This window comes from Aotus nancymaae, unplaced genomic scaffold (assembly GCF_030222135.1).
Source record: "Aotus nancymaae isolate 86718 unplaced genomic scaffold, 86718_ANA_hifiasm-v0.15.2.pri h1tg000015l_1, whole genome shotgun sequence".
In the NCBI taxonomy this organism is placed as follows: Eukaryota; Metazoa; Chordata; class Mammalia; order Primates; family Aotidae; genus Aotus; species Aotus nancymaae.
Genome location: NW_026988427.1, coordinates 8493739 through 8635572, shown reverse-complemented (window position 1 = coordinate 8635572; position 141834 = coordinate 8493739). Strand labels below are relative to the sequence as shown.

The 141834-nt window shown below is 54.0% G+C and overlaps 2 protein-coding genes across 2 annotated transcripts; one reads left to right on the top strand and one right to left on the bottom strand.

Moving 5' to 3' along the window:
- The first annotated feature begins 54276 nt into the window (after positions 1-54276).
- UNC5A (unc-5 netrin receptor A) lies at positions 54277-120419 on the top strand. Its single transcript, XM_021673425.2, has 15 exons — positions 54277-54531; positions 102495-102716; positions 109726-109869; positions 110156-110259; positions 110379-110559; positions 111967-112131; positions 113121-113309; positions 113402-113704; positions 116298-116385; positions 116632-116800; positions 116991-117224; positions 117344-117493; positions 117573-117737; positions 118833-119011; positions 119239-120419. Exons 1-15 carry the CDS (start codon positions 54462-54464, stop codon positions 119402-119404), a joined length of 2529 nt encoding a protein of 842 aa, XP_021529100.2. The 5' UTR covers positions 54277-54461; the 3' UTR covers positions 119405-120419.
- Positions 120390-140075, bottom strand: HK3 (hexokinase 3). Its single transcript, XM_012437946.3, has 19 exons — positions 139796-140075; positions 136321-136442; positions 132040-132202; positions 131689-131843; positions 131476-131595; positions 131288-131383; positions 130330-130429; positions 130066-130249; positions 129394-129549; positions 129017-129250; positions 127207-127502; positions 126956-127092; positions 126758-126877; positions 123524-123619; positions 123258-123357; positions 121465-121648; positions 121209-121364; positions 120822-121055; positions 120390-120737 (listed from the first exon to the last, which is right to left on the bottom strand). Exons 1-19 carry the CDS (start codon positions 139947-139949, stop codon positions 120593-120595), a joined length of 2952 nt encoding a protein of 983 aa, XP_012293369.1. The 5' UTR covers positions 139950-140075; the 3' UTR covers positions 120390-120592.
- Positions 140076-141834: the final 1759 nt, after the last annotated feature.

Here is a 141834-nt window from a genome sequence, read left to right as displayed (position 1 = left end):
ACAGCTGTTGATTTTTGAAAAAGGTATCAAGGCAGTTAATGAAGAAAGGATATTCTTTTCAACAACTGATGCCAGAACACTTGGATAAACATATGCAAAAATAAAAATAAAATTTAAAAGAAATCTTGACCTTATTTCATACCATATACAAACTTAAATGGTCTATGATCCTTGAAATTAGGATTTATGATCCTTATAAAATAGACCTAAGAAATTAGGTGTATGGTCCTTGAAATGCATCATAGATCAAAATGTAAAAGTAAAACTATAAAACTTCAGGAAGAAAATCTTAGCAATCTTGGGTTTGGTAAAGATTTCTTAAATATAACAAAAACAATGACCTATACAAGAAAAATAATAAATTGTACTTCACTAAGCTTAAAATATTTACTGTTTAAAAGACACTATTCTGTTTGACAGTTTCTTAAATATATACTTGCCATATGACTTAGCAGTTCTCCTAGAAGAAAAGATGTGTTCGCACGAAGACTTACGTGTGATTGCCAATGACAGCATTAATTATAACAGTCAAAAATTGAAAACAATTTAAGAGTCCATCAAATGGTAAATTCATAAGCAAAATATGGTATATCCACACAATGGAATACTACTCAGCAATGAACTGAGTTATTGATAGATGCGACAAGATATAGATGAATCTCAGACACATTATGCAAAGTGAAAGAAGCCAGACACAAAAGGATATATATGTATATCTTTTTAGAAACAAGGTCTCACTCTTTTGCCCAGACTGAAGTGCAGTAGTTCACAATAACCTTGAACTTCTGGGCTCAAGTGATCCTCCCACCTCGGCTTCCCAAATAGCTGGGACTACAGGCATGCCCCACCATGCCCAGCTAATTTTTCAAATTTTTTGTAAAGACAAAATCTCACTATGTCGCCCAGGCTGGTCTCAAACTCCTGCCTCAAGCGATCCTCTTGCTTTGGCCTCCTGAGTCCCTGGGATGACAGGTGTGAGCCACCACACTTGGCCTGTACGTTTATATATATATGAAATTTCTAGAAAAGGCAAAACTATAAATCTAATAAGAGTATCAGTGAGTGCCTGGGGCCCATGTTGAGAGTGAGGCATGACTATAAACAGGCACAGGGGAACTTTTGGGGGTGGGGAAAGTGTTCTAAAATGAGATTGTAGTAATAGGTGAACAACCAAATTATTTACTAAAAATCATTGACCTGCACACTTACAATGGGTGATTTGTATGACGTGTAAATTAGATTTCAGTAAAGCTGTTAAAAGTGGGAGGAAAAGACAGTGGTAAAAAATTAAAAGGCAAACCACAAACCAGGAGAAACTATTTGCAAAATATATATCCAACAAAGAACTTGTGTCTAGAATAGATTAAAAACTATTACAGCTCAGTAAGAAGAAGATAAACAACCCAATTTGTTAAATGGGCAAAATATTTGTTCAGACACTTCACCATAGAAGATAAATAGTTGTCAGATAAATGCATGAAAGGGCACCCAGCAACGTTCATCATTAGAGAAGTGCCAATTAAATAACCACAATGAGATTCTACCATCTATCCACTAGGATGACTAATATTAAAAACATTGATCATATCAAGTGTTGGTGAGGATGTGGAGCAACTAGAATTCTCACACACAACTCATCCATGAGTGTTCATAATAACGTCATTGTTAGAGCCGACATCTGTGAAAATCCAGAGGCTCAACATCATCAGGCAGTGATAAGATTGCAGCATGCCATGCAAGAGAATACGACTCAGCAATAAAAAGGAAGGAACTGTTGATATAACAGCATGGGTGATGCATATTGATGCAACATATGGGTGAATCTCAAAATAATTATGCTGAGTTAAAAACAAGCCAGACCAAAAATAAATACCTACTGTACGGTTCCATTTATATAAAATTCTAGAGAATGCAAATGAATGTATAGTGATAAAAAGTAGATCAGTTGTTGTCTAGGGAGAGAGGACAGGGAGGGACAAATTAAGGACATGAAGAAACTTATTCATTATGGCAGTAGTTTCACAGGTGAATGCATATGTCAAATCTGATCAAAGTGCATACTTTAAATATGTGCAGTTTTTGTCCGTCAATTGTGATTTAATAAAGCTATATAAAATGGAAAACATAACATTAAACACAATAACTAAAAGTAAGAACTAGGCCAGGCGCAGTGGCTCACGCCTGTAATCCTAGCACTTTGGGAGGCCAAGGCAGGTGGATCACGAGGTCAAGAGATTGAGACCATCCTGGCCAACATGGTGAAATCCCATCTCTACTAAAACTACAAAAATTAGCTGGGCATGGTAGCACATGCCTGTAGTCCCAGCTACTCAGGAGGCTGAGGTAGGAGAATCACTTGAACCCAGGAGGTGGAGGTTGCACTGCACTCCAGCCTGGCGATAGATCGAGATTCCGTCTCAAAAAAAAAAGTAAGAACAAAACAATGGGTTTAGAAACCACTGAAGTTCCCTTGTAAGCCAGATCAGAAAGAAATATCTTAGATTGCATCAGAAAATACAGAATGGAAAATACATAAAATAATTAGAAATAGGCCAGGCATGGTGGTTCACGCCTGTAACCCCAATGCTTTGGGAGGCCCAGGTGGGAGGATCACTTGAGGCAAGGAGTTCAAGACCAGCGTGGGCAACATAGTGAGACCTCATCTCTACAAAAAGTCAAAAACTTGGCCAGGTGTGTGGTGTTGTGCACCTACAATCCCAGCTACTAGGAGGCTGAGGTGGGAGGATCCCTCAAGCCCAGAAGTTCAAGGCTGCATTGAGCTTTAATTGTGACATTGCATTCCAGCCTAGGTCACAGAGTGACATCCTGCCCTCTTCCCCCAAAAAAGGAATAAGAACAATGAGCCTGGTGAAAGGGGTAGCATGATATGTAATTGAAATCCAGGAAGGGAAGGAAAGAGAAGACAGAAGAGGAAGAGAAGACATGATAAAAATATTGGAAAAGTCAGTGGCTAAGAATTTTCCTGAAAGCATATATAAGATAACATGTGTCAGGCACAGTGGCTCGCATCTGTAATCCTAGCCCTTTGAGAGGCCAAGGTGGGCAGATTGCCTGAGCTCAGGAGTTCAAGACTAGCCTAGGCAACATGGTGGAACACCATCTCTACTAAAATAAAATACAAAAAATTAGCCAGGTGTGGTGGCGCACACCTGTAATCCCAGCTACTCGGGAGGCTGAGGCACAAGAATCACTTGAACCAGGGAGGTGGAGGTTGCAGTGAGCTAAGATCGTGCCACTGCACTCCAGCCTGAGCCACAGAGCAAGACTCTGTCGCAAAAAATAAGAAGATAACATGCCACAAATTCAAGCAGAGCTAGAAAACCACACCTAGACGTATCAATTTAAAACTACTGAAAATCAAATACAAAGGGAAAATCTAAAAGCAACCAGAGATAAAATGCCAATTGCTTCCAAAAGACAGCAATAAGACTGATAATTGATTTCACAACAGAAGTAATGAGATCAAGGAGACATTGGACTAGAGAGCTTGAAAACACTGGAAGAAAAGAACTTCCAACTTTAAATTTTACTGAAAATATTCTTCAAATAATGAAAAGATACTTCCAGCAAGCAAAAACTGAGATCATTTATTACTAACAGATGCATACTGAAACCAATACTAGGAGGAATTTTTCAGGCAGAAAGAAAATAACCTCAGTTGGAAATATCAAGTTGCAAGAAGGAAAGAAAAATAACAAAAATATTAGTATCAGGATAAATAAAATTATTATTGACTATATAAGACAATAAAAATGTATTTTAGGGTTTAAAATACAATGAAAATACAAAATGACAACAGCATAAAAAGTGGGAGGGGAATAAATAAAATGAAGTGTTCTAAGGTTCTCATGACTCTGGGAAGTGATACAATTATTAATTTTCACTCAACTTGAGTAAGTCAAAGATGAAATTTTAGACTGATTGCCAAAGCTAATAAGCTAACAAAGAAAACGGAATAAAATAATATTTGATTGATATAAAAGAAGGCAAGGGATAGATGGGACAAATAGAAACCAATCACAAGGTGGTAGATTTAGACACAAATACAGAGATAATTACACTAAATGTAAATGAACTAAATATTCCAATTAAAGGACAGATATTGTTAGATTGGATTTTTTAAATTCCATATGTTATTTACAAGAAATAAACTTCAAATATAAAAAGGTGAACATAAAAAGAATTTATTAAGAAACTATTAAAAACAGCAAGAAGTTGAGGTAGTAACATTATTATCAGATAAAGTGGGCTTCAAAGCGAAATAGTTAGTTAGACGTAATGAGAGACATTTCTTAATAATAAAGGTTAAGTCCAATAGGAAAATATAATAATTCTTTGTATATTTTATATTTCTAATAACAAAACCTCAACATATAGAAATAACTGAATAGAAGTAAATGGAGAAATAGAGGAATATCATCCAGGGATTTTAATGTAGCCCTCTCAATAAACGTTTAGAACAGACCAAAAAATCAGTGAGGATATACAATATTTGAACAATATATATAACAAATTTGATGTAACTGACATATACAATACACTGAGCCCCACAAATTCCAATATACATTTTTTGTATGTGTGCACATGGAACATTTATTAAAATGAACCATATCTTGGCCTTAAAGTAAGTTTCAACAAGTTCATAAGATTGAAATTCTTGACCATACAGGCATTAGGCTAAACATCAATTTTTTAAAAACTTTCTAAAACCCAAAGGTTTGGAAATTATAAAATATCCTTCTAAATAGCCTCAGTTCAACATTAAAATAATCATGAAAATTGTAAAGGATTCCTCAAGAGCTAAAAGCGGAACTACCATTCGACCCAGCGATCCTATTACTGGGTACACACATTGCAGCACTGTTCACAATAGCAAAGACATAGACTAAACCTAAATGCCCATTAATGACAGACTGGATAAAGAAAATGTGGTACATATACACCATGGAATATTATGCAGCTATAAAAAAGAACGAGATCATGTCTTTTGTAGGAACATGGATAGAGCTGGAGGCTATCATCCTTAGCAAACTATACAGGAACAGAAAACCAAATACCACATGTTCTCACTTATAAGTGGGAGCTAAATGATAAGAACGTACCAACACAAAGAAGGAAGCAACAGACAACTGGGGTCTACTTGAGCAGGGAGGGTGGCAGGAGGAAGAGGAGCAGAAAAGATAACTATTGGGTACTAAGCTTAATACTGGGGTGATGTAATAGTGTGTACAACAAACCCCTGTGACACATGTTTATCTATGTAACAAATCTTCACATGTACCCCCAAACCTAAAATAAAAATTAAAAGGAAAGAAAAGAAAATTAGAAAGCATTTTAAGCAGAATGATAATGAAAACACAAGATATTAAAACCTGTGTGGATACAGCTACAGTCACGCTTAGAGGAAAATAGGTAACATTTAAAAAGGAAGAGAATAGTAAGATTTAAATAGAATAGCATATTTATCCTTTAAAGAAATTTAGAAGAAAAAAATAACAGAAATTAATAAAATAGGAAAGAAACTTACAACAGAGAGGATCAATTAAGTCAAATGTTTTCTTAAAGACGGATAAAAGTGATAAACCGTAGAAGACCGATTTTTTCTTTCTTTTTTCTTTTTTGTCTTTCTCTCTCTCTCTCTCTTTTTTTTTTTTTTTTTTTTTTTTTGGACATGGTTTTGCTCTGTTGCAAAGACTCCAGGCTAGAGTGCAGCGGCACAATCATAGTTCACCGTAACCTCAACCTCCTGGGCTCAAGTAGTCCCCTCTGCATAGCTGGGACTACAGGCCCACACCATCGCATGCAGCTAATTTTTAAATTTTTTATAGAGATAAGGTCTTGCTATGTTGCCCAGGCTGGTCTCGAACTTCTGGCCTTAGGCAGTCCTCCTGCCTCAGCCTCCTAAAGTGTTGGGATTACAGATGTGAGCCACCACGCCTAGCAAGACTGATTTTTAAGAGACAACAAGATAAGGCACAAATAGCTAATATCAGAAATGAAAAGAAGAATATCATTACAGATCCTACATATACTAAAAATAAGAGGATATTATGAATAACTGTATGCTGGAAAATTTGAAATTTTAGACAAAATAGAAGAATTGCTAAACACAACTTACCAAAACTGATAGAAGAACCAATAGAAAATCTGCAAATTCTTATATCCATTAAATAAATTATATTTGTAGCTAAAACCCGTCCCACAAAGACAACTCCTGTACCAGTATGTCTTCACCGAATAATGCTTCCAAACATGTAAGGAAGAGATGTCACCAGTCTTGCACATAGTTCACCAGAGAACAGAAGAAACGATTTCCCATTATTTTATGTAAAGCCAGCATAGCCTTCATATCCAAACTTGCTTATGAAAAGCGTAAGGAAAGAGCATCTCTCTTATGAACACACCAATCTCTTTCACAGACATTCACCGCTAAATAAATTATTAGTAAACTGAACCCAGAAACCCAGAATAACACATCACTACCAACTTGGGTTTATTCAAGGGATGCAAGGCTGGCTTAAAAACAATGGGCGTGATTTCCCACGTTAACAGAATACAGGCTAAAGTCATGTGATCATCTCAACAAATACAGAAAAAGTGACTGATAAAAATCAACACCCAAAGCTCTTGGCATCCTAGGGACATACAGAAACTTACTTAATATGATCAAGGTTATGTATGAGACATGTATAGCATATATCATGTTTAACGATGAATATTAAAAGTTTTCTGCCTGCAATTATTGATGAGAGAAGGATGTCTACTTTCTCCACTTCTTTTAAATTCTCGTCCACTGTCCTGGAAGTCCTGGTCAGTGCAGTGAGGCAAGCAAACAAGATGGAAAGGAAAAAATAAATCTGTTATTATTTGTGGATAATAATGATTGTGTATATAGAAAATCCACAGGAATGTGTAAGAATAAAACTTCTATGCCGAAATCTACTAAACATTATTGAGAGAAATTAAAGAAGAACTAAGTCAATGGAGAGATACAGTGTTTGTGGTCTGAAAGATTCATTATCATCAAGGTGTCGATTCCCCCAGAATTGACTTGTAGATTCCATGAAATCTCAGTCAAAATCAATAGGGTGTGTGTGTGTGTGTGTGTGTGTGTGTGTGTGTGTAAATTGACAGGCTAATTTTAAACTTTATATAGAAACATAAAATGTGAAAAATAGCCAAGACAATCATGAAGACAAAAGTAAGTGGGAGGTCTTATACCATCAGACATCAAAACTTAGTCTAAAGTTACAATCATTGAAAAAGTATAATATTGGCACAAGGGTAAACAATGGGGCAGAATAAAGTCCAGAAACAGACACACACATACACGCGAGGATTTGAGTTTTGCATAAAGTTGCTATGAGAGGGGTGGGAAAGGATGAGCTCATCCTTTAATAAATAATAAAGATCTTCAATAAATGGCACAGTGTCGGCTGGATATTCATATGGACAAAATCAGTCTTAACTCTTATATTACACTATATGAAAAGTAAAATAATAAACCTACAAAATAACATTGGTGAATATTTTTGTGACATTGGGCAGGGCAAAAAGTCTTATTATATAGGATATAATGGCACTAGCGTCAAGAAAAGTATTGATAAATTGGACTGCATTAAAATCAAGTACTTCTATCCATCAAAAGACACTGTTAATACATGGCCAGGCACGATGGCTCACGCTTGTAATCCCAGCACTTTGGGAGGCCAGGGAGGGTGGATCACTCAAGGTCAGGAGTTGGAGACCAGCCTGGCCAACATGGTGAAACTCCGTCTATACTAAAATACGAAAGTTAGACAAGTGTGGTAGTGTGAGACTCTGTCTCAAAAAAAATAAATAAATAAAGACACTATTAATACAATGGGAAGTCAAGCCCCAGAAAGTGAAAGATCTCTTCTGTATGTATTACTTGCAAAGCAAGACAGAAAGTCTCGCTCTGTAGCCCAGGCCAGAGTGCAGTGACAGTATCTCAGCTGACTGCAACCTCCATCTCCCAGGTTCAGCAAGTTTCCTGTCTCAGCCTCCCAAGTAGCTGGGATTACAGATGGGCACAGTTAATTTTTTATATTTTTAGTAGAGACAGGATTTCACCATGCTGGCCAGACTGGTCTTGAACTGCTTACCTCAAGTGATCCACCCTCCTCGGCCTCCCAAAGTGCTAGGATTACAGGCGTGAGGCACCACACCAGGTCACTTACAAAAGACTTTTATCCAGTATAGACAATGAACTCCAACAGTGTAAGTAAAGGAAGACTCAACAGAGAACCGAGTAAAAGATTTGAACAGACATTTCATAAGAAAGACTATCTACACGCAGATGAAAGGGCGCTAACCTTTAGTCATCTGGGAAACGCAAATTAAAACCACTTTGAGATAACTACTCCAAAAGTTAAAAAGACTGGCATTTTCAAGTGTTTATGAGAATATAGATCTCATGGAATTCTTATCACAGCAAGATTGTAAATCAAAAAACTACTTTGGAAACCTGTGTAGCATTATCCACTAAAGCTGAACACATGTGTGTCCTGTGATCCAGCAATTCTACTTCTAGAAGTTTACCCAACAGTCACGAGCACATGTTGGAGCAGATGACAAGTACGAGCATGTTTACTGCATCACTATTTGCTGCAAACAGGAAAAAACCCAAATGACCATCCACAGTAGGATGGATAAATTGTAGCATAGTCCTTTAGTGGAATACTCTGCAGCAACGAAAATGAATTAACTGCAACTACACAAGAATGAATCTCACGGATGTTACGTTGAATGAAAGATGCCTGGCACAGGGTATGGACTGTATGATTCCACTTATATAAAAGTCAAGTGAGGCAAGACTAATCTATGGTGATAGAAGTCAGGTTAAATGTTACCTTGGGGAGGGAAGATAGTGACTGGAAGCAGGTGAGGAGGCTTCTGGGCTCCCAGATAATGTTCTATATCTTGATCGTGGTGCTGTCTACCATATACGTTCACTTTGTGAAAATTTATCAAACTGTACACTTAGTATTTGTGCTCTTTTCTGTAAGTATGTCAGCCTTAAATGCAAACTTTGTTCATAAAAAAGTTATGCCAAGGCACCAAAAACTGGCAAAGATTCAAGAGCTGGATGGTGGGTGAACGGGCGCCGTCACGCATCGCATGCACACAACCCCTGCAGAGGGAGGTTTGAGAATCTGCACCATGACAAATGCACATCTCTTTTTTAAAAAAGAAGAAAAGTAATAGACTATTTTTTGAGAGCAGTTTTAGATTCACGGCAAAAGTGATCAAGTACAGAGAATCTCCACGTGCTTCCCCAACACTACACATCCCTACTGTGTGTCTGTCTGTGAATCAGCACTGACGCATCACCATCAACTGAAGTCCATGTTTACCTTAGGGCTCACTTTCTGAGTTGTAGATTCTCTGTTTTTAAAATTAATAACCTCCCTTTTTTAGAGCAGTTTTATATTCACAATAAAACTGAGCAGAGGAGAGCTCCCACAGAGTTCCCTCTGCCCCTGCCTCATCCCCTTACCCACACAGCCCCCCCAGCTGCCGACATCCTGCACAAGGGTGGTACGTTTGCTACAATCGATGGCCCTCCGAGGATGCATCGTTATCACCCAAAGTCCGTAGTTTCCGTGGGAGCTCAGTCTTGGTGTTCTCCATTCCATGGGCTTGGACAAGTACAGAAGCACATATCTGCCACCATGGTAGCATACGCAGCAGTCTCACTGCCTAAAATCCCCTGTGCTCCACCAGGTCATACTCCCATTGTCTCAAACCCCTGGCAACCACTGATCTTTTTCTTTTAATTGTGGTAAAATACACACAAAATTTACCTTCTTTATCGTTTTTAAGTGTATCATTCAATGGCATTAAGGGCATCCACGCTGACATGCAATCATCATCACTATCTATCTCCAGGACTGGTCATCTCGCAAGTCTGAAACTCTATACCCATTAAATAACAACTTCCATTATGCCCTCCCCCAGGCGCCTGGCAACTACCATTCTACTTTCTGTCTCTGTGAGTTGGACTGCTCTAGATAACTCATGTAAGTGGAATCATACGGTATTCGTCCTTTTGTGCCTTATTTCACTTAACAAAATGTCGTCGAGATTCATCCATATCATTGCATGTGTCCAAACTTTATGGCTGAGTATTATTCCACGCATGTATAGACCACATTTTGTGTCTATTGATGGACACTTGGGTTGCTTCCACTCCTTGGCTATTGTGGATAATAACTGTTATGAACATGAGTGTGCAGATATCTCAAGTCCTTGCTTTCAATACTTTTGGGCAAATACCCGGAACTGAAAATGACTGGATCGTGTGGAAATTCTACTAACTTTCTGAGGAACCACTGCACTGTGCTTCTTAGTAGCTGCATCTTTTTACATTCCCACCAACAGTGCACAAGAGTTCTAACGTCTCCACATCCTTGCCAACACCTGCTATTTTCTGAGGTTTTTTTAAAGCTTTACTTTCTAAAGACAAGTTTCAGGGTTACAACAAAATTGAGAGGAAGTTACAGAGCCATCCCACATGCCCCCTGCCCTACACATGCACTGCCTCCTCCATCATCAACGTCCCCCACCAGAGTGGTGCACTGATGAATCTACACGTGGTGAAAAACCGTATTCATCTAAAGTCCAGAGTTGACATTAGAATTCACTCTTGGTGTTGTACATTCTGTGGGTTTGAATGAATGTATAATGACACGTGTCCACCCTTATAGTTTCACACAGAGCAGTTTCACTGCCCTGAAAGTCCTCTGTGCTCCACCTATTCATCCCTTCTTCCCCACCCAGACCCCTGCCAACCACTGGTGATTTTACTGTCTCGACAGTGTTGAGTTTTCCCAAAGTCATCTGGATGGGAGTCAGATTGGCTTCTTTCACTTAGCAGTGTACATTCCAAATTCCTTAACGTTTTATAGTGGCTTAATAGCTCATTTCTTTCAGTGCTGAATAATATTCCATTGTTTAGGTAATTTATCCAATCATCTACTAAAGGACATCAATACATGGATGCTGCCGAGTCTTCACAATTGTGAATGAAACTGCTATACCATTAATGTTTAAAATGGTTATTGATAGAGTTGGATTAATAGCTACCACATTTGCTAGTCTTCTATTCATTGCCCTTGTCCTCTGTTTCCATTTTTGTCTTCCACTATTTTTCTGGCTTTTGTGGTTTCAGCAGAGCATTTGATATGATTCTATAATCTCTCCTTTCTTAATACATCAATTATACTTACAAATTTTTTTTAGTGGTTACCCAGAGTTTGTGATATACACCTACAATAAATCCAAGTTCACTTTCAAATGACACTGTACTGATGAATGGGTACTGCAGGTAACACATAATAACAAAACATTCCTAATTCCGCCATCCTTCGCTCCTATCATTCGGCAATTTATTTTGCTTATCTACAAGCTATAGTAACCAAATACATTCTTGCTACTATTATCTTGTAATAATAATAAGCTTTTGTTTGTTAGATCAACAAACTTTTATTTGTTAGATCAAATAAAATCACAAACTTTTGTTAGATCAATCAAGAATTAAAAATAAAAGTGTTTACTTTACCTTAACTTCTTCCTTCTCTAACACTCTTTCTTTCTTTCTTTACGTAAATCTGAGTTTCTGACCCATATCATTCTTCTTCTCTCTGAAGAGCTTCTTTTAACATTTCTTGCAAAGCAGGTTTAATAGCGGTAAATTCCCTCAATTTTTGTTTGCCTGAGAAACTCTTTATTTCTCCTTCACTTCTGAAAGATAACTTTGCTGAACACATATTTGTAGGTTGGTAGGTGTTTTTCTTTGAACGCTTTACATATTTCACTCCATTCTCTTCTTGCTTTCACAATTTCTGAAGACAAATCTGATGTACTTTTTGTCCTTATTCTCTATAGGTAAGAGATTTTCCCTTCTGGCTTCTTTCAACATTTTTTTCTTTGTCCCTGAATTTCTACAAGTTGAATATGAAATGCCCAGATATAACTATTTGGGTATTTATCCTGCTTGGTGTTCTCTGAGCTTCCTGGATGTGCAGTTTGGTATCTGAGATTAACCTTGAGAAATTCTCAGTCATCATTATTGCTTCAAATATTTCTTCTGTTCTCTCTCTTTCTTCTCTTTCTGGTATTCCCACTATGTATATGTTACATCTTTTGCAATTACCTTAAAAATTCTTGGATATTTTGTTCCACCTTTTTCCCTCAGTCTTATTTTCTCTTTGCATTTCAATTTCGTAAGCTCCTACTGACATAACTTCAAGCGCACTGATTGTTTCTTCAGCTGTGTCCAGTCTACTGACGAACCCATCAAAGACAGTCTTTATTTCTGTTACAGTATTTTTCATTTCTAACACTCCTATTTGATTCTTTCTCAGAATTTCCATTTCTCTGCTTACATTACCCATATGGTTTCGCACGTCTACTTTTTGCATTAGTGCCCTTAGCATATTAACCATGGTTATTTTAAATTCCTCGTCTGATAATTCCAACATCCCTGCCACGTCTGAATCTAGTCTGATGTTTGTTTTGTCTGTTCAAAGTATGTTTCTGCCATTTAGGATGTCATGTAATTTTTTTGTCGAAAGCCAGACTTGGTGTATTAAGTAAAAGAAACTGATAAGGTCTTTAGTGAGTAGTGGTAAGGTGTGGTAGAAAGAATTATATAATGAAGTCCCATGTAACCATCAGCATCAACTTTTACAAATATTCTATGGTTCTTATTGTATCCATTTCCTCTTCCCTAGACACAGTTTTTATTTTTAACAAATGTATTTTATTCTTTTTGACCAACACATTCATGCTTAGGAATTTACCTTAGAGGGATATATGCATATGAGAAAAATTACTTTGTCTAAGGTTATTTATTGCAGAACTGTTCGAAGCAACAAGAGATTGGAAACAATATGAATGTCCATTAGCAGGGGACTAGTTAGATACACCATGGAACATCCATGCAATAGATAACTATCCAGGTGTGGAAATGACTGAGGAACTAGGTTATGCACCAATACAAAATATTTTCCAAAATATATCATGGAAGAAAAAACAAGGGCCAAAGGATGCATCTGACACTTTGCCATTTGTGAAAGAGAAAGACGAGGAGTGATGAGACCCTATTTCTTCATAGATACATGAAATATTTCTGGAAGGATGAACAAGACACAGGTAACACTAGCTATCTTTGCACAAGGGAGCTGGCGCAGTGGGGCAGTGGCTTGAGTAAGATTTTTGCCGTAGGGCTTTTCTACCTTTTGATTCTTGAATCAGGGGAATGCACTACCTAGTAAATGAATGAGTGAATAAATTAATGAATGAATGAGTGAACAAATGAATATATTTTAAAAGAAAGGAAGGAAACTCCTTCTACAGCCCGGAGTGGGTGGATGGGTGGACTCAGGTATTTATTGAGTATCTACGCCCCTGGGCTAACCTCATTATCATATAATACCTCCAATCCTTGTGAAGTCCTGATTTGTACCCATTTCACAGAAGAGGAAGCTGGGGCTCACAGAGGGATGCAGAAGATGAAAACTGCCACCAGTAAATGGCAGAACCAACTTGGAACCTGGGCTCACTCGGGCCAATTCAGCTCATTTCACAGGGGGAGTAGACAAGGTAGCTTGACGTCCTGTGTTTCAGGGACAAGAGCAGACAGGAATTGCTGGGTCCCTGGCGTGGACTCAAGTTGCTCCCTGGGGAGCCGCGTCCACTGTGACAGCCAGAGCAGCCGAACCATAAAGTTCATCACTCTCAGGACAGAGTCACCACGTTCCCTCCCCAGGGATTTTTAGCTACTGGATTAATCTTAGTGTTTCATTTCCTCCATCTCTGAAAACACAGTCCAATTTAATTTAGGTAGAAAAAACTACACAAAAGCCATAACACTCAGTTTATCCCTTGAAATGCAATCAGGCTGAAGGAAAGAATTAATTTTTAATTCCATCTTAATTACTCAGAGAAATAATCTATTGGCAGATCCTGGCCCTGGGACGCCCCTGCCTGATCTCTGCCTGCTGCCAACAGCACCTGAGGCTCACTCCAGGGGCTGCCCAGAGTGGGGGGGAGGCAGGAGGCAGGGGCCAGGGCCGGGGATCCTGCACAGATATTCTTTGCTGAAGGGAACTGTGAACTGAAGAAATTAACACGTTATCTCGCATGTTATCTTTCCTTCAGAATGACCTCAGATTTCCTTAATAAAGCCACAATCTGTACTGCTCAGAGATAGGTGCACAATGGGGGGTGTACAGGGCACACCAGATCATTTGTGACCCTGGGCTGAGAGGATGGGCTAGTTCTTCATTTTTTTTGCATTTGTTAAACAGGTTGGACCAGGCATGGTGGTTCATGCCTGTAATCCCAGCACTTTGGGAGGCAGAGGAGGGCACATCACCTGAGGTCAGGAGTTCGAGACCAGCCTGACCAACATGGTGAAGCCCCATCTCTACTTAAAAAAACTAAATTAGCCCGAGTGGTGGTGGGAGCCAGTAATCTCAGCTACTTGGGAGGCTGAGGCAGGAGAATCGCTTGAACCCAGGAGGCAGAGGTTGCTATGAGCTGAGATCGAGCCATTGCACTCCAGCCTGGGTGACAAGAGTGAAACTTTGTCTCAAAGAAAGAAAAAAAAGGTTTGTGCAAAAGTGATTGCTCTTTCTGTTATTACTTTCAATGGCAAAAAAAAATGGGAATTACTTTTGCACCAACCTATATTAACTGAGCACCTACTATGTGCCAGGCACTCTTGGGGGAGCCAGAGATCCAGCAGACCAGGTCCCTGCCCTCGTGCAGCTGATGTTCTGGTGGAGGGAGATAGACAGTAAACTGTAGGCAAATAAGTACAGTAATTCTGTAGTGAATAAAATAGCACAGTGGAGTGGAGAGTGATGGGCAAGTGTTTGTCAGCAGGAAACAGGGAGACAGGGGCCATCTTTCCAGAAATTGGATATTTGGGGCTAAGGCCTGGGAAGAGCATGCCAAGAGAGGGCACAGCAAGTGAAAAGGCCCTGAGGCAGGGCCTAGGCAGTGCGTTGGAGGAGCAGAAAGCTCAGCAGAGCTGGAGTGGATGAGCCGGGGAGAGGGAGGGACACGATCACTTTGCATTTCATTCTGGTATCAGAGGAAGTCACCGTATGCCCATGCATACACATAGTAGGTGCTCAATGAGTGCTTGCCAAAGAAACAGCACCTCTGAACTGACGCACTTGGGAATCTGTGTGTTGCCATTTTGTCCCTTCCTTGCTGCCAGGGACATTCGGACAACTGCTAACGTGCAGGAAGCCGCCCTCTGCCAGCCCTCACCAACATTGTTTTGATGTGCTAACAACGCTTAATGAGGATCCTAATGAGTCACTAAAAACGGCATCATTAGGTTGAGAACAGAACAGTCTACACAAGCAAATGTCCAGAACAACCAGGCAACTAGCCAGGGAGCAGCCACTGTCCCCTCCAGCCAGCGCCGGACAGACCTCCCCACCTGTCCAATTGAGTGGAGAGCCCATTTTTCTGTTTGCCTCTCCTCCCCAGGCTCTGAATCCCCATCCCAGGACACTGCCTTGGCCACTTTGTTACACCACATGAAGCTGTTAGTTTAAGAATTGAGAAAAATTGAAAAAATAAATAAATAAGGGTTTGCTTGGATATGAAAGTAGAGGTGAAGACATAGCTCAAGGCTGGCTGGCAACTTAAAGCACTAATGTATTAAGAAGCAGGTTTGAAAATGAGGCGAAATCTGACCACAGTACATTTTATTTGGCCTACACAGCAGTTTAAAATGATTTAAATCCGTTTCCTACACTAAATTATTGTAAGGGTTTACATTAAAATTTGGATGTTAAGCTTCTCCTGAAAAGCCAGAAGCTCTGGCATCCATGGGCACATATTCCAGGGTGGCAGTCCCTCAGACAGGGCATGTGCTGTCCTCTTTGTCACAGCCCCCACCACTCCTCAACGTCTCCCCACCCTGAGCCCAGTGTCAGTTGCCATTTATTATCAGGTTTTCCCAGATCCTTTTCTTTTTGGTGATTTAAGAAGAAAGAAATCTATTTCTCCAAGCCCCTCTCTCTCAAAAGTGAACAAACAAAGCCCAGGTGAGAGAGAGAAAAGAGAGGAGAGAATCCGTTTCTTAAGGAAGCAGAGACAACTCCGACACATTGAATGTGCGAGCAAAAGCCTGTCTGCCCTCAAAGAACCCAGCCTGGGTTGCATGGGAAACAAGACACAGCCCACTCGGCCTGGCCCCCAGTAGCCAGGGAGACACCGCGGGCCTCTGCCTGAGGGGTTGTTGTTTCTACATTGGAAGCTGCTTCTAACGCATGGACAGCACTAAAAAAGATGCTCTGATGATGCAGAATGTAAGTGTGTAACCTGCTTTGAGTACGCTGCAATATTGGGACTGTCTTGAGTCAAACACTTAGTGAATCAGAAAGTTACCATTTTTCATTTGAACATGGATTGAAAACCCCATAGGCACGTTCTTCTCTGAGTCCAGCTGCAAAACATGTTTGGCCCAGCCCTGCCCTAGGGAGCTGGACACTCCAGTTAGGGACTTTCAAAAGGGCAGCCGGCTTGTAGTCAAACGATGTATACAGAAGGCCTTTTAAGGTGCTTGAGAAGTTGGCTAGCTGCATTGCTGCTGAGTGTTTGAGGTTTGTGAAAACAGGTAATAGATGTTTATGGGAAGGAAGCGGAACACTGCAGAAAGGGTTACCACAGAAAACAAGTTTCCTGCTCACCAGAGCCCCTGGACTGTTGTCTCCCTTCCCGGAGGGCTCCTCACTCTCATGGAGCTGAGATCAGAAGATGAGACCGTGTCCTAATCCCTGGAACCTGTGAATATGACCTTATTTGAAAAAAAGTCTTTGCAAATGTAACTAAGTCAGAATCCTGAGACGATGAAATTCTCCTGGCTTATCTGACTGAGCCCTAAGTCCACTGACTGTCATACCCTTATGAAATAGACACACAGAGAAGGGGAGGAGGCAATGTGGCCACAGAAGCAGAGCTTGGAGTGATGTGTCCACAAGCCGAGGGATGCCACCAGCCAATGGAAGCTGGAAGAGGCAGTGAACAGACTCTCCCTGCATTGATGAGAGTTCTCAGAGAACTCTACATTATAAACACATGCATATGAATTGGTTCATGGGATCACAGAGTTGGGTAAAGTCCCCAAATCTGCAAGATGAATCAGCAGGCTGGAGACCCAGGAGAGCTGATGGTTTAGTTCCTGTTTAAGGGTCAGTAAACTCAGCACCCAGGAGTTTCAGGTCAAGTTTGAAGGCGGAAAAAAATAAGCTGACCTTCCAGTTTGGAGTAGACAGAAAGGGGGAATCCTCTCACTTATGGGGGAAGGGTCTGCCTTTTAGTTCTATGGGGGCCTTCAACCAAGCGGATGGGGGCTGCCCACGTTAGGGAGACAGTCTGCTCTATCCACTCAGCCAGTTCCAGTGTTTCTTTCATCCCAATCATCCCCACAGATACACCCAGAAGAAAGTTTAACCAAGTGCCTGGGCACTCTGTGGCCCAGTCAAGTTGACACATGACACCTCTCCTTGGCTGGGTGTGGTGGGTCATGCCTGTAATTCCAGCACTTTGGGAGGCTGAGGTGGGTGGATGACCTGAGGTTGGGAGTTTGAAACCAGCCTGGCCAACGTGGTGAAACCCCATCTCTACTAAAAATGCAAAAAAAAAAAAAAAAAAAAAAGTTAACCTGGCATGGTGCAAAAATGCAAAAAAAAAAAAAATTAGCCTGTAATCCTAGCTACCCAGGAGTCTGAGGCAGAAGAATCTCTTCAACTCAGGAGGTAGAAGTTGCAGTGAGCTGAGATCACGCCTTTGCACTCCAGCCTGGGCAACAGAGCAAGGCTCCGTCTCAAAAAAAAAAGAAAGAAAGAAAGCAGATCCTCCAGAGGGTGCATGGCCCTGCTGACACTTTGATTTTAGAGTTCTGACCTCCAGAACTGTGAGATGACACATCTGTGTTGTCTGAAGCCACCAAGTACATGGTCATTTGTTATGACGGCTGCAAGAAACACAGGCAGAGCTCCTGCCCATCTCTGGACAGCCGTCCTCCTTGCTTTCTGCGTATACGGAGCAGGCTGTGCCCAAGAAAGGAGGCCTTCCTCTTGTACTTTTTGTGGAACAGTGCTGCTTGGAAATCCTTCCCACAGGCAGCGGCCACGGTCTTCTGGATGCTTGCATAGTATTCCAGCCTACGGGGTATCCTGTTCACTGGCCCGAATGCCTCACTGGTGATGCTAGGGTCGCTTCCAGTCATCTGCTTCCACGGACGGTGCTGCAAAGGGCATCTTCCCCACACAGGTGTGCGTGGGCCTGCGCAAACACGCCGGCGAGGCCAATTCCTGCAAGTGGAATTGGCACATCAGAGTGTGCGCATTTCACAGTTTTAAAGGCATCGCCAAATTGCCCTCTGAAGAGGTTATACTACAGACTCCTCTTTAAAAGTACATTTTTTTCCTCATTTTAAAAGTAATGCTTTAGTAGAATTCTTAAGTGTGATTTGATTACACCCTGTAACTGAAATCTTTTCTAGCAGAATGTAGTCAATGGGAAAATAACATCAATTACCTGGAATTTTCCTGCCAGCCTGGCTGGCTTGCCCCTCTCCTGTTAAATAGGGGATTCTTGTGTTAGGCGCCTGTTTTTTCTCCCGGGGGTCTCTCTCTGGGCTCTGAGGCAGGGTGCAAGGACAGGGCTCTCTGGGGCCGGCCGGCCCCCCTCGTGTCAATGACTAATCCCAACCTCCCCCATGTTCCCTCTGTGAGGAAAAGAGGAAGGGAAACAGAAAGTCATTTCCCCCAACTGGATAGTACTATATTTAATGTCGAATGTCCAATGTGTCCTCGTTCTTCCTTTTCCTGATCAGCCTTTGGCTTAGATGAATGTTCTCTGCTGCGCTAAGGTGGAAAGAAGGGTCCCCTGGCCCCCTGAGGTGTCAACCCCCACCCCTCCGACAGGGAGAGGAGGCTTCTCTTCTCTACTCTGGGTCTGGATCAGCTGCCAGGACAGACAGCCTCCTGTGTATCGTGCCCACCCCTGGTCAGGCCCCCACAGTGACTTTAGAGCTGCAGGGGCCCCTGAAGGCCAGCTTGTGCAGCCCCTGGTTTTAGGGATGGACAAATCATGGCGAGGCAAATGAATTCATTTGTCCAAGGCCACATCCCCAAAGGCCCCCAATCACCTGCTGTGAAAGGGGTTGAGCTCTTTCCATGAGATAAAGGCCAGGATGTGGGCCCTGTCCTCCTCCCAGCCCATCTCCTGTCACTCCCTGCCTCACCTGGATGGCTGGGACAGCTCAAGGAAACTTGACCTTGGCTGGTGGCTGCTCCCACCTTCCCATGCCTCAACTCCAGCAGACACTCACGCCAACCTCACTCCTCCTCAGTTTGCGGGTCAGCTCCTTCTCATTCATTATAACTCAGCGCAGACGCCCTGTCCTCCAGGAAGCCTGTCCTGGTTTCCTCAAGCCGGGTTCTGTGCCCCTTCTTGGTGCCTGAGCACATCTCTGTTACTCTTGCCATATTCCTCGTGGTTTGTTTGAGGCCCATCTTCCCACCAACACCACACAGAGCTTTGTAAGGGCTGATAATAAACCCAAGTCATCTACGTCTCTCCAGAAACACGTGTTTACTGAATGAATGAATGAATGGATGGATGAATGAACCAAAAGCTACGTGACAGTCACTGCCATGGAGTAGAAAGAAAGAATCCTGGGTTAGGGATCAGGACACCTGGATCTCTGCTATTTATTATTTGTGAATCACTGGGCAAGGCTCTTACCTTTTAAGGCCTCAGTTTCCTCATCTGTAAAATGGTGCAATTTGACTGTGTGTCAGTCAGCTGTTGCTATGTGGCAAACAACCACAAACTCTCAGTGGCAGACAGCAATAGACATCATAGATCTGCCCGACATACAATGGAGTCACATCCCAATAAACCCATAGTAAGTTAGAAATCTGTACGTGGAAGACGCACTTGATCCCCCTACCCTGGTGAACATCATAGCTTAGCCTGGCCTGACTTAAATGTGCTCGGAAGGTTTCTATCAGCCTAAGTTGGGCAACATTATCTAACAGAAAGCCGATTTTAAAATAATGTGTCAAATATTTCATGTAATTTATGGAACACTGTACCAAACGTGAAAACCAGGGGCTGGGTGCGGTGGCTCACGCCTGTAATCTCAGTGCTTTGGAAGGCCAAGGTGGGCAGATCACCTGAGGTCAGGAGTTCAAGACCAGCCTAACCAACATGGAGAAACCCCATCTCTACTAAAAATGCAAAATTAGCCAGGCGTAGTGGCACATGCTTGTAATCCCAGCTACTCAGGAGGTTGAGGCAGGAGAATGACTTGAACCCAGGAGGTGAAAGTTTCAGTGAGCCGAGATCATGCCATTGCACTCCAGCCTGGGCAACAAGGGCAAAAATCCGTCCCAAAAAAAAAAAAAGAAAGAGAAAAGAAAACCAGAATGGTTGTATGGGTTGCCCAATACAGTTTCTACTGAGCACGCACGGCGTTATACCATCGTAAAGCGGAAAACTCCTAAGTCAGGGACCAGGCGTGTGTGGCTCCCGCGTGTGCAGGCTGCCTGGGCTGCCCTGGGAGAGTGGTTTGGTCGGGCTCTGCTCCCCGTGTTTCTCATTTTTCTTGGATCAGTGAGGTACCAGGTCATGTCTTATGGTTACACCCGAAGTTAAAGGTCAGGGGGACACTTAGCTCCTCGGGGAAGAAACTGCAAAGCGTATGCATGGATACCGAGAGGGGTAAAAAATCGAGACCAACAAATCAAGCTACCCCGACTCTGTGTCACTGAGGTGGTCCAATCAGCGCTTCCCCCTCCTCTGTGGCTGCCCTGAGTCTTCCTGTCTGGGGAACTTGCCCAACCCCGATCTTCTTCCCGGTCAACCTGGGCCCAGGTCTCTCCCCGTGGAAATTCTGGGAGCACGATTTTCTCTTCTCCCCCAGCTCAGTCTGCAGTTTCCACCCTGTACCAAACCTCCACTAAAACGTGCTCGCTCCTTCAGCAAAAGCACAACTGCAGCCAGGCTCAGTGGCTCACACCTGTAATCCCAGCACTTTGGGAGGCCGAGGCAGGTAGATCACTTGAGGTCAGGGGTTCGAGACCAGCCTGGCCAACATGGTGAAACCCTATCTCTACTAAAAATACAAAAATTAGCTGTGCATGGTGGCAGGTGCCTGTAATCCCAACTACTTGTGAGGCTGAGGCAGGAGAATCACTTAAACCCAGGAAGCGAAGGTTGCGGTGAGCCAAGATCTCGCCACTGCACTCCAGCCTGGGCAAGAGAGTGAGACTCCGTCTCAAACAAACAAACAAATAATAATAAAAAAAAAAAAGCACAACTGCCCACCTGTTTTCTCAAGCCTGAGAGCTGGGCATTTACCTTCCTCTCCCCATGTCCAAGATCGCACCAAGCCTGTGGCTCTTGTTGGTCCCTCCTGCCCCTGACGCTTCCTGCTACTGCTTGTCACAGAAAGAAAGCTATTCTTGTCAGGCACAGGCCTGTCAGATTAAGTAGCTGCTGATCCTCTACAGGGCTTGGGGAAGAGTGGACACCTAACTGCCCGGGGCCCCTGTCCCCACCCCATGCTCCTGGGGCCAGACCCTGCCCCATCCACATATGTTCTCTGTGCTGTCACCTGCAAAATCTTTGCGACAGGCAGATCTGACTGTGCCGGGGACACTTGGCTGGGTCCTCACTGCTAATGGTGAGAGCCAGGCCGGAAATATAAGGCAGTGAAGGGACAGGGTGAGTGTGACAGGTTGAACTGTGTCTCCCCCAAAAAGGTAAGCTCGAGTTCTAACCCCCAGAACCTCAGAATGTGACCTTATTGTGAGATAGGGTCCTTCCAGAGGTGATCAAGTTAAAGGGAGGTCGTTAGAGTGGCCCCTGATACAATATGACTGGTATCTATAAAAACAGAGAATTTAGACAAGACAGACGAGCACAGGGGCAGATCGTGTCGGGCCTCAGGGAGAACACCATCTACAACAACACCTGAGGCTCCCAGAATCAAGACGAGAGGCGTGGAATAGACTCCCCCTCACAGCCTTCAGAAGGAACCAGCCCTGCTGCCTTGATCTTGAACTTCACATTTGCCTCTTAGCGCCCTAGTTTGTGGTACATTGTTACTAGGCAGCCCTCGGAAATGAATGCCGTGAGGGGCGGGGGAGGACACCAAGCACGTCACGGGGAATCGTATCCGGGACGCAGTAGGGAGTGGTGGGGACTCCGGCAAACCGGAGAGCCCGTAGCCCAGTGAAAGCCGCTCCAGCTGCTTGTTGCTGCGTGGGACTGCGAGCCTGAGCTTCAGGTTCTCCAAGGAACCTGGAAATCTAGATTTGTATGTGAAATCATGAAATCACCTCATCTTTTAATGTTGGCTAAAAATACAAAAGAAAACAAAAATCTGTGGGACAAAATTGGCTGGAAGGCTGCCAGTTTGTAACTTTGGGCTTAGAGCAAGGATCAACAAACTACAGCCCACAGCCCAAATCTGGCTTACCACCTGTTTTTACAAATAAAGTTTTATTGGAACACAGCCATGCTCACTCACTTACATACTGACTACACCTGCCCTCCATAATGGCAGTGAGAAGGTGCAGCGAGACTGCAAAGCCTGAAATATTTACTATCCTGTCCTTTACAGAAGATGTTTGTCAGGCTGGGCGTGGTGGCTCATGCCTGTAATCCCGGCACTTGGGGACGCCGAGGTGGGCGGATCACCTGAGGTCGGGAGTTCGAGACCAGCCTGACCAACATGGAGAAACCCTGTCTCTACTAAAAATAGAAAATTAGCCAGGCATAGTGGCACATGCCTGTAATCCCAGCTACTCGGGAGGCCGAGGCAGGAGAATCAGTTAAACCTTGGAGGCGGAGGTTGCAGTGAGCCGAGATCATGCCACTGCACTCCAGCCTGGGCAACAAGAGCGAAACTCTGTCTCAAAAAAAAAAAAAAGGATGTTTATGAGCCCCTGGCTTAGTTAAGATATCCAAACCCTTCATCTTGCAGGAAACAACTTTGGCGATAAGGCTTCCTTATTCATCACACACTCTCGCCACTACCCCCACCCTTCCCCAGATACACACACACGCACACACACACACGTTACTCTCCAGCAGTACTGAACTACTTCAGTTCCCAGAGCAGTCCATGCACATATGGGCTATGTGTTCGTCTATGCCATTTACACTGACCCCTGGAAGGTTCCCATCTCCATTTGTGTGCCTGGCAAACCCTGACTTATTCTTCGAGCCTCAGCTCCAATGCTGCTTCTTTCATGTAGTCCTCCTGGGATGCTTCTCCCACACTCCTTTCATAGACTCTCCTAAAGGACCCATTTTGTTCTTGCTTGTGGAGCCCTGTGTCCTTGGGAGACCCATAAGCATCTTGACAGAATGGCAGGGTCTTCTCTACTCTGCCTCAGTGGCAGCCTGAAGTATTGTGGGCCCAGTTCCATAGTCAGGAAGTCAGGGAGCAGAGACTTCTGAAGGAGGGAGTGAAAGAGTGGAGGTAGCAGAGATGGTATTGGTGCCCGTTCAACTGCAGGAGATGCACCCTCCCAGGCACTCCACAGCGCTCCAGATGCTCCCTAGAAGAGAGGCGAGCTCCTGGCCTGCTTTCCCTCCAGAGCTGCGAGCCGTTTCCCAGCGTGCAGGAGGAGACGCAGTGTCAGGGTATTCGTGCTCTGCCAGCTATAACCTCCAGCGGAGAACCAGAGCGACAGCGTGGAGCCCATTTCCACCACAGTAGGAGACACTCCGAGCCTGGCTGAGTATGTTCTTCCAGTAAGAACTCATTCATTCATTCATTTACACATTTCCATGCACAACTCAGTAAAAAGCCATGTTTTGGTACAGCACGGAAAACAAATACAATTTAGCTGCGGCCCCTGGAGTGGACTGAATTGTGCCCCGCACTGGGCACTCCCCGCATTCATCCTTGCCACAGCCTTGAGGAAGGTAGATTACACTTCGGACTTGGCCATGGAACTTGCTTCAGTCAGTGGCAGATGAGTGGACGTGACAGCTCAGACGCGAAGCATTTCACAAAGGGGTATCCTCTCACCTCGCTGTGCACTTTTGTCACTGCCTGGGAAGATCCCACCAGCTGGCCCACTGGTCCAGGGAAGACGAGAAACTCAAGACCCACAGTGAGACACGCAGATGCCCAGCGGCCCAGCCCCAGCCAGCGAAGCGCGAGCTGATCCACAGAGGCTCGTGTGATGAGCAGTAAGTGTTGCTTCAAGCTGCTGAGATCTTGGGGTGCATCGTTACCCAGGAATAGGCCACCCAAACAGTTCCTGTCCTCACGAAGCCTCCATAGTAGGAGAACTAACCCGGATCCCAGCACATAAGGCAGGTGGGCCCATTGTTCTCCGTGCGGTGCCTGTGACAGGTGGAATAACGCCCCTTTCCAAAGCGTCCACGTGCTAATTCCTGGAACCTGTGAATATGTTGGCTACGTGGAAAGGGCGGATTCAGGCTGCGGATGGAATTAAGGTTGTTAATCAGTTTACCTTAAACTAAGATAACGCTGGATCGTCTGGGTAGGCCCAAAGTATCATAGGGTCCTTAAATGGGGAAGAGGGAGGCGGAGAAGAGTCAGCACCACAGAGATGGTGTCGCAGGACTCAGCTGGCCATGGCTGGCTTTAAAGTGGGGAAGTAAGTGGCCACGAGCCAGGGAAAGCAGGCAGCCTTCAGAGGCAGGAAGAGGCAAGGAAACGGATCCTCTCTCGGAGCCTCTAGAAAGGGTGCAGGCCTGCTGACGCCCTGACGGTGGCCCAATGAGATGAGTTGTGGACTTCTGGTCCCCAGAACTGTAGGGTAATAAACGTGTGCTTTTCTAAGCCACCGAGTTTGTGGTATTACAGCAGCAAGTGGACACAAATACAGCACCCTCCCCACTCGGTGCCCCCCAGCCCTTCCCTGTCTGACTCTGAGCCTGGAAGGCTGACCTTCCCTGCCTGCAAACCAGGCTCCCTGGTGCTGTGGCTTATAGTTGCGGCCAGCCAATGGTTGGCTCCCACGGGAAACTGGAAGGTGGAAGAGGGGCTGGGGCATTTCTTCCCTGCTCTGTCCCCACCCGGGTGGCAGTTCTAACAGTAGCTGTGTCGTCTGAGTGCTCTTCTCCTTCCATCCAAGGTCACAGCGGCATTCTGGGTGGCTTGTCCCTGGTGCTTCCACACCTCTGTGGTTTCTCTTATAATCCTGCCTGCACCTATGTAATTAGACCCTTCATTAAGCTCCCCTCAAATCCCAGCTGAGCAGCCTTCCATCTCCTGCCAGAAACCTGCCTGATACACGGGGTGTGATCATAAAAAAAGCTGCACATCAGCTTCTATGGGGAGGCACAGGCATGCTTCAGGACAGAGGGCTCTGTGTGTGGCGTCCGCAGTGTATCCACGCGCAGGAAGGGGAACAGGGATCCTGGAGCTGGGAAGGGGTGTGGGCTTGGAGCCAGACACAGGGGTTTGGACTCTTGATCCTCTTCCTATTATTATGTGACCTTGGGCGACTCGCCTGACCTCCCTGAGAGCTTGTTTGCCTGTTCCTAGAATGGGCAGGGATGGGCACATCTCCCAGGCGACGCGAGGAGTGACATGGCTGGCACGTGTTCGGAGACGGATGCATGGTGGCTGTTGGCCACAGGGGCATTCCAGGGTACAGAGCAGCATGAGCTTGACAGGCAATTGTCGGACGTGCTTAGGGAGCCTGGAGCAGCCAAGTGCCTGGAATAGTAAGGCCAGCTCCAGAAAACGACGCAGGGAGCATGGAGCCCAGAAAGCATTTCGGTCAGGACAGAGATTCTGGATTCAATTCACTTGGCACTGGGTTGCCATCGAGGGTCTTAGAGCCTAAGTGATGCAGGATGGAGAGAGAGAGAATGAAAGAATGAGAGAGGCGGGTGGGTGGGTGGGGGGAGCGGGGAATGTAGAAGGTTAAGGATCTTTGGCAATTTCCCTTGGAGAAATTTTCAAGCCATCTGTCTCTTGTTTCCTTTGTGTGGAAAGGGGAAATAGAGGGAAACAGAACTCTAGAATCAATTTACCCACAACTTGGGCCCTGGCAGTAATTCTCGTATTGGGTAGCAGGTCTTCCAGCTGGAATTCTTTGTTAACCTAGTGTTCTGGAGTGGGCTGGTAACAGGCAGGGCGCCGTGTTAAATGCTCAGTGGGAGGACCTTCCCATCATGGCACATGGGATAGCGCTCCCTGGACTGGAATAGGATGCAGCCTGGGCGCTGTACCCGGGGCCTCAGGAGCAGGAACGATGGCTTGGGGGCCTGATGCATGGCCCCTGCTCTGCCGGAAGCCCCCACTGCCTTCTTCTCTGGGCATGGTGGTGGGATGGATGGCAGGTCAGCCTCCCGGATCCCACTAATTGAAGGTGCCCCCTGCTTTTCCCTCTGACAGGAAAGGGAGGGGAAGCCTGAGCCAGTCGACAGAGTCAAACACAGCCACCCCAGCACCTTAGCTACGGCATGTACCAGAGAGACAAGGTGAGGGCACAGTCCTATCTCCCGAGCTTCCCGGAGTCCGGCCTGCGCAGAGGGGCCCGTCTTTTCTTATAGCCTGTTACATCCTGTTTTTAAAATCTTGTGTACTCTAACAGTCATAAACGACTTTGGCATCCTGTAAAATGTCATCATTTTTAAAAAATGACTAATTTCAAATCCTTTCCTACATTAGTACTTTTTTGTTTGCAAGAATCAAAAACCCAGCTCAAACCGGCTCAAGAAAACAGGGAACTGGGAAAGTCAAGGGTATGAACCGCAGCGTGGGGCACGCTGTTACTGGGGCTCTGCTCCCCGACATGCTGCTCTATTTCCCATGCATGGGCTTCATTCTTTGACAGGCTCTTTCGCCGTGGAGGTTCCCAGCAGCTCCAGGTTTACATCTTACAGGTCAAGCAACCCCACAGGGAAGATAGGGGCTCATCCTTCACAGATAGGATCAATGTCCAAGAATGGAGTCCTCTCACCTCGCCAGGGACGGGCGTTCTCCCAGACACCACTGTGTCAGGGATGGCATGCTCTGGGTGGCCAAGCCTCAGCCAGGTGTCTGTCCCAGTCTGTGAACTTTTTCCAGGGAAAAAGTACCCAGGAGGAGGAGGGTAGATGCTGAGGCCACCACAGGGCAGGGACCACCGTATACCCGTTCCTCATTTCCCTTTTCATTTTCCTTTTTTTTTTTTTTTTGAGACAAGATCTCACTCTGTTGCCCAGGCTAGAGTGCAGCGGTGCAAACTCCTTGCCGTCTTGAACTCCTGGGCTCAAGCCATTCTCCCACCTCAGCCTCTGAGTAGCTGAGACTACAGGCACACACCACTATGCCCAGCTAATTTTTTAATTTTTATTTTTGTAGAGACAGGGTCCCACCATGTTGCCCAGGCTGTTCTCAATCTCCTGGGCTCAAGCCATCCTACTATTGGGCCTTCCAAATTGTTGGGACTACAGGTGCCCAGCCCTTTTCATTTTCAATAGCCCAATGCTCCATGTATTATTGGAATGTATGTGCAAACGACATTCACCACTGAAAACACGAAACTGTACACCTGACTCGATTGGCTCAATTCCTGCTCACTTTCTTGGGAGCCAGTGTCTGGGGAAAAGTCATGATATGGACCTTCAGAGGCCTGGCCTGGGTGATTTGGACCCTTCTGCTTAATGCAATGTCCCCAGAGCAATAGACAGCAGTGTTTGAACACAGCAAAAAGATCCAGCCCTTTGCTTATAGAGGGAGGCAATTAGGAGAGCCAAGAGACTCAGGCCCAGGCAAGTTCTGGCCTCCATAGAGGGAAGGAACTGGGGAGAGGCCATTACCCTGTGTGCTGGGTCCCTAAACAGGAGATCTGGCCACATTAGAACCTTTTCGTTGAGAGAGACAGAAACTAAACTCAGACTGGATGAGGCAAAATAGAAATACTGAAATAATTCTTATAATCACAAAAATAAAAGTGCCAGGCACAGTGGCTCACACCTGTAATCCCAGCACTCTGGGAGGCCAAGGCAGGCAGATTGCTTGAGCTCAAGGAGTTTGGACCAGGCTGGGCCACATAGCAAAACCCCATCTTTACAAAAAAAAAATCCAAATATTAGCTGGACACGGTGGTGTCCATGTAAAGTCCCATCTACTAGGAAGGCTGAGGTGGGAGGATCCCCTGAGCCTGGGAAGCCAAGGCTACAGTGAGCTGAGATTGAACCACTGCACTCCAGCCTGGGAGACAGAGCGAGTCCCTGTCTCAAAATAAATAAATAAATAAATAAATATTCTTGGCCAATGACTTCAGGCATGGCTGGATCCAGGTGTCCAGCGAGTCATCGGGAAGCTGAAGGCCCATCTGAGGTCTGCCCTCCTCTGAGTCGACTGCATTTTCTAATCTTTGGCAACATCAGGTTCACCGCCCCCAGCTTGGCAATTCCAGCAGAAGGCTAGGGCCCTCTTCCACAATCCCAGGATTTGCCTTGATTTGACTTTGCCTGAACAGCTTCAAACCACTCTTGGTAACCAGGGTGATTGATGGGCTCCACGGATTGGCTAGGCATAGGGTATATGCCCACCCATCTGAGTGAGCGAGCAGCTTCTTCCAAAGCTCAGGGACTGAGCAAGGGTGGGGGGGTCCCACTGAGCAGAATGATGCCTGCAGGAAAAAACAACAGCTGTCCCCCACTTGGGGAGGGGGTTGAGGGGGCTGGAAGCACAAAAGGCAGTGAGTGCCAAGCCGAGAGGAAGGCTGCTGCTGGGGGAGGAGTCCCAGGGAGGCGTGGGGGATGGGGGTGGAGGAGACTGGCTGGACTTGGGCCTGGGGAGCAGGTTATGGGTCGCAGAGGGCAGGGGTCCTCCCCTGCACACAGTGGGCAGCCCTGCAGGCAGGCAGAAGAAGAAGCTGGCGTACACGGCCCGAAGCTCAGTTTGTTGCAGCTCAGAAGACAAAGCCCTGTCTGGGACACCGAGCGACAGACCCCTCACCCGCGGTGCCCCTCCAGGCTCAGAGTCTGACACCTGCCCCTCTGGCAGACGCCATCTCCACTATGCTGAGAAGCTACTGCCGGCTTCTGTGTCTTCCTGGGGTTGCCCCAGGTGGCCAGAGGGTGAACAGGACACTCACTCTCCCATAGGGAATTCAGGGCTGCTGCTCCGAAGCCCCCCAAACTGGCTTTGTGAGAGTCAACCATTTCCCAAGGGCCCACCTAAGTCTGGCCCTGCTCGGGGGCCAAGACGCAGCATGCAGGGGGCAGAGACTGTCCCAGCTCCCAGGGGCTCGCCCTCGAATGAGGCCAAGGCCGGGTGCTTTTTCTTCTCTCTTGGGCTCCACGCTGGCTGGCTCAGGCACCGGCCCTCAGGAAATGTAGGTGGGGAGGGCAGCGATTCGGGAGGAAAATGGACCCCACTGCCCTCCGGGAGAGGTGCTGCTTTCAGTACAGTCCTGCCTCCATCTGGCCAGGTGACCTTCACTTAGTCACAAACCCTCTCTGGGCTGCCAGGTTCCTCCTCTGTCAAATGAGGAGGCTGGAGCAGCCGGGCCCCAAGGCGCCTTTGGTTCTAGCATCCTCTGGCTCCCTGACCAGGCATCCCCACCGAAGGCACCTGGGCTCCGGCAGCCAGACCTGGCTCCCATTCCTTCCCCCAAGGAGCCCTGGCTCCTACGTGTGGGTCCCCCTTGGTGCCCTGTGAGGAGCCAGGCTGGGCCGGGGCAGCGGGAAGAGGCATTCAAGGCGCCATAATTATTGTAAAGAGGAGAGTTTAAGTGTTTAATTTGATGAGGCAGCCGGCCCTCTCTGTCAGCAGAAAGCCACGCGGCTCCCTGGGTGTGAGTTAATTTCCTCCGTGGCTCGTTTCCTCAGCCACCGTCATTTTTCCTCAGCTGCTTTATGGCTTTCGGAGCAGTGTGTGGTGGCAGCAACTTTGCCCACTGGATCAGGAAGCCCCCCAGTCTTCCATGCCAGAGACAGAAGGGCAGCTGGGCCTGCAGGGGGCAGTGGGGGCAGTGGGGGCCGTGGGGCCACTGAATCCCGCACCGGAGGTGGCAGGCTGGGTGGGAGAAGCAATGAGGCTGGGCCGGGTGTTCCTGTGCAGGCCTCTGCCCCGGCGCCTCCCTAAGGAGTTACCAAGGAACAGGTCTAAATTAAATGACCGTCAGGCCGGTCAGGCCAGCCTTGTTGCTATCCGGAGCGTCCCCATCACACAGCCAGACACTTTGCCCTCCGGCTCACGGTGAGCACCGTACGGGAAAACATAACGGCTTTGGCCTTAGACAGACCTGGATTCAAATCTCAACTTCATCAATATACCGTGCCAGTGGACCAGGTGAATTACCCTTGGGCTGCCATTTCCTCTTACCCAATGTCCGCAGCACCTGCTTGGTGGTGCCGAGGGGCTGGAGCTTGGTAATATATGCAAAACACCTGGCACAGAGACGCCACTCCCCAAATGTCAACTCGCTTTCCCGAGCCATGCTGTCGCTCTAAATGATCCACCCATGTCCTCTGTGGGCCGTGAGGAAATCATCCCCAAGCTAAGAAGGAGTGGGGTTCCTGAGTGTGCAACCAGACAACCTCTAAGAGACACGTGGTCCACATTTGGGGAGGAAAGTCTCCGTGCCAGGTGCTATGCATGATCACGCTCCAGCCCCACTGAGCAGGTGCTGTGGACACTCTCATTCTGCAGATAAGAAAATGGCAGCCCAGAGGGAAGTCACTTGGTCCAGGTGACACGGTCATGGTGAGGCTGGGATTTGAATCCAGGTGGCTAAACAGCCACCTCTCTCCCACATCAGGCCCGACTACGCAGACCATGCCCATCATGTTATCCAAACAAAGACCCATGGGAATCCTCAAATAGCTTTGCAAGATAAGGACTGTTGGTCCCATTTAGGTGAGAGACCTGAAGCTCTGAGAGGTGAGACAGCAAACTGAGATCATCAAGCTGATCAGAAGCCAAGCCTGTCAGCCCTGGTTGGACATCCTTAGAGGCACGACGAAAACGGACTCCCTTATAGAAACTGTTTTCTCATGCTCAGGCTGTAGACGGGCAGCTTTGAGAACGTTGAACAATGTTTCCTGATCCCACATCATTGAGTGGCTCTAAGGAACAATGGAGATAAAACTGACAGAGACACCTGGATTTGAACCCACTACACTTGTGAGCCTGAGCAAATCACAGATTCTCTTTAGCCTCAATTTTCCCATCTGCACAATGGAGACGGCAGCTCCTACGTCACATGAAGAAGACTGAATTACACAAGATGAGGTGTGTGAGCATGCTGCACACAAGGAGAGCGTTGGCGTTGATAGCCCCCGGACATGCCGGGGCAGGGAGTTGGAGAATCCAAGCTGTCTTCTGGATTCTGCTAGCAGCTCTTTGTTCAAACTTGAGCAAGCACCTCTTGGTGAACCTTTTAGCTGGAGACCCCTCTGAGACTTCATTAAGTTGTTGGTCCTCTGCCCAGAAAAGTACACAGAGGACCCCACAAATTTGACAAGTGATTTGGAAGGCTCCTGCACCTCCTGCAATCTGCCCACCGTCCTTCTTAAGTCCCTGGCTGAGGATTGCTGGGTCCCTCCAGTCCTAACCTTCTATGTCTCCATGGTGGGAGGCTGAGCGGAGGACACTCGGCTCACCCTTGTCCTTTTCAGACCCAGTAGCACCTGGATTCTCAGAGTGGTCCCAGGCTGTCATCCCACCTGACTGTACGCTGGGGAAGAAGAGAAACTATTACAAAATTCTAGTCCCACAATAGCTGGCTTTCTTGACTCACCTCCGAAGCCACCAGGACATCTATGGTTTGCCTCCAGCACCCATCCCCTCTTCCTTCTGGGACCATTCACCTGCATTCCCTTCAGGGCTCTTCTTCATTCTCACACCGTGATTGGTGAGTTTACTCCACACCCACCTTCAGGTGCAGGCCCTGATTGGCCATTTAGCATATTCCCTCCTCCTGGCTGTGGCTATTGGTTAAGAGATAGACAAGTAGCCCAATCAGCACATAAGATGTGTTTCTGGGAGCAAGGTTTCTTCTGTCTTCCATGGAAGCGGTTGGGAGCGACCTTCATTGAAGGATGTGGTATAAAATTGGAATTTTGCTACCAGGAGGGGATAGCCTGGAACTGCTCAAAGTGGGAGGAGGGAAGACTCTGCAAAGAGCCTGAGGATGAGACTTACAACATAGAGGTCAGACAGGAGAGATGGGAAGGAATAAGGTCCTTGTGACATCTTTGGAGCTGCTGGACCAAGCCTCACCCGATGCTAACACTACCACTACTCAATAAACTCCCCAGGATGTAACCAATTAGACTTGGGTTTCCCTGCCACTTGCAACACAAAGCATTCTAATGGAAACTCCCTGAGGCCTAAACTAGAGAATGAATCAGACGGGAGAGCTCAGGAATCGGGAAGACAAAATTCTTTCAAAGGGTGTGGGAATCGAGAATACCCATCTGTCCAGCTGGTGCTGGGAAGACTTCAGAAAAAGGTCGCTAAGGCTGAGAGCATAGATGAATTTTTTGGTTATATTTGTCTGGACAGGAGGAAATGTTGGCTATTTGAAGTTTGATTAATCATCAATTCCATTCATGTCCTCGAATGTTTCCTGAAAGCCTGTCATATGCAGGACACTCTGCTGCGTGGTGGAAGACACACATATGAACAAGACAGCCCCTGCAGCCAGAAGCTGCAATCTGCCCACCGTCAGACAAAACTGACCAGAACTTGAGCAAGACTGGAGTAAGAGCTGAGGCTGAGACATGGATCCATGGGCCTTGGGAGCCTGGCAGGAAAGCAAGACCCTGGGGACAGAGCACCTTTCTCTGCCCACACAGGCACTGTCCGGTTGCCCAGCCCTGTCTCTCAGGGCCACCCTTTGACCCCCAGAAAAAGGTCTTTCTCTAATTTGCACAAAGGCACCTTAGGAGTTAGCAGTGGCAGGTGCATTTGGGGAGCAGTTCCTCCAGGTCTAGCCCCACAAATCTTTCCAGATTCCGTGTTCCCCAAAGCATAGGGTGAGACCCGTGGTGCGGGGGATGATCTTTGGAGGTGCCGGGGATGGAGTTAAGTCACATTACCTCACTTGCCTGCTGAGAAAGTGACTCCTTCTTCAGCTCTAAGAGCCTCTATCAAGGTTGAAGTCTCGGTTTGGTGCGAGCCTGTCTTCAACAGCTCTCAGGACGCTTTGCCCTCCCTTGTTAAGCACAGAGGGAGAGCTGGCCCCAGCCTTCTTGCCTTCCACCGGCAACCAGCTCTTGCTCAGATTTCATCACATTGTTTTGTTTTTGTGGCATTTATTTTAACAGTTGTCTTCTATTTATGGCAAGTGATATTGGCTTTCCATTTATGGCAGTTATAAAAAAGCTTCCTCTTACATTTCATGTCTTTAAGTTTTTTAAAGGGGGTTGATGGAAAGAAAAATATTAAATAGCACAAGTGAGGCACAGTTAGGACCAAAATTGTGAAGGTGGGATGTGAATGATGGGTGATGGGGAAATAGTCACTGCACAAACGTGGGGTGCCTGTGATGTGGCAACCACGGCGCTGGGGGTGGGGGCAGCAGGGAACCCAGCAGGCAAAGTCCTGCCTTTATGGAGCTTACAGTCCAGCAGGGGCTGGGTAGGGAGAGATGTAACCAAAATAAATCAAATGTATGGTATGATCAATGGTGGCGAGTGATTTGAAGGATGGGGAGGCAGAGAAGGGAGGGCAGCGGCTGTCATAGGCGCTGCCTCGCAAACACTGGCTCATGCTCTGAAAGCATGGCTGTGAGCACAGGCTGGGAGGAGGCGAGGCTGCGGCTTCACAGCTATCCTGGCGCCATGCAAAAGGATCCAGTGGTGTCACCGTCCCTCCTGGTTGAGGCTGGCTTTGGAGACTCCCGCTGGTCAAGATTACACGCCGCAGGAAACCCCACATCAAGGCACTAGCCTCCTTTCTTCCAGACAAAAAAGCAGAGGACCGTCTGCGGAGACAAGCGCTGCAGCCTGGAAAGCAGCCCCCAGGGCGCAGCGCGGGGTCACGCAGCTTTGTCCGTGCCCCACACTGCGCACAGGTGTGGCCCCGCTCCATGAGATCCGGACTCAGCAGCAACAGTGCCCCTCGGGGCTCTGAAATCATCACCTTCTGAGTCATCAAAGTGGCATTGACTTACAGTCAACAGTGCACGGCGCTAAGTGCACTTTATTATTCCAATTCTTTGAAAATTGGTCATCTCTCTGTGGTCCATCTACGACCTGGTGGGGTAGCAAAGCCAGGAATCTGAATCGTGGCTCCCCTGCTTTCAAGCTGCCTCGTTCTGGGTAGGTTCTTATTCTTTTGAGTTTTCATTTTCTTGTAACTAAAATGGGGGTAGCCCATTGAATGTGCTCCTGGCAGCCAGTCAATAAATGTTGTCCTGTTTCTCTAGATACCTAACTATGAGTTACCCAGAACCCAATGTTTCTTCCACAAATGGGAGCTGTCAAGAGGAGATAAACAGGAAACTTGGAAAACTCATTCATTCATTCATTCAAGGAGAATGTATGACTCCACCCCAGGCGCTACTCTGTCACTGAGCAGTACAGCAGAGAGCAAAGACAGACAAGGTCTCCGATCTTATGGGAAGATGTCATGAAAGCAGGGCATGAGATTTCAGCCATCGACAGGGTCTATAAGACTGGGGATCCAAGAAGGCTTTGCAGAATAGGTAACATTAGAAGAGAAAGGGCGAGCTTCGCGAAGGTTTGGGGGTGGGGAGAACATTCCAGGCAGAGGGAAGAGCAAAGCGAAGTCCTCAAGGCATCTGAGAAAGAAAGAAAGCAAGCCAGCTCCCCTGGAGGACATGGGTGCTAGTGGGTGGGGAGTCAGACCCTGTGGGACTCAGGAAGGGGAGAGGACTGGGTGGCTCTGTGGAGTGGGCTGTGTGGCCAGGCCTGCAGTTCTTGTTCTGTGCTGGGGGCCTTTCGACAGCATCTTCAGAAACCCTTGCATCCTCCAGACCCTGGGCTTCCCACCCTCTAGGCCAGGCCCTCCCTGCTGGCCCACACTGCCTCCTGGGGCAGCCAGTTCTTCAGTCAGGCCCATGGGGCACCCACTTGCTGGCGGAATTTCTTTCCCTGCATCCCAGTTCTCCTCCAAATTGGAAGACATCTTTGTGGTTTGGATGAAGGAAAGGATGAGGAGGAGGGGGACAGAGCAAAGTGTGTTTGCTGGCACCAGAATCACAGCAGAAGCCAGTGCTGGAAACCTTCCCAAGTATTTAGAAATTAAAATAATAAAAGAAAACTGAGCATATGGAGTTTGTAAAGTGCTGTCCATCTTCAAGAAGGGATACAGCTTACTCAGAATGCATGGGAGAGCAGGTCTGGGTGAATGTGTCTGTGGGGTAGGGGTGAACACTCAGGCTCTCGGGTGGGATGAGGGGCCCGGGCTAGGCTAGCCCAAGAGGCAGGAGGAGTGTGGGAATTCCCTTTAAGCTGTACTTTTAAAGGAGGAGGAAGATATTCCCTATGCCCCCTCCCTCACTTCACGGGAGTCCCCAGCCCTTCCCAGCCCAGGGAATGCCAATTCCCCAGCTCAACCCTGAACCAGTCTTCAGTTATTTCTCTTCATATTCAAATTCTCAGCCCAAATGCCACCTCTTCAGAGAAGCCCTCTCTGGCCACCCCGTCTGGAAGGCCACCTCTCCAGGTACTTTCTCACCACTGTGGATTTCTGCACGTACCTATCACTATCTAAAATGACCGTGGCCCGGTGCGGTGGCTAACACCTGTAATCCCACCACTTTGGGAGGCTGAGGCGGGTGGATCACCTGAGGTCAGGAGTTCCAGACCAGCCTGGGCAACATGGTGAAACTCTGTCTCTACTAAAATGCAAAAATAGGCCAGGCATGGTGGCAAGAGCCTGTGATCCCAGCTACTCAGGAGGCTGAGGCAGGAGAATTGCTTGAACCCAGGAGGTTGCAGTGAGCCAAAATCATACCACTACATTCCAGCCTGGGCAACAGAGCAAGACTCCGTCTCAAAATAAAATAAAATAAAACAAAACATAAAATAACCTTGTTCATTGGTTTGATTTGTCCCTCCACCATGTAAGCTTCATGAGCCTGGACCTTGCCTGTCCTCTTTCCTGTATGTCTTTTACAGCTGGAACAGGGCTTGGCCCAGGCTAGACCTTTCACAGACATCTACCAAGCTGGGACCAAGTGAATGCCAGAGCCACCCAGTTCATTTGGGTGTTCAGGTAGCACCACACACAGGCTTGAGATTGCTGAGCGGCAAACAGCACCTCACTCACGGGCAGCATTCATGGGCTGTGGCAGATCTTATGACGTGGTCATGACTTGGGGCACCGCTGAGCAAAGCAGCCCCCAGCCGAGTCACCAGGCACCACAGTGTGTGTCGGGGGCTGCCCATCCTGACAGAGCTGCCAGGCAAGAAACTTCAGCCTGCTACTCCTGGATCAGGGAGCCCACCTGGGAGCTCCAGGTGCTTCTCCACCCCAGGTGTTCAAGTGTTCCCTGTGCCAGGAAACTCACCTGGCACAAGCTGGAGAGAAGGCTGGCTGGATGGCAAGGGCAGCAGGGCAAAAGGGGAAGGCAGGTGGCCTGTGGGCCCTCCCAAGTAGGAGACCTGGCTGGCCCGAGGTCCCTGAGGGTCTTGGAGGTCTCTTGACCCCCAGGTCACGATATGGCTCCGTGGGCACACAGTGACGTGTGCTGGGGGAAGCCAGGAGGAGCTGCCCTGGGAACGGCCAAGCCTGGGGACAACAGGGTCCCCTCCCCGCAGCCCTTCCCCTCCTTTCCTTCTGCACCCCCCTCCGTCTGGCTGCTCCTCTCCCGATCTGCTGCACGCTGGCCTCCACAAGATGGATTTTCCTGGCTGTGCCAATCTTGCTGCCACCTGTTCGCGCTGTGCTGGAGCCAGCAAAGTGGCTCAGCTTCAAACCCAGAGCAGCTGGGGGAACGGTGGCCAAGCCTCGTCGCCCCCCTCGCTCCCTTCCTTTGTTGCAGTGGCAGCAGCTAGGCCAAGCCATCCTGTCACGTGCTGTCAGCCGGGCAGCCCCTGCTCTTCCCCACTGCTCCCCTGCAGACCCCTGAAGCCCTCACCAGGCCTAGCCCCTCGTGGCCAGGCTGCAGGCAGGGGCTTCACGCGGCCCTCAGCACCCCACCCTCCATCCCTGGCCCAGACCAAATCCTCTTCCCTCTCCCCTACTTCCCAAGGGATTCCACCACTTACTGGAGCCTTCCCCAGGAAGTTTAGATGGAAAGTTGAGGAACCAGGGGGCTAAGAGAGCCAGGAGGTGAGCAGCTCCGCCTGCTGGGCCTGCAACAGGGAAGGGTGGCATGGGACGTCTCCAGGTAGTACAACCTCCAGATCTCCTGGAGAGAGAGGGCTCTGGAAACTCCCTGCACCGGCAACCCAGCCCGCGCCCAAGGCTGGAGTCCAGCCCTGCCCCTCACACACGTTCGCTCCACCTCAGTTTCCTCAGCTGCCAATGGGCTAAGTCTGTGCCTGTGCACCCCACAATGTCACTGTGAAGAACAAACAGAGGGTTAGTGCCTTAAACTCCTTCAAGAACAAGGCAAGGATATAATTAAACATATGCGTGGGATAGAGAAATGCAAACTGTAAAGTGCTGTGCAGCTGAGGAGCTGTTTTTGCTTTTTCTCAGAGGCACCGAGGCCCCAGGGGCCAAAGGATGTGCATGCCCACCCTCAGGGAGGAAGATGCAGGCTTGTGTCTGTCTTCAGCAATACCGGCTCCAGCTGAGGGGGGCATCTGACAGCGAAGAGACAGGCACATCAGAAGATAGAGCAAGACACAGGCAGACAGACAAATAAACACAGATAAAATAGCCTGCGAGGCCGATGGCTCTCCTGATGGAAGCAGACAGGCGGTGGAGGTGGCAGCAGGGTTCCCGTAGCCTGAGGCCTTTCTCTCCTCCACCAGGATCCTTCCCTTCCTCCTGCCCTCAGTCATCTGCTCCGGCTCGAAAGCCCTTGGGCACACAGGCACGGTGTCCACTCATGCTCACAACACCGCCTCTTGCAGCCACAGAGGGGGCTGGGGATTGGGGGTTGAACCCTCCAAATTCCAGAGGCGCCACTAAGGAGGGACCTGGTCCCTGGCATTAGGGAAAAAGATCTTCCCTGGGGCAAATCCCTTGGAATCTGAGGAAGTGTGCCTTTGTGGATGATAGCAAAGTGAAATAGGAGGCCATTTCCATGGGGCGCTAATCCCCCGGCTGAATTTGTCAAGGTGCATCCTTCCCCAGGTGCCCAGAGCTGAACACAGGGGTCTGCAGATGACCCAGAGAGAGCTCGGGGCTCAACAGGGTCTGATTAGGAGGGCTGGAGTGGGCTGGCACACCCTGTTTCCTCTGCCCCCGTCACGTATCCTCCCGCAGCCACCAGACTGCTTGCTCTTTCTTTTTCTTTTTCTTTTTTTTTTTGAGACGGAGTTTCGCTCTTGTTACCCAGGCTGGAGTGCAATGGCGCGATCTCGGCTCACCGCAACCTCCGCCTCCTGGGTTCAGGCAATTCTCCTGCCTCAGCCTCCTGAGTAGCTGGGATTACAGGCACGCGCCACCATGCCCAGCTAATTTTTTGTATTTTTAGTAGAGACGGGGTTTCACCATGTTGACCAGGATGGTCTCGATCTCTTGACCTCGTGATCTACCTGCTTGCTCTTTCTTAATCAAGCATTGTAACTGTCCCTCCCCTGTTTACCAACCCCCACAGACCCCGCCCCGCCCCGCCGAGGGCTTCCAACTGCATGTATAATAAGGCCCAAATGTATAAATGTACCCAGGGCTGTCCCTGCTGATCCCTCCCTGCTCCCTGGCCCTCCTTCCCCACCAGCCTTGTTCCTCCAGCCCAGTCCCCCGCAGGGCCTTTGCACGGCTGTGCTCTCTGCCTGGGCACCTTCTCATCACTCAGGGCTCGGAGGAGAGGCCTTGTCATCTCACTCAGCACCCTCTCCCTCCTCTGGTCACGATCACATCTCCTGAGTTTTGCGTTTGTTTTTCTGCATAGCAGGTATCCCTGCCTGAAAATATCTCCTTCGTGTGTTTTTCATCTGTCTCCACCGCCAGAATGCAAGCGCTGATCCCGTTCAGTGCCGTGTCCCCATGTGCTGGAGCACAGCCGGCCACACAATAGGCACTTAATAGGCAGGAGGGTCTGGCTTCCAAGAACCCCAGGCTGAAGGGATAGCAGCCAGGAAAAAGGAGCCAGACAGGCCTAGGCTTTAGTGGGCAAAGAGAGGGGCACAGAGGCCTGGCTCATGACTGAAAAGAAGTTCCCTGTGGGAGCCCCTGTGTTCAGTGACTGGTCTCCAGGAGTGGCATGACTGAAGACTGGGGTCCCAGTCCTCGCCCTGCTTCCGACAACTCCATCTTCCGGCCTCACTGTCCTCCTCTGTGGAATGGGGAGGACATTTGCCTACTTCTGGTCGGGTGTGGTGGTTCATGCCTGTAATCCTAGCACTTTGGGAGGCTGAGGCAGGCTGCTCACCTGAGGTCAGGAGTTTGAGACCAGCCTGGCCAACATGGAGAAACCCTGTCTCTACTAAAAATACAAAAGAAATAGCCAGCAGGGTGGTGCACGCCTGTAATTCCAGCTACTCAAGAGGCTGAGGCAGGAGAATCGCTTGAACTCAGGAGGCAGAGGTTGCAGTGAGCTGAGATGGAGCCACTGAGCTCCAGCCTGGGCTACAGAGTAAGACTCCGTCTAAAAAAAAAAAAAAAAAAAGTGACTATTTCCCAGAGTTGCTCTAAGAACTGAATCAAGCCCTGTGTGTGTCTCTTTATAAACCTTTAAGGGTTGTACAAATGGACCCAATTGGGCTGCAAGGGTCAGAAATCCATCTCAAACTAGCTCAAACTCAAAGGGGAATTAATGGGCTCTTGTCATTGAAAGGTCCCTAGGGTGAGAGAAGTTTGACTTCAGGTATGGCCAGATCAGGGTGCTCCAACAGAACAAGTCTCTCTCTCCTTGTCTCCTTGTCAGCTCTCCCCGCTGCTTGGGGAGGCTTTTACCAGTCGGTGGTCATCAGCCCTCCAGGCCCCTACCCTGCCACATGGCCCATCCCACCTGAAAGGGAGTGTCTTCTATGTAAGCCAGGCTTCGGCCTCAGAATTGGTTCTCATTGGTGCAAAGGGAGTACTCAACTTGAACCAACCTCTGTGGAAGCCAGGATGTTGGGAGACTGATTGGTCAACCCTGGAGTGAGGGCTAGAGTGGCTTCATCTGAGCCACAGAGACTGTGCGTGGCGGTGGAGGTGGTGGTGCAGGTTCTCCAGGGGAAAATGGGAGCACCATTACCCAAAGAGGGGATCTGGGATCCGGCTGGCAGACAACGGATGTTCACCACCAGACAAACGGCATTCTCAGCCTTCCGGCTGGCCCTGCAAACAGAGCACTCGAAGGCCCCAGGTCCCTGGAGGCTCCACTCTGGGGCTGCCCTGCAGGTGCTCAGAGGAGTCCACTTCCCTGGGAACGTATTGAAAGAAGCCTCTGTGAGAATGAAACAGAATTGTTCATAAATGTGATTTGTAAACGTTGAAAACACCCTTCACATGTTAGAGATTATCCTCAGTGTTGTTGTGAACAGGAAAGGGGCGAGGCACTACAGGATTTCGGAACTGAAACGGGCTTAGAAATCACTGGCTGCCACTCCAGCCCCGCCTCCTTTGCACCCAGTCAACTACGTGGCAGCCAGAAGAATGTGTTTTGGATGCAGATCACATCATGTCACTCCCTCCTGAACTCTCCGCCGGCTTCACTTTGCTCTTGCAACATTCTAGATTCTCCTTGCTCCAGGGCTCTGGGGATCGGGTCCCTGCCCACGTCTCGGACTCCACCCCCCACTTATGTTCTCCTGCCACACCCTGTCTCTCCAGCTGCACTGCCTTGGGGTCTGCAAACACATCCAGCTCATTTCCCCCAGAATGCTTTGCACTTGCTGATCCCTCTGTCCACGACACCTTTCCTCCAGGTCTTCCCCACGGCTGCTGCCACTTTGCCGAAATGGCTCCTTCTCGGAGACCCTCCCTTGCCACACTTCCACAGAGATGCCCCCACTCCTCCTCTCTGCCCTCTTTCTCACGTTACCCACTTTATATTCTGCAGCCTCTGGAATTATCTTGCTGTTCGGTTTGTTTGCTTACCTATCGTCAGTCTTTCTCTCACCTGCTACCCCCACTGGAGTACTTGGCTCCAAAAACACAAGGTCTTCCACATAGCTCAAGGCCTGACATAGAGCAGGAGAGCAGGGGGGTCAATAAATACCTGTTGAATGAATGAATATCTGATGGACAGATGGGTGGGTGGGGCGAGCAGACCGAGCTCAGATGCAGATGTGACCTGCCCAAGGCCACATAGCTGGCACCAGCAGCCAGGTGGGCTGAGCCTGTGCCCTGTCCAGTCCTGCCTTCACTCTCTAATCTATTTCATGCCGCTTTAAAAAATAATAATAAACACGTGTCCTGTTATTCCCTTTAGTCTGGGAACTGGCATGGAGCTCTGGTGGCTAAAGACCCTCCAGACTCCACGTCCCACCAGCTCACACCCTGTGGCCTCGGGGCCACCTGCTCTAGCTGCTGGATGCACCTGACTTCAAAGCCCATTAAGCGGATCATTACAAGGTTAATAAAATCCGTTCCCCTACACCCGCACACGTCCGCCCTAGCCTGCTGCCTGCTGCCCATCAGCTGGGTCTGCTCTCACTGTTGCCAGGAGCTGAGAGAGAGCAGGGCGGCGTGCAGGTGAGCAGCCTCCAGGGAGCAGTTGTCACTCAGACTCTGTCCCTCCAGACTGTTCTTTGAGGTGGGAAGTGGGAGGTGGCCTGTCTCTTTGAAGACCCTGCACCTGAGCCAGACCCTGTGGGGGGTCCTGGGAGGCTGGCAGGAGGCAGCCTCGCACACATAGACCCACCCTCTGTGAGCTGCGGTACTCTCTGCGATGGAGGAGGGAAGGAGCCTGCTGTCACCCTGTCTCACTCCAGGCACAGGGGGAAATAGGGGCTGGGGGAGCGTTCGGCAGCAGGTGACAAGCCCTGGCTGGGGCAGGGTGGACCCCTGGGGCTGAGGGTCCACATTCAGAGGGTGCTCTGATACAGATTCCAGGATGTTCCCAGCACGGGGTCCTGAGGGCAGGGGAGGCTCCTCTCCTCATCCAGAAAATTCCATCTCGATGAAATGTAACTGAAGAAAACATCAGCTCATCGTGTCGTTAGTGAGGGGAAAGGGCACACGGCTGAAGGAAGCATACAGTAAGATACCATAAAGTAAAGCGTCTAAATTGGAGCAAAAGTCGATCTACTGAGTGATGCCAACACATAGACCTGCAGCCACCGAGAGAAAGCCCGGGAGGCCGCGCAGCAGACTCTGCCAGCAGCTTTCTTCCTCGAAAAACCGAGGATGTGAGTCTGGGTGATGGACTCACAAAACACAAAATAATGTATTCATGTTTTATATGTAATATTAAAAATTAATTTTCAAAGATATTCACCAAGGATATAATTTAGAGTGCAAGGGTCAGAGCTCACCCTTGAAGGAAGTGGCACGGAGAGTGAGGAAAAGACAGGAGAGGGTCCCGGCCATAAGGGAGACCCCCGGGGTGCTGAGCCGATGCCCTGGGCCTGGCGCCTGGTGAACAAACCCGTGGTGCCGCCTGTCACCACGGCGCCTTCTCTGGGACTGGACACCCCCAGCTATCTCCCAGGCATGACCCTCCTTGAAGCTTCCTCCAAGATCCCACCCTGAAGTGGCTGAGCTGAGCCCAGGAATTGGATCCAGGACTCAGGGAGCGGCTCAGGGCAGGAGCCAGGCCCACAGGGAACAGGGAGCGTTCTGCCTGGCTGATCCATGATGCCAGGGCTGCGGCATCTCCACTTCCACCCAGAGACTGACAGCATCCGCAAGCTGATGTGAGGGGGGTTATTTTGTTAACCAGATAGATTAAGCATCTCTCCTTCTAATTACCGGTTTAATTAACCTTGGCACACAGTATGTACCAGCCCTGAGGGACTGAGTCAGAATGACTGCTCTGGGTGAACATCGCCCATCTGCTCTGTGCTAGCTCCAGTGGGCCCTCGAGCTAGCGGACGTTGAGGGCCAGGGGTCTGGTGGCACCAGGGAGGAGCGGGGGAAAATGTGGGCAGGGGTTGTCCGGAACCTCACAAGGGAGTCTTGCCATGGGTGCCAAATTCCAACAAGGCTGCCTCTTCAGTAGCCCTCCTGCAACGATCTGAGCAGGGCTGACCCAACCTCAGAGAATGCAGCCTGGGCCACCCTGCTGGGGTCTCCCAAGTGTCCACAGGGTAGCCAGTGTGCCCTGTGCAAGCCTGGGAGGTGGAGGACGTGGATGGCGATGGTTCAGGTGCTGCTTCAAATTCTCCAGGCTTCAGTCTCCTCATCTGTAAAATGAGCAGGATGATATCTAAGTCACTGGCCAATTTATGAGGTTTAATGAAGAGAACAAAAATTGAGGTGCTTTGTAAATTACATTCATTTGTTCAGTACATATTCTTGGAGTGTGCACTGTGTTGGCAAAAGTCAGGAATACGATGATGAACAGGAAGAATTTAGAGATTGAGTGCTCTGGGAATTGACAGTGTCTGCCTAAGGACCCCAGAGTCATGGCACATGTGCACACGCACATGAGCACACACACACACAAGTGCACACATACATACACACAAGCACACACAGATACACATGACCACACATATAAGCACACATACACACGGGCACACACACACAATGTACACACAAGCACACATACACACATACAATAGAGCACACACAAGTGCATATACACATATACACATGAGCACACACACGAGTGCACACATACACATGCATGCACACACACAGGCACACACACAAGGACATATACACACATACATGTTAGCACACACAGAAACACATGAGCACACATACAGGAGTGCACACACACAAGGATACTACACACAAGCACACACACAAGTACACATACACGCATACACATGGCACACACACAAGTGCACACACACATACACATGAGTGCACACACAAGCACACACACACAACCAAACACAGATACACGTGAGTGCACACACACGAGTGCACATGCACAAGCACACATACACACAACCACACAGATACACGTGAGTGCACACACACGAGTGCACATGCACAAGCACACATACACAAGAGCACACACACAGATGAGTGTGCGTACACACACACGCATACACATTGCTTCCTGCTTCCTGACCTGTTGCCCATGACACTCACACTCAGCATACACTTAGAAGACCCTTGCACACACACGCCTGCAAGGAGACACGTGTCTCCTTCACAGCCATGAGCAGCAAACACACTCATCTCAAAAACACCTCTACACTCACCCACATGCATGGGTGGCCATGTGTGAAAATGGCTGTGTGACTCCTCTGTTCTCAAGAAGCGTTAACGCCAAGATGTCACAGTAATAAGAAACATGGTATTCTGGTAAACGTATATTTATTGATTTAAAAGCTTATTAAAATCTTAACCTAGTCTCCTCTTCACTAATACAGTGTTACTGGAGTCTCCTGATGTCTGTGTGGGAGGGTGAAGAAGAGCGTGTGTGTGTTTCCATATGTGTGAGAGAGACTTTCTGTTCATTTGTGTGTGGGGTGTGCTAGTGTGTGGGTTGTGTCCAGATGTGGCCTGTGTGCTTGTGCGTGCCTGGGAGCATGTGTATCCCTGGGTGCGTGTGTACATGTCCAGGTGTGTGTGTGTATGACCCTGGGTGTGTTTGTATGTGTGTATGTTGTTTGTGTGTGTGCCCAGATGTACATTGTGTGTGCATGCATGTATTCAGTCTGGTGTGGGGTATGTGTATATGTGTGTGTGCATGTCTGGGTGTGGGATGTGAGTGTGTGACTGTGTGAATGCTTGGGTGTAGGTTGTGTGTGCATGTGTGTGTTCAGTCTGGATGTGGGGTACATGTATATGTGTCTACATGTCCAGGTGTGGGCTGCATGTGTGTGTGTATTAGTTGTGTTTCTGTGTGTGTGTGTTGGCTGTGTTTGTGTGTGTGTGCACATCCAGGTGTGGAGTATTCATAGTGCTCTTGTGCTTCTTGGGCCCTTTGAGTGGTGAGAGGTGTTTCTTAACCTGTTTTTCACCACTGCTCCCATAAGGAGCCTTTGTAGACTTTTCATCCCTAGTAGACCCCCTGAAATGTTAAGACCACAGATACACTGTATATCCGTTTATGCACTGTATGTGCATATGTGTGTGTATATCTGTGCTTTAGAGACACAGAATTTTTTTATCTGCCCTCGAATAACCAGCTTCCACTCTGCTCCTGGAGCAAGGAGACCCTTCCACACAGACTGCTGAGAGTCTCTGCTGCGGAGCAAGGGTTCTTTAACTGGCTCAGGGTGTGCCCACTCTCCTCCCACTCCCGGCCCATGTTGTGTGCAGTGGTTCCCAGTCTCTAGAGCCCAGATGGAAATCTCTTAAAACACAGCTGTCTGGGCCCCAGATCCTGTCAGTAGACCTGAAGAGGGATCCAGCATTGGGGTTTCAGCAAGCTCCAAGGGGATTCTGATGGCCTGCCTGAAGTGGGGGTCGGGGTTGAAGAGGGTTTCAAATCACTGAGAGACCGTCTAGTCTGAGGGAAGAGGGTCTGCCTGGGGCCCTGACCTGGTCCTAGAGAACTCGAGACCCAGCTAGCCAGGCCTCCCTATGCCAGCATCGCCCCAGAGCTGCCCAAAGGAGGCTTAGGGGAGGCTGGCGGCTGGACCAGAACCCCTCCCTCTGGCTTAGGGCTTGGAGGCGGCAGTACGAGGGTGTGTTCCCAGGACCACGATCATGCAGTGGGAGTCTGGAACAAACACTGCCCAGGATGTCTGGAGTCCCATTTTCCACCTGTTTGATAAAGCCACAGAGGCCTCCGACTCAGACTTGGGCCTCCTTTCTGTGGATCCTAACCTCCCCCAATGGACTGGAGCTCCCATACCAATTCTGGAGTGGGTCTGGTAGGCAAGGCAGAGGTAAGCTTCTGCCTCCTCTCCCAGCGCTCAGTTCACGAAGTCAAAGCTTACCTCTGTCCTGCCTACCCAGACCCACCCTGGGATTGGCACGGGAGCTCCAATTCCCACTGGAAGCCCATCTGGAAGTGGCCAGAGACCCAGTAGCAAAATCAGTAAAAACCAGAGAACCCCTACCTGGCCCAGCTTCCTGTGGGTGCCAAAGAAGGCTGTGTCTCTTTGGAGGGCTGGGCCAGTGCCAGGTCCCAGCGCTGGGTGTCTGAGTGATCAGAACACAGGGGACCAATTGATGCAGTGTGGGCAGAGCTCCAGCACGAGGCCGCAGGGCAGATGGGAGCCTGGAAGAGGGAGGGAGGGGCTGTGTGGTGGCCAAGGAGCAGGGTGGGGTGGGGGTAGAAGTGGCTCTAAGAGCATGAGGGCTCGAGAGAAGACCAGACAAGGGTGTATGAGTGATGGAGATGGGGACAGAGACGGGGAGAGTGGGGGTGAGGGATGTTGCGGTCTGGTGGGGAAACAAGAAAGGCAGCCTTCTCCTTCTCTTAAGCTTTTAAAGGCATCAGAGCATCTTGCTAATTGTTCATCTCCCAGAGACGCTAATGAAATTAACTCTGCAAAATACTCATCAGGTCATCTGCAAAGGGCACGGTGCCAGGCTTCCACTTGGTCCAATCCCGTCCTCCTCCTCCTCTGCTCCTCCTGCCCCTGCCTGACAATTCTCTACCCCTCCTTTTCACATAGGCCCCTCAGCAGGGAACTGCTCACCTCCCAACCTGCCTGACACGTTGCCCAGCAGGAAAACTAGAAAGGGGGACTGGGTAGCCAGGGAGATCTCAGAAACTGAGATGTCACAGAGCTCACAGAGCTGGGAAAGGTTGTCTCTGAGTATGTGTGCATGTGCGTGTGTGTGTATGTGTGCATGTGTTTGTGTGTGTGTGTGATAACATATGCATCATAGGAGCATGCGTCTCTAATAAAACCATTTAGACTGAACATTGTTTCAATCACTCAGCAAACATTTCTGGAGCAGCTTCTAGGTTTAAATCCTTGTTCCATCTCTTACCAGCTGAGTGGCTTTTAGCAAGTTACATCCCCTCTCTGTGCCACAGTTTTTGTATCTACATAATGGGTACAATAATCACATCTACTTTATAAGGGGCCGTGAGAATCGAAAGAGATAAACGAGGTAGGGAGCTTGATCCTTTTCTGGGCACATGGAAAGCTCTCAAGAAATGCTGGGAGCTGTCCTTGGTCCTGGAGGCTTCAAGGCAGTAACATCCCAGTTCTAGAGCCGAGGCACTGCCAGGCCAGCCTCAAGGCCCGGGCGTGAAGTGCTCAGTAGAATGGGGCAGCACGGAGGGTGGGCATGTGAACAGTCTGTGCTGGAATCGAGTGGGGAGACAGAAGTGTTTGTACATGGATGTAACTGTGCGGGGAATATGAGTACCTGTGCTGCTTGTCATCAGTTACCCGGTATGCACACGTGTGAGCTGCGTGTGGGAAGTGCATTTGTGTTGTGTTAGTGCATTTGTGTTGTGGAGACTGAGCAGGTGCTGGCTTGGTGTGTGTGTGTTGGATTCAGAGCACAGGTGAGTGTTGGGGTTTGTGTGCAGAGGGGACAGGTCTAGATGTTGCTGGGGGTCCTTTGAAGGGGCTTATTTCTAGTTCTATCAGCTAGTTCTCTTATCCCTCACAAAGTACTCATTTCTTTTATGATCCAGCTCTCATTCCACCCTAACTTACAACTGGGAGGACATCTGTGTCTTCCCCAACATGCTGCAGCTTCCCCCGGTGGGTTGCATGGAGCCTTACAAACAGGAGTTAGTCATACATGCTCACCCTGTAGATTTTTTTTTTTTTTTTTTGAGATGGAGTTTCGCTCTCGTTACCCAGGCTGGAGTGCAATGGCGCGATCTCGGCTCACCACAACCTCTGCCTCCTGGGTTCAGGCAATTCTCCTGCCTCAGTCTCCTGAGTAGCTGGGATTACAGGCACGCACCACCATGCCCAGCTAATTTTTTTTTTTTTTTTTTTGTATTTTTAGTAGAGATGGGGTTTCACCATGTTGACCAGGGTGGTCTCGATCTCTTGACCTTGTGATCCACCCACCTCGGCCTCCCAAAGTGCTGGGATTACAGGCGTGAGCCACCGCGCCCAGCCCCCTGTAGATTTTTTATAAAGGGTAATTCTGTATTACTTTTCTTTTTTATTTCCTTCTTTTTTAGAGACAGGGTCTTGTTCTGTCACCCAGGCTGGTGTGCTGTGGCCCTATCATAGCTCATTGAAGCCTCAAACTCCGCAGCTCAAGCAATCCTCCCCACTCAGACTTCCAAGTAGCTAGACAACAGCCACATACCACCATGCCTAACTCATTTTAAAAATTGTTTTAATACACAGGGTCTTTCTATGTTGTCCAGGCTGGCCTTGAACTCAGGACCTCCAGCGATCCTCCCCCTTCAGCCTCCCAAAGTGTTGGGATTACAGGTGTGAGCCATGGCTCCCAGGCCTGTATTATATTTTCAAATACAAATGACAGAAACCCCAAATGGGCTGCAACAGCTCAAAAGGGAATGCGTTGGCTGATCTAAATGAAAAATCCAGGGGTTTCAGCAGCCTCAGAAGCAGCTGAATCCCAGGGTTTGAACAATGAAGTAGGATTCTGCAACCCTCTCTTCTCCAGGTTCTGCTCCTCTCCACCCCAGCTTCAATCTCAGCCATGCACTTCTCTTGTGGCAGTGCTGCCAAGATCAGGTCATTTCTTTCTAGCTTCAAGTACAGCGAGAAAAGAAATTCTTTCTCTCCTTAGTTTCAACAAAACTCCCAGAAATCGGCCTCAATGGCCTGGCTTGGGTCATATGCCCATCCCTGAACCAATCACTGTGTTTCTGGGAATAGTGGATGCTGATTGGCCAGGCCTGGGCATGTGCTGTCTTTTGGAACTGGGGTGGGATAGTCTGATCTCAATCTTGTGCACTGATGGTGGGAAGGGAAGATCCCTCCAAGGAAAGACAGGAAGCTGCTTCCAGAAGACAGAAGCTGGATGCTGAGCAGTGGGTAGATGTGAACACTTGGACCACAGCAGGGACCATAAAGAGCCAATGTCTTGGCCAGGCATGGTGGCTTATGCCTGTAATCCCAACACTTTGGGGGGCCGAGGTAGGCAGATGGCTTGAGCTCAGGAGTTTAAGACCAGCCTGAGCAACACGGCAAAACCCCATCTCTACCAAAAAAAAAAAAAAAAAAATTAGCTGGGCATCGTGATATATGCCTGTAGTCCCAGCTACTTGGGAAACTGAGGTGGAGGATCGCTTGAGCCTGGGAGGCAGAGGTTGCTGGGAGGCAGAGGGTGCCGTGAGTCGAGATAACGCCACTACACTCCAGCCTGGGTGACAGAGCCAGACCCTGTCTCAAAAAATAAAGAAAGAAAGAAAAGAAAAGAAAAGCCAGTGTCTTGCTCAAGGGTCTCCAAGAGCTGAACTAATTTCCTGTTCAATTGGGTTACTTGTCTGGTAGATTGAGGCAAATCCGGAAGCTTATGATTCTGGGGCTCTGCAAAGTCTTCCCATTTATTTTTGTGGGTGCAGCAGTGAGATATGAGCTGAATGATGCTGTGGTCAGAGGCTTCCTGAGTGGATGAGGGAGCAGCTGGTTTATTGCCCTAGTGCAACATGCAAGTTGGTCCTGAATGGGGAGCCTCTATGCCCTGTCTTTGGTCCTGCCTGCAGCAACCTGTTTAGTAAGGACTTGGTTAAAAGTATATGTGATGTTCTCACTCATAGGCGGGTGTTGAACAAGGAGAACACATGGACACAGGGAGGGGAGCACTATACACGGGGGTCTGTTGGGGGGGAGGGGGGGATAGCTGGGGGGTGGGGAGTTGGGGAGGGATAGCATGGGGAGAAATGCCAGATATAGGTGAAAGGGAGGGAGGCAGCATATCATACTGCCACGTATGCACCTATGCAACAACCTTGCATGTTTTTCACATGTACCCCAAAACCTAAAATGCAATAAAATAATAAATAAATAAATAAAAATAAAAATAAAAATAAAAAAATAAAAAATAATAAAAAAAAGTATATGTGACTTCCTAATGTCATCTGGGAATGACAGGAAGCGGAAGAAAATAGCAAGTACCTTGCCTGACAGCACCCACATCCTGAGAGGGCTCCATATGGGAAAGAGGGATTAGATGTAATATGACGGAATATAATTGGGATGAATTTAATTGCAGAAAACCAGCAACCCAAGGATAGGTGAGGAACACTCAGTTGTTGATAGCACCTATGGCAAAGACCTGGAACAATGTCCCTCAAAGATCTGCCAATGGTCAGTCTTCAGACCATTGGCAGCAGCAGAAACATCTGGCAGGTATTATAGGGCTTGGTAAAAGCAGATTCCTAGACCTCTCCCCAGACATACTGGATCAAAATCGGGATAGGCAGAACATGAAAATTTATACTTTAGGCAACCTCCACAGGCTCTTCAGTGCACGTCCAAGTCAGTGACAGCCTCAGCACAGGGTCTGAGCTCCCCAGGTCCAGGGGATATTAGCAGTGTGATGTCACTGACCAACAGCTGATGAGGACTCCTCTTGTGCATCAGGCCATGATGGCAGGACACCTGCCAACCCCTTCAGGAGATGCCCTTAGTGAGCAGCCTCACCACAGAGCACCTGCCGGGAGGAGGCACGGGGTGTCTGGGTGGCAAGGACAGGGGTCCTGAGCCCTGCTGCCATGCCAGCATCTGAAGCAGAGCTGTTTGGCCTGAAAATTCAGGATAGACCAAGACTTTGTCTTCTGAAGTAAAATGTGTCTGAATAACAGAAGCAAAGGAAGCTGGAGCTCTCAGGAGTCTTCTCCCATCTGGCCATCCTACCTTAGGGTCCCAGACAAACCCTTTCTTGGCAGCCCTTCACCCTGGATTCTTAAGAAGAGTTCTGGTGAGACACCTACTCCCCTTCTCTGCAGGGGCACTCCTCCTCCTTCTCCTGACATGACTCTGAGCACCACTTGGAAGGGAACAGTTCAGCTGAGGCCTGGGTGACTAAAAGGAACCAGCCACGTGAAGATCTGGGGACAGAGTGTTCTCGGAAGAAAGGCAAATGGGAGGCCTGGAGGTGGGATGAGCTTAGATGCTGAAGAAACAAAGTGAGGGGTTGTGGGGGCCAGGGCCTACGACCAGGGCCTAGGCAGAGTTGCAGAGGAAGGCAGGGGCCAGATCCTGCTGGGACTGTAGGCTGTGCGGGCACTCATGCTACTCTCCATCCATTTCAGCTCTGCCTTCCAGGCATGAGGTAGGATTACACTTCCTGGCCCTCTTGGGTGGGACTGTGGGGCCAGTTCTGGCCAATGGACTGTGACTAGACACAATCCATTGTGTCTGGGTTGAGCCATTAATGGCTGGTGGGTGTATCTCTAGTGGCTGCTGTCAGACTGGGTCCTTAAGTGAGGGTGACCTGGAGTAGTAGACCCATGATGGACAAATGAGGAACAAACCTTTGTTGATTTCAGTCACTGAGATTTGGGCAGTATTTGTTACGACATCCCCTAATCTATCCTGACTCTTATACAGACCGTTTCATTCCGGCTGAAGAGAGAGGGGTAAGAAGAGAAGTGAACAAAGCAGTCAAACTGAGAAGAGAAGACCCTTCCTTTCCTGTATCCCAAACCTCATTTCCCAAATTCAAATCCCAGAGTAGAAACTGCAGCAGGAGGAAAGTGAGGACATGGACATTGAAATCAAACCTCCCAAGGACCTATGTTAGCTACCCCTGTAGTCTACTGAGTCAGGTTGGCCCTGAGCAATCAGGCACTTCCTCTCCCTATGCCTCAGCTATTGCGCTGTATAACGGGGATAGCAATGTTTTTTTAACAGGACTGCATGTGAGGATCAAGCCAAATTATAAATGTAAGCAAGGACATAGTGATGTTCAGCATACACTATATATATGTACATATATATATTTTGTTTGTTTTTTTGAGACGAAGTCTTGCTGTTACCCAGGCTGGAGTGCAGTGGCATGATCTCGGCTCACTACAACCTCGGCCTCCTAGGTTCAAGCAATTCTCCCTGGCTCAGTCTCCTGAGTATCTGAGATTACAGGCACCCACCACCATCTCCAGCTTCTTTTTTTTTTTTTTTGTATTTTTAGTACAAATGGGTTTTTGCCATGTTGACCAGGCTGATCTCAAACCCCTGATCTCAAGTGATCCAGCCACCTCAGCCTCCCAAAGTACTGGGATTACAGGTGTGAGCCACCGTGCCCAGCCATCCCTTTAGACAGAGCATACACTATTATAATGTCATCTTATACCCCAGCCCTCAATCCTGCTCCTTCATCCTCAATCACCAGCCTCCAGTGCCCAATAGTTCCTAATCATCTCCCCTATGCCATGGGCCCCAAGGGCAGATCTTGCTGCTGACTCACCTCTCCCACCCACCTCTTTCCTGCAGAGGCTGAAGAGGGGTGTTATGGTGCCAACGACAGCAGCCTGGGCACATACTGTTCCTACACATACGCACACACAGGCGTCTGAGCAGATCGGGCCCCAACACCATGTACATTCAAACAGGCCCCAAAGCAGAGTTCCCAAACCTGAAGGTGGTAGACATTTTCCCCTGGACTCACATAAAGTTTAAAAAATTATTTCTTACTAGATAAAAATGTTAAATCAGAATATTTCACATACGACAGCTTCTGCTGAAAATGTGGAAGAGGCGGCTATACTGTGCCCCGGTCCCCTCCCCCGACAACCGGCACCTGGGGCAGAAGAGACAGCTGTCCCTTGACATGGGATCCCTGTGCCCTGTCTCCAGCGCTGCCCCTTGCCTCCCTGGCGATGGAGCCCAGCGTCTGTTTGGTCGCCTCTGGAGCTTTAGCTGGTGTTTTTTATGGTAGACTTAAGAGGAAAGCAAAACATTTTTCATAACCCTTCTCTATCAAAAGTGGGAAACAAAAGACAGACCGAGAGAGGGCCTCGTGTCTCAAGAAATATAGAAGAGCTCATATCTCTTTGTGGAAGCAAGACCATTCCTTATATCGCCTAGCCTGCAGCGCCAATTTATATTATCGACCGGCGCCGTAGGCGTTTGAGTTGGCGACCCTGCCCTCACCCTTCTCATGCCCCTCCCTACCCAGACTAGGACCCTCTCTTTTTCTGATCACTGGCCCCAGGCACACGGCGGGCGGCTGTCATTTCCTTTCTCCTTCAAGGCAGCCCTCCGTTTATTTTAACCCGATTAGGGAATGGGGGTGGGGCACAGGAGACTCCAGCAGCGGTCACTGCTGAAGGCTCCTGGAGACGACGTGACTTGCCCAAGGTCACAGAGCTAGAAGGTGAAGTCGCCTAGACCCTACCCCCGGTCTCCCTAGCTGCCAAAGCCCAGCTCGTTCCTTCACGCCCACGTCGCGGGGGCCGTGCGCTCTCGGGGCTTAAACACAGCGCGCCCAGTCGGGTACGCTGCGCCCGAAGGTTGTTTTCATTCGGCGATAGACGCCGAGGGGTTAGGGAAACCTTGGGTCACGGTGTGAGGCGCGCCCCTGGGGTCCACCAGGCTGCGAGGTTGGGACTGCGGGTGTCCCCGAGTCTGGCCTGCCAGGCTCTGGTGGCGAGGGCACCTCTGCGCTCGGGCCGGGGCCCCGGCGCTCTCCTGCAGTCCCCTAACCAAGCCGCGGGCTGGCAGCGTACCGGGGCGCCCGGACGACCCCGGAGCGCGGCCGCGAGGCATGGACGGGGGAGAGGACTGCAGCGGAAACTGCTCGGGGCACCCCTGCCCTGGGCAGCTCTCTGCAGGCTGGCGCCGCGCCGGGGTCGCCGCAGCCCCGGGCCCCTCCCGGGCCACCTGTGCGCAGACTGGCGGGTCCGCGAGAGCCCGGATCCCGAGCACCGATCCACTCCGGGTTTCAGACTCCTGCCCCTGTCCCCGGAGACCGCGCGGGGCGGTGGGAGGCCTCCACGCCCACCACCCCAAGCCCCTCCCTGGGGGAGCCTCAGGCATCGCCCGGAGGGATTCCCGGTGCTGGGGGTAGCCCCCGCGCGCGGCGCGGGGCGGCCCGGCCCCTCCTTCCCTCCCCCCCGCCCCGCCCCGCCGCCGCCCCGCTCCGTCGCTCCAGTCCGGGTTTTGCGGCGCCCACCGGCCGGTGCTCCGGCTGCGGGCTCCGCGGCGCGGCTGGCTCGCTGCGCGGCGCGGCTGGCGCTGCGCTCCGCCCCGGCTGCATTGCTGCGCTCCCGTGCCCAGGGGAGCCACGCGCCGCGTGCGCCCCGCAGCCGGCCGCCGGGAGGCAGCGCAGTCCGCTGGCATGGGCCGCGGGGGCGCCCCGAGCTGGGGCTCCGGGCCGAGGCGCTGAAAGCAGCCCTCCCGCCTGCGGGGCCCTGCGCCCGGCCCGCCCGCCCGCGGCCATGGCCGTCCGGCCCGGCCTGTGGCCAGCGCTCCTGGGCATAGTCCTCTCCGCCTGGCTCCGCGGCTCGGGTGAGTCACGCCGCGCGCGCTCTGGGGAGGCTTGCGGGGGACCGTGCGCGCGAACGCTCGCTGCTCTGGGGGGTCCTTGACCCGCGCTGCTAGACCCGGCTGGGAGCCCCCTGAGGCCAAACTTTGCGAGGCGGGACGCGGGGGCCTCTTCTCGTGCTGCGCAGCGTCCCCGCGCGCTCTCCCGGAAGCCTGGGTTCTGCCAAGTCCGGGAGCAGCTGTCAGCGCGCGGGGCTGGCGAGTGTAGACACCCCACGCCTCCGGGTGGGGGAAGTTTGCTGGTTGCCTGGGCCCGGAACAGGGCTAGGGGTTTGGATCAACCCCGAGGAGCCTGACTTTGAGGAGTCGAAGATTAGAGGGTTTTGATCCTATCCCAGTGCCCAGGAAATGGGGGTGCGGGGAGCGATTAAGATACCTCTTCCCGGTAGCATCTGCCCTAAACAGCCACTCACAATCTCCCAGCTTGGCACCTGGCCTCTGCCCACGTCCAGAACACAGTGTCCTCCTCTGTCCCCGCCACACACGCTCGCACACGCACACACTCAGGCGTGGAGGCGCATACACCAGCCCCCAGTCCTTGCAGCCGGCACTGTCAAAGCGCCGCGGTTCCGGTGGTCGGGACTGTGACTCCTGGCCTCCCTGAAGCGGGGGGCTAGAGTTGTGTGCGGTTGGTCCGCCAGCTTCCCCTTCTTCCTTAAACTCCACAATCTTTCTTGGTCCCTGCATGCCCCGTTGGTCACCCTAACCCGCTGCTAACTCAGCCCTCAGCCCACCTCATTCCCTTGGGAGGGGGCTTGAGAGGAGGAAGTTCCCCTCCATCCTTTGTCTGTTCTCCCTGAGCCTCCACCTAGGCTGAGCTGTGGGGGCCTGCTGATCTCTGCCCCACATGCACTTAGCTGAGCTGAGCTTACGTGTCTGTGGTGGTGGTGGTGGTGGTGTGCGTGAGGGGGTTGCCATTTGTGTGATCAAGGGGGCTTGAGGCTTACCCTGGCAATTCTTGATTCTTGCTGCCCCTAGAACCTGGTTGGTTACTCCCCAGCCCGGCCAGGCCGCTGCTTATAACAGGGGTGTTGGAAGGGAGCATCGGGGTTTCTGAGCTGCCAAGCCAGACTGATTGGAGATCAATGAGTGAGAGCTCAGGGACCAGCCTGATGAGTGAGGCTAATGACTGTTTCCTTAAAGGGTGTCTCTGCCCAGCGAATCCTGCACCCACCACTGCTTGACTGCCCGCCCCAACCTGCCTCCTCAGTACCCCTCTCTACTCCATCCCACCCACTCTATGTCGCTTCTCCATCAGCACCCCCTTCTTCCCCAGGGCCTCTCCTTCTAATCCTGACCAAGCTGACAGGCTGAACTGCTGTTGGGTGTGTGTCTGTGTTCCACACATGTGTGTGTTAGGGGCGTGTGTGCAGCCCCCTAGATGAGCACTCGGGGTACAGGTTGCAATGTGATCCATGATGAGGTGGGGGTATTAGTGCCCCACATACAGATGAGGTGTTGCCCAACACCCAGTAGGTGCCTAGGAAATGTTTCCTGAGTTGATGCGTGTGAGGGCTATGTGGTCATAGCTGCATGTCGCCCATGTGAGCACGTGTGAAGGCTGTGGGTTGACATGTGTGCCTGGGTGACAAGGGGGGTTGGCATGGTGTGGGCAGCATTGGTGCATGTGTGGCCTGATGGATGTGTGTGATGGCCGGCGTGTGTGATGGCTGTGTGCAGTTGCACAGGTGAGCATGTACAGATAAGAGGGCACAGGTACTGGTGATTCAGGGTGCCGCAGCCTGGAGCGGAGGGTTGCCACATGGACTCCTCAGGAGGCTGTGGGGTGGGGGAACTGCATCCCTGGTTGGCAGGGCATCTGTTGAGGCCTGGCCCAAGGTTGCCCAGAGAGTTGGCAGGTGGGCACAGGTGCTGCAGGGTCTGAAGCAGAGCCTGCCCCCGGGCATCAACTCTGCCCCTGGGCCTGCAGAAGGAGCTGCTGAAGGCCATGGGGCGGGGACAGGCCCTACTTCTTTGGGACTCCCTTCCCCCTCTGCCCTACAGGCACTGGGTACATGTGGATGCCCAGGCACGCTGGCCCTGCGGTGACCCCGGCTCCTCCCGCGCTGCCTTTTGCCTCCACAGCAACAGCTCTGGTGAAAAATGTGTCTGTGAGCCGATGAGGGAGGGATGGCCAGCAGGCAGCAGGGGGCGCCGGGGGCCAGCGCGACCAACTGCAGCTGCCTGCTCCCCAGGCCACGCGCCCACCCTCTGTCTCCGGACATCACACAAAAGCCTGTCCCTTCAGCACGCTCGAACCTGCAGGCCCTCTCTGTACCCACACATGCAAGCACCCATCTGTCTCACAGGATTTTCCTTCTCAAACCCCATCACACGCAGCTGGCATGCACGCCCCCACCCTGCCCTGTGGTCTCCCTGTCACCCACACCTCTGCAGTCCTGAGCAAGGATCTGGCTCCCTTGAAGATGGGACTGAGGGGTGCCATGCTCTGGCACTGTTGCACTGCCCAACCTGACCCAACCATCTAGTCTTGCTCCTCCTTCCCAGACCCTATCCCCATCCTTAGGGCTGACCTAGGACCCCTCTGTCCACCCCACCTGGGAGAATGCAGCTGGCTGAGGGGGTCTGAATCCTCCAGACCTGGGAGATAACCTGTTTCTGTTCACCCTGCCTTTTGGGTGGGGTGGCCTAGGCTTTGGGGCCTTTAAGTACCCCCAGGGGAGAGCAGGTCCCCTTGCTGCCTGCCTGCTCAGCGCTTGCCTGTGTTGGGAGGGGCTTCTCTCAGGAACCAGGGATAGGCATTGACCCAGGTACCAAGCCCCAGCCAAAAGGCACAGCCCTGGTTCCCAGGAGCAGCCGACTTTGGCCTCAGCCAGGGGCCAGAGAGCCCCTGTCCTCACAACCCATCTTCCTGGCTAGTGCTGCTCTTGGTCCAGACCTGCAGGCTGGAGCCTCAAAAGGCAGGAGCCTGCCCTGAGTTTCGGGTGGGCGGGGCCCTGCTCTAGGTGAAGGCCCCAGTGCTGGGCCTAGCTGCCACCTGGGACCTGTGTGTCAACTCACATGCATGCAGGGCCTCCTGTTCTAGGCCGTCCCTCTCCCGATGCCCCCTCCTCCTATTCCCGCAGCCTGTGGCTGGAAGCCTTAGAGTCTCCCTGGCTTCTCCCTTCTCTCACGCTTCACATCTAATCTGTTACCAAGTCCTCCAACTCAGGCCTACTTGTGACATTGCTCATGTCCCTTGACTTCTTTGTCTCTCCTCATCCCCCACCCCTTTCTCCCTCACCTGGACCACCACTGCAGCAGCCACCACCACCCACCCCCTTCCGGCCTCCTCCACTCACACTAAGGCATGCCACGGCTTCCGGGCTGGAAACCTGCTAGAAAGCTTTCAGTGACTCCAGTGCCTGCAGGTCAGTCCAAACCTTGATCCCCCTTAGGCCCTTAGGAAAACACCTGCCTCCCTCTTCATCACCCCACATCAGCACTGGGCTGGTCTATCTGGCTCTGACTGCTGATGGGATGGGCACCCCCAGGCAAGCTCCGGCTTCCAGACTCCCTTGCCTTGCAAAACCTAGTGCCACTGACCCCGCCAGCATGCTCCCCACTCAACATCCCAACATTGGCTCTGTCCAGACCTGGGACACACCCCTTTGGGGCTGTGAAGCCTGCAGCTTCAGTCCAGCCCCTCCCAAAGGCCTCCCACCTCCTCCCCTGCAGAGGGCCCTGGCATACTGATGTGCTTTGGGTGGGCTAAAGAAAGACTGAGGTCCTGAGTCCTCAGCCCTGGGGCAGCTGCCAGAAGCCTCTGGCCTGAGCCCCCTCCTCCTCCAGTGCCTCCCTCAGGTACCGTCACTGCCCGTGGTGCAGTGACCCTGTTCTCCACCCCAGCATGCTCCGAGTCACTGGCAGCCAGGTGCTGTTTCTCTTCATTTCCTCGTTTTGAGTTTGGGTTCTCTGTCCAGACAGGGAGGACTGTATTACTGGGGACACGAGAGATGCTTGCTCTGCCCCTGTCAGCAACGACCCCATCCCTGTCCCTGAACACAGACTGCCATGCTCCAGGGAGGCTGGAAACGGTGGGGACCAGGAAAACTAGGCCCCTTCATGGGGTGGGGGGTGCTGTACCCCCGCCACATGTATGGACAACCAGCTCACTGTACACAATACATTGGTGTGTGCTTGTGGGCCACTCATGCAAGTCATATGCCCACATCTGTTGAGTAGGAACCCCCATCCCCACCCTGGCAGGGATTTTCCCAGAGTTAATATTTTCTCAAGCAAATAGTGTTACTCACAGAGTCACGTCAAGATTTGGACCCCTCTGCAAGGCTGCTACATGGGGTGGGACTTCTGGTTCCCGAGGCTGAGCCCCAGGGCCCAACCACGCTCAGACCCGGAGCTCAGCTTCCTGCAGTCAGATCCACCAGCCCACCCCTTCGTTCCTCATCTGCTCCTGTGGGAGGGGCATTGAAGGGTCCTCCTGCCTACTGGGTAGTCTCACTCCGTATTCCTGCCAGGTGGAGTAGAAAGGACGGGGGCTTAGGAGGCAGCCAGGGCCAACTTCCAACCTGAGCCTCATGTCCTTGGACAAGCAACTTTCCGTCCCCAGCCTGTTTCCACATTGATAGAACGGTCATGCTTGCTTTCTGGGGTTATAGTAACAGATTGATGGGCAATGTGGAGAGGGCACTCAGGGTGAACCCTGACGCCCAGTAGATGCCATAGCTTGTCTGTCTCCTTCCTCTGTGTCCCCTGGCATTTGTTGGGGTGGCATGAGTTAGGACAGAGGTGGGGACTTAAGCCACATCAGGGCCCAAGCCCAGACACGGGAGAAAAATGCGTCTCAGCATCAGCTGCTTCGTTTCCCACTGCCCCAGGCCCAGGCGGGGGCCTCTTCTGGTTAGAAGAAGCCCCCTTTCCAACTGCACGTCCACCACCCCCTGCAGGGACTTGGGCCTGGTTCAGACATCCGTTCTTCCAGGGTGCGAGGGGCAGTTGTTTAGGGGTTCTGAAGATGAAGATTGGGGTTCAGCTCATCATGCAACTGTGTGTTGATGATCGTCTCTGACTCACAGGACATGGCACAGAGTGGGGCAGGAGCCCTGAACAGAACGAAATTCTAGTCCTTGCTCTGCTTTTTGATTGCTGTGTAATCTTAGACAAATCGTTTAACCCCTCTGGGCTGTTCGCCTCTCTGTATACCCAACGATGCCTCTACTAGAGCCTGGGGCGGACTCCACACTCAGCAGCAGGCTCCCCCAGGAACTGCTCACACCTTCCCAGCACCTGCCACAGACATCAGCTCTCCTGGCAGGGGCTGCCTGCATCGCTGGAGAGCCAGGTGGCCGCTGGGGCAGAGCCAAAAGTGGTTGTGAGGCAGAGCTGGGGACTGTGAGTCCCAACCCCTCAGCCAGGAAGTAAGGGCCTAGGCAAATAGCTTCCACTGGCAAATACCTCCTATGTCAGCAACAGGCCTTCTCAGGGTGCCCAGAAGGTCAGGGTGCCGGTGCCTGAGGCCAACACCCTTCCTGGGCACTGATGTCAGGTGCCACAGGCAGCTTCAGACCCCAGGGGCCCAGAACCCCAGGCATGTGGAGTAGTGGAACGGGTGAGTTGGCAAGTCTGTGGCTGGGTTTGGACTAGGACTAGGGTGAGGCTGGGCAGGTGCACAAAGGTAGGGGCAGCCCCTGAGAGAGCCCCTCCTGGCCCTGCATCCAGCTCCTCCCTGCACACCTTCAGTTTTCTCTCTGTACGATGGACTCATAAAAGAACCCACCTCCTAGGGTTTTGTGCAGATTTGGTGGGCTGATGCATGTCAATGCTGGCACATAGTGGGCACTTGATACATGTTAGCAATCGATGAGGACACGGCAGAAGGCACTGTTCAGTCCTCTCCTTCGGGAAGTGGGGGAGTCCTTGGCTGTCTTTGTGGAAGACATGGGGCTGGGGAACCAGGTGGGGAACCCCGGGTGCGCTTCCCATTCTGGACTGGAGGACAGGCCTGGCTTCCTTTCTGTTCCTTCGAGGGCAGGGCATATAGAAGTTCCTGCCTCTCTCCAGGTCGTCCTTGACTGGCCCTCCCAGCCCCGTTTGAGGTGGAGATGGGGAGCAGCATGAGCTCTGGGAGGCCTGAGTGGCAGCTTTTCAGCCCCAGAGTAACTAGGGAAGGGGAAGTTTTAAGATACCATTTTGATGGGGGAGGGGCCCTGAAGCCCCTGCTTCTGTGCTGTCATGGGAGCACCAAGGGCCAGCTGTCACCCTGACTGGTGGGGCCCCCAGAGCTGGCCCTCCCACACTGGGATATCAGAGCTGTGTCCGTCTGGAAGGCTCAGGGTCACCTTGAGCTCCAGGCAAATATGTAGCTGAGATGGGGAGGGGGTTGCGGGGAGGCCAGGGGAGTCTGTCTAGATTGACAAGCACCAGAGGGGCCTTGGGGAGGGCGCTCCGGAACCTGCATCCCACCTCTCCCCTACGCGTCCCCAACCAGGGAGGCAGGTGGAACTCCAGTGCCGCAGGCCAGCAGGTCCAGTGGAGAGGCTGCGGGGGGCGTGGGGGAGGAGACTGGGGGAGTACACTCTGAATTAGACTCTACCCCTCCTAATCGAGACAGGGACCCAATGGAGCTGAGGGACCAGTGGTTTTTCCCAGGTCTGCATCTTTCCAGCACCGCCCACCATCCCCCCCAAAAAAATGTGCCCGGCACTGGCGGGTAACAGCACCTCCTCAGCGCGTGCCCCGGGCCTCAGCGCCCGCCCCGCTGTCTAGGTAGCGTAGGGCGCGGGGCCCTTAGGCCGGCGGATCTGCGGGGCACGTGAGCGGCCGTGGGGTGCGGGTGCCTGAGCCCACGGCAGCCGGAGCCACGGGGCTTCGCCATTCGCCGCGGCGCCCGTCGGGCGGGGCTGCGGGAGGGGCGCCCCCGAGGGCGTCCAGGCCTAGGGTGGAGGCCGCGGGGCCGCCGGGCGCGGGGTAATTAACCCGCGGCAAACTCGGGCGGCCGAGCCGGGAAGGGGCGGGATCCCTCCGCCCGCCAGCCCGCCCGCGGCCGCCCGCCGGATTAGCGGCTCTTTGTTCGGGGCCTGTTAACAAGTTCCTGGCTGAGTGCTCGGCTGCCGCCCGGGGAGCCCGCGTCCAGCCTCCGGGCACTGCTGCCGCGCGGCCGCCTCCGCCCAGCCCCCGTGCTTCCGCCCAGCTGCAGCCCCCGCCCCTGCCCGCCCTTCCCGGGCCCCCTGAGAAGTGAGTGGGCGCGGGGCTCGTCGAGCGATCTTGTGCGTGCGGCTTGCAAAGACCCCGGGCTTACCTCGCTGTGTAAGGGAGGAGAACGTCCCCATAACCCGAGCACCTCCTGCAGGCCGGGGCTTCGGATGCACCTGTGTAGCCATTCCCATTTTACAGATGAGGCCCAGCACCGACTTGCCCCGGCTCCACTTCAGCCCCTGACACCCAAATGCCTTCTCCTTCAGCTAACAAGAGAGACTTTGTGGCGGAAAGAGGAGGAGCCCCTGGGGACTGGAGACTATTACGGTTTTTATTCTTGATTAACTTGGCAATGGTAGCAATCATGCAGTGCTGGGCTCCACCTACCTCATCTAATCAAAACCTCAGGACAATCCACAGGTGGGTGAGGTTAGCCCCATGCCTCAAATGAGGACAGTATCAGAGGAGGTCACACTGCAGGAAGTGGCAGAGCTGGGACCTTACTGGGCAGTTACTGCTGTGCCCCACCTCCCCCACCACACACTACACCCAGCCTGCAGGCGCTCCCCGTTTGGCTATTTACTGCCAGGGCCCTCTCTGTGCCCATGGACGTGATGGGAGAAAGTCTGGAGACCCTGATTCTCTGTGAACTCCCTCACAGCCCGGAGCCCATTCCTCATCCCCGTCCTGCTTCCTGACCCCACGTAGTGTGCATCCAGGCCATCAGAGGCTTTCCTCATCCGTAGCCCCGAGCTTTAGGACGTGCCCGGGCCACACATCTTCAGGCAGCTGGGACTGTTCGAAACCACTTTCTTATAATGAGGGGGACTCTTTCCCAGTAAGCTCCCCAAATGGTTCTGGGTCCTTCCTTCTGGGGCCACACAGGATGGGTTAGCCCTTTCAGTTATTTAAGACAGGGGTCCCACCTGGCCACATCCGGCCCTTTCCTGACCAGCCCTCCCCAGCCCTCTCATCTGCTCCTCATGAGAATGGTTCCCAGCCCGAATCCCAACCCCCACATCCTTGTTACCTGGATGGTGGCCCAATTGTCACACCTCCTCAGCCCTGGGAGCTCACCACACTGCGCCACAATGCCCCTGCGCCACGATGCCCCAGCATGAAGTGGCATAGGACACTAAGTATATCTGTTGCAAATATTGGAACCCAACTTACACTGGCTTAAGAAAAAATAAATTGAAAAGAGGGAGAATATAAGGGCACATGGAATTGAACTCGGAGGTAGCTGTGGCTTCAGGCATGGTGGGATCCAGGGAGAACAGCATGGCCAAGATCCTTCCCTCATCTCTGTTCTTGGGGATTTGGTGCCACTCTCGAACAGCCTCTTCCCTCTGTCCCAAGGTGACTGCCATGAGCTCCCAGGGCTACATCCTTACAGGCCCAGGCCCGGCAGCGGGTGGGGGAGAAGAGCACATCTCTTCCCTCCACCATCCAACAGATGTCCAAGTCTTCCATCATTGGTCCACCTCCAATGCCTTGCCCACTGTATGAGCCAATCACCACAGCCAGGGGTTATGGTTATGCAGTTTAGGTTGGGCTGGAGCCACCGAGGCCATTGTCCTGTTGTTACCCAGGCTATTTGCTGCTCCTCTCAGCTTCTTGTCCATTAAGAAGGGTGGGCACAATCATCCTCAAATTAAACCAGTATGTCATCAACACATTTTGCCAGGTAATAAATAAGCATGCTGAATAGCACCAAGCACACAGCCTGTGACTCAGAAGTAAGGCAGGGTCTGGATCAACGCTGTTTTTTTTTTTTTTTTGAGACAGAGTTTTGCTCTGTCACCAGGCTGGAGGGCAGTGGCATCATCTCAGCTCACTGCAGCCTCTGCCTCCCAGGTTCAAGTGATTCTCCTGCTCAAACCTCCCGAGTAGCTGGGACTACAGGCAGATACCACCATGCCTGGCTAATGTTTTTTGTATTTTTAGTAGAGACAGGAGTTCACCATGTTAGCCAGGATGGTCTCGATCTCCTGACCTCAGGATCCGCCCGCCTTAGCCTCCCAAAGTGCTAGGATTACAGGCATGGGCCACCGCGCCCGGCCGGATCAAGGCTATTTTATCCGCAGCATCAGAAAACAAGGCTGGCCATTCGACAGGTTTTGCCTTCCCTTCACTGTGCTGTCATCAGCTTATGTATCTGCATTTGGCCAGCTAAGATATTTATGTTATCAGGCGCCTGGCTGTGTTTCTAGTCTGTCCTTCATCTACTGTGGGAAAGTAACCCATAATAAGGGAAGCTGGTCTGGTGTGACTGGTCCATGGGGATCCCAGCAGGCCTCTCACAGTCCCTCCTTTCTTTGGTCATCTGCAGCGGATTGAGAAGCTCTTCTAGAACTGTGCCTGGAGTTGGCATAAGGCTCACTGGGGTATGGCTACTCCAGTGGATGTTTGTTAGGTTTTCTATCTGGTCCAGCTTCCATTTCCATCTTCGTGGGGTGTTTGGGGGATCCCTTCATCCCAGCAGCAGGGCCCAGGTGAGCTAGGTAAGTATTTCTCTTGGCCTGGTTCTTTCCAGCGCAGAGCCTCCTCCTTAAGCCTCTGCTCCTTCTCTCAACAGCCCAGTCTTCTGCCACTACTGTTCTTCCTAAATTTGTGAGAATTGTTTTTTTCTTGCTTGCCTTCAAAGAACCCTACATGATACATTCGCCAAATCAAACTTTCTTCCTTATGATGACTAGACTACAGCTCCTGCCCACAACCGCCCCCATGACCCTTCTCAGAGGGCAGCAGCGGGGCTCGGCTCTTCTGGGCTCCCTCCTCCAAGCCCCACTACTGCCCTGTGTTTCTCTGGCATCACCCACAAGCCTCATGCCGCTACACCTGTGCTCTGCTTCCGAGCGTGGTTCCTCCATCCGTGCCTCTCACCTGTGGCTTCTCCTTGGTTTCCGGCCATCTTTCCATCCTGGGCTCAGAGTCTGAGCCTACCTGGATATCCTGCAGTTGCCCTGACACTTTTCTAGGGACCTTCCTCGTCCATTTCCTTCAGGATCACACAGTCAGAGGTCCATTTTTGAGAACCACCTGGTCTTCTCAAGACCTCTTTCCTTTCAGACCCCTGGCTCCACTGGGTGCCTGTCTGGTGTGAATTCCTGAAGCCCACCACGCAAATGCCAGGATGCCTTCTAAGAGTGGTCAGCATTCTTCCTCCCTGCCCCAACAGCGTGGTGTCCTGGCGAATGGTTACAATTGGCTCTCTAGGCAGGCTGGAGGACTGATTTGCCAATTTCCATGGTATAAATACTCCCACCATGGCCTATTTTAAGCTATCAGTGTGATGTCAACTGGCTTGCAGAATTCTAGAAATTGTAGTGATTGGCCATCCCAAGCCAGGATGAGCTGGCTCCATACATCACTGCTCCTGACCAAGGTCACTCCCAGCCCTCCTTAGTGACCACGGGCAGGGAGTGGACAAAGGCTTCTTAGGCCTTCCCCTGCAGGACCCATTGACTTCCCAGGCTGGAAGGGGCAGCTTCCCTCCTGGACACTAGACTCTGGTGGGTCAAGAGGTAGAGCGTCGGCTAGGACCTGGGAGGACTGTGCATAAGAGCCAGGGCTCTGGTGTGGATTAGAATCCTAAAGCGGGTGAACTTGGGTAGGTTATTTAAGCTCTCTGTGCCTCAGTCTCCTCACCTGGAAAATGCCGACAGTGAAAGGTTCCTACCTCACAGGGCTACAAGGATTAAACGAGTCATCCCATGTGGCGCACGCAGCCCGATGCCAGCTCACATCACAGTACATGCTCTGCAGGTGTGAGCTGTGTGGCCCGCAGGGTGGAGGCTCACTTTGGGCCCCCTCTGTGACACGACCTTGGAGTGTTTTGTGTTGGGGGTTGGGGATCAGGATCTTCGGTTGATAAAACTGGCAGCAGCAGGCGTCAAGGGCGGGGCCTGCAGGTCTGGAATCTTGGGAGGGTGCTCGTTCTTGGGTAATGATCATTCATGAGGGGGCCTGAGAAGGAAGGCTGACGTAGTGAAGGGTGTCACTAGAGTCACTTGGCTGGGTAGGACTCCTGACAACTGAGAGCTGGGGTGGGTCCCTGGGACATGCAGAGCAGAGAGGTGGCAGAGGCCACAGCAACATTAGAGCCCAGACAGGCCCGGGAAGGACAGCCCACCTGCTGGCCTCTGGCCGACCTGTGACTTCAGAGCTGGTCCCTGGGCACCCCCTGTCTCTGCCCCAGAGTCCTGGGGGCACTGAGGCTAGAACAAGAGAGGGACTAAGGCTGGGACCTTGGCATGTGGTGGAATTTGGCCAGACAGCAAGGGGAGGAGGAGGAGTGGCCGGGCAATCCCAGTGACAGCATGTGTATAGGGCAGCCAGGAGGCAGGCAGCCCCAGTGGAGCAGACAGTGCCTGTGGGGGGCCGGCAAGACACAGGGCTGAGACCACATCTCTGAGCTGGGGAGTGACAGGCAGTGAGCGGTGTTTAAGGAAGATTAATCTGGCAGCCCATGGAGGATGGATGGGAGCAGGGAGAGGCTGGAGGCAAGGAGACCAGCCTGGAGGCTGCGGCGGTCATCCAGGCAAGAAATGACGAGGCGTCCCTCCCTGGTGGCGGGCAGGCAGCAGGGATGGAGTAAGAGAGATGGATGTGGGAGACGCTGCAAAGGAGGAGAGGTTGCATCTGGATGCTGCATGTGGGGGGCGAGGGAGGGGGAGGAGGCAAACATGATTCAGAGCTCTCGAGCCTGGGGAAGTGATGTCAGAAACAGAAAATAGATGGGGAGCTGGGCTGGGGGAGAAGTCGAAAGAGCAAGAGGCTCCGCCCAGGGAGCTCCACTCTGCTAGGCTGTGTCGGGAGTGTGGACAGGGTGCTTGGGTCACAAGCAACGGAAACTGGCTCTGACCACGTGAAGCCAAGCGATCAGAACAGCATTGTCGGGGTCGGGCAGGCACGGGGGGCAAAGGGCAGACTTAAAGCCAGCCGTGGCCCAGGAGAGACGTCCAACAGGTCCTGGCAGCACTGGGCATCCTGTTTCCTTTAGGGCATTGAAAGCCGTCCAGGGAAAGGTGGATTTACTCAGTTCTGTGAAGCCCTCCAGGGTAGGTTGGGACCAGCAGAGCGAGTCACGGGAAGGCCGAGGGACACCCTCCCAGCAAGCAGAGGCACGGAGGTCTGGGCGTGATGAGAGCCTCCGCAGGGGGTGCTGCTGGAAACAGGCTCTGTGGGATAGCAGGGAGACTGTGTACAGGGGCAAGTGGCCTCCGTGAGTCTCGGTGGGAAAGGAGAAAGGACGGTTCGGCGCTGACTTGGATTCCGCTCAGCAGCACCCTGCTTGCTCTTGAGAAGTTTCTTACCCTTTGGGAACTGGGCTTTCCAGAGGGATGGCTTCATCTCATGGGGTTTGGTAGTTTCTCCACTGCCCATTGTTTTGACGCTGAAATACTTTCTCAGGGCACTGCACCTCCACCTTCCTTTGACGACCTCTGCCATGGAGCCCTGGTGGGACTGACAGTTATGGGGACCCAGCCTTCCCCTGGGGAAAGCACCTGTCCCAGCTGGCGAATGGTCCCAGAGATCCTGGGCACATGATTGGGCCAGGCTGGCCACATGGCCTGGGTTGAGCCAGTCAGGATCCTTCCCAGAGCTTCTCCCGCCTGGAGGCAGAGGGGCGGCCCTGCTGCCTGCCTGGTTGGCAACAGTGACGATACAGGTTCCGAAGTTGGCCCAGGACCACTTCCCCCTTGTATGGAAATCGGCCATGGGGCAGAAGCGGGTGAGGCCAGCACACAGGGAGATCAGGGACAAGGGACAAATAGAAGGAGGAGGCTGTCCCAGTGGCCCCAAGGCCCCGAGGCTCTGGTCCCTGCTTCAGCTTTTCTCAGTCCTGTGAGCTGACCCTGACAGCCTTCCTGGCCCTAGATCCAAGAACTTCCCACTTTAATGCCTGTGTGAGTTGGGTTTCTGTGCCCTGCACCTGACAGGGGCCTAGCCCAGGGCCTTAGCAGGAAGATGATGTGGGCAAAGCACCCACCCAGAGGTAGCCAGGTGGCGGCATGCAGGGCATTTAGCCCCCACGCGGCAGATATAACATTCTTAAAAAAGAGAATTCACATACAAATCCAAAATGTCAGGCTTCTCTAGAAAAAGCAAAAGATCTGGGCTGGGCCCAGCAAGCCCATTTTCCTGGGTAGGCTGGGACTGGAGCCTGGATGCCACTTTGGCAGATGTGTACCCCCCTGCTAGGTGCCCCCATGCCCATGCACCCCCAGTGCCTGCACACTCCCTGCCCTGTGCACTCCACCTGTGTACCCCCTGCTAGGTGCCCCCATGCCCATGCACCCCCAGTGCCTGCACACTCCCTGCCCTGTGCACTCCACCACCTGTGTACCCCCTGCCTTGTGCACCCCACCATTTATACAGCCCAATGCCCGTGCAGCCCCATCACCCATGCACCAACCTGCCCTACCCTGTGTACCCCTGCCTTGTGTGCCCTCTGTCCTGGGCACTCTCACCACTCCGTGTCCCCCGTTCCATGCCTCCCCACTACCCTGTGCACCCCTAGTGCCTGTGCACTGCCCCCTCTACCCCATTCGCCTCCGATCCCACGTGCACCAAGGCTGCATCCCCCACCCTTGGTGAGTGTTGGGACTGACGCCATGGGCGGGGCCGTTCCTCTCCTTCCCTCCCTTCTAGCTCTCGGAGCCCGAGTTTGGGGCCTGAGATTTCACCTGTTCGGTTTGAAGTGCAGGAGGATAATCAGGTGGAAACAGCTAAAAGATAATTGGAAACTGGGACTGGCACTTTGAGATGCAGTCAGGGTGGGAAGTGGAGACGAGAGACCCTTTCATAAGGAACTGATCACAGACACGTGCGAGCTCGAATCCCATTCTAGGAGGATGATTAGGGAATGGCGACAGCCAGGGTGGAAAGGAGGCTTCAGGGGACAATTTTGAGGAAGCCAAAAGGAGGCCAGGGAGAGAGCAGTGGGGGCACAGGAGTGTGTGTGAGGTTTTGAGCAGGAGGGGAGGCAGCCTTGAGGAAAGCTTTGGAGAACACACTGGGAGGAGGCAGGGAGAGCAGCTGGAGGAGGCTGTGCTCAGAAGCAGCAGGGGCGAGCTGGGACAGTATGCACAGGCAGGACACAGAGGCCCTTTGGGATTTGCAGAGCATGGAAGGATACCTGGTACAAAAGGCACGGGATGCAGGGAGAGACTTGGGAAAGCGGGGCGAGGGCAGGACGAGCATACTCACTGAGCACTGGCAGTGTACTTGCATGACAGCTCTCGGTGGGTAGCTCAGAGGCGAGTGACTTGCCCACATCCCACGGTTGCCACAGCAGAGCCAGGTGCCAGCCCCAGCTCCATGGCAGACAAAATGGGCAGAGGGCCCAGAGCCTCAGCAGGCTTTTAAGAGAAGCAGAGAGGATGGGCTAAGGGACAGAGCTAGGTGACGATGGCACCTGGGTCATTAAATAAGCATTTACTGAGCACTTGCTGGGGCCAGGCCCAGTGTCAGGTGCTGCAGGTGAGCGTGAGAGCCATGTGACCACAAGGGAGCTGGAAGCAGGGGCATGCTGGGTAGCCAGTGAGAAAGGACAGTCTCCGAAGCCCTCTCTGAAGAGGTGACACTTGAACTGAGACCTGAATGATGGAAGGAGCCGGCTGCGGGTGCAGCAAAGGGGCTGCTCTGGTCTGCGCACCGGGAATGTAGAGCTAGGCGAGAAGTGTGATGACTTGTGTTTGTGTCCATTTACACAGGCATAGAAGGCACCTCCGCTTCCAGAGCCGCACAGTGGGAGGGGCCGAGGGTGCGTTTGCTAGGGTTAGCTGACCGGAGGACTTTAAGGGGCCTGAGTCCCAGACCTACTCTGCCGCTACAGCATAAGCCCGAGGCCAGACACACTCCTCTGCCCCATCTATGAAATGGGAGGAATGGCCAGGCCTGGGCTGTCATGGAGCTGATCCTGAGGCCTGGGACAGGGGTTAGGATAGAGGCCGTGGGAGGGTTTGGCGAGGAGGCCAGGCCGGCCACTTCCGCCCTTTGCAGGCCTCGGCATCCCCCAGGATCAAACAGTAACTGGTAAAATGAGCTTAGTCCAATGGAGTTTGACTTTCATGCATATATATTTTTTCTTTTTATTTTTTTAATTCTTCTTTGCCATGTAATGTATTTTTTAATCAAGGTGAAATTCACGTAACATAAAATTAACCATTTTAAGTGCACAATTCATTGACATTGAGTACATTCACATGTTGTGCAACCATCACTTCTATCTAGTTTCAAAACAATTTCATCAGACCAAAGGAGACCTCATTAAGCAGTCACTCCCCATTCTCCCCTTTCCCGAGCCCCTGGCAAACACCAGCTTGCTTTCTGTCTCTACGGACTTGTCTATTACAATATTTCACGTAAATGAAATCATATAATTTGTGGTCCTCTGCGCCTGCTTCTTTCACTTAGCATAATGTGCTCAAGGGTCATGCATGTTGCAGCGTGCACCAGTGCTTCATCCTTTTTTTGTTTGTTTTTTAGATGGAGGCTTGCTCTGTCACCCAGGCTGGAGTGCAGTGGTGCGATCTCAGCTCACTGCAACCTCTGCCTCCTGGGTTCAAGTGATTCTCCTGCCTCAACCTCCCGAGTAGCTGGGATGACAGGCATGTGCCACCACACCCGGCTAATTTTTGTATTTTTAGTAGAGACGGGGTTTCACCATGTTGGCCAGGCTGGTCTCACACTCCTGATCTCAAGTGATCCATCTGCCTCAGCCTCCCAAAGTGCTGGGATTGCAGGCATGAACCACCACGCCTGGGTTTCATTCCTTTTTGTGGTTAAATAATATTTCGTTGTATGGATGGACCACATGTGGTTTACCCATTCACCCAGATAGACTTTTGGGTCGTTTCTACCTTTTGGCGACTGAATAATGCTGTTTTGAACATTTGGGTACAAGTATCTGTTTAAAGACCTGTTTTCAGTTCTCTTGAGTGTCGACCTAGGAGTAAATTGCTGGGTCAGTAACTCTATGTTGAACTTCTTGAGGAGCTGCCAAACTATCTTCCTTAACAACGACACCATTTTACGTTCTCACCAGCAACAATGAGGGTTCCAGTTTCTCCACATCCTGATTCTTATTTTTGCAATGTTAAGTTCTTGCAAAAATTTTTCTCAACTTTAGGTGCTCCTGCTTTGCTGGTACCTGAATCTGTGTGTGGCCACCAGGCCAGCCTGGTGCAGGTCTCAGGGTTCAAGATTGGCACCAGAGGGCCAGAGAGGGTACCAGGAAACTGGGAGCCTCCAGTGGTGCGGGAGTAGTAGGGTGAGAGCGGGTCTGGGCCTCTCTCAGCCCTCTTGGACCCCTGTTTCCCTCTGCAGAACCCCTTTTGTCCTCCTTCCCCCTCCTCCACATACACCCCCAGCCAGGAGCTGCCCTCTCCGCCCCTCTGCGCCGCTGTGTTGTGTGTGTGTCTCGTCACCAGGATAAATGTAGCTACAAACAATGCGGCGGGCTGGGTGCTAATTTGTCAGACGCAGTGCGCGGCTGTGATTCCGAATACATTAACATTTTCACATGAAATCATTTCAATTTTTAGTGATTAAGAGGTATTTGCTTTAAAGCATCAGGGTGATTTGCTGCAGACCTGGAGGGCAGTGGGGGTGAGGGAGCCCCCGGGTATGATGTCATTCATGGCACCAGTGCAGGCAGTCACTACTCCATGCTCACCTGTGCCCACCCTGTGCTTCCTGGGCATGGGGCTGGAGGTGATGGACCAGGAAGTGGAGATCATGGGACCCAAGAGTCCCTTGAAAGTACTGAGGCTCAGAAGCCTCAGCCCCCATCTTCCCCTGGCATCCCTGGGTTATTTGGCCTCACTCAAATATTACCTCCTCAGGGAGGTTCCCCCTGGACCTCCAACCTCAAGTAGCAGCCTGTAACTCTCTGCTTTTGCTTCTTCGTGGCATTTATCAACATTGGAGATGACTTTCTTGACTTGCTTACTTGTTTACATTCTGCACCACCCCCAATTAAAACACAGGATTCTCGAGGGCAGGGACTATGGCCTGCGCATGCTCACTGCTCATGCATGCATGGATGGATGGATGGGTGGTGTATGAAAGATGATGGATGGATGGATGGATGGATGGATGGATGGATGAGTGTATGAAGGATGGATGGATGGATGGATAGATGGGTAGATGGATGGGTGGATGTGTGAAAGATGGATGGATGGATGGATAGGTAAGTGGGTGGATAGGTGGATGGATGAGTGGGTGGATGGGTGGGAGGTAGATGGATGGGTGGGTGGATCCATGGGAGGGAAGGTGGATGATTGTTCAGGGGACACAGAAGACTCCCTCACCATATCAGGCATCCTGTCATCCCTGAGTCAGTCCCTGAAGCCCCTCCTGGGCAGGCCACTTTGGGTGTGTCAAGCTTCTCTATACCTGGGAAGTACAAGTTTATTACCATGGGGCTGGTGCTCACCGGCCTCCAAGCCTCTCACTTCCATATCACCAATATGCATTTTTGTTGTTGTTGTTGTTGTTTGAGATAGAGTCTTGCTGTGTCTCCCATGCTGGAGTGCAGTGGCACAGTCTCGGCTCACTGCAACCTCCACCTCTCAGGTTCAAGTGATTCTCCTGCCTCAGCCTCCTGAATAGCTGGGATTACAGGTGCGCACCACCACACCCAGCTAATTTTTGTATTTTTAGTAGAGATGGGGTTTCGCTGTGTTGGACAGGCTGGTCACGAAACCTTTACTCTTTAGAGCCTGTCTCTGTCACCTCCCTCTCTGGGTGTCATGAGAGCCTCTATAAGGGGCTCCCTAGGCCTTCAGATGGACCAGTATTCTTGGCTGGGAACCCTCTACTCCCTTCCTCGGGGCTCCCAAGGAGGGTGGCCCCCTCCAGAGCAGCTCACAGCGCACTAAAGCCTGGGCTAGAAAACGTGCTCCATGGGGCATGGGTGCGGAGTGTGCCTGCTTGTGTGCTGGGGTGTGTGTGTGTGTGTGTGCATGTGTCGGGAGGTGACCAGACCTTTGCGCAGCAAGAGTCAGTTCCTGCATCCTCGCTCTGTGGTGACCACACAGAAGCCCCTTCCTCATCCTTCTGCGCCTCCCAAACTTCTGCTGCCCCGCACCCCACCTCCGTGCCCCAGATCAGACCCCTCCCTCACCTACTCCAGTGAAAGGAAAATAACTAGAAGCTTTTATCGTTCAGCAGAAGCAACATCAGAAAACAATTATTGTTTTAATTACCTGCTGTCGCCATACAAGACAGGGAGGTTGTAAAGTGTGATAAAATCTTTCATGTTAATGGACTGCCAGCCTGGGCCAGGGCTCGATTTATGGGGTTGCAGCTGGTAACTCCAGGCAGCTGTATGGGGCCCCTAGGACCCCTCTCCCCATCCCTGGGGCCAGGGCTCCAATGCCAAGGGCCTGGCACCCCTTTTGTTCATCACATTTTACCCAACACAGCAGAGTCGCTGGCCTTCTCTGCACAGGAATGCTCAAGGCCAGCACAAATCCAGGTGTGACCTGGGGGCTCCATTCCTCGGCAGGGTGGTGGGGGCGAGGTTGGGCTGGCCTCTCTTCTGCTTCATGGAAGGGTGCTAGCCTTGAGCTGGACTGGTTTTCGCTAACAGGCCCTTTGGCCACCACTCAGCTCTGCTGCACACCACCTTGGACCCTCCTGCGCTGCCCAGAGCTGGGCTTCCCCATAAGCCCGGTGGCTTCACACCTGTCTCCTCATCTCCTGTCCACTTCCACCTCCCAGAGCTGACCCCTGACTGCTGCTTCCTGGCTGAAGTCCTCATCTGTCCTGCCTTCAACCCACCCAACCCCACAGCTGTACCCACCATCTTCCCAAAGCCCTCTCTGGCTGGTCCCTGCTCGTTACCAACCTTATTTTCTCCTAAGCACTTTCACAACTTTCTCTTTTTTTTTTTTTGAGATGGAGTCTCACTCTGTCACCCAGGCTGGAGTACAATGGTGCGATCTCAGCTTGCTACAAACTCCACCTCCCTGGCTCAAGCGATTCTCCTGCCTCAGCCTCCCGAGTAGCTGGGATTACAGGCGCTTGCCACCATGCCTGCCTAACTTTTGTATTTTTAGTAGAGATGGGGTTTTACCATGTTGGCCAGTCTGGTCTCGAACTCCTGACCGGTCATCTGCCTGCCTCAGCCTCCCAAAGTGCTGGAATTACAGGTGTGAGCCACCATTCCTGGCCTCATGCACTTTCTCACTGAAGCCTCAATGCAGACTTTGGAAGAGGCGCCGTTATTATGCTCCCATTTTATAGATGCAGTGAATGAGCTGCGGAGCAGTCGGGTGTTTGGCTGACAGTCTTGATTTCAAAGGGCTGGCGTGAGGACTCAATGGGGTGACAGTTGTGAAATGCTTGGGACAATGCCAGGAGCAAAGTCCACGCCTGACCCAAGTTAGCTCTTGTAATAATTCATTTTGCTTCTATTGCTGTTCACCCTGGAGCAAGTCACATCTGCTTGAATCATGCCTCACTGTCCTCATCTGTTGGGGACAGCAGTCACCTAGCCTCTAGGATGAGAGGTTCAGATAAGGCCTGTGTGCTGTGTGGTGAGAACCCAGGACCCCTCAGCTGCTGCTGCTGCTATGACCATGTAACGGTGGGGGAAGCTCAGGCTGAGAAGCTAAGTCGGGTCCGCCTTATATAAGACCCTTCCTGGCACACTGAGGAGTGTTGAGCCACTCTGGGGATGGTGGGGAGCTACTGAAAATTTTCAATCAGGAAAGCAGAGGACTCAGATCTGGGTTCTGGAAGGATGGCAGTGGCAAGCGGAAGCTGGTTGGGCAAGAGGGAGCCGTGGGTACCGGAGTGATCCAGGTGAGGACTGACAAGGCCGTGACAGGCAGAGGTGGAGGCAGGGACAGAACCAGATGGCCAGGGCTGGGTCACCCTTAGGCGGAGGAGGAACAACAGGAGGCTCGTGCCTTCTTAAATCCTAGTTCCCTACCCAGTGCCACACACAGGACTGGCACGTGTGGTAGCCATTCTGAAACCCAGGATGCAGGTAGCTGGCCACGGCCAGGAGACAGCAAGGCCCTCTCAGGCGAGGCCAGGTTGGAGTCGAGAGGAACCCGACTCAGAATCTTTTTTTTCCTTCCAACTTTTACTTCAGGTTCAAGGTGGTAAGTGTGCAGGGTTGTTTCATGGGTGCAATGCGTGTTGCTGGGGTTTGGTGTACAAGTGATTCAGTCGCCTGGGTGTGCGCACAGTACCCAATGGGTAGTTTTTCCATCCTCACCCTCCTCCCACCGTCCACCCAAGTGAGCCTGGCATCTGTCGTGCCCCTCTTTGTGTCCATGTATACTCAATATTTAGCTCCCACTTAAGTGAGAACATGGTTTTCTCTTCCTGCTTGAATTCACTTAGGATAATGGGCTCCAGCTGCATCCATGTTGCTGCAAAGGACGTGGTTTCATCTTTTTTATGGCTGTGTAGTATTCCGTGGTGTATATGTACCACATGTTCTTCATCCAGTCCACCCTAGCTCAGAATCTTTAGGCCATGGCCTAGGACCCCAGGTGGAGCCTCCCCCGACACCCACAGAGCCCTGGCTCCCTCTCCCTGACAGGCTCAAGCGTAGCCCGTGAGCCTGCCCTTCGTGGCTGCACTCACTAGTTCAGTCACACAGCCTCTTATTCTCTCATTTATCAACTAATGCCTTCAGCATATGTTTGTGGAGCGCCACGTCTGCGCCCGGCTCTAAGCTGGCACTGGGAGGGGAAGCACCGCGGAGCTGTGCGTGCGCCCTCGTGCAGCGGATACTCTAGTGGAGGAGATGCAGCACACCAGCAAACAAATGAAGAAATGAAATAATTTACACACTGCGGGAAGTACAGAAAAGAACAAAGAAGGAGCTGAGACTGGGCCCCCCACCCATCCCTGTCCTGTCTGCACGGGAGAAGTGGCTCCCAGCTCCCCAGCCCTGACGAGATGCATGGCTGGCATTAGCTGCCCAGCCGGCCCCATACGTCTCCCTGTCTTCCCGGGATTACTTCCGCCGTTTTGGCCATCACTTCTGAACTCTAATTTATTCCCCAGGGCCCGGGAGGGGCCATTCATTTAAAGAGCTTTCTATGGAGTCTTCTCCTCTGAGGACCCTAAGGGGAAGAAAAATGCCAGGAAAGGACAAAAAAGAGAACATGAGGGATCTGGTTTCAGAACTCCCAGGCAGCAGGACAGATGTGGAAGGCGCAGAGCCCTGTTTGCTGAGAGACGTATTTACCTAGCAGCGTGAGTGCCCTCCCACCTCCCTCCGCTCTCTGCAGGCTCCCGTTTCTCTCTCTCTCTCTCTCTCTCTCTCTCTCTCTCTCTCTCTCTCTCTCTCTCTGGCTCTCTCTCTCTCTCTCTCTTTCCCTTGTGTCGCTGCAGGAGTGCAGGAGTCTGAGCCTGCCCCACCCTCCCAGGGAGAAGCTGTCTCCAGCTGCTGGGAGATGGTGTCCCTGATTACAATTCAATCTGCTACTGTCCCTCTCCCTTCCCTCCTGGTTCTTAGAGGGGATGTTTGCACTGTCCAGGCTCCTGCGGGGATCAGCCTCACTCTTCTTATCCCCTGTAGCTGGGCCAGAGGAGCTGGCAGGCTGGGCCCACCCTGTGCCAGGTGGCTAGGGGAGACCCATGCCTGCGTGCAGCCACAAGCCCCATGAAAGTATGCAGAAATACCTGGCACTGTGGGCAGCCCCTGCACTCTGCAGGCAGCATGGCCAGGGAGAGAGGTGGTCTCAGGGTGGCTTCTCGAGGTGCCAGGTGTTCTCATGCATCCCATGAGCCTGGGAATGGGGCCTCTGCCAGGGACTGGCTTGTACACCTGGAGGTGAACATTGGCACTGGTGTGACTGAGGAAGTATGTGCCCATGGGTGAAGGTGACCTTGCTACAGGCTCGGAAAGTAGGCCCTGGGGGCTCAGGGCCACCTGCCAGGCCTGCCTCTCTCTAAGTCTGAACAGAGGCCACCTGCCCAGTCCAATGTTTGTGTCTCCCAGGAATGCTCCATGGTGAGGGGGGGCCTGCCTGTGGCTGGAAGAAGTCCCCATCCAGGATTCTGTAACCATCCTGTCCAAATTTCAGGAAATTCCCTGATTTCTTCCCAACAGTTCCAGATGCTCTAGAGCCTCCGACTCATCACTCCCTGTGCTGGCATTTCCCTGCCTGGCTCCAGCCCCTTCCCACCTGTCAAACACATGAAACCAATGGGCCCTTCAAAGGGCAGTTCCAAATCCCTCCCCAGCATGCAGGTGTGCCAGTGAGGAAGGAGTGTGGGCATGGGTGTGAATTCTTGTGCACCTGAGCATGAGTGTAGAGGTACAAGTGTCTGTGTAAACGGATGCTTTTGATAAAGGGTGTGTGTGTGTGTGTGTGTGTCCTGCAACTGTGTGCATGTCCTAAGTGTTCTGGGGTGTGGGTCCCCTGTGTAAGTGTCTTAACGGATTCATCTGGAATCTGAAGCACCTGTTTTCTCATTGATAAGGAGCTGACAAAGAAAGGAAACAAAAGGTCTGGATGAATAAACAGTCTTCTGGATAGAGAAGTGGAAGATGTGAGCTCAGGCAAGAATTGGAGCTAATCTTTTTTTAACATTTAAATAAAAGATCTGGAAGAGGATGTGTATAGTGAAATCACCAGGTTTGCAGTTAAATCGAAACTCTCCTGGGTGGTAGTAAAATGCTAAACTGGTGAGGGATGAGCTTTAGGAAGATCTTATCTTGAAAGGCAAAGAGCTGGACAGAGAATGGCCAGCAGGCTTTAGTGTGGGGAGAACGATGTGGATGGTGTCTGGGGGAAGGCAGCTTCCCTAAGGCAGGGCCCAGGAGGGCGACAGCAGGCTGGGCATGATGGGGAGGGGAGGATGCACCAAGCCACAGATGTTCCCTTCTCCCAACAGGTGAGTGAGGGATACCTGCACCCAACAATCTGGAGCGCTTGTGGTCATGCCTCAGGCTGTGATCCAGCCCAAGATGGAGCAGAACCAGATTCTACTACAGACTTACATGATCTCCGTAATTCGTTTCTCTCAGTTTGCACATCTGTGAAATGGAAGTAGCGATCCTGAGGGCCTGCTCCACAGGGGAGCGGTGGCAGCTGAGATCTCACAGAGACAACAGTGTGTAGGCACCCGTAAAGTTCAGTGCCACAGTGGGTGGTTATGGAGAGAGTTGTGATGAGAAGGGAGCTGCCATAGAAACTCAGACTGGCCCACCTGGGACAGCCTCAATCAGCGAGAGGCCGAGAGGGAGTGTGGCGGAGATCTAGGAAATCAGAAAGGGCTCAGAGAAGGGAGCTTGGGTTCCTTCACTATGCCCCAGCCTGACAGAGCGAGCCCCTCCCCCACCCTCAGCAAAGCCCAGAAGAGGGACGTTTAAAACCAATCACAGGAAATCCTGCTGCACTCAGCAGGGAATAAACTTTGAAAATCATTTCCTCTAGAGGTGATACAGCCTGGAAATGTAAATTGCTTCCAGAAAGGTTTAGATAAGTTCATGGATGGCAGAGCCAAAGTAGTTCTTGGGCAAAATTAGAATGTTAGGAGGCCTCTGCCTCCTAGAACGTTAAGAGGCATCTTCCTCTCTGATGTCAGAGGAAGTCCCCACCAGAGCCAGCATCCATGCCAGACAGAACAAGCTGATATCCCTGTCTCTGTGTATGTGTGAGTCTGCACTTAGGAACAACTTGTCCCTGTCAGACAAGGGTGCCTTCCCTCTCACCAGCCCCACTGTGCTGTGAAACTGCCTTTCCTCCCTCCCCAGTCTCTGAGCCCCATTGTTGCTCCCATAGCGCTGATAAACTCCATGCCATGGGGTTCCCCAGCGCCACTCCCAGACCTCAGTCTCACAGTGCCAACTTCTGTCTCCAGCTTGCCATCTAACCTGCCATCATAGAGCAGCCCCCCTCCCTCTGCATACTGTCTTCTAGCACAGGCACCTTGCCTGGCAGTGCCCAGGAGCTGGTGAGGACAGGAGCCTCTTGCCAGGCTCTCCAGTGAATGCTGTTGGCTTGCAGCCTCTCTCTCCGGCTGACTGCCCAGAGCTCATCTCTGGCTGCTTCTCCCAGGGTCCCTAGCAGAGGCTGGTTGAATAGGGGCTGATGTACTAGCCCTTTAGGGACCCACACCCTGGAGAACTTGGGTGTCCAAGGCCAAACTGATATCCACACTAGGAACAGGGTCATCATCAGGAAACAGGCACGCTTGGGTGTGTGCCAGGTTATCTGACTCGTGCAGAAGGTCTTCAGGGAATGGGATTAGCAAGGGAGGCAAGGTTACGGAGTATGCTTTCCCGCTACTGTTCCTAAGATGCCTTGGGCCCTTTCCAAGCTGCCACGGATGGGCTGTGTAGCTAGCTCGGAGCTCTGTTTTAGCACCACAGATAGAGGTCCTGGACGTGGCGCACTTTCAGCACCGTGGACAGCCCCACGCGCTCCACAGAGGCTGCGCCCCTTCCAGCTCTGCTTCCTCATCTCTGCTAGCTCCTGGTGGAGGTCCCCACCACCACCTCTGGAGACATCGAGAGAATTCATTTATCCATCTGCAAAGATTAACTGAGCACATATACATCCAGTCACTGTCGTGCGAGAGCACGCTACTGAACAGAATAGTCAAAAACTTGCCCTTTGGAGCTTCCATTCTTTGTGGTGGGGGCTCCCACCCTATAGGCTTCCGTTGAAATTCCCTGAACTCGTTCCAGGCAAAGTGGCCCTGCAGGCCCATGAAGTGTGAACAACTTATTATTTCTTGCAAACCTGATTCTGCTGCTTAACTCCGGGGGAAAGGAGCTGGAGAGGTGGGAAGTAGGGATTGGTGAGGCCTAATTCAGATGGTATTTTAGGACTTTAGGAAGCCACTCCCCTGCTAAAAAGCCTGTCATGGTTCCCCAATGCCTATAGAAATAAATAGTGGTTCCCCAACCTGTCATTCAAGTCTCGCGGTAAGATGTTCCTGATCTTGCCGGTCTTGTCTTCTTACCTCTCTCCTCATGTTTCCTTCACTCCAGCCAAACTGGATTCTCAGTTAAGAATCTCTTGGTTGCTGTATGAAAGAAAACTCCACTCACACAGACTTAAACACATTTACTAAGTGGATGTTACTGACTTGCAACTGAAAATCCCAAAGGTACAGCTGACTTCGGGCAAAGCCTGATGCGCTGGCTCAGACAACCCCACTCTGGAACTACCCTGCTTATTGTTGTGCTCTGTCTTCCCTGGTGCTGGCTGTATCCTTGGCTTCCCCAGGGCATCCCCTGACATCTCCACACTCTCCCTGCCTTGGTACTGGGATGACTGCAGCAGCACAATCTTCATGTCCTCACCCCACACCTTTCAGGGGAAAGATGCCTCCTATCTTGAAAAGCCCTGGGGAATGTCTCCTGGGACCTCAATGTCTGCCCGTCTCAAACCAATCCCCAGCGCCAGGGCAGGAGATAGCATTGGTTTAAGCCAATCAAGGTCCATCCCTGAAGCTGGTAGGGATCATTTCCACTTAAACCACTTAGCTGAGTATGGAACAGGAGTGGATCTCCAAAGAAAACAGGGCTGTTACTTTGGGGAAAGGGGAGCTGGAGCTGGGAAAGCAGTCCGCAGGTGTCCAGTCATGAAGCGTGTTATTTGCTTTCTGCCTCTGTACTTCTGTACCTGCAGGTCTCTTCCTGACATGCCCTCTCCTGTCATCCCACCTACTGATGCCCTGTGCCACCTTCAAAGGCAACTGCCTCCCTGACCCCACTCCTGGCACTCCCATCACGTCCACCTTCTCTGACCCCTCACAGCACCCAGCAGATGCTCTTTGTCCCGAGGAAATACTGAAGGGGATAAGTGGATGAGCTGGGGAGCGGGTCGGGGGGCGGTCAAGGCCACTTAGGCACGAGCACACTGGAAGAGGATGAACTGGAAGCCAGGAAACCCAGAGCTCTGTGGAAGCAAGGTCCCTGATCCGCAGGCGGTGAGGAGAGTGGACGTGCCTCCCAGGGCCCGTGTGCAGGAGCCTGGTGATGGATGGCTGCTGTCACGCTGGCTCAGTGGAGTGGGATAACAGCATCGCCGAGCCCAGGCCAGCCAGGAGGGCCGCTGTCTGCACAGTCCCAGGGCTGTCCCTGGTGCCCAGGTCATGTGGCCTAGGCTGGCTCCTGCCCTCACCCCTAGTAAAGCCTTGGATTTCCCTGGTTTGTGGGCAGCATCCTTGCCCCTGAAACTACCTTGGCAGGACCCGTGGCAGGAAGGCTGAGGATGTGCACAGAGTGGGTGACCTAGCCACTGTGGCTTCACCATCAATCTCCCTTTTTTTTTTTTTTTAATTGAGACAGAGTCTCACTCTCGCCCAGGCTGGGGTGCAGTGGCAAGATCTCAGCTCACTGCAGCCTCCACCTTTTGGGTTCAGCGATTCTCCTGCCTCAGCCTCCTGAGTAGCTGGGACTACAGGCACGTGCCACCACACCCAGCTAATTTTTGTATTTTTAGTAGAGACGAGGTTGCACCATGTTGGCCAGGCTGGTCTCGAACTTCTGGACTCAAGCAGTCAACACACCTCGGCCTCCTAAAGTGCTGGGATTACAGGCATGAGCCACCCTGCCCGGCCTCTTCCTCCTTAAAGGGTGAACTTTCTTCAGGCCTCGCTGGTGTTGGCCCAGGTTGTGGGGACTGGGATGTGGTCGGGGGAGAGCGGGGGCTTAAAAGGAACCCTCTGGGCCTGAGGGAGAGGAGACTAGAGTGGAGAATCACAGAGAGACTAGGGAAGGAACTCGGAGGCATGGGGGCTGCTGTGAGGGTGCAGGGACAGGCTGGGCTGTGAGTCGGGGGAGGGGCTGGGTGCCAGAGCCATTATTCATTCCCACCAGCCCGCAGCTTCCTAAATGCGATAACATTTGCATCAGCACTTTTCTCTTTTGTGCTCCTGTTATAATAACAAGTTGGGCTCCGCAAGGGGGTGACCACATCTCTTTATCTCTTTCTCCCTTTGAGGGAACCCTCACTGTGTCTAGGAGCCTCTGGTCCAGAGCGGGGCTCAGGGTGGCACAGGGCTCATGTGAGGGCTAGGGACCCTCCATCACAGATGCACTTCCCAGAGGGAGCAAGTGGGCAGGACAAAAGGGGGCCTCTCCCCCATCTGGCCCAGGCATCCCCAGTGCCCATCTTCTAACTCAACAACCAAGGGGACTTACAAAGTCCAGGCCAGCTTCAGAGAAGCCTCATTCTGCAGTGGGACAAACAGGACCAGACCTGCCCCCATGAGTCCACGCTGACAGCCCTGGAAAGGGCTCTGTGCCACCCTGTTCCGCCTTTCTTATGGGTGCCCCACAACCCTTAAGCTGCTGGCAACCAGGTGGCCTGGCTGGGGCTTCCATTTCATCCCCAAACTCTGGGTGTCTGGGCAAGGGTTTCCCCATTTCCACCTCCTTCACCCAAGAAGGGGGTTGAACCACTCAGTGCTGGATGGAGGCAGCGTGACTTAGTCATGCATCAAAAGCTGTGACAGGCAATGGGAGTGTCAGAAACTGTTCTCATCTCTTCAGCTAAACTTGTAAGGTCAGGGGGTCAGGACCACATGGTAATGATCAAGAGCTAAAGTTGCAGGGGGCACCAGATGTCTGTTCTGATTTATTTCCTTTGAGCCACAGAGCTGCTTGGTGACATGGGTGATTGCGGGTGCCATTTGCAGACAGAGCGGGTCAGAGTGAGCTGGCCAGAGGTGGAGCAGGGACTCAGACTCAGCTTCCAGCTTCCAGATTGGAGCTGTGCCCACCACCCCAGAGCCTCACCCAGGGCTGAGCCTAGAAGAGCTGCCAGCTACAGCATAGCAGGGGGCTTGGGACGCAGACTCTGGGGCCGGGCTCTCTGGCTGTCCCATGTACAGCAGTGTGGCTGTGGGCATGTTATTGAACCTCTCTGAGCCTCAGTTTGTCACCTGTAAAATGGGAATCTTGGTAGCACCTAACTCATAACGTTGCTGTGAGGCTGAAGTGAGAAGTTCTCTATAAACGTACGTAGCACAAACCACAAAGACAAAAGTTCCTATCAGATTAAACATGTGCTTACTGTATGCCCAAGTCCCTCTCTAGAGAAGGCCCACTCCTAAGAGAAGTAAAGATATGTGTCCACTGAAGACCTGTCTATGAAAGCTCTTAGCAGATTTACTGAAAATCGTCAAAATCTCAGTTCTCAAAAGAAGACATACAAGTGGCCAACAAACGTATGAAAAAATGCTCAACGTCACGAATGATCAGGGAACTGCAGATCAAAACCATGGTGCGATACCACCTCACTCCTGCAAGAATGGCCTTCATCACAAAAATAAAAAAACAGTAGCTGTTGGGGTGGATGTGGTGATCAACACTTCCACGTGCTGGTGGGAATGTAAGCTACTGCAGCCGCTATGGTAAACAGTGTGGGATTCCTTAAAGAACCACCTTTAATCCAGCAATCCCACTACCGATTATCTACCCAGAGGAAGTCATTATACCAAAAACATACTTACACACACATGTTTATAGCAGCACAATTCACAATTGCAAAGTCATGGAACCAATTCAAATGCCCATCAATCAATGAGCAGATAAAGAAATTGTGATACGTGTATATATGGTGGAATATGACTCAGCCATAAAAAGGAATGAATTAACAGCATTCACAATGACCTGGATGAGATTGGAGACCATTATTCTAAGTGAAGTAACTCAAGAATGGAAAACCAAACGTTGTATGTTCTCACTGATATGTGAGCGCTAAGCTATGAGGAGGCGAAGGCATAAGAATGATACAATGGACTTTGGGGACTTGAAGGGGGGTGAGGGATGGAAAACTACAAATAGGGTGCAGTGTATACTGCTTGGGTGATGGGTGCGCCAAAATCGTACAAATCACCACTAAAGTACTTACCCATGTAGCCAAATGCCACCTGTACCCCAATAATTTAAGGAAAATAAAAAATTTTTGAAGGGCCAGACGCTGTGGCTCATGCCTGTAATCCTAGCACTTTGGGAGGCCGAGGCAGGTGGATCACCTGAGGTCCGGAGTTCAAGACCAGCCTGGCCAGCATGGCAAACCCCATCTCTACTAAAAGCATAAAAGTTAACTGGGCATAGTGGTGGGCACCTGTAATCCCAGCTACTCGGGAGGCTGAGGCAAGAGAATTGTTTGAACCCAGGAGGTGGAAGTTGCAGTGAGCCAAGATCACATCTTTGCACTCCAGCCTGGGCAACAAGAAAATCTACGTCTCAAAAAAAAAAAAGAAAGAAAAAGAAAATCATCAAAATCTGGCAGCAGCGCAGGTGAGGGGATGGATGCTGCGGTGCGTCCGCACAGCGGACGCTGCCCAGCAGGGGAAGGACGCGGCCTCGGGTTCAAGCCATACAGATGGACTCTAAGGCACTGTGCTCTGTGAAAGAAGCCAGACGCGAGAGACTCCATTCTGCATGGTTCCATTGCAGTGACATTCTAGAAACTCTAGCGACAGAAAGCGGAAGGGGGTTGTTGGGGGTTGGGAGAAGGGATTGATGCGAAGGCGCTGGCTGGAACTTCAGGGGATGAAACTCTTCTGTCTTGATGCTGATGGTGGATACATTTGTTCAAATTCATCAGGCTGTAGATTTAATGGGGATAAATTTTATTTGATACTTTTTAAAAACCTAGATTTTTGAAAACCGGAGCCAGGGTGTAGTATGTACGTGCTCGCTGCTCTTACTATTATTACCGTAACCATTACTATTATTCGAGGAAGATTCTCTGGACTGGGCGCTTATTGCTTGCATCCATGACCCACAGGGCTGTGCGCTGAAGCCCCCTCTGCTCAGGCTGGCTGAGGAGGGAGGGTGCCTCTCCTCCCACATGGCAGCTGGTGCAGCCATGCACCCAGTGAACTGTCCTGAGGCTCCCCAGTGTCCTGTCCTGACGGACATGCCACATGCGCGCCCGGGGAGGGCTCTCAGCTGCTTCCTGGAGTCTGGTTTCCTCCCACTGATCCTGTGAGGTGCTCAGCGACACGTTAGCAAGAAAGATGCCACAAGAAATAAAGTTTGTTATGAATTATTCTACTTGGGGCTAATTATAGGCACAGAGGAGAGGATTATTTACAGAGACAGGAGGCAGGGGAGGGGGAGCGGGAAGAGGAGGGGCCCTGAGACGTGGAAGGGAGTGGAGGGCTGGAGAGAGTTCAGCAAATGGGGCTTTTTGAATAAAAGCTGTGACTCAACTCAGGTCCACGCTAATTGAAGCGTCTCAGGGGACAGATCAGAGGCCCCAGACTTTGCCTGATCCTCAGGACAGAGCTGGAGAGGACGCTGGGTCCTGGGATCCCCTAGGCCACCAAGGTTCCCTTGGTGGGGTGTGGCACAGCCAGGGAAGCCCCTCCGCTGGAATCCTAGGGTGAGGTGGCCCACATCTGTGCAGGGCCCAGCCTCGCTCTGTTCTCCTGGGCCCTCCTTGTGCCAGGGAATGAGAGGCCAGGGGAGGTTTATGTCCACCCATAGTGTCCCGGCTGGGCGAGAAGGGACACAGGACGATCGGAGCTGACCGTGGGCACCCACTGCGTACAGCAGGTTGGTGAAGGAAGGTCCGAACTGTGCCACACCCGAAATGCACAGTCCCCGCTGTGGCTCGGGGGAGCCTGGGCTGATGTGACCCTGGCTTCTGAGTCTTCAACAGGAGGTGGAAAACCAGTGTTTCTGTGCAACTTCCTAGTCTTTAAACGCTGCCTTAAACCTCCTGCCTCACACCTAGGGGCCTGCAGACTACAGTTCACAGCCTCCGAAAGCCAGTCTGGCCTCCGATTGTTCCACTTGGAACAGAGGCTGAGCGGGGCTGTGGTCCAGCCACTCACCCCGAGACCCCTCTCCAACCCCCAGCACTGCCTGTGGTGGGTCATTGCAGCTGGTCCTTGGTACCAGCCACGGACTCCCTGCCCAGTGCTCGAGACAGAGGGTAGCAGTCCCACACTTGGGTCTGCAGCAGGGTGGGTTGGTGGCGCTCAGCTTGCTGGGAGAGCCCCACCTTATCCGAGGGCAGTGGTCTTGCCCTCCGCTGAGAGTGAGCGGTAGGCCAAGGCTTCTCCAGTTATTTCTGCCCGACTGCACCGCCTTCCACTCACGCAAGCAGGCAGGAAATGACAGAGGCATCTTCTGCTCCCGCCCCGCCTTCCTCCCCGCCAGGAGAGTCACCCTCCATGCCCTGCCCCAGGGGTGTTTTTCACGTCCTTTCCCCCCTCTCCAGCAGTGGGTTCCAGGTCAGACAGCCCCTGTCCTCCTGTGACGATAGCCTCCCCCACCCCTGTGACGGCCCTCGCCCCAGAGCTCTCTGATCCCCTAGGCCCTGCCCCAGTCTTCTGCCACCCCTACTTCCCCACGCTCAGTGTCCTGGCACAGATCCAAAGCCTGTCTAATCCAGCCCATGTTGCCACCAGATAGGTCCTGCCTCATATGCTTTGCTCACGCTGCTTGTCGGCCTGGAATGCCCTTCCCTACCATCTCCTCTCGGCCCTTGCCCGTTCCCTGAGGCAGAGCGTATGCACTGTACCTGTGCCTGCTGGCTTCCCTGTCGGACAGTGAGTGCCCCTCAGACCCTCTGCAGCCCAGGGTTTGGGGCCTGGCACAGAGCAGTCCTTCCAAATTCCAAAATCCGTACCTCAGAGAGCCAGGCCCTGGTCCAGGTGGACAGACAGACAGGCCCTCTGCTCCTGGAGCTTCCCCTCCAGTCCCAGGCTGCCGGACAGCGAAGAGACAACTGCAGCGGGGAAGCCACCAGAGTGATGGGCGCTATTTAGATGGGGAGACAGAGGGGGCCTCCTCAGGAGGGGCCATGAGCTGAGATCCAGGCAATGAGGAGTGTGCTGTGGCATCAGTGGGAGCAGCATTCTGGGCAGAGGGAACAGCAGATGCAAAAACCCTGAGACCGACTGAGCTCGGAGTGCCGAGAGCGCCAGCGAAGGGCTAGGTGCTGCAGGGTGAGTTAAAGGGACAGTGGCCTGTGACGTCGGGAGTGACAGGAGAAAAGGAGGACCAGCCACGTTCAGCAGGCTTCTGGCCAGGTTGGTGGCCATGCTGTCTGCACAGAGAGCTGGTCATTTGGGGTAGCCACACAGGATGGCCGAGGCGAAACATTCTGCGGTGGTAAGCCTGGAGGTCCTGGTGAGGATGGGGGCGCTTTCTGCCCTGAGGTCCTCACTGGAGCCTGGCACTCTCCAGTAGAGAAGGGAGAGCAGAAGAGACACAGAGGAGGGACGAGCCCTGGAGGCCGGGCCGAAAGGAGCACTGGAACTGGAGACAGAGGGGTCTTTCGGCAAATGGCTAGGCGGAGGTGGCAGCCAGATTGTAGGAGGTGGAGCCAGAAATGGGATTAAGGTGGGCCGGGGGAGCTGAGCAGGGAGGGGAAAAGAGGAAAGGGACCCAGACCAGCAGGGACAAGAGAGCAAAGAATGATTTTCTTGTCCATGATGGGGGACAGGGGAGCATCCTTGGAGACCACTGGGCTATTAGAGGCATCTTATACATCTTGGTAACATCTCCTCCAGGAAGCCCTCCTGGATGCCCCAAATCAGGACTCCCAGTTATGTGCTCATGCCACCAGTGCTACTCTGACTAGTCTCTGATTTTGGGTGGTAATCGTGGACTTACCACTTGGATGATCTCACCAATGTCTGTCTCCCACAAGTGGGCAGGCTCCAGAGAGGGGCCAGGCCTGGTTTTGTGCTGCTTGGTGAATCTAAGCTGCTGCCCGGGAACTGGCCCATAGCCGGTGGTAGGAAAGGCCGAGGACAGCAGGGAGAGCAGGCACAGTCCTAGCTCGGAGGCCCGGAGGGAGCCGGGGCTGCTGGGTGGTGAATTGGCCCAGAAGGAGGTCATGCCGACCTTGAAGCCAGCCAGCCTGTGGGCTGCTCTGAGCGGCTGGAGCGCATCTCAGCAGGGGCGGACGTGCTTGGGAGCAGGATGGATGCAGAGCTGCACACATGCTTTGCCCTCCCAGAACTTCCACAGGGAGTGCCCCCCACAAGCCTGGAAGGAGAGAACCGCACAGCCCCTTGCCACCCTCTCATTCCATTTGTGCCACTCAGATGGGTGCCCCACTCCAGTGTGGGGGCAGATGAAGGGCTGCCTTGCCACCCCCACACCCCAGCCTCGTTCATTGAAGTCAGGCTCCGGCTGTAGCCAGGCCCTAGTGGTCCTCGCTGATGAAAGGATGCTTGGATGAAAAAAATGCCCCATTCCCACCCAGCTCATGACTCGGGGATGGGCATTTGGGGAGAGAGACAGAGCTGGCCTCAGGGACTGATGGGAGAGCCAGGCTTGGCGTTGTGCACACGTGTTTGGCCTGGCTGGCTGACCCCGTCCCTCTCTCCAGGGCCTCCCTTCTGTGGGGACCCCTCCTGGGAACAGGCTGCTGAGGTGGGGGGCCCTCAGCATCTTCTGGCTTCCCTCAATTCATTAAGACCCGTAAATTTTCTCATTAATATACTTAAAGTTCGTTTTAAGGGGAACAAGCGCAGAGATAATTGATAATAAACCCTCAGTTAATGCCCTCGGTTTACTGTATGTGATTTATATCCGATGATAGCGTCTCTCACTCCCAATTACCCATTTAGCTGCAGCGATAACAGCAGTTCAATCAGACCAATCCCAACTTTTATATATTCCAGCCCGATAGCCATAAATACCCACACACGGAGACTCGCTGGGCCCACGGTATTTTTTTATTAAGATTTAAATATTCATGCAATTATTAGTGATTTATTAAGAGCTAATGACCCCTTCAAGAGACTCTAAATCTTCACCCAAAGAGGCCCTAGCCATCCCCTCCCCCTTTACCCTCCCCCACCAAAACCGGAGAAATGGGCTGCCCTTCCACCGCCCGGATGACATGGCAGCAGCACCTGAGTTTCCATGGTAACAGCAGGCAGGTGAGGCGGAGGCCCAGGATGGAGGTCAGGCCCAGGGAGAGGCTGGGCTTCTTGAGGGTGGAGGCTCCTGCTGTCTCCCCCCACCAGACCTGGGGGGCAAGAGGAAGAGGGGGCACCCAGCGGCCCCTCCAGGCCCCTACTGACCAGCTAACCAGCAGCCTCCACGCTGCGGCCTCCTCCAGGCTGGCTTTCTGGAGCGCCCCTCCCTGCCTCATTTGGTATTAGCACTGCCCTACCCCCCACCCAGCCCTCCGCCCCTCAGCCTGATCTGATATCCTTTAGGGGCTCTTGGGTACCCCAGCTTCTCTCTCTCCTGCTACCCGAAAGCACAAGAGGTTGTGCAGGGATCTGAGGCACTGGGACTCGGGGCCCAGACAGGGCAGCGGCTCATCTGAGGCTACACAGTGACGCTGGGGCCACCCCCCTCTTTCCTCCATGTTCCTCCAAGACCTCGGAGCCCATTAAAGGGGCAGGAAAGCTAATGAACAAATGAGGAAAACATGAAATCAATACCAGGAGAAAAAAGCACGGCTGCCGTTAAGTGAAGTAAACAAGCTGGTAATTATTTGGACAGTGGGTAATTAAAAAGGGTGAGGGCTCATTACTGCCTCATCAGGGGTGTGCTGGGAGCGGCCAGACACCCTATTCCCAGATGGAAGGTCGCAGCGGGGCCCAGGTTCCTTCCCACCCAAATTTGGAGCAGAAAGGCAGGGGTCTCAGGGGTCTCCTCTCTGGAGTCCCCCACCTGGACCTGCCTGTACTGCGGGCTGCAGGAGGCTTCAGCTGGCTCCAGGGGCAGGAGCTAAGGCCCAGACCATGGGCACACAAGGCGGGCAGCTGCAGCCTGGGTCCCACCCTTCTCGGATTGCAGCTGCTGCCCGCCTAGCCTCTGGAAGGGACAGTGCCCTCAGGCCTCAGCTGAGAGGACACCTGGTGCTGACAGGTATATCCTAGCCACCCGAAGTGATGGACAGCTGACCGCTCTGCCTCTGCCCAGGCCCAGGGGCCTTCCTTCGGGGGCTGTGATGAGGAGGGTTCCCAGGAATGATGGGTGCTGGCGAGGGCAGGAAGATCGGGGCAGAGACAGGGAGGGCAGAGCAGGGACAGGGCTGGAGTGTGCCCTGCCATGCTGTGACCCTGACTGGTGAAGTCGGAAGAGGCCTTGGGCACTGTCCAGTCTGGCTTTGCCCTGCTGACTTGTTCAGCCCACAGAGTGTTTAAATTAGTTGTCAACATTTTAAATTGGGAGGCTTCACTAAAAATGGATTTCCAGCTTCCCTTGAAAGAAAAAAAATCGGTGCAGGCCGGGCACAGTGGCTCACACCTGTAATCCCAGCACTTCAGGAGGCCAAGGCAGGTTGGTCACCTGAGGTCAGGAGTTCAAGACCAGCTTGGGCAACATGGTGAAACCCCATCTCTACTAAAAATATAGAAAATAGCTGGGTGTAGTGGCATGTACCTGTAATCCCAGCTACTTGGGAGGCTGAGGCCGGAGAATCGCTTAAACCTGGGAGGCGGAGGTTGCAGTGAGCCGAGATCGCACGATTGCTCTCCAGCCTGGGCAACGAGCGAAAGTATCTCAAAAAATAAAAAATAAAGAAACGGTGCACCTCTCGTCTGGCCTGCCCCCTTGGATGGGGGCACTGTCACTGTCACTGTCACTGTCCACTTCTCCCGGCCCCACCCAGCCCCCGAAGCACTGAGCTTGCCACTTTCACTCAGTCCCACATCTCCCGAGCAAGTACGTGCCCTGGGCCAGTTGCCAGCAGGGACAGAGAAGACACTCTGCTGCCTGCTCTCAGAGCTTGTGGCAAGTGGGGGAGACATTTCAACGGGCCGCCATCACTGGCCCCCGTCTTGCCAGCCCTTGAGCTGGACGCTGCTGAGAAGAGCTGACTTCGACCTGCTGCGTGCGCTGGAGGGGCACAGGCCGACGGCGAAGGCAGGTGCCGGCACAGCCAGCCCTGTGTCAGCGGGATCATGGGAGGCTGGAGAGCGAGCCGTGCAGCCCCACGTCCCCCAGTCCCCGCTACGCCGGCCCAGAGGCGACATCTTTAATTTTGAATGAACAGGGCTGAGTGCTTTGGTAGCAGGCAGGGCACCTTGCAGATTTAGGAGGAAATCGGGCTGTGAACCCTAACGTCAGTACGTGCACCTGGCTGAGCTGGCTGCAGGTGTGGATTGCTGACCAGGGATGGGACTGCTGTGTCAGTTGTGTGGGGGCTTCAGGAGCGCCACCTTTCCCTGCAGCCACTGTGAACTATTGCAGGGATTTGAAGTGTGGGATCGGATTCTCTTTCTAGAAACAGTGAAGTTGAGGATGGCACTGAGCCAAAGGAAGGCACACTTCGAGTGGTGGGGCCAGGGGTGGGGGCTGGATGAGTTAGGTGGCCACGAGGCAGGAGAGGAGGGAGGCTCCCTGGGAGGCAGGGGACCTGCTGACTGCGACAGGCAGAGGAAGAGTCGGGATGGAGCAGGCAGTGAGGGTGGGCGGGGAGCCTAGCCGGTGAGCCTGGGGCAGAGGCTGGTGGGGGCCACAGAAGCGGGGCCTCAGGAGAGCCAAGCCTGAAGGACCGTTTACAACTCCAGGGAGCAGCTGCATGTACGGGCCTCTGCCATTGCCAGGGGCAGGTGGGACCCATGAGTGGGAGCTGGGTCTGTCCCTGGGTGAGTGGGTTTTCCTGTGGGCCCTTGTATGAGGAGGGGTCCAGGCAGGCCCATCTGCTGAGAATGGGAATCAAAAATTGGCTGGTGGCCTGTGACTGCAGTCACCTTCCTGGTGTGTGTGTCCACGAATGCTAACAGACTGGGCCACAGCTGGCATGATTCCGGAGGCTGTGCACCCAGCACTTCCCAGCAGGGTTGGGGTCCCTGGGCCTCCCATGGGGGCATATGGACGTGGGTCCTTGTTGGGCTGCGTTGGCCAGTGCCAGCACACGCTGCCAGATGAATGCTCCTGGTTGAGAGGCCGGGGCACTGTAGCCAGCCTGCTGGGCAGGAACCCATCGCTCTCGACTTACTGTGCCTCAGTTTGCTCACTGGTGGTTCAAACTAGTTCCTGGCTTCTTAGAATTGTTATGAGGATTCAATGAGAAAATCCTGTCAAATCCACCCTGCTTGTCATTGCCGTGACTGTGCGGGTTCTGTGACACTGAGGTTGTGGGCAGTGTCTCCCACCAGCCAAGGGCAGGTGAGCGTGTGACCTCCCGAGTGCCCCGGGCTCTGGTCCCCACCTTGCACAGCCCGAGCTGCTGCCACTCCTGGACCACCCCAGCCCCAGCTCTGGCCGGGCACACATTAAACCAGTGAGATATGAAATGCCGCCATATCTGGGACAGGGTCTTTAATTAAATTAATTGCCGGCAACATTGTAAAAATGCTGATGGGGTCATAAACCGTGTAGGCAACGCTGTTCATCAGTCCCGTGCTGGGGCCACACCTGGGCTGGGGGCGGGGCTGGCCATGGCGGGCTGCAGCCTCGGAAGGAGCTCTGTGCACCCCGCTCAGGTGGGCCAGGAGAGGGGAGGGGAGCATGGGGGTGGGAGGCAGGTGGGAATGTGCTCTCGGCAGGGGCTGCACAGTGGCACTCCTAGTTGGGCACCTCCTGACTTTCTACTTGGCCTGTCTTGAGGGGCATCTGCAGAACGGGTGCCCTGTCCTAACTCAGCCTGCCTGTGTACCTGGGGAAGAACCCAGATGGAATGCGGAAGGTGGCTCCAGAGCTGGTGGGGACGTCCTCCAGCCTCCTGGCCACTTAGAGTTACCTCCATCCGTGGGCAGTCTGGCAATCTGACCCGGCTCTGCCACGGCCGCTGTGGGTCCTTGAGCAAGTCCTTCCCCTCTCTGAGCAGGAGGACCCTACCCGCCTGCCTGCCTCTGTCACGTTCCCAGCGCTCTGCCAGCCACCCTCCCTTGGCCTCTGGCCTTTTGGGAAGCTGTGACAGGAATTCCTAATGTGTCTCTCAGCCGGGGCTGCCACAGGCCTTGGCAGGGCTCAGAGCCTGCCCGCAGCCCCTACTGCTTGTGAGGCAGCTGGGCCGGCCACCCGCCTCTGCCAGGTGAGAGGTCGGGGAGGCTCGCACACACTTGCACACAACACACACAGAAACATCACACACAGAAACACACACACCATACAGAAACACACACCACACAGAAACACACACACAGAAACACCACGTACCACACACAGAAATACACCACACAGAAACACCACATACCACACACATACACACACCACACAGAAACACACACACCACACACAGAAATACACACACCCCACACACAGAAACACACATACATCACACACAGAAACACCACATACCACACACAGAAATACAGCACAAAGAAACACCACATACCACACACAGATACACATACCACACAGAAACACACACACACCACACACAGAAGCACACACACAGAAACACACACCACACACAGAAACACATACCACACACAGAAATACACACACCCCACACACAGAAACACCACATACCACACACAGATACACACACCACACAGAAACACACACACACCACACACAGAAACACCACATACCACACACAGAAACACACACCACACACAGAAACACACCTCACACAGAAACACACACACACACATGCCACACACAGAAATACACACACCCCACACACAGAAGCACACACACAGAAACACACCACACACAGAAACACACACACACACAGAAACACACCTCACACAGAAGTACACACCCCACACACAAACACACACACAGAAACACCACACACAGAAACACTACATACCACACACAGAAATACAGCACACAGAAACACCACATACCACACACAGAAACACACACACCACACACAGAAACACACACCACACACAGAAACACACCTCACACAGAAGCATACACACAGAAACACACCACACACAGAAACACACACACACACACACCCCAAAGCACAGGCATGGCCACGGATCCCAAGGCAGGGAAACGCCTTCCTTTCCCAGTTTTCCCTGGGCCGTGTGACCACATAATTATCCTGGATTCCATTCTATTTAATTGCAGCTTATTAAATTCTAACCAGCCAATTATCAGCCACAATTACAGCTTAATTCGGGGACACAATAGCTATTTTATCGTTTGTTAATCAAATGCTTATTTAGACCTCAGCTTTATTAACTATTTCCCTGGCCTGAGGCGAGGTCCCTCAGCAGGAAGGGGCCCCTCAGTGGGGCCCCAGGAGCCTGTGCCCCCATCACAGCCCGCCCCCTGGGAACTTCTGAGTCCCCTTTGCTAGTGAGTTCAGGGACTTAGCGATGGCAACAGCATCACACTAAGTGTTGGAAGGCCCAAGCCGATTGGCTCTGCTTTTGGGACATCTTGGTCCAGCTCCTGCCCAGTGCTCCGCCCTGTGCCTGGTGCTGCGACTGGTGGCAAGACACATGAGGTCTCTGCTGCCGTGACACGCTTTAGGGGAAGAGTAACCAAGTACACAGACAAGATGCCTTCAGATGGTGGCAGATGTGAGGAAGAAAACAGACTGGGAGAGGGGAGGGGGAGGAGGGGTTCCTTCGCGCTGGCCAGGTCCTCGGGGATGGTGATGCCGGGGCAGACGCGGTAGGGGTTAGAGCAGCAGCTGTGGGAAGACTGGGGTGGTGTGGGCAGGCAGGGCAAGTGCAAAGGTCCTGCGGTGCGATCAGTGCAGAGGATCTGAGAACAGATACAGCAGCCCTGCCCCACTCCTGGCCCCGGCCATTTGGCTGAAGTCCTTGGTGGGTTGTACGACCTTAGGCAAGGCCTCACGCTCCTCATCTGTACAGCCAGAGGCAGGAAGGAGCCTGCGTGCGGCGGCTGGAGCACAGGACAGGCCTGGTCTGCAGTAGCTGCTAGGCAAGGGGCCAGCCATGCCCCCTGCTCAGAGCAGTCGTCCTCTGAGTTGGGAGCGCGGCCGCCCCTGCCCTGCCCCACTTTGTTCTGTGCGGTTCAGCCTGCCTGCATGTCCTCCTCGTGACGCCTGTGTCTGTCCTTGTGACCAGGCCCCTGGAGCCCACTGGGGAAGAGGGTGACTTTCCTCCGATCTCGGGGAGGTGGCTGCCGCTTCAGTGACACCTTCATGCGCACGTTACTATGGAAACCAGAGTGCCGAGCATGCCTGTGTGTGAGCACAGGTCAGGGGAGCAGCCCTCCCTTCCAAGGAGCACTGAGAGGGGCTGTCACCCCCATCCGGTCACCTCCACGTCTGCATGCTCCTAGACAGGAGACACTGCCCTCTCCCCACCTTCATGCATTCACCACACACTGGGCGTGGGCCAGGAGCCGGGGCTCAGACCTGTCCCTGCCCCCCAGGGAGTCCTGTGCTATTGGAGGTGACTGCCCGGGAGACAGAGGATGGACTGGACCGAGGGACGGACCAAGGGGACTGGAAGGGGAAGAAGAGAAGCAAATCCCGGGCTGGACTGCGTTCTCGACCCACCTCATCCACTGCCCGTTTCACAAATGAGGCTGATGAGGCTGTAGAAATAGGTGGTTCGCACGAGGGGCTGCAGTGGGGTCAAATCAGGCCTGGGAAGCAGCTGGCAGGCCATGCAGAGACTTTTTACGTTTTGGCTTTGAAAGAATTCTGGGGCGTGCACCCCAGCTTGCTGCTGGCTGCGCGGCACCCCATCATTCCCTCCAGGCAGATTCATACCTGCGTTCCCGGCTCTTACTGTGCCACCCAGATCTGTAGTCTCCGGTAAGGACCGGAACCCAGCTCATGGGACCGCCCATTCCCCATCTTGCGCTCCTCACCACAGGTGCCCTCTCTCTCTCTCTCTCTCTCTCTCTCTCTCTCTCTATCCTCTCTAACAGCAAATGTGGAATGTGTCTCTGTGAAGCTCCCTCTTCACAGAATTGTGTATGTTTAAAAAATAATAACTCATGCCGCCATCTCCGGCCGCCAGGACGCAGGTGGCAGGCAGTGCCCCGCCCGTCCCCTTGTGTGTCTGCAAGCCCTGCTGCTGTGCCAGTGGCTCCCTGACCGCTCTGCTCCCCCAGGGTCCAGCACTGGTTCCCTTCCCATTGAATTGGTGGAGTCATTGGTTGATTGGAAGGTGAGCAGAGCTGGCTCCCCGCCAGATTTGAGTTTGTCCTCCACGTCTAGCCCTTCATTCCTGGGCTCCTGTCCCGTTGCTGGGGTTGATGTTCAACATTCATTCCACAAAAACTCTCTGGCTGTGTGTCAGGCCCCGACTAGGCTGTGGGGATGGGTGGTCCCTGCCCTCAAGGCCCTGACAGTTTATATGGGAAGACACACGCATAAATGGTGACAATATGATATTCGAGGCGCTGGGATGACTTCAGTCAGGGACTGTGGGAGCCCAGACTGGGGTCAGGGCAGGCTTCCTGGAGGAGGGGGTATTTGAGCAGGCCTTGAAGGATGAGTAGTGCTCACCCAGGCAGATGGCAAATGGGCGGTGGACCAATGAGATGGAAAAGGTCCTAACTCCAACTGGCTTCAGCCGAAAAAGAATGTATTGGCTCATGCTCTGGGGATCCAGAGCTAACTCTGCCTGCAGGCCTGTGGAACCCCAGGCCTCTGATGCTGGCAGGAGGAGTGGCCTCTCGCTTGCACTGGTTGTCCCCACTCTTCAAGCTCTTGCTTCAGACCCACGAACAGCCTCCCTTTGCACTCAGCCCCACCAAGGTCTACAATGCCTGCAGGACTGGCCCTTCCCCGCTGGGGCCCCTGGCAGCTCCAGGGCTCCATGCCCACAGCTCCAGGCTCAGCACAGGGAGAGGGTCTCCCTTCCCAACAGCCCAGCCAAGATGCTGGAATCTGGTCTGTTGGGATCAGGTGGCCTGCAGGTCCTTCTGGGAACCATCGGTGGGTATGGGGGAGGGAGAGGGTGTCCACCTCTGGGGCCAGAGATGGGGTCAGTCCCCTGGACCACGTGGCCTGCGGGAGGAGTTAAGGGGAAGGAATTCTTTAAAGAAACTCAGTCACCGTGAGCCAGAAAGTGAGAGGGAGGCAGAAGCTGGGACAGAGTGTGCAGAGGCGCTGAGAACTGCACGTGGTGAAGATGCTGCCGGGTGTGGAGGGGTCCCCAGAGGCGAGACCAGCAGGGCCTCAAATGCCAGCCAGAGGCACAAGTGGCATGTCACCCTGTGGCACTCCCCATGCCCGGACATTTGTGCACCTGTAAAGTGGGGACTCCGGGCCCCGCTGGACCTACTGGGGGCAAACCTCTGTAGGGAGGCTGCCCAGGGGCTCCCCAAGCGGGGCTGGGTGCCGGCGCCCAGGGCTCAGGGTTGCAGTGCTGGGCTGCTGTGCCCCAGTCTCCTCCTCTGCCCCGTTTCACATCCAAAGTAGCTCTCAGGGAAGTGGAGGAAGGGGCCTGCCGCCCTGCCCCCTCACTGTGCTCCTCGACCGTGCCGTGTGGGCTGCGGCGCGGATGGCACCCACCACCAGACCGCTGGGAGGATGGAAGAAATAACAGTGGCCGCCCTAGGAAAGCAGCACCCACCTCTCCCAGCTGTGAGTGACGCCCCGCCCCGCCCCACCCTGCCCCCAGGGGCAGAAGCCTTGCTCAGTATATATGCGTTCATTAATAGCTTGATTAATCACACCTCATATTTTCTGCTGCTTTTAAAAATAAAACATTCGAAAGCACTTTCACACCCACCTTGGGCCTCAGAGTTCCAGGCGAGTCTTATCTCCCAGACTGCGGGTGAGGAAAGGGGCTCAGCCTCCAAGAGCAGCGCATGCAAGGGGGTGGCTGGGGCAGCCTGGAGCGAGGGGCTTCTCCCTGCCCACCACTCCACCTGTGGGCTGCTCTGCCCTCTCTCTGGGTCTCACCACAGACCAGGAGTGAAGGGGCCACACTGGGCAGATCTGAAATTCTAGGGGGGATAACTGGTGGTCATTCAGTCACTCAACAAACACTCCATCAGCATCCTGGTCAGACCTGGGCTCCTGCCCCAAGGGAGTTTATGGTCTAACAAGGGAGGCCACGTACAAACTCACCTGGTCTTAAATATGGATTAACACAGATGGAGGCTCAGGGGATGGAGCCGGTATTTGGGTGACAAAGAGTGTGGATCCAGGAAGGCCTCTAGGAGGAGGCAACAACTTTGCTGACATTTCCCTGGTGGACCAGGTGGAGCAGATCCACCACAATCCAGCCACTGGATGCCCACAGCAGCCTCCCCACCTCCCCTCTGCCCAGTGCCACCCTTCCCCCAATTCCTCATGCAGGGAGAGCTCACCACACCCCTGCACACCACCCCTAAAGGCTTCCTGTGGCCCTTGCAATACTCCTGACTCAACCCCAAAGGGCCCTGGGGTCCGGCCCCTGCTTTCTCTCTGACCAAATGAGTCTCGCCCTCACTCCCTCCGCCCAGGCCACACCGGCCTCCCTGCTGTCCTCAAGCCCAGGTGCCTCCCGCCTTAGGGCCTCCCCTGTTCCCTTTTCCAAGCACACACTGCAGCCTGGCCTTGGCGTTCAGGGCGCTGCTCAGATGGCACCTGCCTGAGCCCTGCCCCATCTAGAGCCTCTCATCCGCCCCTTTCTGAGCCTGCCCCTTCCACCTTCTTCACAACCTCATCCACGTCTGTAGCACTTGGGTTTTGTTTTGCTGTGTTTCCCCAACTTGAAGGCAAGCTTCAGAGAGGGCCCCTGTGTTGCCTTGCTTGCTCTGGATCAAGGTTTCCGGAACAGTTCCTGGCACATGGCAGGCACTCAATAAGTATTTGTCGAATGAATGAATACGTTTCAGGTCCTGGGAGAAGGTGGCATCTATCCCAGGCTCAGCTCGGTCCAAGGCTCCTTGCCCAGGGGTCTCTCGCCTCCCACTGCCACCGGCGCTGGGGCCTCATCTGCTTCCCTTCCTTTTTGTAGCTGCCACCCCTGTTGGCCCCCAGCTTCCTTACACACACGCGTGCACACACGTGCACGCACACACACATGCATGCCTCGCCCCTCTTCCTGAGAAGATGCAGGGTGTGGGGGTTGCCCGGGTTGCTGCTCCCACCCTTGCTAAGCAGGGGCACCAGCTCCAGCTGACGTTGGCAGCCAGTGCCCTCCTGAGAGAGGCAGGGCCAGCCGGTGGCCCTGGGGCTCACTGGAATTGGGGTTCCCACTTCAGGGCTTGAGCCATCCACCCAGCCCCGTCTGACCAAGCCCCATAGTTCCTGGTGACCAAGCACCCATCAGAATCTGCTAGTCAGTGATGAGGTCTTCTAACTGAATTCCAAGCGGGCAGCCAGGCCAGGTCATGTCCTGTGCCAGTGGGCCAGCTCTGACATGGTGGAAGCGGCCTCTGGGAGACTAGGGGTGAGTGGGGTTCAGGACGTGGCAGGGCCTGTGAAGCTGGTGTCCCTGTACCTGCCTGCTCCCCTGCAGGCCCATGAGCCACTGCAAGCCAGGCGCGCCCGCCCTTGCACGCCCGTCCCTCAGCGGCCCTGGAGGCAGCAGTCATAGGCACCCCACCCGAGTTGCTAACACCCGCATTAAGCAGCCTTGTACTAAGGGTGCACAGTCTGGGGTTGGGGACAAAGCCTGGGTCACATGCCTGCTTCTCCTGTGACAACAGCTCCAGCACCAGTGAGGACGGGCCCTAGAGAGGGTGAGCCAGCACGTGTGGTTTCCTGGGAGAGTTGAGGCCGGGGAGCCCTCTTTTCAGAGGAGGTGACATTGGAGCTGAGCCCTGGAGACAAGGAGGAAGGAAGGGAGTTTCAGACAGAGACCTGGAGGTGGGAAGCTCCTGGCTTGGAGGGATTTGTGGGTGTCTCTGCAGAGCAGGGCTGGAGTGCTGGTTGGGGCCAGAACATGAGGCTCAGTGACATCAGCCAAAGGCACCTGGCCCCATTCTGAAACACCCATGGGAGCCAGATGGACAATGGACATTGGAGAAACAGACCCGGGGTGAGGCAACAGGGAGCGGTGGAGACTGTGGCAAACTAGCCAGCTCTTGTGCCCAGTTGAAAGGATCCTAGGTCCTTTGGACTGAGCAAGCACCGCCTGGCGTTGTCTTTGATGGACAAGTACATCCAAAGGGAAAGAAAGCTCATGCTAGTAGCCCGGGACGTACAGTGGGGGAGGCCAGAGGCTCAGCTGTGCCTTCGTTCAGGTGAGAGGCCTGACTGGGACACCAAGGGGGGACTGACAGAGCTCAGATACTGATGGCAAAGATAGAGGTCACACGGTGGGCTCGGGTCCAGAGGGAGGGAAAGCCAACCCTGACTGCCCAGGCAGCTTCCTGTAGCACCTGAATTTACCCCGCCCATGGCCTTAGAGTGTCCTTGCTAGAGGGCAGAGCTGCAGCCCGGAGGGTGCCCCCTGGATCCGCCGGATAAGTGCCCCCGGGGCCAGCGTGGCGTGGCGTGGCGGAGGCCCTGGAGAAGTGAGCTATGCCCCTTATTGGTCACAGTACATTTATTTTTCATTAGCAGTTAAACGCAGACATGAGGGATTGTGCCGGGTTCACCGGGCGGCTGACGTGAGCAGTGCTTGGCATGCTGATCGATAGGGAAGCTGGAGGTCTGTGCACCCCCTCCCTGCCCCAACATGCCCAGCCAGGGACCCCTGCCCACCCAGCTCCGCCACCAAGAGGCAGGCACAGGCCATCGCGTTGTCGGCCTGTTAAGGGACACGGCACAGGTGGGCCTGGAGCCTGCCACTGGGGGGTCTTGGTGACGCCTGCCCACCCCCCAACACCTGCAAGGCCTTGCTCTGGCATCAAGCATGGCCTGTCCTTTGCACAGCCTGGGGTCCTCCCAAGTGCCATGGTTTGCCTGGGTGCATGTCTAGAGCAGCCCTCGGGCCGGCAGCACCCACCCCACATCCCCACTCCATGGCTCACACTCCCCAGCCTCCCAAGACCACCTCCTTCCATTCATTCTCCAGACCGTGGGAGGCCCATGTGGGACCGCGACTCAGCCCTGCTCTCCCTGACCCCACCCCAGTCAGGGCTGGCCGGTTGGCTACCGCATGACCATGGAAAGCCCACGGGTGACTGGACCCTTGATGAGCCCAGTGTCTGAGCTGGAGGCCCTGGGATGAGGGATCCCCCTCACGCCTCAGGTTCCCCATCTATAAGATGTCTAGATCCCACCCCCTTGAACTGCTTGCATTCCCCCACTTCCCGAGCCTACAACAGACCCCAGCAGAGGTAGTTTGGGGGGGGGGTCTGGGTGATCTTAATTTTCGCCAAGTGTGAACTGTCAAGTGTGACTCCACTTATGAATGAGGGCTTGACGTCCACGATGGAGCTGTGGGAACATGCGGGGGCGGGCGCCGGTGGGAGGGCACACGAGGGAGAAAGCCAAGCTGGGGAGAGGCCGGAGTCTGGCAGCGAGCAGGGAGGCCAGAGGGTGAGAGGAGAGGCAGGTGCCAGGGAGGACCGGTGACCCGGCAGCAAACTGCCTGACTGTGTCCCAAATGCCCTCTGCACCCATTTGCCCTGAACTCAAAAAGACACAGCTGTTGCGCCCCTCAGCTCAGCCAGCCTCCCTAAGGCAAGGCACCTGCCAGCTCCGTGCCTCAGTTTCCTACTGGCTCTCACCCCCGATGAGATTGCCGTGAGGATGGCCGAGCCAAGGGGGTGCAGCCCTTTGCTGTGGAACGAGCAGAACCTCGGGGCACCGACGGCGGCCAGTGTTCCCTGAGCCCTGTGCCGAGTGCCTCGCCCTGTTTCATTTCATCCGCACAACAACGTTAAGAACCGGGCGCCGTGCCCCATTTTGACGAAACAGGCTCAGGGCAGGGCGGACCGGCCTGAAGTCACAGAGGTCCCTCAGCCCCTCGGCCCGAGCCCCCTCCAGGGCACCTGCAGGGGCCAGTGCACACACTCCACCCCGTGAAACCGGGGTCCTGGTGGAGGGCAGACTCCCACCGTCGGGGGAAGGGGCCAGGTGTATGTGCCCCTCAGCAGGTAGAGTCTGAAGCCTTGGGCGGGTTTTGGACCACCCGTGGGGAGGGTAGAGAAGCCCAGAGGCCAACCATGTGAGGGGCCTGCGGACTCCCCCACCGGCAGATGCCATCTCCATTTCACAGATGGCAAAGCCGCTGGCTCAGGGTGACCACTTAGAGGGGCAGCATAGCTGGTCTGGAAACCCAGGGGTTCCCTCTTTATGCCCAGGGACTGCTATTGTGAGTGCGCATTGATGGGGGATCACCACAGCCCCAGGGAGGCCAGGCTGGCCAAGGGCCTGTTGGAAGGGCAGCTGGGGGTGTGGGAGCTGAGGGTGACCCCCGCCCCACTCTCTCGGGGGGCCTGCTGGTTGGGCAGGGGTGAGACTACTCCGGGGGTTTTACCTCGCCAATGCCTCAGAGTCAATTAGCTGTGTAATTAGCAACAAATGACTTGTGGGATGGTTGTGGTTTTCAGTTAAAATTAGAAGGAAACCCATATTCAGGTCTCCTTGAAGGAGCAGGAGGTGGCCCAGGTACCTCAGATTCCCAGACAGACTCCCGGCTCTCACCCTGCCCGTGCCCACCCTGCACGTAATTTCTGAGCACAGGTCAGGGATGGGACCAGCCAGGAAGCAAGGCCCCGGAGGCCGCCACCAGCCAGGGCTCCTCCCTCCCACCTGCCTGGCCAGATCCCTGGACTTCTAGGAAGGTAGTAACCAGCCTCAGCGGCTTCCAGGCCTCCTCAGTGCTGGGACTCTGCCTGGGTCTCATTTCACCTCACCGTGGTCTTCAGAAGGGCATGAGCTGCCCTTCCTCCGTTTTACAGAGGAGAACATGGAGGCCCGGGTAGGGGACTTTCAGTGGCCTGAGATTGCCCAGCTGGGACATGGCAGAACCTGGACTCACTCTCCTCCCATCCCCCACAACCCACAGCGGTGTCGTTTGAGGAGCAACTGCCTCTGCCCTGCCCAGCCTGCCCCGTGGCACGGCCCAGCTCACCTTCCCCCTCTGCCCCGCCGCAGGTGCCCAGCAGAGTGCCACCGTGGCCAACCCGGTGCCTGGCGCCAACCCGGACCTGCTTCCCCACTTCCTGGTGGAGCCCGAGGATGTGTACATCGTCAAGAACAAGCCGGTGCTGCTGGTGTGCAAAGCCGTGCCCGCCACGCAGATCTTCTTCAAGTGCAATGGGGAGTGGGTGCGCCAGGTGGACCACGTGATCGAGCGCAGCATGGACGGGAGCAGCGGTGAGAGGCTGGGCACCAGGCAGGGCCAATCCAGGGGGAAGGGAGTCTTGGCCGGCCCAGAGGGGACTGCAGCTGCCCCAGGATTCCCCACCTGGGACCCCGGGGGACTTCCCCAGAGGCCACGCCCCTCAGCAGTCTGGGGAGACATAGGGTGAGAGAGTAGGTCCCTGATGATCAAGGAGCTCCTAGACCTCACGTCCAGTGATTGTTTTCTTTGTGCATCCGTTCGTTCGATCATTCATGCATTCACTCACACCTTCCATGAGCACCTCCTCCCAAGCTGGGGACACAGCCCCCCACCCTCGGAGCCCAAGCCCCTACAGAGAGGCAGACAGTGGGCAACCTCTCGGCAGGAGGAGAAGCCCCTCAGGGGAGGCGATGTGTAAACGGAGAGGGGCCTGAGAACTGGTTAGGGAGAGGAGAGGGTTAGAGCGTCCCAGGCAGGGAGCACAGCCCAGGGAAGCCTGCAGGCAGATGCTGGTGTGCCAGTGGGGTTGGCAGTGAGGGTGACGGTGTGCAGGGGACCAAAGTGATGCTGCTGTCCTCTGGGATCTCAAGCTGCAGAGTGACATGGCCAGAGCTATATGTGACTCGGGGGCCAGGGTGGGGGCTGATGGGAGGGGCAGGCCCGGAGACACTGAGCAGAGGGAGCCGGCCTGACTCAGCTGGGGGTGCAGGGAGAGGGGATCTAAGGGCAGCGAGCAGACCCAGGAAGTACCTCTTCCATGAGACACCACATTCCCCACCCCCAGCCCTGGCCTTAAGTGGGCACTGGGGACATGGGCAGACAGCGCTTGTCTCGGTTCGACCAATCCCCTAGACAGGCCCAGCAGAGAGAGAGGCAGGAGCTGAAAACAGCTTCTCCTCCTCCTCCCCCTCCCCCTCCTCCTCCCTCCCTCCTCCTCCTCTCCCTCCTCCCCCTCCTCCTCCCACTCCTCCTCCCCGCTCCCTCCTCCCTCTCCACCTCCCCTTCTTCTCCCCTCCCCAACTCTCCTACCTCTCTTCCTTCTCTTCCTCCTCCTCCTCCTCCCTCTCCTCCTTCCCCTCCCTCCTCCCTCTCCACCTGCCCTTCTTCTCCCCTCCCCCACTCTCTTACCTCTCTTCCTCCTCTTCCTCCTCCTCCTCCTCCTCGTTAGAGCCCTGTTTCAGTTTCCTCTCCCTTGGTGCTTTGTGGAACACCCCGTGCATAATGACACCTGGTGGGTAGTCCTGAGCCCCCTCCCACCAAGGCCTCAGCCATCCTGTGACACACAGCACACACACCCTGCTGGGGTACAGCCCGAGTGGGACACACAGCACACACACCCTGCTGGGGTACAGCCATCCTGTGACACACAGCACACACACCCTGCTGGGGTACAGCCCGAGTGGGACACACAGCACACACACCCTGCTGGGGTACAGCCATCCTGTGACACACAGCACACACACCCTGCTGGGGTACAGCCCGAGTGGGACACACAGCACACACACCCTGCTGGGGTACAGCCCGAGTGGGACACACAGCACACACACCCTGCTGGGGTACAGTCATCCTGAGACACACAGCACACACACCCTGCTGGGGAACAGCCCGAGTGGGACACTCAGCACACACCCTGCTGGGGTACAGCCCGAGTGGGACACACAGCACACACACCCTGCTGGGGTACAGCCATCCTGTGACACACAGCACACACACCCTGCTGGGGTACAGCCCGAGTGGGACACACAGCACACACACCCTGCTGGGGTACAGCCCGAGTGGGACACACAGCACACACACCCTGCTGGGGTACAGCCATCCTGTGACACACAGCACACACACCCTGCTGGGGTACAGCCCGAGTGGGACACACAGCACACACACCCTGCTGGGGTACAGCCCGAGTGGGACACACAGCACACACACCCTGCTGGGGTACAGCCATCCTGAGACACACAGCACACACACCCTGCTGGGGAACAGCCCGAGTGGGACACTCAGCACACACCCTGCTGGGGTTCAGCCCGAGTGGGACACACAGCACACACACCCTGCTGGGGTACAGCCATCCTGAGACACACAGCACACACACCCTGCTGGGGTACAGCCATCCTGAGACACAGCTCACACACCCTGCTGGGGTACAGCTCAAGTGGGACACACAGCACACACCCTGCTGGGGTACAGCCATCCTGAGACACACAGCACACAGACCCTGCTGGGGCACAGCCTGAGTGGGACACACAGCACACACCCTGCTGGGGTACAGCCATCCTGAGACACACAGCACACAGACCCTGCTGGGGCACAGCCTGAGTGGGACACACAGCACACACCCTGCTGGGGTACAGCCATCCTGAGACACACAGCACACACACCCTGCTGGGGTACAGCCATCCTGAGACACACAGCACACACACCCTGCTGGGGTACAGCCCGAGTGGGACACACAGCACACACCCTGCTGGGGCCCAGCCCGAGTGGGACACACAGCACACACACCCTGCTGGGGCACAGCCCGAGTGGGACACACAGCACACACACCCTGCTGGGGTACAGCCCGAGTGGGACACACAGCACACACACCCTGCTGGGGTACAGCCATCCTGAGACACACAGCACACACACCCTGCTGGGGTACAGCCCGAGTGAGACACACAGCACACACACCCTGCTGGGGCACAGCCCGAGTGGGACACACAGCACACACACCCTGCTGGGGCACAGCCCGAGTGGGACACACAGCACACACACCCTGCTGGGGTACAGCCCGAGTGGGACACACAGCACACACCCTGCTGGGGTACAGCCATCCTGAGACACACAGCACACACACCCTGCTGGGGTACAGCCCGAGTGAGACACACAGCACACACACCCTGCTGGGGCACAGCCCGAGTGGGACACACAGCACACACACCCTCCTGGGGTACAGCCCGAGTGGGACACACAGCACACACACCCTGATGGGGTACAGCCCGAGTGGGACACACAGGCCGCTGCCATGAGGCTCAGACCACAGCGCAGCTGGGACACGCAGGTGTCACCCAGGACTCACACTGATGCCAAAGGCAGGCCGAGGACCTTGGGCCTAGAGAGGTGGCCCAGGAAGGATTCCCACAGGAGGAGGAACATCCAAGCTCAGGTCTCAAAACCGCCTGGAAAGAGCATCTCCCAGGCCCGCGGAACGGCAGGTGTGGAGGCACAGAACAGCCTTGGGTAGCTCGGGTATGGGGCGAGGGCAAGAGCTGGGGCAGGCAGGGGTGGCCAGGAGACTGCTAAGGGGCCCCTGGAGGCTGAGACACCAGAGCGGCTGTGGTGGGACTTGCACCGTAGGAAGTCTGTGCTGGGCACAGGGAGGCTGGAGGAGGGTGAGGCCCCGCCAGGGAGGACAGTTTAGAAGCTCTGGCAGTGATCTGATGTGAGCTGAAGAGCCCTGGATTTAGGCAGCTCCATTTAGCCCCAGAACCAGCTTGTCATTTTACAGTTTCAACTGAGGTCTTGGCTCCTACTCGTCCAGAGCCCCACTGCAGCTCCAACCAGGCCTCTGTGTCTGCAGCAGTCACACCCCACCCTCCCTGTGAGGGTCGGCGGGGGCTGCCTCTTCCCTAAGTGTCATCTCGGTGCCCTGGCCTGACTGCAGCTTTTCACCTTCGGTCCTCAAGTGTTCGCTGAGCACCTGCTGTGTGCCAGGCCTCGGGCTAGGGACTAGGAGCTCCACTGTCAGGGCAGGTGACCCAGCTCTGCCTCCTACCCTCAGAAGGGAGATGGAGAGGGTTACCAGCCAATGTAGCCCAACAGAACTCTGGACACCAGCACCTCCCAGGACCAGAGGCTCTCCCAGGACCAGAGCTTCTCCCGGCCCAGCGGAGGTTCCAGAGGCCTCCCTGCCCAGCAGTAGGGCCCACCTTGTCTTGGTGGGAGGGTCTGCAGGAGAACCGAAGGCAAGTCCCTCCCCTCCGTGGGCTCAGCTTCCTCATCTGTAAAATGGGGATGAGGAGACCCCGCCCCTTGCAGATTGGTTGGGGGAAGCCATGAGATCTCACATGCCCAGTCAGGACCCAGCACGGGGCCTTTCCTTTCTCCCCACCCCACACCGGGGCCCAGCGTCCCTCTCAGCATAAGTTCTCCCACTCCTGTGGCAGGTCCCCCAGGGAAGGCACAGCCAGAGAGCTATTCTGATGCAGCCTGGGGGCTCCAGTCCAGTGCCCGCTGCTGCTCCCAGTTCCCCATTCTGCGCTCCCTGGCACATCCCTCTGTCTGAAACGCCCCTGCCATCATGAGGGCTCGGGTCCTTGGTTTGGCAGGAACCTAGGCCCTTGCCTAAATGAGCAGTCATAGGCCCGGGCCAGCACCCACACCAGGAGCCCCCAACCCACACTCCCCAGCAGGCTCCTGTGGCCCTGTTCTGTTCCTGCCGGGCAGAGAAGCAGAGCCTGGACATGTCCCACCCATAACCGCCAGGGTCCTCTTCTGCCCTGAGTGTCCAACCTCAGCCCCCCATGGCCGGAACATCTGAACGTTCATTGATCTCATCGATTTCTCAGCCCAAAGCCCTCGAGTGCTTTAAGGTGAAGAGAAGGACTTTCCTTACCCACAGACAGATACCACGATGGTGGCGCCACACGGCGACACAGTCCAAAGACCCCAAACCAGAAACATTCTGTGGTCAGACAGGTATGGCAGGGGTCGGAGGTCCACCCAGATCTGCAGCCCACTCATTCATGTATGCGGCTGGGGGTGGCCGGGAGGACACCCAGGAGAGCACGAACTTCCCCCTCATTTGCCCTCATTCCTCATCCAGAAGGCCAGGGGGCAGGGACCGAGGCCTGAAGTGCTGACATTAGGAAAGCCTGTGATTTGCAAAACCAAGCATAGGAGTCCGGTCTGGGAGTATAATAATTTATTTTGTGTTAAGCAAACTGATTGGTTATGAGATTGCTTAGAAGCAGATTACTGAGAAGATGAGAACTGACGTGCCAGCGTGGCCTCAGAGCCCCAGCCAGAAACCCTGGGCAGCCCAGGTTCACATACACACCCACCCAGGCCCACTGGCCCGGGGTCCCTCCCGAGGCTGGCACCTGCTCACACTTACCAGGCAGGTGCAGACACAGCTGTACCCAGACACTGCTCCCAGGAACCAGGCTGTCTGGTGAGACGCAGGAGGGGAGCGCACAGGCACGGGTCAAAGATGGGTAGGGCCGGGTCTGCAGCCCCTGCCTCAGGCACTGCCCTCCGGGAGCTTGTGAGGCTGAAGGGCACCCCTCACCAAGGCACTGCCTGGAGCTGGCACACCGAGGATACCTTGGCCCTCACTCAGGCAAGCAAGAGGGAGGGGAGGAGGTGGCAGGATAGAAGGTGGGGAAGACAGCGGAGGCAAGGGAGGGCTTCGATGCAGTACAGTTCTCCCCAGCTGAGCCGCCTGGGCCACCGGTGGGGCTTCGATGCAGTACAGTTCTCCCCAGCTGAGCCGCCTGGGCCACCCGTGAGGCTTCTGCAGGAGGGCCAGCCTCCCTGCAGCACCACAGGGGTTGGAGGAAACATTAACAGACCTGTCCACCCAGGGGAGAAAAAGTACCCAGTTCAGAATGTTCTGGAGGTCTCCCACCCCTAACCCCTGAGGCAGAGAGGAGGAAGAGGGTGGAGGATCCATCCCTAAATCTCCTTATCAGATGCCCTAAGTCATCTTGAGAGACAGCTGCTGCCCAAGGGCACTCTTCTATACGAGGACCCTGTGAGCCACACCCTGGTTCTCAGCCTGCCCACCTCACCCCCTGAGAGTGTTAGAGAACCCGGCAGGCGGTGCCCAGAACTGAGGGAGGCGGCCCAGCTACCATGATCGCACCAGAAGTGACAGCCTGGCCATCTCCTGTGCGAGCTGGTGGGGACAGGAACAAGTGATAGAAAAATCTGGACACCCAGTGTGAGAACCCAGAGCCTTATGAGAAGGGGTCTGGGAAGCGGTCAGAGAAAGACACGTTAGAGAAATTAAGAGGGAAACAGCCTCCCAGCCGCCGGCTCAGCCGGGCGGCCCCTCTTCCCGCAATGCAGCCCTAATTGAATTTCGCTGTTAACAATGGAAACACATTGGCTGCCGGCCTCTCTCTCCCTTTCTGATAAGCCAATGACCCGAGGGAAATTGGGGTCAGGAGGAGGAGAAATTGGAAAGAAACAGTTTTTTCTTACTGCTGGGGAGCTGCTTTTGGCTGCAGACAGGGCAGGAGGAGGGTTGCTGCCCCCGATCCTGAGTTGCCAGAGGGTCCCGCCTGCCTTAGGTCCAGGTGTGGCAGAAGGCAGGCGGGGTGGGGGGCTGAGTCCAGCCTGGAGAGGAGTCCCCCCAGTGCACCCTAGTTAGGCAGAGCAGGTTCTGGACCCCCAGCTCCCCCTCTGCTGGCTGCCCTCTCACCCTCTTCCAAAGTCTCTCCCTAGCGAATAGGCACCCCAGCTCACCCTTCAGATGAGCCCCGGGTCCCCACGCCAAGTCACTTCCCTCTGTGCCTCTGTCCAAGGGAGTGGATGGAGACGACATTCCCATCCCAGCATGTGGGGAAACCCTAAGTCCCAGGCTCCAGCATCAAACTATATCATCACTGCAATTATACTGTTAATGACTGTTATTACAGTATCACATGTCAGGATCTATCTGCTAGCCCCTGAGGGAGGCGGCCAGATCCTTCCTCACCTCTTACACCCAGAGGCACAGAGCTCAGCCTGTCTGCCCCAGCCCTTCTGCCTGGAGTCTTTGGAGGCCAGACCCTCTGGCCCAAAGCTCCCCTTTGGGGACACTTCTGTAAGTGACTCCAGGGAGTCAGGCCTCAGGTAACGAAGTATAATGAATGGGAGGTCTACCCAGCTTGCTCCTGGCCTTTAGGAGTTAGAAATCCAGCGGCCCTCGCGCCCCCCAGAGTTTCCTCCAGGCTGGGGGTTGCCTTCAAAGTCCACTCCCTTGCCGGGCAGAGAGAGTGGCTGAGGGTGGCACAGGGACCCACATGTGGAGGCTTGGGGTGGCCCTGGGGCGCTGACTACCTGCCCTCCCACCCCCAGGGCTGCCCACCATGGAGGTCCGAATTAACGTCTCAAGGCAGCAGGTGGAGAAGGTGTTCGGTCTGGAGGAATACTGGTGCCAGTGTGTGGCGTGGAGCTCCTCGGGCACCACCAAGAGTCAGAAGGCCTACATCCGCATAGCCTGTGAGTCTAGGGCTGGGCCCTGGGGGAGGGCGCATGGCTGGAGGGTGTCACCAGGAGAGGGGACAGCAGGCTTTCTGGAAGAGGGGTCCGGTCAGAAAACCTCACAGTCCTGCCTGGATGAGTGGAGAAAGTGACTGTGGACACAGCCCAGTCACCCCATGTTCCCCGGGCACCTGGCACTTCCTCTGCGATGCATCATGGCCCCTGCAGGACAAGGGACACAGCCAGCCAGGCTGAGCCTGTGTGAGGCCCTCGGGCAGGAGGACACTCTCAATTCCTCTTCCAGATTTGCGCAAGAACTTCGAGCAGGAGCCGCTGGCCAAGGAGGTGTCCCTGGAGCAGGGCATTGTGCTGCCCTGCCGCCCACCAGAGGGTATCCCTCCAGCCGAGGTGAGGGGTCTTCTAGTGCCCACTTCTAGACCATGGGTCCTGCCTGGTCACTCTGGCAGCAGCCACTCTGGGCAGGGCCGGCATAGGCTGGAAGTACATGGCAGGGCTCCCTCCCCCAGGTGGAGTGGCTCCGGAATGAGGACCTGGTGGACCCATCCTTGGACCCCAATGTATACATCACGCGGGAGCACAGCCTGGTGGTGCGACAGGCCCGCCTTGCTGACACAGCCAACTACACCTGCGTGGCCAAGAACATCGTGGCACGTCGCCGAAGCGCCTCCGCTGCTGTCATCGTCTACGGTGGGCCCCGGGGCTCCCCGGTCACAGGGAGAGGCACGGAGGTGCCCCTGGGCAGTGATGTGTGGCTGGTGGGGTGAAGAGAGGCCAGGAGGCCAAGGCCAGGCAGACCAGATAGCAGCCTGACCAGGAGGGCTAAGCAAAGGGCTCGCTGTGGCTGCTGGGGAGCCCAGGGGCATGTCTGGGCAAAGGAGTGGGACCGGTTGGAGGTCCTCTGTGGGCAGCGGGCATTGTGCAGACGGAGATGAGGGACAGGATGGGAATCTAGGAAAGGTGGCAGGCCATCCCTGCTCCTGAGTCTCCAGGGTGGGAATCAGAAGCCACGCAGTCCGGGCACCCCCAGGATCAGGCAGAGGGAGGGCTCGGGAGTCACCCCCGGAGAGGCTGGGTTCTGGGCTGCAGGAGCATGTGAGCCACGGTTCAGCCTGGCTGCTCCAAGTGCCCACTGGGAGAAGGGAAGTCTGAAGCGAGGGCTGCAGGGCCCAGGGACCAGCAGCACGCACATGGGCTCCCCCAGGCCTCCTCTCTCAGCTCAGCCACAGCCCACCCATGTCCAACTCACAGCCCCTCTGCCCTCACACCCTGTCCCCTGGGCCAGTGTATCCGAGGACGCCCCCGCTCCCTGACCCCAGTCCTTCTCTGTCCGGCCAGTGAACGGTGGGTGGTCGACGTGGACCGAGTGGTCCGTCTGCAGTGCCAGCTGTGGGCGCGGCTGGCAGAAACGGAGCCGGAGCTGCACCAACCCGGCGCCTCTCAACGGGGGCGCTTTCTGTGAGGGACAGAATGTCCAGAAAACAGCCTGCGCCACCCTGTGCCCAGGTACCAGCGGCCGCTGCCTCCCGCATCGTTCCTCACCACGCCATCTCCGTGCCCCGGCTCCATCACGCCCACCAGCCTGCCCCCCCATGGCTCCATCCCACCCGCCCGCCATGCAGGGCCAGGCTCAGTCTGAGGCGGGGATCGGGGTGCAGTGTCTGGTTGGAGTCAGGGCTCGATCGGTATCCAGGCTCAGGGCTCAACATAGGATGTAAGTCACAGGGTGTGAGGTACAGTTTGAGGACAGGGTAGGGCTCAGCCTGGGGCTGCAGAGTCCACCTGTGCCTGGATTCAGAAGGCTCAGTCTATGACGAGAGCCCTCGCTGCCCCAGGACCAGGATGGCCTCCCTGGTGTGGAGAGAGCCAAGCAGCCCCTGGCGTCATCTGCGCCTCCCTGTCATTAGCATGCGTCATCAAGGTGAGCTGGACACTAGGGGGCGTGCGTCACGGGCCTGGCCCTGGCTTTGCACCCATATCCAGGCTGCCTTGCCCTGCCTGGTCTGGATGCCCAGAAGGGCCACACTGGCAGACTGCCTGGGTGGGCTCCCAGGCTGACCACACCATCTCCTCTCTGCCTGTCTGTCTCTCGTCTAGTGGACGGCAGCTGGAGCCCGTGGAGCAAGTGGTCGGCTTGTGGGCTGGACTGCACCCACTGGCGGAGCCGTGAGTGCTCTGACCCAGCGCCCCGCAACGGAGGCGAGGAGTGCCAGGGCGCTGACCTGGACAGCCGCAACTGTACCAGCGACCTCTGCGTACACAGTGAGTCCTCTCTGCCCTGGGGTCCTCTTCTGTTTCTGGTAAGGTCGGGGATGAGGGAGCTATTCTGCCAAAGGCTGCAGCCTCTCCAGGCTCAGGACCGTCTGGGATCCCCTCATCCCTAGTATACCTGCACACGGGCCCAGGCACGCCCCACACCTCAAATGCCTCCTGAGACATGCACAGATTTGAACCTTGACTCATGCACACCCATCTGCCACACTCACCCAAACACCACAGCTTCGCATCCGCCTCGTCCCCCAAGCTCACACACAGGTCCTGTGGGGACGCCGGGCTTGAGGGCTGTTAATTACAAGGCCATAACTAACAATTAAGGATCTCTGTTGGATTTTTTTCCTCTAGAACATACCCTCCCCCATTCTTTCAATTAAAAACCTAATTATCTGTGTCAATTCCTTTCTGATGGACATTTCTTCCATTTATGCAAAACCCTTCTAAAATCAATATAGCTTCCTCCAAGCAGTCAATCACCCCCTCCCCAGACCTGCCCCAGGCCGTGGGGAGGCAGACAGAGAGAAGGGCCCCCAAGCCCTGCTCCTGGTCTAGGCACTGACCTGGAACCATGCAGGAGGCAGACCCCCTGCTCTGGGGAGCCCAGGAGTTCACCCCCAGCCCAAACTGCCCTTATCCCAGAAGAGCAGGCAGCAGGTTCAGCCTAGCCGCCAGGCACCAGATCACCTGCCCTGGGAAAGTAGCTCTTCCCCTCCTCCATCCTCCGGGCAGCAGATTCAGCTGGGATCTCAAGCCCCTGAGGGATGTGATTTGCTCAGAGTCACATAGCCCAGAAATGGCAAATACAGAGCTGGGATGCACACGCAGAGACTCCGTGCTCCCTGTCTCAGGCATCCTCTGCCTAGCTAGTGCAGATGCCTCGGGGCAAAGACCTCATCCTCCTGGGGTGCAGACTGCTGACCTCTCCTCCCCAGCCTCCTACACCCCTGCCCCCACCAAGGCCGCGCTGTCTCCCGCAGCTGCTTCCGGCCCTGAGGATGTGGCCCTCTATGTGGGCCTCATCGCCGTGGCCGTCTGCCTCGTCCTGCTGCTGCTCGTCCTCATCCTCGTTTATTGCCGGAAGAAGGAGGGGCTGGACTCGGACGTGGCTGACTCGTCCATTCTCACCTCAGGCTTCCAGCCCGTCAGCATCAAGCCCAGCAAAGCAGGTGAGAAGTCCCCTGCCCCAGCTCCCACGCCAAGGGCTCCTGTGACAGGGATGCCCTCAGGACCACTGCCTGAGTCTGTCTTTATCCTGCAGACAACCCCCATCTGCTCACCATCCAGCCGGACCTCAGCACCACCACCACCACCTACCAGGGCAGTCTGTGTCCCCGGCAGGATGGTCCCAGCCCCAAGTTCCAGCTCACCAATGGGCACCTGCTCAGCCCCCTGGGTGGTGGCCGCCACACACTGCACCACAGCTCTCCCACCTCTGAGGCCGAGGAGTTCGTCTCCCGCCTCTCCACCCAGACCTACTTCCGCTCCCTACCCCGAGGCACCAGCAACATGACCTATGGGACCTTCAACTTCCTCGGGGGCCGGCTGATGATCCCTAACACAGGTAGGAAGCACCCCAGGGTGCCCCGAGAGCTCCACTTCCCTCCTGGAGGAGGACAGGACAGCTAGATGTTCCTCCTGTGCCCTTCAGGATCCTGTGACAGATCAGCAACGAAAGCGGGTGGAGTTTTGGGGAGAACCCAGTCTCGGCTGGCACCGGGGCCAAAGCCAGAGCTGTCTTCCTCCTGTTGCCTATGGCCACAAGAGAACTGTCCCTTCACTTACACAGCCAGCCAGCCTGCTTGAGCCGGTCTCCATGGGGGCCTGGGGCCCAGAGGTGGGACAAGCCCCGGCCACAAGGAACTTGCAGCTGAGCAGGGAGACAACCAGGGGGAAACAGATCAGACAGGCCTGGGCAGAGGGCATCTTGGAGTCCCCACTGCATCCTGGCTTCCCCGCACCCCCGAACAGAAACTTCTCTGACGAACCCTTTCCATGGCTGCCTTGCAGGAAGTGGCTGCAGCCTCTGGTATAGCTGGCCGCTCCCACCTGAAACTCTCAAGTCCCTCAGCTTAGATGACCCCATGTGCTCCCGGTTTGCTTGTCCCGCTCCAGCTGCCTGTTCTCTAAATGTAGGTGTGCCTGAGCTCCCTCCCGGCGCCCTTCTCCCCAAGTGGCCTCGCCCACTCCATGGCTTTAATCGCCACGTCTGTGCAGATAACTCCCACTCCTCCATCCCCAGCCCGCAGTTCTCCCGGGCGACAGAACGGTCCACCCAGCTGCCTCCTGGGCAGCTCCATCTGGATGTCTCACGGCACCTCAGACTCCTGGTGCCTAAAACAGAACCCGTCTCCCACCCTCCCCCAGAGCCTCTCCGCTCCTGGCTTTCCCCAGTTCACAGATCTTCTAGTTGCTCAAGCCAAAAACCTGGGGTCACCTTGACCCCTGCTCTTCCTCACCCGCCCCCCACCAGCTTCAGTCCCTCGTCGGTCCCTCCTCAACAGCTCCTGCCTCCTCCTGCTCTCGTCCTCCCCTCCTGACACGGGCCACCGAACCCCTTACCTGCTTCCTCACTCTAAACCTTCACCAAATGAAGCCAGAGTTGATCATGACCCTCTCGTGCTCGAACCCCATCTAGGCTCCCCTCTGCCCCCTGCCAAGCCCCCATGACACGGCAGAGAAGTCCTGTCCCCTGCAGGCCAGCTGCTTCGGCCTCTTCCTCACACACATCCTTCCACACACGGCAGCCTCCACGGACTTTCAGCCTCCCGGACGCACGGTGCTGCCCTTTGCATGCACTGACCCCCTGCCCCTCCCACCAGCTCAGCCGCTACTTCTCTTCTGGGTCCTGGCCTGACAGCTCTTGCCGTCTGTGCCTCACGTCCACACAGATGATAACAAACCCCTCGTGGGGCTGTTAGGATGACAAGGTGAGACGGCATCTGTCAGCTCTTACAGAGACGCAGGCAAACAGTGCGGCCCCTCGCCCCTTGCCCGTTGCTCCCCAGGCAGGGTGGGCGGGCTGCTGCTTCTCCCGCATCCAGTGCTGTGGTTGACTTGTCCTTCTCCCTGCTGGGCTGAGAGCTTCATGAGAGAGGGGTCTGTCGTTTTCCTTCACCGTCCTGAGTACCCAGCGTTAGGATTTGATGAATGAGTATGCAAGTGTGTGTACCTTCCCCATGGAGAGTATTCCTGCGAGGATGTCTGGGATTGTCACCAACACCACAGCCAGTACTGAGGGGCAGTTGGGGGCAGTGAAGGGAGCAGTGGCTGTGATCTCCCGTGAAACAGTGATATCCAGCCCAGTCCCACTCTGAGCTGCCCATGGGGGAGTGTGCATTTGCAGGACTTGGTGGGGTAAAGTCATGGGATTCCTCTCCCTCCCGCTGTCCTGAGCCAGGAGCCCCTCCTGATGTAAGGGCTCCCTGCCTGGGGCAGTCCCTGCTTATCACCTCTGGAGTGACTCTCTGGCCCCCGTCTTTGCGAGATCCTGCCCCACCGCCTCCCGTTGAACCCCTCGCCTGTCCGCAAACACTGATACTGCTCCTCCAAGATGCTGAAGCAGAGGCGAGTCAGCTGGGAGGGTGTGCAGCCCAGGAGATAGGTTTTTCAAGATCCACCCCACCTGCCAGGACCATGGCGTGGCAGAGAGTAGCAGGGGCAGTGGAGAGGGGAGCTAGAGGAGGACGGGGGGCAGTGGGGGCTCAGGCGGTGGTTCCAGAACACCAAGTCGCACTGCCTGGGCTAGAGACGCGGTGGGGACCAGAGGCAAAGGGCCTTAAATGCCAGGCCAGGGAGCTGGACTTTACCCCGGAGGTGGGGAAGGTTTTAAGCAAGGAATATCCTGGTCCCACCCAGTGCCTTTCAGGTGACAAGGGAGGTGGGTACAACATACCTTCCGTCCCCGAGTTTTCTGTGCCTGAGCTAGTGAGCCGTGCTTTCCCCACCCGGGTTCCCTCAGTTGCTCATGGGGTGCCCCTGACTCAGTTTCATGCCTGTGGGGGTGGCTGGTCAGCATGGCAGTCTTGAGGCCCCTCTGTCCCCAGGCCAGGCTGGCACCAGTCAGTCCTCACAGGGAGGCTCCTGGAGGGGCTGTGTGGTGGGGTGTTGGGTACTTTGGCAGTGGGTGAGCCCTGGCCCTCTTCCTGCTGTTCCAGGAATAAGCCTCCTCATCCCCCCAGACGCCATACCCCGAGGGAAGATCTACGAGATCTACCTCACGCTGCACAAGCCGGAAGACGTGAGGTGTGGCCGCGGGCCCTGTGGCTGGGGGTGGGAGGGACCTGCCTGCTGCCTTCAGTCCCCAGAAAGGCCCCTGCCCACCCACTGTTGTGCCTGGCCTGAAGTGGGGTTGTTGGGGGGAAGAGCTGTGCCTAAGCCCCATCTGGCTCTGCTGCCCAAGCCCCTGGCCCCTGGGATGCTCTGCCCTGCCCTTGGCCTGGTGTGGGTCACTGACACCTTTCCCTCCCCACCTGTATTTCCCCACTTGAGGTTGCCCCTAGCTGGCTGTCAGACCCTGCTGAGTCCCATCGTTAGCTGCGGACCCCCCGGCGTCCTGCTCACCCGGCCGGTCATCCTGGCTATGGACCACTGTGGGGAGCCCAGCCCCGACAGCTGGAGCCTGCGCCTCAAAAAGCAGTCATGCGAGGGCAGCTGGGAGGTGAGCGGGTAACCTACCCATGCTCCAGAAGGGAATGTGGGCTAACTGCATGCTCAGCCTGGCCCTCTGCCGCTGGGTGGCCCTGAGCCGCACCCTCACCTCTGCCCAGTCTCCGGCCACTTCTTGCAGCCACGGCTGGCCCCAGGGCTCTGAGGCTGGGCAGAACTGACCCGCTGACCCCTGCCCGCAGGATGTGCTGCACCTGGGCGAGGAGGCACCCTCCCACCTCTACTACTGCCAGCTGGAGGCCAGCGCGTGCTACGTCTTCACTGAGCAGCTGGGCCGCTTTGCCCTTGTGGGAGAGGCCCTCAGCGTGGCTGCCGCCAAGCGCCTCAAGCTGCTTCTGTTTGCGCCAGTGGCCTGCACCTCCCTCGAGTACAACATCCGGGTCTACTGCCTGCATGACACCCATGACGCACTCAAGGTATTGCCCATGCCTCGCCCCTGCCCCTGGGAGGCCTAGCTGTGCCTGGCCCTGTGGCCTGACTGCCTGGGGACAGTGGGGAGGGGAGGGGCCTGAGCTGACCACCTGGGTCACTGCAGGAGGTGGTGCAGCTGGAGAAGCAGCTGGGGGGACAGCTGATCCAGGAGCCTCGGGTCCTGCACTTCAAGGACAGTTACCACAACCTGCGCCTGTCCATCCACGATGTGCCCAGCTCCCTGTGGAAGAGCAAGCTTCTCGTCAGCTACCAGGTGAGGGCCAGAGCCATGGCCAGAGCACAAGGGGCCTGGAGTTTGGGCTCACCTGACACCTCCTCTGCACCCCCATCAGGAGATCCCCTTTTATCACATCTGGAACGGCACGCAGCAGTACCTGCACTGCACCTTCACCCTGGAGCGTGTCAGCCCCAGCACTAGCGACCTGGCCTGCAAGCTGTGGGTGTGGCAGGTGGAGGGCGACGGGCAGAGCTTCAACATCAACTTCAACATCACCAAGGTGGACGGGAGGGGCTGCAGCACTGCCGTGATGTGCTCCCACTACCAACTCCCCACCAGCCCCAAAACACTCCCGCCCTGCCCACCCTGCCCCTCATTCTCCTCCACCTGTCCCCAAGCCCCACTCCTCCTAGAAACCCCTTGGCAACTTCCTCCCAGTCTCAGAGGGAGGGAGGCACAAGTGCAAATGGGACTTGGGGAGGGGAGTGAAGGGGACATGGGAGCAGCAGGAGTGGAAACCCTGGAGGTCTTCCCTGAAGAGGTGCTTTGTCCTGGGCCCCAAAGAATGAGCCAGTTTGGCTGCGGCATTAAGGGGAAGAGCATTTCTGGCAGCGGGAGCTGGGCAGGGAGGATGCAGGCAGGGAGGATGCAGGCTGGGAGGATGCAGGCTGGGAGGATGCAGGCAGGGAGGATGCAGGCTGGGAGGATGCAGGCAGGGAGGATGCAGGCAGGGAGGATGCAGGCTGGGAGGATGCAGGCAGGGAGGATGCAGGCTGGGAGGATGCAGGCAGGGAGGATGCAGGCTGGGAGGATGCAGGCAGGGAGGATGCAGGCTGGGAGGATGCAGGCTGGGAGGATGCAGGCAGGGAGGATGCAGGCTGGGAGGATGCAGGCAGGGAGGATGCAGGCTGGGAGGATGCAGGCTGGGAGGATGCAGGCAGGGAGGATGCAGGCAGGGAGGATGCAGGCTGGGAGGATGCAGGCAGGGAGGATGCAGGCTGGGAGGATGCAGGCTGGGAGGATGCAGGCTGGGAGGATGCAGGCTGGGAGGATGCAGGCAGGGAGGATGCAGGCTGGGAGGAGAGCTGTGCGTGAGTGTCAGCAGAGGCTGAGGAGAGTGACGTGGAGGGGAGAGGGCGGAGAGGGAGGGGGCCACAGAGAGCTCTTCTGCTCACTGACTGTGTGGCTTTGAGCAGGTCACCACACCTCTGAGCCCCAGTAAGCAGAGCCTTGGCACATGAGAGGTGCCCATGTAGTGCCAGTGCTCATGCTGCCCCCATGCTCTGGGGGGCTTGGGAGCTCCACAGCAGGAGGTGGCAGTGGCCCCAGACTTGGGGAAAGTTCTAACAGGTACCTCTGTCCCTCCCACCCCCAGGACACGAGGTTTGCTGAGCTGCTGGCTCTGGAGAGTGAAGGGGGGGTCCCAGCCCTGGTGGGCCCCAGTGCCTTCAAGATCCCCTTCCTCATTCGGCAGAAGATCATTTCCAGCCTGGACCCACCCTGTAGCCGGGGTGCCGACTGGCGGACTCTGGCCCAGAAACTCCACCTGGACAGGTGGGCGGGAGGGGGACAGAGAGGGCCTGCACAGGCCACCGACAGTGCTGCCCAGGTTGGGGCTGGGGTGGACAGGAGGCGCTGCGGGGGATGTGCCATATCTACTAGTGGGCGGGGCAGTCAGTGTGTTTGACTTGAGGGAGGCCCTGCCCTGGGGTGGGCCTGGGGGGCAGGAGGTATCGGCTGGGGCCAGGCCAGGCTGCTGACGGCCCCCCTCCTCTCCGCAGCCATCTCAGCTTCTTTGCCTCCAAGCCCAGCCCCACAGCCATGATCCTCAACCTGTGGGAGGCGCGGCACTTCCCCAACGGCAACCTCAGCCAGCTGGCTGCAGCAGTGGCTGGACTGGGCCAGCCAGACGCTGGCCTCTTCACAGTGTCGGAGGCCGAGTGCTGAGGCCGGCCAGGTCCAACGCCTACACTCTCACCAGCTTTGGCACCCACCGGGGACAGGCAGAAGCCGGACAGGGGCCCTTCCCCACACCAGGGAGAGCTGCTTGGACAGGCCCCCTCCCGGCCAAAGTTGTCCCTTAACGCTGGTCCTTCAGACCCTGCCTGAACTCCCACCTCTCCATGGCCTGCCTGGCCAGGCTGGCACTGCCACCTGCTCACGTTCGGCCTCCGGGCCCAGGGTGGGCAGTGCCTAGAGCCTGGGCCGGGCCCAGCCCATCTGTGTGTGTGTGTGCGTGTGATGCTACCTCTCCTCCCGTCCCTCTCCAGGGGCCCCGCATACACACAGCCATGCACGCACACACTGGGCCTGAGCCAGGGCCCCGGAGCTCCTGCCTGAGCCGGACCTTATGCAAACATTTCTGTGCCTGCTGGGCAGGGGCACGTCTGAGGGGCCCGGCTCCAAGCCTCCAGGACCAAGGGCCACAGCTGGACAGGGGGTAGCCCCTGGATTCAGGCACACGACCACCACACGGGCACGTGCCACGCATGCCTCGTGTGCTCATCTCACAGGCATCCCCCTCCTGGGTCATGCAGACATCCCCCCCACCACACACACATCTCATGCTGTACACCTGAGGCTGCTCACATCTCACGCCCGGTGTCGGTGCACATTTGCCTCTCACGTGCTGCCCTCTCCACCCACCCAGGGACACCCCACGGCTCCTCCCTGCCCCTGCCCCTCCCCCAGCCTCGAGGTGCCCTGCCCGGCGGGGCCTGTGAATATGCAATGGGAGTCCCGGGCTGTACAATGGCGAGTGTGTGTGGCGTGGTGTGCCCGTCCCTAGGGCTGGCTGGTGCCCCACGCGGGGCCTGTCGTGCGAAGCTCGTGTCCTGACTTTGTCTTAAGTGCATTCACGCACTTACACTTGGCCTTATGTACACAGCCTTGCCCAGCCGCCGGGGCGCATAGGGATTTTATCGGACGTGAATGTAAATAAATTATATATATATATTGCTAACCTGAGTGCTACTTCTTTCGGGGAAAGCCAGGGAGCAAGGCCAAATGGCCACAGAGGGGTCACACGTGGGATGTCCAGGGAGTCTGGGTGGCTGGGCCTGGCTGGGAGACAGGCGGATTCCAGCCCGGGTCCAGCAAGGCTGGGGCTGAGACCTCCTCAGCCTGGAGACTTCCTCAGACACGAGTCGACTGTGCTAGGCGGCAGGCGACGGCAGTGACCAAAGCCGCACCTTTGCCGGACCCATCCTCTGACTGCAGGAACGTGACTGCACAGCGAGGGGCCAGCTCCCGCACCGTGGCCGCCACCAGGCTGGAGAAGCTGTGAGGGGAGGGCTGAGGTGAGCCCAGGCTGCCAGCCCCACCTGGCCACACCTCCCTCCCCAGCCCTCGCACCCAGACTCACTGCGGGTGCAGCTTGTACAGTGTTCCATCCACCCCCACGGACACCGCTAGCTCTTCCAGGCCCCGGTTCTCCCGGATTTTCTCCACCACGGCAGCTACACCCGCCCCACAGAGCTGGGCGGCCCGCTGGGACACGGCCTGGCAGACCTCTAGCACCATCAGGGTGTCGTCTGAGGTCAGGGGCAGCCCTAGGTCCTCTAGGATGGCTCGGACCTGCCGCAGGGCCAGGCTGTCGCTGGGGGCCAGGAAGGAAGAGAGCAGAGAGGCAGGTCATGACTCTTCCCACTTCATCCTCCAGAGCGGACCTCGACACCACCCAGGCCAGCAGTCCCCAACAGCGGACAGAAAGACTCCCTGGAGTAGGAGAGGCAACGTAGGCCTCAGGCACCTTTCGATCTCAGAGAGGAACTTGGTCTTGAAGATGTCCCTGGTCTGAAGGCGCTGGGTCTGCTGGCCCCGGAAAAGAACGCCAAGGCTGGTTAAATGTAAAAGGATGTGGCGGACGATCTCCCCCAGGTACATGCCGCTGATCATCTTTTCAAACCTGCGTGAACATGTGTGTGCACACACGGCAGAAGGCCCCACTGGCCACTGACCCCAGCACTGGTCACAGCCAGCCACCACCGTCTGGGCCCAGCCCACACCTCTGCTTGCCAGGGTTGATGGACGCCTGGTCCACACTTGCATCAAAGCAGGTGCTGAGCGTGTCCAGAGAGCCATCATCCCCAAAGGCACCCCACTCCATGTTGATGCACATGTGGCCTGAGTCCCCGGGCACGCCTGCCACATTCCGGAGCTCCTCCATGTAGCAGGCATTGGTGCCAGTTCCTGCAGAGAGGCCAGACAACGTAGAAGCCATTTGTGGATGCGGACAAGGACCCTCTAAGCACTTCCCATACCGAGATGGAAAATCCGGGCTCATTCTCTACCTCTCCATCTCCTCATGCTCACAGCCTGTCCCTAGACCTGGTCCTCCTTCCTTCCCGACATCCCTCGTGCAGACCCTGCTAGCTCCAAGCTCTGGGGACCTTCACTTCCTTTCCCACCAATGTCACCATCAGTGCAGCCACCATACCACCCCCAAGTGCTCCTACATTGCCTAGCCATCTTGTCATTCCCCTGGGAGACACGTGATGCCCCCTCCCCTTACCCCTATCTCTCTTCAGATGAGAGGTCGAAGCTCCCGGGCCAGTCCCTTAATCCAGCTAAGAAGTGCTAGGCCAGGAGCGGAGGACACAGAGAAAAATCAAAGATGAGGAGCCCCACCGTCTGGCCAGAGATCAGGCAATGAACAGCCAGCTCTGATGGAGCCTCTGTCCCCCCGTGGAAGCACCGAGGAGAGCATCATGGGAGCCCAGACCATGGGGCGAGTCTCTGCTAACAGGGTCAGGAAAGCAGAGAGGAAGTGACTGATGCCAAGAAGCACAGAAAGGAAAAGGCATTCAGGCAGAGGGCACACCCTGGATAAGGGTGTCTCCTTCTCCTGACACAGCTTCAGCTCCAGGCAGGTAGGCTCCTTGCTGGCCACACCTGAAGTTCCTCTGTCCAGCTGTGTATGCACACAGCAACCTGGGCACACCTCTCCCAAGTGCCTAACAGTGCCAGGTCCTGGAGTTCAAAAGCTCCCCACCAGGAGAGGCCACCACATGGCTCGTGTTGAGAGACCAGTGCCCAGGAGCTGTGGGATCCCTCCTCCCCGACAGAACCCAATCCTTTCTTTCGGAGCTTTCTTTTCAAATCCCGCTCATCCGGGACCCGTTCTTTTCTGATCTTGGCCTTGCTGCCCACATGTAAAATCAAGTCACTCTCTGACTGCCACGTGTTGTTCTGGGCTTAACCCTTACTGAGTGGTCAGTTCTGAGAAGGCAGAGATTTCCTCTTGTTTAATGTGTCTGTGGCTACAGAGTAGGTGCTTAATAAGGACAGAATCTTGGACTGTCTGAAGGACCCTCATTGCTCGTTGGTACCCTGCCCCCACCCAGCTCCAAATACCAGGTGTGTACCATGAGCCGGGGGCCATGCTAAACTTTGTCCCCTCCCATCTCATCTTCATGATGCCTTGAGACAGGCATTGCTGTTCTTATCTGTATCTTAGAGATGCGGACACTGGGGCTCTGATGACTTGCCCAAGGTCACACAGGTGGAAACACACAAAGCTAGTATTTCCCCCAAATCTGTACAACTCCAAAGCTCAGATTCATTTATTAGATGGGCAAACTGAGGTCCAAAGGGCTTAAACGACCATGACTCAGTCACTGAGCTGGACTAAACACCCAAGCTCCAGACTGCCAGCCCAAGAGATTGTTCCAGAGCCCCATTGGGTCAGATAGGAGCAATCCCACATCCCCAACGCCAAGGAAACATCTAACCAGAGGAATCAACAGAAGACAGCAAATTGCCAAGCAGTAGGGGCACGAAAGGGCAGGGCCCTCCTCACCAACAATGAGGCCTATCTCGCAACGGGGGTCCTCATAGCCACAGGACATCATGGTCCCCACCGTGTCATTGACAATAGCAACCACATTCAGCTCCACTGCCTGCACACAAAAGGATGCTGCTAGTTGCTGGGCAACACGGTTGTCACAGCAACCAGAACTGGACCAAGAGGTCTCTACTGCAGAGGGCTCCCCCCTCAAAGTAGGAGACTCTGCTCCCCTCAAGGCCTGCCACACCCCACAAAGCACTCCTAGAACAGGCTTCTACCTGTCTGCGCGTGATGGCTTCCCGCAACAGACTCACGACATCTTGGCCCTCGCAGTCTGATGCGTTGAAACCCTTGGTCCAGTTCAGGAGGATGCCCTGGGGTGGGACAGAGAGGAAGTGGTAGGAAGCTGGAGGCCCTTTCAGGCTCACTCTGCCTCCCCAAAGCCTGCATCCATCACAAGCCTATGACTTCCACCCTCCCCAAGCACGATTCCTTGCCTACTTTGCTGTATGGTTGAAGGCCTTGCCCTCTGCCTGCTCCCTGCTCCCCAGGAGGCTTTTGGTGTGAAAAACCTATTAATAACCATCTAACCTACATTTTCCATTATTAGTTCCAGAATGCCCAGACGGTCAGAGAGTCTGGCCATTTTAAGACATTTGCCCAGAAGGAATGGCCCTTTGTAATTGGGTTAGGAATGAACAGAGCTGGTAAAGGGAGTGCTGTGTGTGAGACAGGGGAGGACAGAGAAGGCTCAGAGGCCCAGATGGCAGATCCCGCCTTTCAGAAAGAACGCCAAGTTACTCGAGAGGAAAGAATTCTCGGCTTCAGGGATAGAGCCCTGTCAATGGGCGAGTCACTCTTGTGTTCCAAATACAGACTGGGGAGGAATGGAGCAGTCAGAACCCAGGCCCCTGGGCGGGGCGGAGGTGGAGTGCCTGTATTGTGAGAAAATGGACACAGAACTTAGTGGCATAGGCTTGACTGTACCTGGAAGGGAGTCTTTTTTCAGTGTGTGTCCTGTGAGGGAGGGGGCGGGGGAGCAGGAATTCGTCTACAGCTGTTGGAAGAAAATTACTGCTCTGCTCAGAGGAGAAGCACAGAGGGTAGGTCTGGAAATCTTTGGGGCAGAAGATTTTAGAAACAGTCGGCCGGGCGCGGTGGCTCAAGCCTGTAATCCCAGCACTTTGGGAGGCCGAGGCGGGTGGATCACGAGGTCAAGAGATCGAGACCATCCTGGTCAACATGGTGAAACCCCGTCTCTACTAATACAAAAAATTAGCTGGGCATGGTGGCGCGTGCCTGTAATCCCAGCTACTTGGGAGGCTGAGGCAGGAGAATTGCTTGAACCCATGAGGCAGAGGTTGCGGTGAGCCGAGATCGCACCATTGCACTCCAGCCTGGGTAACAAAGAGCGAAACTCCGTTTCAAAAAAAAAAAAAAAGAAAAGAAAAAGAAATAGTAACCCATGGCCAGATGCAGTGGCTCACGCCTGTGATCCCAGCACTTTGGGGGGCCGAGGCAGGAGAATCACGAGGTCAGGAATTCAAGACCAGCCTGGCCAACATGGTGAAACTCCGTCTCTACTAAAAATACAAAAATTAGCCAGGCGTGGTGGTGGGTGCCTGTAATCCCAGCTACTTGGGAGGCTGAGGCAGAAGAATTGCTTGAACCCATGAGGCAGAGGTTGCAGTGAGCCAAGATCATGCCTCTGCACTCCACCCCAGGCGACAGTGCGAGACTCTGTCTCAAAAAAAAGAAATAGTAATCAACATTTCCCTCCAATAATATGTCCTATTATCCCTTTTGTTTTCATTGTTCCAGGCTCGTTGTCTCAAAAACAGAAAGCAGAGAATGTGATAGAATGAGAGAAATAACCCATTTGAGAGAGACCAGACGATGAGTAATAGCCCCTGTGTGGGCCGTTCTTCCTAGTATGGGGAAGGGGAGGCGAAGGGGGAAGTCAGACCCAGGTCGTTCATGGCTTCCTGAGACAGGTGTCCTGTGCCCTCCCCTCTGGGCTAAATCCCTACTCAGAAGAGATCTGAGAACAGAGGAGGCCTCTACCCTCCTTCCCCAGGTAATGCCCAGGAAGGTGTCAAGACTCAAGAGACGAAGTGGCAGAGGAAAGTACCCAGAGAGCAGGGGCTGGGGCATCTCCCTGAGTTCCCCACACATCTGCAAATTCTGCACAGCAAAGGCTGCTGCAGAGCCAAGGGGACCCCTGGGGAAGGCAATCCCCACACTGGTTAAGTTTTCACCCCTGAAAAGAATGTGGACCTAACACAGAAAATTAAGTTCAGTTTCAGAAAAGTAATAAGACTATGTTTCTTGCCCCCTCTGGATTTGCACACTGAATCACACCTGCTTCTCACACCTTACAAGGAATAATCGAAAGGACTGAGCAGGTTTAGCCTGGAGCGGAGGAGCCCAGCAGCCAGAACGTGGTCCACTGCACCATCCAAAGGACCACCACGTAAGAGAGCAGAGAAAGAGCTGCATATCAGGCCGGGCACAGTGGCTCACGCCTGTTATCCCAGCACTTTGGGAAGCTGAGGTGGGCGGATCACCTGAGGTCAGGATTTCGAGACCAGCCTGACTAACATGGTGAAACCCTGTCTCTACTAAAAATACAAAAATTAGCCAGGCATGGTGGCATGTGCCTGTAGTCCCAGCTACTTGGGAGGCTGAGGCAGGAGGATTGCTTGAACCTGGGAGGTGGAGGCTGCAGTGAGTGAGCCAAGGTCACATCGCTGCACTCCAGCCTGGGCAAGAGAGCAAGACTCCATCTCAAAAAGGAGAACCAAGAAGAAGAGTTGCATATCAGAGAGAGGTCAGAGCAGGAGTAGGGATGGAGGCTGGCTGGAGTAGGTGGGATGAAGCTTTTCAGTGACCACTGGTGTCTAAGAATGCAACCATTGCCTTCAGGGGCAGTGAGCTCTTCGGCAAGAGGCTTTCAAGCAGAAGTTGGGTATGTTGAGAGGGACATTCCTGGGGGTTTGGACCAGAGGCCTGGGAGGTATTGTTTCTGTGAGGCGGCTTCAGGTGTGTGCATTGAGAAGTCCCTCATCCTTGTGTAAGGACAAGCTAAAGTGTGTGCTGAGTAGGGATGTGTGTCTCGGCCTGTGCCTGGCATTCTGCCACCCAGTCAGGCACCCAACACCAAGCCAGGCACTGAGAAGGAAACAAACAAAGGAGGAGAGAGGGCAAAAAACTCCCAAGCGACCTCAAGCCCCTGCTAGACAGGAACAAACGCTGGTTCCCGCAGGACCCCGAGGCCCATATACCAATGCTACGGCTAAAATGGACAATCTGTCCTCTGATCAGCCCCAATCTAGGCCAGACCTGCTCCCGAATGCCTCAGGCCCTAACTCTGGCCAAACCATGTCTGGAGAAACTGAGGCTGTATGCAGGCCCAGCCCAACAGTACTGCCCCCTACCCAGCCTTTTTCCCAGCCTCCTGCCCACTCCATGAAGAATGCCCTTGGCGATCACTTCTCTTGGTCCGCCCTCACCTGATCCAGGCCAAGCTGCCTACATGGGAAGGAGAAGGTAAAACCCAGGGGGAGGCTCTGCCCACTCAGGCCCTGCTTCTGCTGGAAGTCCACGATGCAGTCCACAATGTGGTCAAAGAGCTGTGGGGAAGGACAGGTCAGTGGTAGGCACTGCTCAGCCCTCCCCACCTCTGACATCAAGGCTCAGGCTGTGGGTACCTGCTGCCCAGAGCCCTGGGCCACACTCTCAGGGATGGAGTAGATCTGACTGGTGATCTGCACACATGTGGTCACACGTACCAGGAGGACACGGAAGTTTGTGCCCCCAAGGTCCAGAGCCAGGAAATCCCCTCGCTCTGTGGAGCAGAGACCCTCAGTGCTAGGACAGGCCTTGTGGCTCCAGCCCAGCACACACTGTGACCCCCAGGAGCCCATATTTCTGTCCCATACTACTCAGGCCAGGTCCTTACCGCTGCCATCAGGCGTGGCCCGGACGTAAGTGGGCAGCATGCGGAGGGAGGAGGCCTCCCCTCGGAGCCCCTTGGCCATGGCCTCCCGCATCTGTGCCTGAACTGCTGCCAGTTGATCGTGGTTCAACCGGAATGGGGCCAGGGTCTCTTCCAGCAGGCGCCGGTGGGCGGCCAGGCGAGCAGCCACGGCAGTCACCATCGCTACTCCCCGGCCACCCCCATCCGCAGAGGGGATGAAGGAGACATCGCACTCCGGGGCCAGGAGCATCACTGTCCCCTGCAGAATGCTGCAAAACCTACAGATACACACAGGTGCACTGGCTTGGCCTGGGACCCCCAGATACACACAGGTGCACGCAGCTGGGCCCTGGACCCCCAGATACACACAGGTGCACTGGCTTGGCCCGGGACCCCCAGATACACACAGGTGCACTGGCTTGGCCCTGGACCCCCAGATACACACAGGTGCACTGGCTGGGCCCTGGACCCCCAGATACACACAGGTGCACTGGCTGGGCCCTGGACCCCCAGATACACACAGGTGCACGCAGCTGGGCCCTGGACCCCCAGATACACACAGGTGCACTGGCTTGGCCCTGGACCCCCAGATACACACAGGTGCATGCAGCTTGGCCCTGGACCCCCAGATACACACAGGTGCACGCAGCTTGGCCCTGGACCCCCAGATACACACAGGTGTACCTGGCTTGGCCCTGGACCCCCAGATACACACAGGTGCACGCAGCTTGGCCCTGGACCCCCAGATACACACAGGTGTACTGGCTTGGCCCGGGACCCCCAGATACACATGGGTGCACACAGCTGGGCCCTGGACCCCCAGATACACACAGGTGCACTGGCTTGGCCCTGGACCCCCAGATACACACAGGTGCACGCAGCTTGGCCCTGGACCCCCAGATACACACAGGTGCACGCAGCTGGGCCCTGGACTCCCAGATACACACAGGTGTACCTGGCTTGGCCCGGGACCCCCAGATACACACAGGTGCACGCAGCTTGGCCCTGGACCCCAGATACACACAGGTGTACTGGCTTGGCCCGGGACCCCCAGATACACACAGGTGCACGCAGCTGGGCCCTGGACCCCCAGATACACACAGGTGTACCTGGCTTGGCCCTGGACCCCCAGATACACACAGGTGCACGCAGCTTGGCCCTGGACCCCCAGATACACACAGGTGCACGCAGCTGGGCCCTGGACCCCCAGATACACACAGGTGCTCGCAGCTGGGCCCTGGACCCCCAGATACACACAGGTGCACGCAGCTTGGCCCTGGACCCCCAGATACACACAGGTGCACGCAGCTGGGCCCGGGACCCCTGGGGCCTGCTAAAGCCCACGGCCTATCACTTTTTTTTTTTTTAATCTTTTTAGATACCAGGTCTCGCTCTGTCACCCAGGCTAGAGTGCTACAGTGTGAACATGGCTCACTGCAACCTCTAACTCTGAGGCTCAAATGATCCTCCACCTTAGCCCCAAAATGTTGGAATTACAGGCATGCACCACCATGACCAGCCTCCCCTATCACTTCACTTCAATTCTAAATCTGTTCTGTGCGCCAACCATATGCCCCAATGTCCCCATGACCTCCACCCTTGCACATACAAAGGGAAGCATCTTTTCTCTCCTTGAATGTCTTCTGGCCTCCCATAGCTCAGCCTGGCCCTCTCTCTCCCTGAGTGCCCTTCATGTCCACTGACTCACACACGTGATCCCAGAGTGCCCTCTGGGTGTGTATCACACACGTGTTCATGCCACCTGCTCATACGGACCATGTTTCCACAATACCTGGGGTGCCGCTCACACACTCGGCCTCCAGTGGCCACAGCGACCTGGAGTGTTTGTTGCTCACGGCTGTGCTGGAGGCGGGAGAGAACAGCGGCCAGGGCGGCAGCGCAGAGCTGGGCAGCCCGCGTGCACACAGTCGCACACACGCGCTGCACGAGCTCAACATCCGAAGCCTCAGGGCTCAGGCCCAAGTCCTGCAGGATAGTGTGGACACGGGCTGCCCCAGCAGAGGGGCTGGAGAGGACAGGGAGCTGGTTTGGGGCTCAGCCCAGAAGCTCTCCATCCCACTAAAGCCCCATGGCTACCTTGGGGACAGAGAATCCTCCCCTTCCCCCAAGCCAAGAATACCCCACTAAGCCGCTGGCTCCCCAACTCACTCCTCCATCTCAGCCACGTGCTCCAGGAGGATGCTGCCTTGGCTCAGCAGGGCAGGGGAGGGGCAGCCACGGAAGAGGACCCCACGTCGGGTCAAGTGAGCCAGCACCAGCCGCACCAGCTCACCCAGGTACAGGCCCCCAATCATCTTCTCAAACCTGCAGGTGGGAAGGGCGGCTAGATGAAGCCTTTTCTAAGCCCTCAGTCTACCTGGCTCTACCTCCAAGAGTTCCCAAAGGAGGATTATTTTCTTGGAAGCCCCCAAACTAGAGGCTCCAGAAGCAACAAATGGTCTCCCAGAGGACAGGTGGGTGTATGCCCGGACACCACTGCCCCCTCTGACGTAGGTTACATTCAGAAGCCTCCTGGAGAGGAAGCAGGACCCAAAACAAGGCAGAGAGCACTTTGCTCAGCCACCTCCAACCCTCGACCCCCAGCCTGTCAGGGCAGGCCAAAGTCAGGAATAGGGAGAGCCAAGGGTTGACAATTCTGGGTTCTAGAATTTTGTGCCCTTCCTTCTTTGTATCTGGCCAGGGCACCCAGGTTGCTCCCTGGAGACCCTCAGAGTGACAGGGAGGGGCCTAAGGGCCTGAGAACAGGGGCAGAAGGGGTTGGGAGCAGAGCAGTCATAGACAGGGCCTGGAACCAAAGGTCAGGGCCCCCTGCCAGGCCACCTCTGAGCACCAGGATTCAGGGACTCGTGGTCCAGGGTGTGGTCAAAGGTGGTCAGCACTGGCCCCAGTGCCCCATCATCGCTGAAGGAGCCCCACTCGACGCTGACACAGACGCGGCCCCGGTCTTCATCCAGCACTGCCACGTGCCGCGCCTCCTCCATGTAACACACGTTGGTACCCGTGTCTGGCAGGGACAACCCTGTCAGGGCCTGCCCGACAGGCAGCGCACCCTCCACCCATCATCACAAATGGTCTGTGGCTCACCTACAACAAGCCCAACCTCACACGGCCTGGCCCCCAGCTCACAGCCCATCAGAGTGCCCACAGTGTCGTTCACCACGGCAACCACGTCGATGTTGTAGGCCTGGATGACGGAGAGGGCAGAGGTCAAGGCTGGCCTGAGTGGCCAGAGCAGAGAGCCCGGGGGATGGGCAGGGCTGGGGCCCTGGCTCTGAAGGAGACACACAGAGTCCATGAAACGCATGTCTGCATGCCCCACTCACTTATGCCACAGATGCTTTGGGCTCCCACCTTATAGGAGCTTTTCCTTCAATCGCACTTTGTCTCTCCGTAACCCCCACCTCAGGCCCCAGGTCACAGTGATGTCCACCTCAGCAGCTCCCAGGACCAGGATGAGTTTCCTGAGGCTAAGCGCCTCCTTGAAGGCTGCGCCTTGCCAGCCTCACTGTCATCCTGCCTGGCTCCCTAAGCCCATTCCTCCCAGCACTGGCTTCTCGCCACAGGGGCTTAGTCCAGACGGATCAGCCTCTCTCCAGCACTCAGACTCCTGTGTGTGGCCTTCTCTGAGACTAGATCTTCCGCCCCAGTCCCAGCCTAAGTACCAGGCAAACTCCTCCTTCAAGTCCCTGATCAAACAGCCAGCGCTTCCTCCTTAGCGCTCCCAGAGCTGTCCGCACACACCTCCTCCACACGGACAACCTTTTATTAGAACGCTTCCCTCTAGACTGTGAAAACCTTGAGGAGAAGGTCAGTCTGTTCACGTCTGTTTGCCGAGGGTCCTGAGCATTTATTTGACCTTTCTCAGCCTCAGTGTTTTTTAACCTATACAATGGGAATGGTAGCGTCATGTACCTGAGGTTAAACTGGATGAAGGATGTGAAGAGGAGAGGAAACCAGCTCTCCCAGAAGCCCAGACCCAACACATGTGTGCCAGGCCCAGGCCAACACGGGCAGCCGTCCTGTCACCCCTCCCTCCACTCACCCCCTGCCTCTGAATGGCATCTCTCAGCAGCTGGACCACATCCTGGCCTTCCACACCACTGCACCTAAAACCTTTGGTCCAGGAAATGAGGGTGCTCTGGAGGCAGAGAAGCTGGGTTACTCCTCTGACGGCTTTCATGGGGCTACAGCCACCCTCCATCCATGGTCCCCATGCCCACTCCACCTCACCCTGTCCAAGCCTGTCTGGTGACAAGGGAAAGAGAAGCTGAAGCCAAGCTGCAGACCTTGTTTGCTCACAGGCTGAGCATCCAGGAACTCAGACAGGCAGCGGGCAGCAAAGTCAAAGAGCTGTAAGACAGGCGAGGGTTCAGCCTTGCCCATCTGAGCGCCAGCCACCCAGCCAGACCCCCAGACCCCAGAGGCTGGGCAGTGAGTGCTTACCTGCTGGCCAGCACCCAGCATCACGTCTTGGGGGATCACAAACTCCTGGCTCCTGGGCTCCACCCTATGCCCCTCAATGCCAGTTAGAGTCACCCACAAAACACGCAGTGAGGCCCCTGTGGCCCCCAACTCCAGCACCACGAAGTCTCCTTGCTCTGGAGGGCAAGCAGGTCACAGAAAGGCATGCAGCTGGCAAGACCAGAGCCCTCTGCCCACTCCCCAAATTCCTAAAGGCTGCAAAGTCTGGTCAAGGGGCCACAGAGATGGGGAACAGGGATAAGGAACATTTCCCTCCCTTAGATCAGTACCCTCTTCCAGGCCTGGCCACGCATCTCAGTCTGTGCTACCCACCAGTGCCATGCGGGGTGGACCCCACATATGTAGGCAGCATCCGGACCGCAGGGACAGGGCTGGCCTGTCCCCTCAGTGCCTGCTCCATGGAACCCAGGAGGCTGGCTTGGATCTGCTGCAGCTGTGCCACCGTCACCTTGAACTGCTGCAGGCAGTCCTGCACCTGGGGACAAACAGGCCAACCTCTGGGAGGAGCACTGCCGGGCTGGCCAGACTCCCCAGCCCCAACCAAGGCAGAGGCCTGCCCTGCCCAGCCCGCTCGTTGGCTCTTCACACACCCTGGCTCTCTTGCCGACAGCCTGCATCCAGCTCTGGCATCCTCAGAAGGCTCGTCCTGGAAAGAAAACCCACCTTCTTCCTCCTGCCCCATAACCTTACAGCTCCTTCTCAACTCCCTACATCCTCTACCCCACCCCTCTTCTTTGAATTCAGGGTTTGGCTTGAATTCCTGCCGTACCAGGAATGATTGCTCTCTGGTTCCCGAGGACCCACAGCAAGAGTCTCTCAGTGAGTTGTTGAGTGAACGAGAGAATAAACAAATGCACAAACAAACCTCGAGTGTTTCCCTCTCCTAACCCACTCTCAGACTCTGCAAAAGCCCAGCTCAAAAGCATTTGGAGACCACGCTGCAGAGGATGGTCCTTTCTTCAGTCGGTCATCCTTCCTGAAATATTGCTCAGGCCCTCACTCCACACTCAGCTCTATTCTAAGCACCATACACACTTAACCAACCAAGTCCTGCTCAGATTCCAGGGTGGAAGACAGAAATTAAGCACAGGAGCACACAATTTGGTTCCAGTAGTGATGGTGACTATTAAAGGGGGGAACAGGTAGGAAATTAGAGAGTGACCAGGGTAGAAAGAGGTATTTTTAGACTCAAAGAGGGTTTCTCTGACGAGGTGACCTAAATGTAGAAAGGGAACAAGCCATTTGAAGATCCAGGGGAAGAGCAAGGGGATGGATTTGGGGAAGACAGATCTGGGAGTGGATCAGAGTCTGAAGGGGCAGGGGAGAAGGCAGGGAAGACAGAGGCTGGGACACTCCAGGCTCTCACTCCACCAGAAGCCCAGTAGCTTAAGAGCCCCAGGGACCTCACTCCTGTGTGCCAAAAACCTCCCCTAGGCGACCCTCTCGCTCATCCTTCAAAGAAGCCCCAACAGCCTCCCTGGATTCATTAGAGGGTCACAGCCCAGCAACTCCATCCTCCTCAGGCTTAGACTTTCCAAAGCCCCCACCTCCTGTCACACAGGAGTTCCATTTCAATGACCTGTTGCCCCCAACTGGACCTTTATCTGTGAAATAATAACCAGGCACCTGGATCATGAGGCCCCTCCAGGGAGGAGAGGCTAGGAGGAGAGTCTGCCAGTTGAGGGAGATAAGGACAACTCAGCCCCATCTCCTGCTTTAGGAAAAGAATGGGAAACAGATCCCTAAGGAGGCAAATAATCCCAACTAGGGTGCCAGATGTCCAGTTACGTGTTCACCTTACAGCACACGCTTCCAGCAGCCATGCATGCTAGGACTGCCCATGCCCACTCTACCTCACTCTGAGACTCTCTGGTGACAAGGGAAAGAGAAGCTGAAGCCAAGCTTCAGACGTTTGCTCACAGCCTGCACATCCAGGAACTCAGGCAGTGGGCAGCGAAGTCAAAGAGCTGCAGGACAGGCGGAGTCTCAGCCTTGCCCCTCTGAGCACCAGCCACCCAAATGTTAGAAACGTGGAGATGGAGGCTCAGAGAGGGCAGGTCTGCCTGGCCAAGCAGCTCTGAAGGGGTAGGGCAGAATTTGAACCCAGATCTGTCTGACTGCAGAGATGTTTCCACATCAATGTGAAGCTTTATACAAACTAGCAAGTTCCCTTGAAGAGAACTCAAGGCTGATGAAAGTTGCTGGAAAGAAACCCCAGACGATCTAGCTTGAGAAAACTTACACCCGAACCCTCGCACTCCCGTTTTCTGGCTCTGCGATCCCAGGAAAGTCATACCTCTCTCTGAGCCTCAGTCACTTCTTTGTGGAAAACTGAGAAAATAATAGTACTTGGAATTCCCCCAATGCCAGGGACTATGTCTTGCTCAAGGCTGTATCTCAGGGCCACGAGGAGCACTAGCTGGAAGCAGGATTTGTTGATCGGATGGTCGTGGTGGCATAAGAATTAAAGGCTATAATGTATGTGAAAGTGCAAAGGCCATTAGGATGGGAGGGGCGTTTTCGTATTGCTTAATGAAAACAGTAGCGTCATGGACAAGTCAATGGCTTGGGTAAATTGTTTTTCTTCCTTTTCCTCTTGGGCACATTGAGATGTTCAGGAGGAGAGACTAGGAGACAGCAGAACTGCAGGAAAGACAGAAGGACCTCCCTGGCAGATCCTGGTGAGGCGCACACAAGCCAGGAGAAGCTATTGGAGCCACTCCTGACATCCCAGGAAGAGCTGGGAGAAAGGCATCAGAGAGCATGTGAAGTCCAGTGTGGTTTCAACACTGGCTCTTGTCACCAACTTGCTGGCCTAGGCCTATCACCTCACTTCTCTGAGCAAGTGACCCCTCTATCTAGCAGGAACAATAGTACCCACTTCTCAGAGATGCCATGAGGACTGAGAAGACAGCAACCCTGAAATGGAGGAACAGTGTTACAAGCAGGAGATGCCCAGCGGAACACGGGTTCCCTTTCCTCAGAGCACGAAGCACAACCAGCCTGAGGCGCCTGACTCCATACCCTCTCTATGACAAAGAGAAACCTGGGCGAAGGCGTTGGGAAGGGCCTCTGAGATAGGGCTGGGAACCGGCCACACATGGTTAACTAACCTTTTCTCAACCTAAGGCTGTGGTAAGGGGAGAACAGGGTAAGGCCCGTGCTGCTGAGTGGGGAGCCCGGGACCGAGAGAAATTTGGTGTCCCTGTGAAGTCCCCCAAAGCCAAAGGGAATTCTTTCAACTGCAGGTATATATGATGGACCCAGCAGGGCAGATGTGAGCCTGCACAGGAGTGTCCTCAGGGAGGGGCAGGAAGTGAGGGAGGAGATGGCGGCAGGCCCTAGAGCAAGTACTGGCCGGGCAGGCACTATGGCGCAGTCACTGCTCACTTCTGAGGCTCGGCTGTGGCTGTCGGTTGGACATAGGAGAACTGTCTGCAGCAGGGTCTGGGGTACAGGCTGGACAAGGGGGAAGTGGGAGCATGAAATGCAGCAAGGGGTAACGCCGCCACAATCTGGGCAACAAGCCTAGTCAAGTGGATGACAGAACACGCCAGAAAACTAAAGAAACTGCAGAGAATGACTCAAAAACACTTCAGTGGGCACCTCCTCTATGCAAGTTCTTTTTTTTTTTTGAAATGGAGTTTCACTCTTGTTGCCCAGACTGGAGTGCAGTGGCACAACCTCGGCTCACTGCAACCTCTGCCTCCTGGGTTCAAGTGATTCTCCTGTCTCAGCCTCCCGAGTAGCTGAGATTACAGGCACCTGTCACCACATCTGGCTAATTTTTGTATTTTTAGTAGATACGGGGTTTCACCATGTTGGCCAGGCTGGTCTTGAACTCCTGACCTCAGGTGATGCATCTGCCTTGGCCTCCCAAAGTGCTGGGATTACAGGCGTGACCCACTGCACCCAGCCACATGAAAGTCCTTTATCTCCATTAGCCTTCGTGGGTGGGGAGTGTTAGACTTTATTTTACGGATTAGGAAACAGAGACTAAGAGATATGAAATGGCTTACACAAGGGTTTCCTGCAAAAGGGTGTGGTATGTGACAGCTTCTAAATCTTGGTCAAGATGACAGAAAAAGGAGAAACTCGCATCTGAGCAAGCCTTAGGCATGAGTTTGGCACTAAAATCATCTGTGTGCCTGACCGTAGTGGCTACATTGAGGAAGACATGCAGGAGGAACTGAAGTGGGAAAGAAAAGGTCTCAAGAACACAGGTTTTGACCAGAGAACCCTGGGAAGGTCCACTCTAGACTGTGTCAACCCAGTTGGGGCAGGAGCGGCACCTGTGTGTCAGGTGGCAAAAGTGGTATGTTTGGAGCTGAAACACCTCAGCTCAAGCTCCTGCCATGTCTTAAACTCAAGTCATATCACTTCTTTCTGCCCCTTTTCATCACTATTAGTAACATGATCATCTCAACCTTGCAGTTGTTTGGAAAGGAGATTGTTACCATCTCAGATATGAAAAGCTTTGTAAAGTGGAAAGGGGCTGCGTGGGCGAGAGCCCAGGGCCCTGTGGCAGCTTTAGTCACGCTGCCCTTGACAGCCTTGAACAAGCATGGAACAGGGACCCAGTGCTGAACTTACCAGCTCTGAGCTGTCTGAGGGCCGGGGCAAGCCCTCCTCAGGGCAACTCAGGGCTTCTTCCCCCTGCTGCAACCCTTCAGACCCAATGGAGTCCATGAACTTCCACAGTGGAGGCTGGCCACCTATGGGAGAAAAGGGACAACCTGGGTCAACCACTTACTCTATAGGTCCTAGGAGTCTGTAACCCAGAACAACTTCCTTTCTTCTGAAGGGGACCAGGGAGGAAGTTGGGGGCAGAATTCAGAACCTCTGACCATCAAAGATCCTGTAGCAGTCAATCAGAAGGCCCTCGTTTTTCAGAAGCACGCATAACGAAAGAGCACCGGAAAGGCTGATTTCAGTCCAAATGCCATTCATTAATTCTCTCAATTCATTCACATTCACTAGTTCCTGATGCCTGCTATGCTGGATGTTGCGATACAGATGAAGCAGACCTAGGCCCTGCCCTCAGGGACCTCATAGTCTCATCAACAATCACAGTATGATTAGCACAGGCAGTGGGAGAGATGGCCACAGGCAGTAGATGGACATGCTGCTGTGCTTGGGCAGTCAGGGACGTGCTAGCAGCTTGGAACAAAGAAAGAACCAAAGATCTGACAGAGAAGCAGGCCGGCTGGATAGAGACAGCCATTATCCCAGGCTAAGACACATGAATTTTCATCCTGAAGGCAACAGGGTTCATGGACAGGGGTGGGGGTTCTACTAGTGACATGACCTTGGGCAGGTCATTTATGACTTCTTTGAATTTCAGTTTCCATCTGTAAAACAGGAAGAAATAATATCTACCCTCACAAGGCTGTTGTGAGCACTAAATAGAGTAACACCTGGGGAAGTGCTTTATGAAATGTGATGTACAACATAAACATCAGGTGGGCGTTGACGGGCAGTGATGCAGAGCAGAAAGAGGCTGGTGCTCAGAGGTGGGGACCCGGCTCTTCACAAGGCAGGGGGAGCACAACTCTCAACCTCGAGGTTTAATCTTCATCTGCGAAATGGAACCAACATATATCAAAGGGCTTTGTGGTGCATATGAGATAATGAAAGCAAAAGAACTTGGCTGGGCACCGTGGCTCACGCCTGTAATTCCAGTACTTTGGGAGGCCGAGATGGGTGGATCACCTGAGGTCAGGAGTTCAAGACCAGCCTGGCCAACATGACAAAACCCCATCTCTACTAAAAATATAAAAATTAGTCGGGTGTGATGGTGGGCACCTGTAATCCTAGCTCCTTAGGAGGCTGAGACAGGAGACTCACTTGAACCCAGGAGGCAGAGGTTGCAGTGAGTAGTTTGGGAGCCACTACACCCCAGCCTGGGTGACAGAGCAAGACTCCATCTCAAAAAAAAAAAAACTTGCTTAGATGTGCATTCAGATTTACGTAGCTGAATCTGAACCGAAACTCTATGAGTCTCAATTTCCTCTTCTAACATGGCAAGCTAAGTTCTTGTGAGGATTAAAGGAGTTAATGGTCCTCTGCACACTGTGAAGAACTGTAGAAATGTCAGATATTTGCTCATCTGAGCAGGAGGTGGTATTGCCGTTCAGTAGTCCCAAGGGAGCCCTCCGTGATTCGGGTGCCCTTTAGGGGTGGAGGAAAAGGGACACACAGCGGAGGGCCCAATATGGGAAGAGACATCTGTCCACGGAATCACTTCATCTCTCTTCCTTCCAACAGCAAAACTTCTGGAAATCTAGTACCTTCCCACCCCAGCAATCCCCTCCTCACCTTCTCCCATTACTCTCACTAATTTGCCCTCCACTAGACTCCTAACTGCCCAATCCCGAGCCTTTTCCTCAGTCCCCACCTTTACTGCCCTCTCTCAGACATGCAAATCCACTAGTCATTCTCTTTGCTGCAAAATTCTCCCTGTCCTTGGCTTTCACAGCCAATCTCTCCTAGGTCTCCTTCCTGAGTCTCTCATAGTCTTCATCAGTAACTTATCTTCCTTTAGACAACGGGGTTCTCAAGTTTCTGGTCATGCCCTCCCTCTACACTCCCTTTATCTCACCCATTCCCAAGGTTTCATTGATAGCTATATTAGGGCTCCCAAATCTACCTTTGGCTTGAGCCAAATCCAAAATCCCAATGGTCTGTTAGACATCACTAACTGGATGGTGGAGAAACTCCTCAAATTCAACAAAGCCACATTCATTTTTCCATCGGTTTTCCCCCACAAAGCTCTTCTGTTCTCCTTGACTGGAGGCATCGCAGTGTGCTCACTCACACACCCATTCAGGTTGCCTGTGCACATCCTGACCCTAAACTCCTCTATGCAATTGGATCTCAGGCTAAGAGTTCTCTTTTGCGTCCCCTCCTCCCCATTCCCACAGCCACTGTACCAGATCATCCAGCCTGATTATTACAACAGCTTCCTGATACCTCTGCTTCTAGTTTCTTCACCTCCTTACCACACCTAAACTGATCACCTCTGCATTCATGGCCAGTACAGAGTCTGGCATATGTGCTAAGGTACCTTTCTAAAACTGGAAGCAAGGGGAGTGGGGAGTTCTCCTATTTCATAAAGCAACAAATCAGCTTCTGATAAATCTCCCCCAAACCACACCTACCTATGCTCTTTCCAAATCCATCAGACAGAGATGTGAAATGCTTGTTCTATGCTACGGGTCTATTTCAAGGATAAAATAAAGTAACTGGGGCAGTTACCTTTGAAAAGAAAGAAGGGCTACACACATGGCCTTCTCCTTTCAAGGCCTAGGTAGCTCATTCATTCATTCACTCACTCATTCATTCCCTCATCCATTGAATATTTATTCAGCATTTTTACATGACAGAATCTGTGAAGTAACCCCCAAGTAGCCTTAATATGTATATGGTAGGTACATGTATTCAGCTCTGTCTCTTCCAACTGGGATTCCTTGTGGGGAGGGACGTGTCTCCTTCACTGCAGTATCCCCAGAGCCCAGCCTAGGGTCTGCACATGTTTGAGTAAGGGACCCTTGGCTTTCCTTAGCTGAATGGGCTACCTGAAGTGAGTTTTCCTTCTGAAAAGTACCCCTGGGACCTCTGCTGATGTTGGGAGCTGCCATCAAGAACCAGCTGGCAAGCTGGGTGCAGTGGCTCACACCTGTAATCCCAGCAATTTGGGAGGCTGAGGCGGGCAGATTACTTGAGCCCAGGAATTTGAGACAAGCCTGGGCAACATGCCAAAACCCCATCTCTCCAAAATAAAAAATAAAAAAATTAGCTGGGTGTGGTGGTGTACGCCTGTAGTCTCAGCTACTGGGAGACTGAGACAGGAGGATCACTCGAGCCCAGGAGGTTGAGGCTACAGCAAGCCCTGACTGTGCCACTGCACTCCAGTCTGGGTGACAGAGAGAGACTCCGTCTGAAAAACAAATTAAGAGAACCAGCTGGCTTAATCTTTCCAGTGTCCATTTCCCCTCGTGTGAGCCAAACAGGAGGGGTGGGGACAAGGCAGCTGCGGAAGGAACAGGCAGTAGACAGAGGCGCTTACCTGGAACACACAGAAGCTGCCACTCTCCTCGGGTCTGAGCTCTTGTCTGGCAATGTGAGGCACCCCAATGTACCCAAAAGTGACACTCAGGGGTGACCCGAGTTGTAATATCCTCAAACCCCACCCTTTTCCTCCACCACCACTTACTAAACATCAGTTAATTCAGGAAGCTGTACTTCCTTCTAAGCCTGCCCTAAGAGTAGCCCAGGCTAGGCAAGGCTGTGGTGAAAACTTGCAAGATGACCACAGCGAAGTCGAGCCTTGGTCTGAGTCTAAGATTGTGGGACGTTCCCTCTACAATGCTGAGGGCTCTGTTTATTTTGTAAATAAAATGAGTTTTGAGGTGGTGGCTCACCCCCGGAAGGAGCTGGAGGCGCCTAGCCCAGGAAAGTTGTGGTAAGTACTTCTGAGCAAGAGGCAACGTGGGAGCACAACAGAAAGCGGCTGACTCTGCCCAAGAGTGGGCAGGGCTGGCTGAGGAAGCTGAGCCTTGAAGAACAGCAGTATGCTGACAGAAGTGATCCTTGACAAAGTGGAGAGCACACACAAAACCATGAATCACACACACACAGGTGCCTTCATGGAATGAGGTGCAGCTCCAGGCGCCTGAAGAGGATACATGAAGGTGGGGATACATGGTGGGAGAGGTGACAGATGAGGAGGTGACAGACTGTGGAGTCTAGCCTTTAGTCTGTGGGCCAAGCAGGGAGAGTAGGTTCACATGGCAGGTCTTCTCTACTGAAGGAGAAGGGGAATCTTAGGCTGTTGTGGAGCTATTGGCCAACAAGCTCTTTTTCTGCAGAAATTTCTCCTCAAAGGCACAGAACCTTGGGGCACCAATGTAGGATACTAGACAGCCTGCAACAATCTTTGTTGAAGGCAAATTGGTGGATACACACTTTAAAGCGTCAGGTTGCCTCATCAGCAGTAACCTTATCATTATCCACAGATAGTACAAGGCCTCCAAATCAGGATGGAGACTAGGGACAGTAGCTCCTCCAACAGTTGTGGCATGATGAGGCCTGGAAACATGCCAAACATCAGTCCTGCTGTGCTGTTTACTGGGTACCAACCAGGCATTTAGGCTGTGAAAGACAGGGAAGTAGGGGATGGGGTGGCGGAGGGTAGAGCGCCTGTCATCCACAACATAGCATCCTGCCTAGCCTGGGATCCCAGTCCCTCTCAACTTTGTTCAGTTGGGAGGAGAATTTGGAACTGAATATGAAAGGCCCAGCTGTGATTCATGCTGACAGCCTGCAATTTCTTGAGCCAGGGTGAGGATATGCCCCTAACAAGCATTGCCAGGGCTCTTCATCTGTGTTTCTGGAAGGTCTGTATCTAGACCCCAGGAGCAGGGGTCCTGGTCCCCTAGTCATAATGCCAGGGAAAGTCTGGGTCAAGGTCAGTGGAGGGAGAACGGCTGAGCTTGAGTTCTGTGAGCAGCTGGGACAGCCTGGCTGTAGCAGAGGCACTGCAGCTGCCAGTGGTTCTCTTCAGAAACCAGATGGCCAGTGACCAAGAAAGGGAAGGACAAGTCCTGACAAGGTTCCTTCATAGCCTCTTAGTGACAGTCTCCAACTGTACAGATGGAGCTAAGGAATGAGGAAAGGCAGTTCACTGGGGGAGAGGTGGGCACAAGAGCACTGCCGATGGGCTGGGAGGTCAGGCCTTCCCTGAGCTTGCTCACAGGCTTGCTTCTCAAAACCCACAGTGCCCAGCCAGGCACACAGATGCTCAGTCAGCTCCCCCGCAATTTGCTCCACACCCTTATACCGTGGATGTGCCTTGCAGCTCTCCTACACCATCAAGCTACTTCTAACTATCGTGTCTTTGTGATGACGTGTCTGGAATGGCCCTTGCTTTGTCTTCTCCCACCTTTTTGCCTAATTCTTCCTCATCCCTTAAATTATAGTCAGTGGGGAGCCCTCCCTGAACAGCTTCTGGCCGACCCCATTTGAGTGTGGTCTGCTTATTGATTCTGTATTATCTTGGATGTTCTTGTATCACTGCATTTGTATCTGTTTATTAAAGGCATCTGC

Coding starts and splice junctions, on each gene's coding strand:
- UNC5A (XM_021673425.2), top strand. CDS start 54,462: ATGGCCGTCCGGCCCGGCCTGTGGCCAGCGCTCCTGGGCATAGTCCTC. Junction 110,560..111,966: donor CGCTGCTGTCATCGTCTACG/GTGGGCCCCGGG, acceptor TCTCTCGTCTAG/TGGACGGCAGCTGGAGCCCG. Junction 116,801..116,990: donor CATGCGAGGGCAGCTGGGAG/GTGAGCGGGTAA, acceptor CCCTGCCCGCAG/GATGTGCTGCACCTGGGCGA.
- HK3 (XM_012437946.3), bottom strand. CDS start 139,949: ATGTTTAGTAAGTGGTGGTGGAGGAAAAGGGTGGGGTTTGAGGATATT. Junction 130,430..131,287: donor ATGCCATTCAGAGGCAGGGG/GTGAGTGGAGGG, acceptor TCCGTCATCCAG/GCCTACAACATCGACGTGGT. Junction 130,250..130,329: donor TGAGGTTGGGCTTGTTGTAG/GTGAGCCACAGA, acceptor TGTCCCTGCCAG/ACACGGGTACCAACGTGTGT.